Source organism: Mustela lutreola, chromosome 15 (assembly GCF_030435805.1).
Source record: "Mustela lutreola isolate mMusLut2 chromosome 15, mMusLut2.pri, whole genome shotgun sequence".
Classification (NCBI taxonomy): domain Eukaryota; kingdom Metazoa; phylum Chordata; class Mammalia; order Carnivora; family Mustelidae; genus Mustela; species Mustela lutreola.
The window spans coordinates 43,897,385-44,011,943 of record NC_081304.1 but is presented as its reverse complement, the minus strand read 5'-3'; the positions used below and the strand labels follow the sequence as shown (position 1 = coordinate 44,011,943).

At 44.0% G+C, this 114,559-nt stretch overlaps 3 protein-coding genes, 1 long non-coding RNA gene and 1 pseudogene across 6 annotated transcripts; 3 read left to right on the top strand and 2 right to left on the bottom strand.

Moving 5' to 3' along the window:
* Positions 1 to 278: 278 nt before the first annotated feature.
* Positions 279 to 2,188, top strand: LOC131816070 (uncharacterized). Its single transcript, XR_009347938.1, has 2 exons — positions 279 to 683; positions 1,875 to 2,188. It is a non-coding gene; the product is annotated as an uncharacterized LOC131816070 (long non-coding RNA).
* A 5,221-nt stretch (positions 2,189 to 7,409) lies between these two features.
* On the top strand, positions 7,410 to 8,072 carry BHLHA9 (basic helix-loop-helix family member a9). Its single transcript, XM_059147417.1, has one exon. It carries the CDS (start codon positions 7,410 to 7,412, stop codon positions 8,070 to 8,072), a length of 663 nt encoding a protein of 220 aa, XP_059003400.1.
* A 7,626-nt stretch (positions 8,073 to 15,698) lies between these two features.
* TRARG1 (trafficking regulator of GLUT4 (SLC2A4) 1) lies at positions 15,699 to 28,910 on the top strand. Its single transcript, XM_059149681.1, has 3 exons — positions 15,699 to 16,453; positions 26,849 to 26,981; positions 28,426 to 28,910. The coding sequence occupies exons 1-3, from the start codon at positions 16,067 to 16,069 to the stop codon at positions 28,437 to 28,439; spliced, it is 534 nt and encodes a 177-aa protein (XP_059005664.1). The 5' UTR covers positions 15,699 to 16,066; the 3' UTR covers positions 28,440 to 28,910.
* Positions 28,911 to 44,018: 15,108 nt separating this feature from the next.
* LOC131817207 (U6 spliceosomal RNA) lies at positions 44,019 to 44,117 on the bottom strand (annotated as a pseudogene).
* A 13,681-nt stretch (positions 44,118 to 57,798) lies between these two features.
* On the bottom strand, positions 57,799 to 112,636 carry GOSR1 (golgi SNAP receptor complex member 1). 3 transcript variants are annotated; one of them, XM_059148138.1, is made up of 9 exons: positions 111,485 to 112,636; positions 107,562 to 107,682; positions 103,453 to 103,540; positions 102,994 to 103,101; positions 98,699 to 98,790; positions 95,148 to 95,222; positions 70,064 to 70,093; positions 61,542 to 61,624; positions 57,799 to 59,743 (listed from the first exon to the last, which is right to left on the bottom strand). In XM_059148138.1, the coding sequence occupies exons 1-9, from the start codon at positions 111,486 to 111,488 to the stop codon at positions 59,619 to 59,621; spliced, it is 726 nt and encodes a 241-aa protein (XP_059004121.1). In that variant the 5' UTR covers positions 111,489 to 112,636; the 3' UTR covers positions 57,799 to 59,618. The 3 variants fall into 3 exon arrangements, with proteins under 3 accessions (XP_059004121.1, XP_059004119.1, XP_059004120.1); XM_059148136.1 differs by lacking the exon at positions 111,485 to 112,636 and adding an exon at positions 110,487 to 110,625; XM_059148137.1 differs by lacking the exon at positions 111,485 to 112,636 and adding an exon at positions 110,487 to 110,625 and having other exon boundaries at positions 107,568 to 107,682.
* Between the last annotated feature and the right edge of the window lie 1,923 nt (positions 112,637 to 114,559).

Genomic DNA, 114,559 nt, shown 5'->3' with positions numbered 1-114,559 from the left:
CTCTTCCTCAAGATAGCCACAGCGCCTTCTCTCATTCAGATCTCTTTACTCAGATGACTCTTTACTCAGATGTCACTTTCTCAGGTGAGCTTTCCCTCATCCCACCTCCCCCAACCCCTGAACCTGCACACACTCTCCGCTCTTCTGTCTTTTCTGACGTTTTGTTTGCTTTGTTCCTCCTCCCCCAACATTTATTGCCTCCTAAAATACATCTAAGAGTACTTATTTCCTCCATAAGTGATTTATTTTCCTGATTATTTGCTTTCCGCACTAGAATGTGACTCCTACGTGAGTCACACAGAATGTGAGGACAAGCTTTTGTTTTCTTCATTTATCTGCACCAGTAACTAGAAAGCAGTCCGTACACTTTCACGGAAGGAATGAATGAAGGAATGAAGGAATGGGCAGCGCCCGAAACGGAGCGCACATTCGCCAGATTCCAAACGACCCCTACACTCTCTCGGAACCGAACCGCCGAAGGCGAAGGAAGGCTGCAGGCCTGCTCGGGTCGGCTCTGCGGCGCGATCGGGTTCTCGGCCCCCCCGCGGACTCCGTTTCTGCGGAAAGTCGTACCCCCGTTCCGGGCTCTCTCTCTGGGGGAACCTGGGCCCTCCCTGGGGCGAGCGACGCCGGAACTTCCAGAGGGAGAGCAGGAATTCCTGCGACCCAGGCCCAGCCGAGAGGTAATAGGCACCTTGGCGGCCGCCAGCGGAACCGCCCGGCCCTAAATCACGGCCGCGGCCCCTCCTCCCTGCGCTGCCCGGCCGCGGCGGGGCGGGGCGGAGCCGTGCTCCCGGGCGGGGGCGGATTCCAGTCGCGGGGCCGGGGGGGCCGGGCCGCCGCCGCAGGTGCCGCGGAAATGCCTGCCCCGCTGCCCGCCTTTGATGTCCGGCCGCCCCGCCGCGCTCCCCGCGCCCGAGCCCCCCGCGGAGCCGCGCGCCCCGGGGACGGCGCCCCGCGAGCCCACCCGGTCCGCGCGGCTCCCCGGGATTCGTGGGCAGCGGGCCGGGGGCGGGGGCTCGGAGGCGCCTCTTTCGGGCGGCCCCGGTCATTTGTCAGGAGAGTGTGGCTCAGAATTATGAATTTGGAGCCGTGGGCCATCTCCTGATCCGTGCGGGGAGGGGCGCGGAGGGGTCGGGGGAAGCTGGCCTGGAAATGTGTGAAAGGCGGGAAAGAAGAGCCAGAGCTGTTTGGGGGGTGGGGGAGGAGGGGATTGGAAGGGTGGGACCCTTCCCAGGCCTGGGAACTGGGGCTGCTTGGGCATTTTCTTGGCTTTTCCTAACCTTGTTTTTTATTTTTATTTTTTATAAACATATAATATATTTTTATCCCCAGGGGTACAGGTTTGTGAATCGCCAGGTTTACACACTTCACAGCACTCACCAAAGTCCTAAACTCGTTTTAAGGTCGGTTTGAGGGTTCATGTTAGGGGACCAAAAGAGAAGTCGGTGGTTCAATCTCATTTGTTTTTTTCCTTGCTGATTTTCTATGGCTATTTTGTTCCTTTTGAGACCCATAGTTGTCTCTTGGCATAAATTTTCCCTCCAACACATGGGCAGGGATTTCTTAAAGTTAATGTGCAAGAGGAAAATTGCTTGTAATCAAAATTATCCTTGAATAAACCTTACATTGTGGTATGCGAGGCACATGGAGCAAACGCGCAGCAGTCGTTCTGATGCAAGCTAAAATGTAATAGCCACTGAACTAGACGCTGGAGGAACAAATACATCCTTCTGAGCATTCCAACCACGTTGCTGTTAAGACAGAATTTTGAGTTCCATAGATCTGGGATGAGCTCTCAGATACTCTACAACACATTATGAAACCCCGCCCTCCCTTTCTTCCTCCCTTTCTTCCTTGATTTTATTTTTAAGTGATCTCCACACCCAACATGGGGCTTGAACTTACAACCCCCGCAAATCAAGAGTCACCTGCACCACCAACGGAGCCAGCCAGGCACCCAGAGGACCACAGCTTTGACAACGATCAACCCCTGCCCAGGGAATGGGGTGGGTGGGGAATATTAAAGCATATCTATGTGCCTGCAGTTTATTTCCTTCTGTTTTAATCCCAAGCTTCTGTAGACTTAAGTTAATACACGTTTGTGGTTGTCAACACAAGGGAAAGCCTATACCGCTGGGTCTGGTATTTATAGATGTTCAATAAATGTTTACTGGATTTGAATACAGAGCTTGTTTGATCAGACCAGTGTGGTGTTTCCATAGTTTCATGAATTTTTTTTAAATCTCAGGGATTGTACCATTTTTCGATGCTCAGAAAAAATTTCCTTGTACCCGCTGTATACCAGGCACTGTGCTAGGACTGGGAATACAGAGGGGACCTAGATGTGGACCCAGCATGAATATAAAAGCACAATCTGATCTGCTAAATTCTGAGATGGAATCAAGAAGCGGGCCCACTAGTTCTATCCACGTCGTTGTAAATGGTAAGATTTCATTTTTTAAAAAAGATTTTATTTATTTGACAGAGAGAGAGATCACAAGTTGGCAGAGAGGCAGGCAGAGAGGGAGCGGGAAGCAGGCTCCCTGCTGAGCAGAGAGCCCGATGCAGGGCTCGATGCAGCACCCCGAGGTCCCCCTCTCTCTCTGCCTGCCTCTCTGCCTACTTGTGATCTCTGTCTGTCAAATAAATAAATAAAATCTTTAAGAAAAAGATTTTATGTACTATTATTATTATTTTTTTTGTTTGTCAGAGAAAGCGAGCGAGCACAAGCTGGGGGAATGGCAGGCAGAGGGAGAAGCAGACTCCCCGGTGAGCAAGGAGTGGGATGCAGGACTCCATCCCAGGACCCTGGGATCATGACCAGAGCTGAAGGCAGTTGCTTAACTGACTGAGCCACCCATGCGCCCTGTATGTGGAATTTAAGAAACAAAAGAGATGTACATAGGGGAAGGGAGGGAAAAAGAAAATAAGACGAAATCAGAGGGGAAGACAAACTATATGACACTCTTAACTCTAGGAAACTAAGCATTGCTGGAAAGGAGGTGGCCAGGGAGATGGGGTAAATGGGTCATGGGCATTAAGGGGGGGCACTAGATGGACTGAGCACTGGGTGTTGTATGCAATTGATGAGTCATCGAACTCTACCTCTGAAACCAATAATACACTGGATGTTAACTGATTTTAAACAAAATAAAAATAAAGGGGAGCCTGGGTGGCTCAGTTGGTTATGTGACTGTCTTAGACTCAGGTCATAATCTCAAAGTCCTCGGATGGAACCCCACCTCAGCATCGAACCCTACCTCTGCCCTCCCTCCTCAGAGGGCGGTGGGCGGTCCTGCGTCTCCCCCTGCTCCTCCCCCACCCCCACTCTCGCGCTCTCTCTCTCTTTCAAATACATAAATAAAATCTTAAAATAGTAAAAATAACTAAAAATAAAAATAAAGAGGGGGAGCCCGCGGGGAAGGGGGACCCCAGATCTCCATCCAGAATTCTGGCCTAGAGCCTTCCCTCCCCATGTGGGTAGGCAGCTCCAGGCTGTTCTTGACTCCTGGCCTACTGGGCCCTTGCTCACCTGCAGGAGGTAAGCAGGGGGCCACTGGTCTGTCTCCTGCTCTCTTGTGCTCTCCCTGGGGCCCCCATGGCCATCAGTTCAGCCAGTGTGGGAAACAAGATTAGCCAAGGAAACCCCAGGCAATAAATCTCATTCTGGGAGGCGGGCAGTTGGGCTCCTCTGGACTTCTCCTGGCTTCCAGCCTATGGTCTCTATTCTTTTCAACTTGTCTTTCTTCACTGGGGGGGACCCTTGAGGAGGAGGATCTCTCCCTCCCTCCCCCAATGCCTCTATCAGTCAAGCTCGCTCTTTCTTTCTTTCTTTCTTTCTTCCTTCCTTCCTTCCTTCCTTCCTTTTTTTTTTTTTTAAACTTGGTTGAAACTATTTGAATTTCTTAATGGCTTTTGTTTCAAGGAAGGAGGTGTCAGGCCTCTAAAACAGCAGGTGGTTGGTGGGGGTAGGGAGACTGAATTGAGAACGCAGGTCCAGCCCAGATGGGTTAAGAGCTTGATCTTTGAGTAGGAGCCACACTGCCTAATTTGAAATCCTGGCTCACCACAGCTCAGCTCTCTGATTTGGGGCAAGCTACTTAGGTTCTCTCTGGATCACAGTCTGTAGAATGGGTACTATAATAACAGGCCCCTCCATATAGGATTGTTGTGGGGCTAAGATAATATAGGTTTAAAAAGTACTCAGTAAAAATAAATAAACAGCCCTTAGTACCATGCCTGGCCTAAGTAAGCACTCCATACAAGTCAGCACCAATATTATTAAGATGATGATTGCTGTTATTACTAATTAGGACTAAGCAACATCCTGCTCCTGGTGGACTGTGAGTTCTCACTAGGAGGAAGGAAAGATGCTGCAAACACTTAAACCTTGTGAATCACCCTAGTGACACTCCCTTCAGCTCCTGCCCTCTCCTCTGTGAGGCTGCCCTGGGGATTGGTGGGAAGGGAAGGATTCCTTGGATAGGTCATGTCTATCCTGTGAAGATGAGGCGGTGGGGGGGGGTGCTCTGATGGGGTGAGAGAGGGTTATGGGCTCCCTGGAGACACCATAGGGGAGGGGAAACCTGTTAATGATTACACTGGGACAGAGGTTACCCTGAAGATAAGCAGCTGCAGTATTTCTTGAGGACCACTCTTTACTGGGATCCATTTCACTGAGACCTCTGAGGCTGGTATCCTATTTTGCAGGTAGAGGACTGAGGTTCAGAGCCTCTTCCGAGGTCTTTATGAGAGAAACAACTATCAGATGAGTTTAGATTCAAAGTTTGTGCTCATTATCACTACACTACTGTGTCCTACACTCAAGGCCACCTTCATGGGCATGGGACCTATGCACACCACCCTGCTTAGAAGGGTCCCAAGCTCAGTTTAATGCTCTTTTGTCACCATCTTCAAATTCTCGATTAATTTGAACAAGCGACCCCACATTTTCCTTTTATGCCAAGCCCTGCAAATTACGTAGTGGTCCTGCCTACGTTCTTTTGTAGAGAGGATGTCTTCTTTGCAAAGAAAAAGAAATTGAAGTACAGAGAAGAAGATATGACTGGTACAAAGTCATGTAGCAAGTTGGTAGCAGAATTGGAACCTGGTCTCCTGCCTCCCTGTCCAGTGGAATTCACTGGAAGCACTCATACACCCAACTGTGCCCTGGATGGGAGAAATTTCAGAAAGGGACACTGGCTAAGGGAAGTTTCAGAAGGGCAGAATGGCTGGGGTGGGAGGGGTAAGGTAGGAATGGGTTTCCATCCACCAAATCACTTCTCCCACGGGGTCCTTCTGGGATCAAATTGTCTACCTGCTACCTCTTTTTTTTTTTTTTTTTTTTAAGATTTTATTTATTTATTTGACAGACAGAGATCACAAGTAGATGGAGAGGCAGGCAGAGAGAGAAAGAGAGGGAAGCAGGCTCCCTGCTGAGCAGAGAGCCCCATTCAGGCCTTGATCCCAGGACCCTGAGATCATGACCTGAGCCGAAGGCAGCGGCTTAACCCACTGAGCCACCCAGGCGCCCCTACCTGCTACCTCTTGACCTGCCCACCCTTGGTCCTTGGGGCCAGGCTTTTCTGAAGGGCTGGGCAAAGCCATGAGCAGAACAGTGACTCAATTCTCTAGACTGGGTTGGAAGGGCTAAGGGACCTGGATAGGGTTGGGAGCAGAGGTGGCCATAGAGTAACACTCAGAAAAAGGATTCTCTGGGTTTTGACCCGATTCTGTCTCTTGCCCTGAGACCCAGTGAGACTGACATTCTGTTCCTTGAGCTGGATGCGTGGACATGGGTGCTCAGCCATCTGTGGCCTCTGGTTTGTGTAGAATCCTGCTGGAGGCATGCCTCTTCGTTTGCTTATGTGTGCATGTGTGTGTGTTGTGGGGTGATGGGAAACAGATTGAGTAGAGAGGAGAAAACATCTCTCTGCCTTCATTCACTTGATTTTCACAGATATTGCAGATTTGGGGAATAGAGCCCCCTTGTAGTGAGCAAGACTGACAATAAATCAAATAATCACACAGATACATACATAATGTGTTTTCTGGTGCCTGTTCTCTTCCTCAGTGGAGCAATGAATAGTTTGAAATAATGGGGTTGTTGGCACGCTCTCTGGTGAGATGGATGTGAACCCTATACCCATCCCAGCTGATGCCACAGCAAACCTTTGCATTTTGGAGGCATTTGGATGGTGGCTGGGAATGAGATTGACCTTGGTGCTCCAAATAACTCTCTTGTGGATGCCTGAACTTGTATTGAGGGTTTTTCTCTAGGATTAAGTACTATTCTTTTTCTGAGACTCTATTTAAAATTGAAATCCCCAGGAATGTGTGGGTGGGATGGGCTCACTGAGTTCATAACTTGGCAGTGCTGTGTCCTGAGACAGAGGGGCCCAAGGGCCCTGAATACCAAGAGATGCCCCAACGGGTACCACAAAGGGAGCTGGAGGACCACAAGACCATCTCCATCACACCTCTGCTGATTCAGTCCAGCTCTGCCTTCAGAAGTGGGAGCCACAGTGGGTTAAAGCCTCTGCTTTCGGCTCAGGTCATGATCCCAGGGTCCTGGGATCGAGCCCCACATAGGGCTCTCTGCTCAGCGAGGAGCCTGCTTCCTCCTCTCTCTCTGCCTGCCTCTCTGCCTACTTGTGATCTCTCTCTGTCGAATAAATAAAATCTTTAACAAAAAAAAAAAAAAAAAAAAAAAAAAAAAAAGAAGTGGGAGCCAGAGAGAGGTAGAGGAAGAGTAAGGCCCAATCAAAACCCAAACCCAGAACCCCAGCCAGCCTCACTCTGGTAGCTGAGAAAGCAAGAAGCTCCAAGTCCCCATTGCCTGCGGGGCCCTGCTGTATTAGATATGTCTCCTCCTTATGGGTCCCTTATACGTGTCTGTGTTGTCCACAGGTCTTGATAAGAACTTCAAGGTTCTTGAAATGAACTCAACTAGCCCCCCCCCCCCATGATGTTCCTGTGCCCCTATCAGCACTCCCGCCCAGAGGCCAAATTTGGCACTGTATTTAGGGTCTGCAAGGTACAACATTCAACCTGGTCGCCAGACAGAGGCCCTGGAGTGAGGCAGAGCCAGTTCTCCCTGGCGGCTGGAGCACTGCCCTGGGCGTGGCCGGGCTGCCCCTCTGGTCCCCTTGTACAAGAATCTGCATGCTTCCTTCCTTGGTTGTTTCCTTCCTCCCGGTTCCTCCCTCTCCAGCCTACCTGGAGGCAGGTAATAAAGCAGGAGGAGGGAGATGGATGGATGGGAAGGGTGGAGAGCCACGTGGTGCCATAAAGCCCAACTAGAGAGGGCCCCTCTGGGGAGTGTCCAGCCTGCGGGAGTCAACGCTCAGAAGGTGAACTGTCAGCCCCGTGAGCCAGAGCCGGGGCAACAAGGCCTGGGGAAGGTCATGCACCGAGGCGGGCCAGGGCCAGGCCTCAGAGGCCTCAAGGGGGCCGAGGGCTCCTCTGAGGACTTGGGGGGCTCCTGCCTGGAGGCCGGGAGGGGTTTTGGGGTGCTGAGGGAGAACTGCGAGGCAGAGGAGGAGATGGCGGGTGCCAGGACGCGCACCCGGCCCGTGCGCTCCAAGGCTCGGCGCATGGCGGCCAACGTGCGGGAGCGCAAACGCATCCTGGACTACAACGAGGCCTTCAACGCGCTCCGCAGGGCGCTGCGCCACGACCTGGGCGGCAAGAGGCTCTCCAAGATCGCCACCCTGCGCAGGGCCATCCACCGCATCGCGGCGCTCTCCCTGGTCCTGCGCGCCAGCCCCGCGCCCCGCTGGCCCTGCGGGCATCTGGAGTGCCACGGCCAGGCCGCGCGCGCCGGGGGCAGCGGGGATGCGGGCTCTAGCCCGCCGCCGCCGCCCGCCCCGCCGTCCGCGGGCCCCTTCGAGCCGCGCTGCGCCTCGTGCTCCCCGCACATGTCCCCTGGACGGCCCCGGGCGGGGGCCGAGGCTCAGGTCTCCGCTCAGGCGTCCACGGGAAGCTGGCGCCGAGGTCCCGGGGCTCCCTTCACCTGGCCGCGGGGGCACCTGCGTGCGGGCCCCGGGCTGGGCTTCCAGCACTGCTGACCGGCCCCGCAGAGACCCGGTGCGCCTGGAGGCGGGCCGGCCAGGGAACCGCCAACGGCCGGATGGCTACAGGAGGGAAGATTGCTGAAAACGTCCTGGACCGAGAAAAACTGAAGGGCTGAGGCCTGAGAGAGAGAGGGGAGGCAGCCTTGCCAGTTGGGAGGGAACCAGAGACCAGGGCTGCACTTCCCAGCACCCCTCTTCACCGCCCTGATCCCAGCAGGGGATGGTGGCTCTGGGAAAGGAGCAGGACCCTGCTGGGCTCTTTCTTCTGTTTGGACTTGAAGACCTCTTCTTGGAAAGTGAACTTCGCATTCCTGTGCCTCTGAGCCCTATGTTCTCTTGCTGGTTTTGTTTTTGTTTTGTTTTGCTTTGTTTTGTTTTGTTTTGTTTTAGGCGAAAGGGAGCTTTCGGACAGGGGGACTTGTATGTGGGGAGTGTGGGTGACACCCGGTATAGTCTGGTGACAATGTGGCATCCACATCCCTTCCTGCGGCGGTCCCCTGATCCGTGATGTAAGAGAAGCAACGGAAGGAACCAAATAAAAACGGAAAAGCTAACATCTCTGTCTGCTATCAGGTGTCCCCTGGGCCCTATGGCCCGAGGTGGCAGGAAGGCCTGAGGTCGGGAGCTCACTCTGGAATGTCAGGCCCAGGGCCTGATGCCCACAGGTAGGTATGTACCTGGGACATTGATCCATGGCAAGACCCCAGGTGTGTCTGGACACCGTGAGGAGCACTGTGGGAGAGAGGACATTATTTGAAGAGGGGGAGTGGCTCCAAGAGACTATGGATACAGTCTGTCTCATCTCTGGATGGGACACCCCACTGAGCTGCTGTCTTAGGGGACGTGGAGTCTGGGCCAGTCTCTGGGAAAGGAAGCCTAGGGCAGACCAGGGATAGGAGGCCAGTAAGTCCTGCCTGTACCCTGATCCTGGGTGCCTGGAGCTCCCAGGGAAAAAGGGTCCAGTGCAGCCAGGGCCTCTATGATGAAGGGGCAGACACAGAATCAGGAAAGATTATGGGGAAGAGGTTAAGGGAATGAGATGAGGGCTTCAGGCCAATTCTGCTGAGAAAGTGGGAGGCACAACCAGCCCTCCCTGAGAGGTCTGGAGAGCATTTGCACTGAGCACTCCCGAGCTGATCTCTGGCCTCACTCATGCTGATGAGCTGATCTACAGGTGGCTGCTGGCCACGCTGAGAACCCAGATGTCAGGGGAGGCCTGAGGGCTCTCTGGTCTCCTTGGAGAGCAGGACACTTGCCAGCTAGGGTGAGAAAAGGGACCCAGCTCAGAATGGGGAACATCACAGAAGCTGGAGAGATGCATATAGACCCACAGATGAGCAAGGAGTCCTCCAAACAGTCATAGTGAGGCCATAATTAAAGATATAATTGCTTTCTGCAAGCAAGACACTGGCTGGCAAACTTGACGTCCTGTCCTCCTGTCCCCAGCCCATAGGTGTTAGGGTTCCCAATTCCACAGGGCAGCCGTCTGCAGCACAGATCCCCAGGAAGGTTCTGATTCTGGGCAGAGGAATCACAGGGTTCAACCAGAAACAGAATGTGGGAATCTGGCCCCAGGCCTTCCCACTGAGCCTTCCATCTGTGGGGAGGCAGTGGCACAGTCTGATAGTGGAAAGGAAAGAGCCAGACCATCCTGGGGTCCAACTTCCACCCAGCCCCTCACTCCGTGTGCAACCCATGGCATCACTCAGCCTCTCTAGACCTCTAGTCCCTCACCGCTGACACAGGATTAACATTCATTCAGAATGTACGGTTTCTGGCAAGGAGAAGGTGTTCCATAACAGAAGGTATTACTGTTTGTATATTTTTATAATCTTATGACCAGTTTGGACAGTGCTTCTACCTCGCTTCAGCTCCAGGTTTTCATGCCTTGGAAACATAGTAAAATGACCAGCAAGTCCTGCTTTCTTAAGTTCCAGGACAGAAAGAGGTGAGTGTTCTGGCTCGCGAGCACGCTGAGCTCAGGCATGGTGAGGGCGCCCCCCTGCAGGTGGAATCGCACACGTGCAGCAGATGGGTGAGGTCGCAGGGAGGGATGTGAAAGTACTTTAGTCTCTGCACTTTCCAGCTGAGTGGCCTAGGGCAAATGACTTAAGGGCTTTGAGCCTTGGTGTTCCGCTCTGTATAACGGACTAAAATAAGCACTTACATCATAGGCTGTTGTGAAGACTACATGAGAGAATGTATTTCAAGCACTTAGCATAGTGCCTGGCCCTGTGAGTACTCACTGAGTGGAAGCTATTAAGACATATTCTATTCACAAGGTTGTTATAAAGATAGAATGCCTGGGAAGGTGTTTTATAAACTCAAGTCCACAACACATTAGTACTGTCTCATCAGGACTAAATGTTTAAGAGCACACGTGTGTGTGTTTCCATGCTGTTAGGTGTTTGTCTAGTATTTAAAGAGGGTTTTTTTTTTTTTTAAAGACTTTATTTATTTGAGGGTGAATGAGAGACAGAGAGAGAAAGAGAGCACATGTGCACAAGTAGGGGGAAGGACAGAGGGAGACAGAGAAACACTCCCTGCTGAACAAGGATCCCGACATGGGGCTAGATCCCAGGACCCTGGGATCATGACCTGAGCCGAAGGCAGATGCTTAACCAACTGAGCCACCCAGGCATCCCTCAAAGGGTTTTTTTCTTGTTTTTGTTGTTGTTTGTTTGTCATAAACATTTTCTGACATCCACACATTATGTGACTGCTTATACAGACATGTGGACATGTGAGTATTTGTGTGTGCATATGTGTATGTGCTGACCTAACAGGTTCTCCCTGCCTCTCCCTGATGCATTAGCGTCTCCTGGGCCAGAACACCTTGAATCTGCTAGAGATTCTCTCCCTCCCTCTCTCTCTGCCCCTTCCCCAGCTCATGTTCTCTCTCTCTCTAATAAATAAATAAGTCTTTTTAAAAGATTTTTACTTATTTATTTGACAGAAAGAGACACAGCAAGAGAGGGAGCAGAAGCAGGGGGAATAGGAGAAGCAGGCTTCCTGCTGAGCAGCGAGCCAGATGTGAGCCTCAAACCCAGGACTCCGGGATCATGATCTGAGCCGAAGGCAGACGCTTAATGACTGAGTCACTCAGGCGCCCCAAATAAATAAACTTAAAAAAAAAAAAAGATACGAAGAACTGGTATACCTAAAGAGAGAAATCCTGTATCTATAAGGGTGAGAACGGCTGTCCACTGGAAGAGTCTCGAAGGAGAGGGGGCCAGAGAAGAATGACAGACACTGGCAGCAGCCCCATAGCTCACAACGGGCTCCAATACACAAGGTCTCTTGGCTGCTCTTAGGAAGTCTGCGCCTTCCAGGCCCTTCCTTTATCCTCGTTTCCTCCATCACGGGGAGCAGTACCTTGTCTGTCTAGCAATGAAGGAGACACACCAGCAAAAATAGGTAACAACTGTCAGACTGATGTCACCAAAGGTGTGGAGAAAAGGGCATATTTATAGATTGCTAGTTGTCCTGCGTCTCTGTTCCTTTTCTGGTAGAAAAAAAATGGGCAAAGTCACACTAAAAAGACTCCAAGGGAGTCATCCAAAACCGAAAACCCTGTTTGCAAAAAGGCAGCCCCAGAGGCACGGCACAGGAAGAGATTTGTAATCATACGAATGTCCAACCATTGAGGCTTGGCAAAGCAAACTCTGGTGTTCTAATAGAGTGAAAATCGTGAGTTAGCAGAGCAGATCGCGGAATGGTCTGTGCCTACGATTCTAACTGGAGACAGGCATGTAGGTACACGAACATACCCTAAGAGAATTTGGAGTACGCAAACAGAGTTAGTATCTATTAAGTTCTTCATAATTGCCCTTTCAAGGGGAAAGATTTGTCTCCTCAGAGCACTTTCCAAAGACTTTCTATATTTATTTCTTTATTTGACAGAGATCACAAGTAGGCAGAGCGACAGGCAGAGCGAGAGGGAGAAGCAGGCTTCCTGCCGAGCAGAGAGCCTGATGTGGGGCTTGATCCCAGGACCCTGAGATCATGACCTGAGCCAAAGGCAGACGCCCAACTGACTGAGCCACCCAGATGTCCCACATCAAGTTTTTCTTACAGTGTGTGTGTTGGTGGGGGGTGGCTGTGGGCTCACACGTGTGCTCACACAGATCCCAGATGTTCCTGGCGTGGGGTGAGCTGAGCCCAGGGCAGACAGAGGTAGGAATTAGTGTCCATGTGGACACACTGGGCATGTGGTTTCTGTCTGCATCTTCCTCTGGTTTGGCCAGCCAGCTGTAATTGGGCCAGACCCTGGGCGAGGGAGCCAGGGGGTACACATGCGGCACCCTGGACCTCACAGCCACACCAGGAAATTGGGGGAGGGAAGGAAGTGACTTTCTTCAGCAGCCAGGCCAGGCAGCAGTGGAACAGAAAGGTCAGTCCATCTGTCTAGCTGCAGGGGCTCACAGCTCAAATCCCCGCAGGCAGGCAGGCCTCGTGGGGGTGGAGCTGGAGGAGCCCCATATCTCCTTCTGAAGGCTGCTCTTCAGAAACCGGTCCCAGAGTCCCCGAATCTTCACGTTACAAGTCTGAAGCTCTGTGTCTATGGGAAACGGATTTCAGCCCAAATCCATTTTGGATGATGAGTATGGCCCATGGGCCTCCGTGGAAGACCCTAGTTGGGAGTGGGGGGCATGGGGAGGCGACCATTGCAGGCTGCAGACCCAGCAGCTCGCTAGGCTGAGCTTACCAGCCTGGGAGCCCCAACCTGAGGCACCTCCCAGCCTCTCCCATTGGAGGGGGATGTAGTGGGTGTGGGGGAGCAGGAAACCCGCCTCTGGTCATTCCCCTCCTCACTACCAGGCCACTAGATGGCACCGTGAGCCCGGCAGCACACAGTGAGGGGGGCAAGCCTGGCCTGCCCCCACAACCTCACAGCCATAGAGCCACCCCGGGGACTTCTTGGCTTTTTTTTTTTTTTTTCCTCGTAGTGTTTTTATTAAGTCATATAAGTCATGTAAATCATGTAAGATGCCTCTATGTTGGATTCATTCTGTTCGAGGCCAGCACTGCCCAATAAAAACGTAATACAACCCTTGTTTTTAATTTTTAATTTTCTAAAGAGTGTTTTTTATTTTATTTTATTTATTTATTTGACAGAAAGAGAGATCACAAGTAAGCAGAGAGGCAGGCAGGGGAGGGGGAACAGACTCCCCGCTGAGCAGAGAGCCCAATTTGGCTGATCCCAGGACCCTGGGATCATGACCTGAGCCAAAGGCAGAGGCTTTAACCCACTGAGCCACCCAGGTGCCCCTAATTTTTAATTTTCTAGTTGGCATATTTTTAAAAGGCCAAAAGACGGAGGTGACATTCATTTTAATCTCGTTTTATTCAGCTCAGTGTAACAACAAATTTATCACTTTAATATGTAATCAATGTACATTAGTATTCATGAGACATTTTATGTTCCTTTTTGAACTAAGTATTCAAAACCCAGTATGTTCTATACTTACAGCACGTTTCAGTTGGAACCAGCTATATTTCAGCGGCTCAAGAGCCATCTTTGGGCCAGAGGCTATGGAATCTTTGGGCTGGGCAGCTGTAGGCCCCACGTGGGGGCCCAGGGTCAGCTTCCAGCTGTAATACAGAATTCTGTCCAAGCTGGAAACTGACTTGGAGACTAGGGGTCCCAGGCACCCAACTTCCCACCCTCTGCATGAGGTCTCATGTTTAAAAAGACATTAGCACATTTCCAAAAGTTCCCGGTCAAGGAAGCCCAGCTCACTTTCCTGCCCGACCCCTGGCCTTGGGGAGGAAGAGCTTCCTTTAAGAACCTAGAGGAGGAGGAAGTTCGGTCTCTCTCTCTCTCTCTCTCTTTCTCTCCAGGCCAACAGCAACAATCCCAGAGGCTTGCATTTTGCAAACAACAATGGGTTTCCTTTATGAAGCAAAAATTCTTAATGTAATATACTCAGATTTACCAAACTTGACAATGTGTGCCAAAGCTACACAGTATGTTCGAAACTTATGAGCCTCTGGAGCCTTTTCAGCTCCCCAGACTCCTCCTGAGCCCCTAGCAGGCGGCTCTTCTGTGCCCTGTTCTCCCCTCTCTCAGCTGGTCACGTCCCCCATCCCCCAAGTCCCCCCCCCCAACCTGGACACAGCCCTTGCTGGAAGCAGCATTTCAGAGCCCAGCTTGACACACAAACCAAAGCTATTTCTTTCCACTACAGTGGTTCCTCTTGCTCCAAACTGGCTCCAGGACCAGGACAAGGGACTGATGTCTGCTTGAAAGGAGTGTTGTTCCGTTTCCGGCCTCACATGTGGGATATCAGAGGATCTGAACCCCACAACCTCTGAGGCCCCATCCTGCTTCTGCCTCCCCACCTCCCAACCTGCATGACCGTAGGGGCTTAGAGTCTTTCCTCTTACCCTCTTCTACCGCCCGCCCCAACACACACACAGGCGCATACACACAGGGGTTCCAGGTCACGCTTCTGAAACACTGTAAGGAGAGAGAGATCGGGGACACAGGGGAGACGTGGAACCTGGAGGAGGAAACTGAAACAGAGAGAAGACAGGAGAGGGAGTGAAGAGCGACAGGAAGAATCAGAGAGGACTGACGACCAGGACTGAGGTCCTTCAGACCAGCGAGCTCCTGAACAGGAGTATCTTTGCTGCTTTTTAAAAGCACCCCAGGGGCACCTGGGTGGCTCAATGGGTTAAAGCCTCTGCTTCGGCTCGGGTCGTGGTCCCAGAGTCCTGGGATCGAGCCCCGCATTGGGTTCTCTGCTCAGCGGGGAGCCTGCTTCTCTTCCTCTCTCTGCCTGCCTCTCTGCCTACTTGTGATCTGTCAAATAAATAAATAAAATCTTTAAAAATAAAGTAAAATAAAATAAAAGCACCCCAGAGGCACACCTGGGTGGCTCAGTAGGTTAAGCATCTGCCTTCAGCTTAGGTCATGATCAAGCCCCAGCATCGGGGCTCTCTGCTCAGTGGGGAGCCTGTTTCTCCCTCTGCCCCCCTCTCCTGCTCATGCTTTCTCTCTCCCTCTCAAATAAATAAATAAACACAATCTTTAAAAAATAAATAAGTAAAAGCATCCCAGGAAAGCTCAGATGGGCATGAAATAGACCCACACTTCCTTCCTAACACCCCTTGGTGAGGGGTCCAGAGACCCACTGAGGCAGGATCCTTGGTGCTTAGTCTGCCCTCTCCTCCTGGAGCAGGGAACCAGGCTGTGGCCTAGACATGTCCGGGGGCCAAAGGTCAGGTGGGATGCCCTAGGGTAGGTCCGGGGCTCAGCTATGCCTGCAAGAGAGGAGGAGAAAGAGGAGGAAGGGCCGAGATAGGAGGAAGTGTGACCCGCTCCAGCAAAAGAGAAGCAGAGGGCTGCGTTTCCCAAGATGGTTGAAGACACGCCCCTTTGTGACCCACTTGGTCCGTTTCCCGATCTGGAGCCCCCAGACCAGAGAGGCGGGCTCTGTGGCTGCAGTGGAAAGGAGAGGCCCACTGAAGTCCCTCTGGGCTCTGGGCTGGGCTGGGCTGGGCTGGGGCTGAGGCAGCACACAGCACGGTCTCAGGGGAGAGGGGAATTGAAAAAGAAAAGCATCTCAGAGGAGGGTGGGGAGGGAGGGAGGCTGTGTGGTGTTCTCTCTCTCTCTCTCTCTCTCTCTCTCTCTCCTCTCTCTGACTTAGCCTAAGCCTCACCCGGGAGAGGAGCCTCTTTGCTCTGCTCTCGGAGCTGCTTTCTGTCACTTCCCCGCCCATCTGTGCTGTCAGCAGCACCAGCAAAGTTGGCCTCAAACTTGAACAGATCTGAAGGCTCCATCCAGCTTCCCGAAGCTCTGCGGGGGCATCAGGCCGGCTTCAGAGGCCAGGAGAAGCCGACCCCTGTCCTCGCTCCCCTGGGGCACGCTTCAGCCCCCCAGCTGGTGGCCCCCAGTCTGGGCTGAGGAATGGTAAGCTGAGCTCCCCCTGCAGCCGAGCGTCTCAGCCTGAAGCTGGAGCAACCCCAGACCCAAGCCACCATGGCCAACCCGGGGCAGCCTCAGTTTCCCTCAGCCCAGGAGCCAGGCACCACCTCACCCCTGGACCTGCCGGAGATGGAGAAGCTCCTCACAAAGGTGGAAGACAAGGATGACAAGCCCCTGAAGCTGTCCACGTCCCTCTCGGGGACTCTGGACCTGGAGCAGAACGGCCACGGCCTGCCCTTCAAGGTGGTATCGGAGGGGTGCCCTGAAGCCACACTCCCCTGGTCGGCCTCTCGGGCCAGCTCTAGGAGGGCGTCCTCCATTGCCACTGCCTCCTCTGCCCAAGACCAAGAGGTCCCCAAAGATTACCTCATCCTTGCCATCGCCTCCTGCTTCTGCCCTGTGTGGCCTCTCAATCTGATTCCCCTCATCTTTTCCATCATGGTAAGTGTGGCTCTCTGTTCCAGGGCTCAGTGGGCACCAGACCTTCTGCCTGGGGCATGCAGAACAGAGAGTTGGGGGCGGGGGCTTGGGGGAAGGCTCCCTTTCTCACCAGGCCTACTACCCCTCCTGCTGGAGAGGGGGCCGCGACCGGGAGACCTTCTGTTTGCTGTCCTGCCTCCTCTCTTGCTCTTCTGCATCGCAGCAGCGACTTTGCACATACCCTTCTGGGGAGGGGACCCCCAGGAGCCACCCTGAGCTAAACTCTTTGCAGTAGATAGGCGGCCAAGTTGGGGGGCTGGCCTTTTGGGGTGTCATCCTAAGTGGGGCTGTGGGTGTCATCCTAAGTGGGGCTGTGGGTCAGTAGAGGTTGGGGCCAGCGTGGGGTCTCAGGACCCCGAGTTCTCTGGAGGGGAGCCAGCTGCCTCCACCCCTTACCCCAGGCCACCTGGGTATTCCAGTGGCCTTTGCCAGCATTGGTTTCCAAGAGCCGGCTGTGACTTCCCTGCCACGCGCACGGGGCCCTGGGGCCGGGTTCCCCCGAGGCTGCTCCTTCAGGGAACTGGTGGCGGGGGCTGTTTTTGCTGGGGCCCTCTGGGCCTTGGTGCTCACACTGATTCCAGCATCTGTCTTGAGTCTGTTTTTAGGGTAGGGGAGGTCTGGGCCGTGGGGGTAAAATGTGTGTCAGAGGACATGGTCAGCCCTGCCTAGGAGCATGTGGGCTAGTCTTCGCTTCTCATACACTTAAGTGCCTTGTTGGGTTCTGAGTAGACTATCTTAGCTTGTCCCCCAAACCAAGCTATTTGGATAGAGCTGCTTATAGAAGATCCCCAGAAAATGTCCGTGGATGTTGGCAAGTGACTTGAGTTCCAGGAAGAGGAGGGAGGAAGGGGGTGTGAGAGAGAAAGCCCAGGCAGGCAGTGGCTTCCAGAAGGGAAAAAAAAGCAGGAGTAGTAAACTCCCAGTCCCGGGCTGCTTAGGGCTGGGGGACAGCGCAGGGAGATGCTGTCTGCTTCCTTCTGGAGTGATGTCCTGCTGAGTCATTTATCACCAAGTCCTTAGGACCTGGGGTCACTACTGCTGCACCCCCCCCCCCCCAGGGCTGTCTTCTGAGAAAGAGCCTGTTTCCTCAAACACATCCTTCTGGTGTCCAGCTAGGGATGCCTTCCCTGATTCCCCGTCAAATCTAGCTCCACCTGCCAGCACGTCGGGGGACCCCGGTGGCATTCCTGAGACTTGGGATGGGCACAAGAGCCAGGGCTGAACAGGGGCCAGAGGTGGGGGGGGGTGTCTTTGAGGCGTTTCCTGTGCTGCCTGCTGCCCTTGGGAGGCAGCTGGGGGCAGAACCAGGTCCCAGGGATGCAGCCGGGAGCTCTGGGCAGGGCCAACCTCTTAGTTACAGGGAGAAGCCCCAGGAGGGGAGACAGGCTTCGGGGAGGGAAACCACACAAGGACCCAGGAGAGAAGAGTTGCTGGAATCCATCTCTTTGTTGGGGAGGCAGTGTGTAGGCTGGATAGATGCTGCCTTTGTCAAAGGTGCCTGGGTCCCAGACTGAGACCACTGAGCCCACTCCCAGCATAATTCTACAGCCTTCTCAGTTTCCTGAGTCAGTTCTGAAGGCCACTGGGCCAGGGGTGGGGAATCTGGTGCTAGGTCAGAACCAGACACTATCACCAATTCCCAGGAGCCTCAAGTCCAGTGGGGAGAAACTTGGAAACAGATCCTATAACACATTGTAAGAAGTCCTCCTGCTAGACCAAATCACAGCGTATCATGGGGCCTTAGGCAAGTCACTGAAATCTCTCTTCTCAGTATTCCCGTCTGCAAAATGGGTGTCACATAACACCTACATTAGAGAGCTGTGTGAGGGTAAAGGGAGATGAACCACGCAAAGAGCGTGAAGAAAGGGATCTTAAACCATAGCAATAAACTGAGTAGTACCCGAGTGTCTCCCTGGCCAGGGGTGGGACCATCATGGCTTTTGGGGGTTTTCTTAGAGCTTTGACCTACAATACACATTTTATACAATTCACCTATTCAAAGTGTACAATTCAAAGATTTTCACAGATCCATGCTACCATAACCACAGTCTGTTTCAGAACATTTTCTTCACCCCCAGAAAAGCTCCATACCTTTTTTTTTTTTTTTTTAATCACTCCATCTCTCCCTTGATCCCTCCCAGACCTACAAAGCACTAAGCTTTCTATCTGTATGGATTCGTCTCTTCTGGACAGTTCATACCAATGGAACCATACAGCGCGTGGTCCTCTGGGACCAGTGGCAAGCTTCTCCTGGCATTTACTTCACAAGGTTTGGAACCAGAGAGAGGTGTGGTTAGGCTTCCATTGTGGTGGAGAGGCTGGTGTGGGGTAAGAGAAAGGACGGAAGGGGTCCCTCTGAGCCTGGCAGCGGGGAGAAGGAACTTTTGCAGGAGCCTAGGTGAGAGATGAAGAGGTCTGGACCAAGACCCTGTCAAGGGGCAGAAAGAGTTTCTGGAAACCCAAGAGTTGTTAACACAGACCATACATTTATTAATTCAGTCAATCACTCACTTGACTGGCAAGTTGCTTGTTTGGAGGTGACTAAGTGGTAGAGAATGAATGGGTGCCCCATTAACGAACACACCTCTTTTACCAATGAGGCGCCATGTTAGGCATTTGGGAAGATGGATGACATGGTGTATTTGACATGGCCTATGGATGCAAGAGTATGGTGATGGAGGGAGGTGGGCAGGACTCACTCTAGGAATTTAAGTTTTATGCTAGTGGCTCCGGGGAGCCCCTGAAAAATTTAAGCAGAGGCGTGATGTGGTCTGTTCATATTTTAAAACCAACACCCAACTGCGCTGGGGGAAATGAGCTTGAGTTGGTAGGACTAGGAGCAGGGAGACCTCATAGAAGGCTCTTGAGATTCTAGGAGGGCTGATGAAGGGATGGACCAAGCAATGGCTTAGGAAGGAGGGCACTGATGAGAGAATTGTTGAAGTGAAAGTAGCAGCACTTTCTTCACACTCCTGGTTACCCAGCTCCTGGGGACTGCAGCATTTAAGGGGTGGGCAGAGGGAACGGGACAGGAAAGAGTTTTGAAAAGATTTCAGGGGGTGGGAGGCAAACTAGAGGAGAGGGAGAGACACCCATGGAGGAGCAAGTTTGAAAGGAGGAGGGATGGTCCGATGCAGTGCAGAGGTCCGATCCAATAAGGAGTGTCCACTGATTGGGCCATTTACATACCCCCCTGTGACCCTGGTGAGGGACAGCATTAGGCAAAAAGGAGAGAGGTGACTCATGACATTCATGAAGAGTGCAGAGATGGGATCTCGAATTAGGACCCTGTTCCTGGGAGCCTGCAGGAAAGGTCATGATGGCAGAAGGGGATAGAAGCACTCAAAGGAAAAGGAGCTGGTTCATGCTATGTGGGCTCCATGCCACCAGGGATGTGGAGGACAAGGCCATTTGCTGAGAAAGAAGGAGCTGGTGACAGAGGAGAGGTGACAAGGGACAGAGAGGCCTGAGGGCTCTGCTGAGGCTGGACCCCTTGGGTCTGAGTTGTTATCAGCCTGTGTAGTGGTGCATTTTTTTCTCCAGCTATTGGTACAGAGTCACAGATGGGACATTGGCCCACCTGAGGCTGGGGATGGCAGGGTTGCCATGAGGGTAGACCCACTGGCACAGGACAATGCTGGTGAGCGGGGGCAGAGGTGGCACACTCAAGGATCAGTCTGGACTGGGACAGCGTGAGGCTGGGAAGTTAGTGATGACCTTGGAGGAGAGGGAGGGGTCACAGGTTGAGGCTCCAAGAAGTTGAAGGACAGCTGCTGTGCGAGAGAGGCATGAGAGAGATGCCGGGGGCTGACGTTTCAGCAGAGGGATTGTGTGGGGTGGCGGCCAAGTGGAGTACAGTTGTGGAAATGAATCTCTAAAGAGAACCACGAGAAGACAGGAGGTTGGAGCCCAAGGGAGCCCCGTGGTAAGGGCTAACTGTTCTCATTTAACACATGAGACAACAGAGACACTACAGCAGTGCCTTGCCCACGGTCACTCAACTGGTAAGAGGCATGTCAGCTGGACGCTGACTCTAGTGTTGTCTCCATGACCCTGCCCTCCATCTACCTCTAGGGACAAGGATGGTGTGTACCTCCCAGGAAAGCCAAACCTTTGGGGCATTTGTGCAGGAAGGGCAGAATCCATTTCATTCCTTCTTTCTGTTCACTCTGTCCACTCCCCAGCTGTCCTTCCCCACCCCTACTGATTCTGTCAGTAGGAGGCTAATGGGCCAGCTGTGTTCCTCCCACTGTGGCTTAGACAGGGGCTCAACCTAAGGGGCTGGGATCCCAGGTATCCAGACCCAGACCTGCTCAGCACAGCACCCTCCAATGAGCCTCCCAAGGTGGTCAGGTCAGGGCTGCCTTCATTCATTCTACTCCTGGGTCAGGCTGAGAAATGGCCATATTCCCAATGCCAGCAAGGTCTCCTGTCCACCAAAGGAGCTGGACCCTCAGGATTTCATCTAACAACAGTGCTTAAACCAGCATCAGATAGACCTGTGTGTGTGGGTCCCAGGCCATGTGACCGTGTCCAAGTCCCTCAACCCCCTTCTGTAGCCTCAGTTGTCTCATCTGTAAAATAGGTGTCATAAGACCATTGACCCCATAAATCTGTCAGGAGGATTAACTGGGTTAATATGTGTGAAAACACCCAGCACAGAGTCTGCCACAGAAAAGGGCAGTGGTTACTGTTATCATTAACACCAAACAAAACTTTGTAGTCTCAGAGCAAAGGGCAGATCCCCAGTGGCCCACAAGTTCTGACTTTAGCCAGTCTGGGGGAGACTGGAGTGCCAGCCTTCATGCCGCTACTGGGGAGAGGAGCAGCCCAGTCTGTGGTTTTGGTGGAAGCCTCAGAGAAGCCGCTTCTCTGTAGATTCCTCCTACCATATGCAGGAGTGCGGAAGAAGTTCAGAGTGGCTCAACACTCCCTTTCTCGGGCATTCTGGGTGACCTGGTTATTTAACTGACATGTGTCAGGCTCCCTTTCATGCATTCATGCACTCGCCCAGCAAGAGTGCTGAGCCCCAACCAGCACTGATCAGCTGGCATGCAGATGCGTGGCTGAGAATATCGACATACTTCTCAATGGGTTGGCAAACAGCTGCTGTCTCTGAGTCCTAAGCATCCCCAAACACTCCCACCCACCACACAGCAGCTGCCCCAACTCCTTCTCCAGGACCACACTCCCCCACATCCCCTCCAGCAACTATGGTCAGGCATTGCAGTAAGAATTGCATTGTCGTAGAAAGAGGGACATGAATGGGGCATGGAGAAGCACATTCCTTGGCTTTGACCAGCTGGGACTTGCTCCATCTCTGTGGAAGGACAAATAGCTCATCAGCGATCAGCTGATCACATCTTGTCAGATGTCAGTAGGTCTCCGCAGACCTGCTGGGGCTTGGCCTGAGCCTCAAGGGGGGGTGGAAGCTCTTTCCCAATAAGTTCTGTTGCCATCTTCCCCTGGCTGGTTTCATCCCCTGGCAGCTCTCCCCAGAACCTTCCCTACTCCATCCGCTTCCCTCCCCAGCCTTACCAGCTCTCTCAGACTTTTTTCAATGCCTTTCCTCACTGATCTATTAACCCGAATTCATTTTCTCCCTTACCATTCCCACAACCATTGCAATCACAAATGATCTATTAATTCACAGTCATTTACAACCATTACTGCAATTATCATTGTATCTTCAACTTGAGCCATTTTGTAGGAGAGGAAGAGGATGCCACTAAGTGGGGTTTGAAATGCAGCTGGTAATTAACTCATTAAAAGTAATGAAGGGTCTTCTTCCATCCCTGAGGTCAAGGGACAGGTTTTTTCATTTGGGAACTAATGGGGGAACTTTGGAAAAGAGTGTCGGCTCGTGGTGAGTAACTTCTAGATATAAAAGTGGGGCTCTACTCCTCAAGGCAGCTATTCTCTCCATTTTACAGATCAGAAAACTAAGATTTACAGAAGAGATGTGAGGTTTATGTGGACAGCGTATGACCCATAATGTGTATGACCCAACGAGGCTGGTGCCGTCAAGTCTACTTTGGTCATCTGGCCATTCCCAGTGCATCTTCCTCAACATTGTCCCTCCAGCTCAAAGGAACAGGCATGACGGGATGCACAGGCTGATGGCTCTGTAGATAAAGAAGAGGGATTGGGTTTAGAGTGGCTGAAAAATTCATCTCTCCCTCTCTCGCTTCCCCTCCCCACCTCTCCTACCCAAGCAACCACATGTATGTCTCTCTCCACGGTCCTGAATTGTTGCCCCGTGCACAACGATTTCTCTGGCAAGTGAGGAGAAGGATTCATCACAAACCCTGTGTCCCTCTCCACTGCGTGCCATGCTTACAGCTAAGAATAAGTCTCTTGGTAATGAGTCAAGCCCCAGCATTTCTAAGGCCGAACTTCCTGGGAATTCCTGAAGCCTGTCTATATGTTCCCCCTCTTTCTCCCAAGAGGAAGGTGTTTCCTTGGTGTTGAAGTCCTTCATTCGGTGACCTGGACTGGCCTGCAGAGAGCTGGAGGTGGCATGGGTTAGTGGGTGGAGCCAATACCCAGATAATAGATATCTTTCTTTTTTTTAAGATTTTATTTATTTATTTGACAGACAGATCACAAGTAGGCAGAGAGAGAGAGGAGGAAACAGGCTCTCCGAGGAGCAGAGAGCCTGATGCGGGGCTCGATTCCAGGACCCTGGGGTCATGACCTGAGCTGAAGGCAGAGGCTTCAATCCATTGAGCCAGCCAGGTGCCCCCAGATAACAGATATCTTTCCTCGGGTACCCATTGCCTTCATTTCACTCATGAATCTTCTATTAACTTGGACCGTTCCACTGGCTAAGTTCGGTGGTGAGAAAACAGCCTCTCCTCATACTCTTTTTCTCTTCTTTTATTCTTTTACTTCCTCACATACTTACTGAAGGTCTCTTAGGGCCAGTCCCTAGGTTACATAAGAGGGACACAAAGCTTGAGGCTGAATGGTCCCTGTCTTCAAATGTAGGGAAAGAGACCGACACAAGAACTGATGACACAAGGTGGGAAGGGAGGAAAAGAGCATGGTGTAAGGCGCGACAGGAGTCCCAAGGAGGGGCTGATTAATTGCTTGTGGGCACGAAGTAAAGTTTTACTGGAGGTGACTCTTGAAGGGTGAGAAAGAGCTGCTGAGGTAGCAACACGGAAATGAGGAAAGGCATTCCAGCAGAGACAGCAGTCCATGAAAAGGCACTGAGGCATAAAAATGTGTCTCTTTGGGGACATTTGGCTGGCTCAGTTGGTAGGGCATGTGACTCTTAATCTTAGGGTCATAAGTTCAAACTCCACGTTGGGCATAGAGTTCACTTTTAAAAATTTCTAAAAATTAAAAAACGTAGGAAAAATTTAATTTAAAAAATATATGCATTTTATGTGGAGCCGTGTGACCAGGCTAATTAATGGCTGTTGAGAAGAGGTTGGCTGGGGGCAAGGCTGTTGCTGAGAGACTCATGAGGATGAGGCTGGTGCAGTCTCCAGATGAACTCTGTTGTGGGAGTGAGCTGGGGCAGTGGAGTCAGCTGGAGAGGTAAGGACAGGCTTGAGGGACATTAGAAATGTCAGGAATTCATGCGTGACTGTATTTGAGGATGAGGAGAGAGAAGAAGCCCCTCATCCAGGGTCATGCAGTTGGGACAGCTGTGGATGGTGGGGACAGGCCCCCAGGAGGTCTGGCTCTGAAACCTGTGTTCCCCCCCAGGCTGCCCTTGTAGGGAGCTGGGAGGCTGCACCTGCTCCTTGGCAGGTCTTTGCCAGGTCCAGGATCGCCTGTGAGTCTCAGGACGGGCTCCTGCCCGAGCCCCACCCATGCCTCAGCCAGACCCATCTTCTCTTTCACCTCTCACTGGATGACTCTTGCCCATTGTCATTGGGCACTCCGAAGTCCAGAGGCGTGGACGCTCACAACTTTCTGCCCAGCTACAGATGTGTTGAGGTGTGACACCACCCTTACCCACATTTGTCCAGTCTCCAAGGACAGCAGCGCTCTCTTCTGCTCACTGCAGTTCAGCCCTGTGCTCAAGTTCAGATCTCTCTCGGCTGCCCTGGGACATTGGGGGCACCCGTCACTTCTTGGTCTTTTCAGCCTCTCCCTCTGACTGGATCTTTTTCTCTCCTGTTTTTTTCTTTTTGAATATTTTATTTACTTATTTGACAGAGAGAGAGAGAGAGAGAGAGAGAGAGAGAGAGAGACGGCGAGAGAGGGAACACAAGCAGGGGGAGAGAGAGAGGGAGATGCAGACTTCTCACTGAGCAGGAAGTATGATGCAGGTCCTGGGATGCCAGGACCCCGGGATCATGACCTGAGCAGAAGGCAGACACTTAACGACTGAGCCACCTGGGGCCTCTCTCTTGTTTTGATGAAATCATCTATAGAGTCACCCGGTTGTAGCCACCCCCCCCCCCCAATGCCTACAAGACAAAATCCAGATTCCATTCTGTGGCAGTCAGGGCCCTTCTTGATCTCGCCGTTCTCCCCTTCTCCGGTTGCTTCTCTCCCACCAGAAGCCCGCGGAGAATGAAGAGGATGTGGACAGGTGGTTGAGGGGAGCAGAAAGGCGGGCAGGAGAGTTGCACTGGTAGGTGCTCAGACCTGTAGGAGTTCAGACTGGCTGAGTCCAGAGGTTGTGGAAGGGAGGAGTAGAGGATAAAATCTGGAAGTGCAAAGCTAACCTGGATTCAGACTGTTCCGGAAACAGTGGGGGGAGCCATGGAAGATGCTGGGCAGGGTCACAGGCTAAGCCACCGTCATCTCCTTGAACTCGTGCATCAGCCCCTGACTCTCCACCTCTTCTCTGATCCCACCCCAGGACCGCATGCCAGGGGCCCTACCATGGGGTCTGGCATAAATCTCTGTGGAGTGGCATGGGGGTGTGGGGAGCGGCATGGAGATGAAGAAAGCATAGAGCTGGGGCAGGTGCAAGGCAGCTGGGGAGGACTGCAGTGAAACTGACCGGGAAAGGAAACTTATCGGTAGGGTGGCAAGGGACAGGTATTGTGACCGAGTGGTTGGACTCCAAGCTGTGGCCGGTAACGGGGCAAGTGGGCAGAGGAGCACACGTCCAGGAGCAGATCCGAGGCGAAGCGAATCTGATAGCATCAAGCAGTATGGCAGGAGGTGGCTCCGTCCTGGGAGGTGCTTGGACAGGGAGTCATGGGGTGCGGTGGGGGTTGCTTAGGTTTCTGTGAAGAGAAAAGGACAGGACCTGAGAGACAGGGGTGCCCTCCTGAAGAGAACAGTGAGGGGAAGGGTATCTTCCCTGAACCTCAGCCTCTTTAAAAGTGGGCAACACTGGCAACCACACGGATGGTTCTGAGCCTCAATGAGATTGTTCAGGTACAGTCCTTAGCAAGCTGCCGGGCACAAAGTAACCACTCAATAAATCATCGTCACTACCAACACCACCACCATCATCAAGGGACTCAACTCCATTCCCGCGCTGACCCACCTGCTTTCACCAAAATTAAATAAGGCTGAGGAAAACTGAGCTCACTGAGAAAGAGTGAAGATTCAGACGGGCCCCCATAAAGCCTGGCGTGGCTCCCCACACACCCTTGCCTCTCAAGTTCAAACCTTTCAGATTGCGGAAGTCAGCTCGGTTGAACAAGGATATGATTCCTGGGTGGAAACTAGGAGGAGGGAGGATCAATGATGCTTTTTTTTCTTTTTTTTAAAGATTTTATTTATTTATTTGACAGACAGAGATCGCAAGTAGGCAGAGAGGCAGGCAGAGAGAGAGAGATGGAAGCAGGCTCCCTGCCAAGCAGAGAGCCCAATGCGGGGCTCGATCCCAGGACCCTGGGATCATGACCCAAGCCGAAGGCAGCGGCTAAACCACTGAGCCACCCAGGCGCCCCAATGATGCTTTTTTCCTGGTGTGGAAGAGGAGGGTCACAGAGGAAAGGAGGCAGGCACCTCGGACCACAGAAAAACCCAATGGGCCTCCTTAGTGTGGCCGTAGCAGTGAGCCTTGGACAAGGACCCAGGGAGGCCTGGCTTATCTGCTCCCGCCTGCTCAGCATGGCCTGGCCCCGGCCCACCCTCCAAGACCCTCGGGCTCCATCATGCCACCCGCCACCCTGCCCACTCACCGTTCTCAGAGCAAGTGCCCTGCACTGCTTGATTCTGCTTCCAGCCAGGGGCAGGCTCCGCATGGGGTTCCCACAAGGGGTGTGAGCCAGTTCTGCAGGAGAAGCCTGCTTCCCATCCCCAAGGTGGATGCTGGAATAGAGGGTGCAGTGGGGGCTGGGTGGGTTCTGGAGGCCAAGGCAAGGGGTGCCCCCAACCCAGTCTGCTGGGAACAGCCTTCCTTAGGTCTCTGCCACCCTCTCTCTGCAGTCCCGAAGTAGCGTGCAACAGGGGGACCTGGACGGCGCTCGGAGGCTGGGCCGCCTGGCCCGGCTGCTCAGTATCACCTTCATCATCATGGGGATCATTATTATCATCGTGGCCGTGACTGTCAATTTCACAGGTGAGGCCCAGCCGCGTGGAGCTCAGCGAGCCAGCTTGCCTGGGGTGAGGACCACGGAAGGGTGCAGCCCAGCTTCCTGGGGAGGGGACAGTGGAAACGGTGTAAGAGCCTGGAGGGGACACAGGCTGATCCTCTCTGAGAAGTGACCCCATCCCTGGCAGGACCCAGCTGAGTAGGACGGGCTTCTGCCTTGCCTTATGCCCGGATCATTAGGAAAGTGTGCACAAAGAGCCCAGGCCTGGGAACCAGAGATGGCCAGCTCCTATCCCAGCTCAGAGGGCTTTGGGTCCTGGGCCAGAGTTGTGTCTGGCTGAGCCTTGAGAATGTCACCCAAGATCATGGCTGTGATGCTGCTTGGTGAATGGTGGACTTTCCCTGCAAGCATTCCTGTTGAGACGGCCAGCAGGAACCAGACACAAACAATGCATGTCATAGAATTTGGCAGTAACCCTCTTGTGAGCCCCCAGAGCTGGCCCAGGGAAGTTAACCGAGCAGGGGCACCCTTTCCAAAGGAAACTCTCAGCGGCTCAGTGGGCTGGCATGGCTCTGAGGGTCTGCATGGCTCTGAGGGTCTGGGCTCTGTGGGGCGGCGCTGGCCTTTCTCCTCCCTGCATGCACCCGCCTTGTGAGGACCCCAAGCCTCTCTGCATCTTGCACTGGTCAGTCTAAGCTCTTCCCCTAAAGACTTTGCTGCTCCAGACGTGCTGCGTGGACCAGCGGCAGTGGCTGCTGAGCCCGGGGAAAGGGTCAGAAATGCAGAGTCTCAGGCCCCTGCCCAGAGCCACTGAATCAGTATTTGCATTTCAATAAGATTCCCAGCCCTCTCCTTAAAGGAGGCACTGATCTGGAACCCAGGGTGTTCAACCTGGGGTGGAAAGCCTGGGATTCAGCAGTGGGGTCACGGGCAGATTTGGCCACTTTGGAGAGAGGAGAAGAGGTCAGGTCTGTAATCAGCTTGCCCTGGGTTTAAAACCCACATCCCCCACTGTCCAAGTATCTGAAATGAAGCGTCTTCTGGGGTCTCTGGGGGGCTGGCGGCCCGGCTGGTACGTGGGGTGGGGGGACCCGCCAGCGCAGGCATTAGCTCAGGAGCCCCCTCTCTGGGCCTCAGTCTCCTCCTTGTCACGCTCGCCACAACTTTGTCCACAGCCAATGACCCCTGCTGAACTCAAACTGGCAAAGGGAATGGCTTCTTAAGCCCTTTAAGGAATTTTTAAAATTCAGGCCTCCATGGTTCTCTGTTTGGAGGGGGAGTGTCCCGTGGTGCGCGCACCCCCAGCAAAGACCGCCTCCATGCCACAAGCAGGAGCTCTTTTCCACCAAGAGATCCCGATCAGGCAACCCTGGTGCTGTTTCCCACCCAGAAACAAAACCCCAAATCCTCCAAACAATGGCTGGAAGGCCTGTTCTGAGCTCTGCGCTGCTACGGCTCTTCTCGTTACAGTGCAGAAGAAATGACACGGACCAGGGCGCTGTGCTGGCGGAGGCGGCCCTGGGCAGCCCAAGGTCTCCACGCTCCCACGCCCCCTCTCCCGCGGGAGGACAGAACAGGGACGTCCATGCACTCCCAAAGCACCGACGTGGAGGGAAGCCCCCAGGCCTCCCCACTGTCAGCCCACCTCAGATGTGAAAAAGCGCCAAGAATAATTAATGGGGTTTAATCTCCTGGACACGGCCCTGTATTTGGCCTCCGTGCTCCGGCTGGTTTCTCATCCCCACCGTCTCCCGGGATCCACCGCGCCACATACACTGCCTGCTGGAGGGGGAACCAGCCCCACAGAGGAGACGGAGACGAGAGGAACAGGACCATGGCAGGAGAGAAGCTGCACACTCCCCACCTGTCTGAGGACCCAGAGTCAAGATGTGGGACTTGCTCTTTTGTACTTTTCTTTGGGGCGGGGGGACAGGGTGTAAAAAGAGTTATTTGCATGCCTCGTGCCACATCCTTGCTGCAATCCCGGCTCAGGGGCCCAGCTTCTGCTCCACGTCCATCCTGGGACCCCCTTGGGTGCCCAAGATGAGCAGTTGTCTGGACAGAGGTGTCAGCTACATGCAAGACATGTAGCTGACATGGCAACACCAAGAGGTGGGCTGGTGAAGACAGGATCAAGAACTGCAGGACCCACAGACATCTCCAGCTTTTCAGTCTCAGACTCATCTCTGCTGAGAACTCCTGTCCCATCATGTCTCCCAGGCTGACCCAGTCTGCCTCTTGTTCCCTTGCTCCCTGTGCAGCCGCCTGGGGCCCGACCCCAGCCCCGCTCAGCCAGGAGAGAAGGAGCCTTGATCTGAGCTCCCTTCCTGCCACATCCCTGATGGTCCAGGCTGCACACTTGGGGCCCCATGCGGCGGGGCTCAGGTGGGGCCCAGGCCCCGGCTCCCAGCCTAGCAGCACCTGACGCTCTCTGTGCCTTACTTACCCTGAGCCCCTGGCCATCCACAAAGCACAAAGACTTTCTCTTGGGTGGGGGGAGGAGGTTGGGGCCACCTCTAGGGGAAGGACTTCCCCAGAGCTCCCAGGCTGTAAACAGGGGAGTGGGCCAGAGGGTTTTTATGAAGGTTTATTATTGATTTGGTCTAGAGAGTTCTAAGACAGAGGGAAGAGCCTGGCTGAAGGGGCCAGTCTTTGGGGGAGTAGGAGGCCCTGGGCACAGGCAGGGGGTGACACCATGGCCTCTGTCTCAGGACCTAATGGGACACCTGAAAGGACTGAGCAGGGTCCTTTGACCTCCTGTCTGGTTTCTGGCCCCGGGATTCTCGGAGGCTTTGGCTGGCACAGGATCTGCCCACAGGGGCCCTTCCTATGCCCACCTACCTCTCTGGCTTCAGCGCCCAGATTCTCAGAGAGGAAAGCTCCAGGCTTTCCCGCCCTGGGGGGCCCTGCCCAGCCATCGGGTTTCTCCAGCCGCAGCCAGAGGCGGGCAAAGACTGTTTCCCCGGCACCCATTCAGGGCCCTGGAGCCTGCTCCCTGTCTCCCCGACACTCCTCGGAGACTCCTGGGAGGGAGTCTGTTAGCACAGAGGCACTGTCTACCAGGAGTCCCAAGGGTAGCTCTGAACCTTCTAGGAGGGCCATCGTGGCAGGGGAGGGGTGTAGGACCCAGGGGCCCTGGCAGGGTCCTTCTGGGGCCTGTGTTCCTACGTCAGTTCCCCACCTGGGGAGCAGACGCCAACCTCGCCAGACCCTAAGCGAGGGGCTAGCTTTGCTAGACAAGACCTCTGAGGCCACAATCACAATGCTCCTGTTGGGGGAGGGAAGAAGTGAGCCCAGAGGATTTGTGTCACCTGCGAAGGCAGCTCAGGCCAGGAGGTGAGTCATGAGGTCTACGGAAATGGTGGCTCATGAGTTGGTGGTCCTCTGGCCAGGCCCTGGGGGCCCCAGGCTCAGCACCGCAGGGAGAAGAAGGTACTCAGATGGAACTTAGAGGCTCTGAGGGTTGTGGAAGGAGCCTGATCCCTCTGTCGGGAGGAGAACAAGCCTGAGGACCAGGAACCCTGCAGAGATCAGACTGGGAAGGTGGGTCCCTGACTCCCCTGCTGCCCACCCACAAGCAGCCTGGCACCCTGAGGCCTCACCCCTCTGCTCCCAGCTCCATCATGGGTCCCTCCCCTGGCTGCCTGAACCCTGCAGTCTTCCAGCTTGGGGCAGCCTCTCCCATGTCCCAGAGGAAGCAGCGAGAACTACCCCCCACCGCCGCCCGGCACCACACTCTCCACACTCTCCAGTCGGCTCCTCTGTATTGCTTGGCATGGAAAGAAATAAAGCTGAAAGTGCACGTGCTCCGTGGGCCTGTGTCTTATGCTGCTGGGGTCCAGGGGTCTCCAACAACAGGGAGCGGGGAAGGGAGTGCACTCAACCTGTTGGTTCCAGGGTCAAGGCCGGGAGCCTGGGGACGCTCGAGGTGTTCCCCTGGGCAAGTTTGTCTTCCCCAGGCCTCTGTTTCTCCAGGGAGGAATACCGGACCCACCTTCCTTCAGGGGTCCTTTCTGCATCTGAAGAAGGACACAGAAAGAAAAGAGCGGGAGCCCGACACCTGCTCACAGCCGGGCTCATGCCGGGGGTTTCACATATACTGGGGTGAGCCCCTGGGTCAGATTGGTAAACAGAGGCTCAGAGATGTTCAGGGACTTGTCCCAGGTCACACCACGCCTGGTACACAGAAGGTACTGAACACATGGTGAACCAACTCTGTCCCTGGAGCTGACCCCGAAGTTGGCTTCTTGCTGCCATGCTTTGCCACCCAGAGAGGAAAGCTTTGTGAGAGGAAGGGGCTCTGCAGGGGGGCAGGGGAGGTGGGAGGAAGGATCCACTTCCCAGGCTGCTGGAGGGCAGGCCCAGCGGGAAGGTGAGTGTGGGCAGAGAGACGCCCCTCCCCTATCATTCCCTCCCCCTCTGGGGGATCTTTTATAAGGGCATTAATCCCAGAACCCTCTTGACCTAGGCACCTCCCAAAGTTCCTATCTCTTAATACCATCAGCTTGAGGGGGAGGGTTTCAACATGGGAACTCAGGAGGGACACAGGGCAGCATGGAGGTGTTTCAGTGGGGCGGGGGGGGGGGGCGGTCCCTGGGAGAGCCAAAAAGGGAGCAGCAACCTTTGCCTGGGAGTGGGAGGGAGGTTGCCGGAAGGACCCTGGGCTAGGCCCCCTCCCTCCTTCCTCCCACAAACTTGTACTAAGTGTGGAGCACTCTGATCGGATGGGGGCGGTCAGCAAATGTGGGGTTGGGAGCTGGTGGTGTGGGCAGTGAAAGGATTCTCCCAAGGCAGGGCAAAGGAGATGGAAATATACTGAATATATTGGGAGGGAGCAGTGGGCAGGACAGTGAGGGAGAGACTCCGTGGCAAGGTGGTGGTCGTGAGGGGGCCATAGTTACAGGGCAGAGTGAGGGACCATGGGAACATGCGGAATGTTCTCCTTTTTGGTAATCTCAGGAACCACGTGTGGTTGTAACTGGTCAGTTAGGGCCTATGGCCATTTTGAGGTGGGTCGTCTCTTGAGCCCACTTGTACTCAGCCCGGTGGTCACTGCAGGCCTTCTATCTCATTCGGCTTCCAGCTGCCTCTACATTAAGCACCTACTAGATACCAGGCCTTGTACTGGACCCTGAGGACACCAAGATGAAAAGCACAGGCTCTCTGGACCATATGAACTTTGACCTAAAGGGAAAGTTCTGGAAGGAAGGAGAGAGTTCGTTTCGGGAGGCAAGGGAAGACAGTAGATGAGGGCAGTGAAAGACCCGCGGATCCCCTTACCCAAGAATCCAACACTGCCACTGGATGCAATCAGCAAGAGGTTCTTTATTGTTACGCAGGCGCCTGCGGGTGGTCAGCGCGCACCTGCGGGTGGTCAGCAGCTCCTGCTAGCTGAGCACACCCGGCTGTGGTGGCGCCGGGTTTTTATAAACAGGTACAAACAAGTTTTGGGTGGGGCGCAACTGATTGGTTGACAGTTAGAACTTTTGAAAAAGGCCTTAGTGGAGTTTGCTGATTGGCTCTAAGGACCCACGCGCGGGAAGAGAGAGGCGGGAAGGGGGAACAAGCTGGTTGGTTCTGAGGGCCCGCGCGCGGGAGGAGAGAGGCGGGAAAGGGGAACAAGAAGGGGGAAGGTAGGAATGCCATCATGGCGTCTCTATTATTTCTATAAGCCAAGCGGTTACAGAAGGGCAAAAGAGCGATTAATAAGCAATTAATAACCTAATTAATAACCTGGTCTATACCTAAAAGCCAGCGGTTTACAGAAAAGCAAACAAGCGGTTAGTTATCCTATCTATCTTCTAGGGGAGGAGTCTTTCAGCAGCAGGGAGGGAAACCTGGGACAGAGGTGAGGGGAGCCAAGAGCAGGAAAGTGGCCTCCACCAGGAGCCTCTCCTGATCTTTCCAAAGATATTTGAAGTGCAACCGGGGATCAAAATGAAGATGAAATACCACCATTGTAAGCCTTCCAATTTAATAAGACACAGGTGAACGGACACTTCCTATGCACAGGCTCTGCCAGGCACAATCACATCTCCTTAGTGCCTGGTTTGAGGCCTGAAAGCATCGTTTATCAGACACAACCCAATTCTAAAAACTCCGAACGGGAAGGAGGTACACCTGTCTTACAATCATCGAGGGGAAAGTTAGAGCTTCCGTAATGCAGGAGGCTTCCCACGACGGATGGTGGTGCCCAGGGACCAAGGGTCTGGCCTCTCTGAACCTCAACTCTCCATCTGTAAATGGGGTGATCATCACTTCTGCACACCCACAGGGCTCTCGGGGTCTGATGACCCTCCTTGGTGAAACGTGAGGGCTCGATCCATATGGAGAGCACAGCCTGGCCCCAGCCTGGAGAGTGTCCTGGAGTCTGGGTGGTTCCGGGCACCCTGTCCTGACCCTTGAGGCCCCACTGTCCTCCATCCCCAGCCCTACCTGCCTCCTCCCCACTCCCCCACCCTGTGTGCCCTGGAAAGCTCTCTGAGCTAGTCTAGGGCAGGCTTCTCAGTCCCCTCTGGACAATGGTATCACCTGCAGGCATTAGGAAATGCTGATACCTGGCCACTGCCCATTCAAACAGCCCCAGGGTGGGGCCGGAGCATCTGGATTCTTGAAAGCTTTCCAGTGGGCATCCCAACGGTCTTTTGAGGCTGGGAACCACTGGAATAGACTCTAGAGCCTGGCTACTTGTTGCTGGACCATTAGCTTGGGCATCAGCAGAAGCTGGCAAAAAAGGGCAGAAATTTGGGCCACACCTTGAACTTGAACAAGATCTACCTTTAAGGGACGCCTGGGTGGCTCAGTTGGTTAAGCAGCTGCCTTCGGCTCGGGTCATGATCCCAGCGTCCTGGGATTGAGTCCCGCATCAGGCTCCTTGCTCGGCGGGGAGCCTGCTTCCCCCTCTGCCTCTGTCTGCCTGTGCTCGCGCTCTCTCTCTCTGATAAATAAATAAAATCTTTAAAAAAAAAAAAAAAGATTTACCTTTAACAAGATCCCCAGGTGGTTCATTTGCATGTTAAAGTCGAGGAATCTCCAGTCTGCATGCCTGAAAGGGAGCTAGCTGGCTAGTCTCACCTCAGAGGTATCTTCTCCAGTCTTTTATCTCCCCTCCAAAGACAATAGTCACTTCCTTTCTTTCCTACTGCCAGGATCTAGTGTAACAAACTGAGAAAATCTAGGCAAGACTGAGAAACAAAGAGAAGGACAAAGAGAGGAAACCCTGGGTACGTTTGGCAATTCACAGCTGCAGAGGACTGCATCCCTCTTCCCAGAGTGTTTCCCAGGGAGGCTGGGTCCCTTTGTGGAGGAGGGGGCCTATGTGTAGAGGACATATGTGCGCGCGCGCGTGTATGAGTGCGTGTGTGTCAGAGGGTCATCATGGTGGGTGTGCCCCCAAGGCACCATACCCAAGGAAGCACAAAACTTCACCAGCCTCTGGCCCCTACAGCTGTGGACCTGCTGGAACCTGCTAGAACCTGTTAGCCACCCAGAGAAAGTCCAACAGGTGTCTTCAAGCTACAGCTTGGATGAAAACTTCTGTTCGCCACCAACATGAACTCTCTGACTCGTCTGAGTCTCTACCCGCCAGACTCTGGGTCCTAGAGGACCAGCGGGGGACGTCTCTGGCACCCTCACCCTGCGGCAGGAATCCCTACTCTCACGGTTGGGTCGGTACCCGGGGTTCCTTCTCAGTTTGCGGAGGGACGCACGGGCCCCTCCAGGCAGAGGAGGCACGGGAATGGTTAAAAAAAAAAAAAAAAGTTCCCCTTCCTGGATATGTCCGCAGCCCAGCTCCCAGCCTAGATCCCCAAGGGACAGCTGGGTTTCAGCTACGGATTTCAGAGACCCGGGCACGGAGGCCTGCCCCCCCTCCCGTTGCGGGAGGGCTGTAGAGAGTCCCTCCCTGGAGCCCGGGGCAGAGCGGGTCAGCTGGAAGCTCGGCCCAGCCCGGGCTTCTGCCTCCTGCATAATTGATCCGCTGCCTGGCGGTGGACTTGAATAATTCATCCCGGGAAGGAAGCTCTGAGGACTGCAAATTGGAGGCAGCCAAGCTCCTCCCACCTCATGGAGCTCAGGGTTTACTCCTCTTTGCCTAATGGGCTTCCTGGGAGGCCCTGGTGAATCTCAAGTTTCTCCTCCTGCCCGTGGGTGGGCCCAGGAAAGGCCCTGTAGGTTTGGGGGGGGATGGGGCTGACTGGTACAGAGCTGCCTGCAGCCCCTGCAGCCAGGTGACCCATCCCGCCCAGGTTTCCCGCTGCTCCCCCGGATGCTAGAGTCACTGCCGCAACCCCCTCCGCACCCCCAAGCTGAAGCCTTTCACTTCTAGGATGAGCTGTTTGCTTACACCTGCGAAGGTCCTAAGGCCATCGTGACCTGTGGCGCCTGCTCCGTAAACTCCTTATTGATGTCGATGCCACTTATAAATGGTGGCTCCGTCGTGGCCGTCCAGGTCGTGGCGAAGGGCTGAGGGCAGCAGCTGGGAAGGGGTGTGGGGGCGGATGATGAAGTCCGCTTGGGCCGGGGTGCAGTCCGAGCCCCGGGGGTGTGGGGCTTGTAGCGGAGGGCAGGAGGTGTGGGGGGGGCGCGAGAGGGCAGGGGCCATCCCAAGAATTATTCAGGATTCCTCTCTCTGACCAAACTTTTCCAAAGGACCATCTCAGGGGCTCCAACGCTGCCTGGGAAGGGCAGAGGGACTGCAGGGTTTGGAGTCCCCCAGCTTTTCCCGGACACTGTAGATCTTGGGATCGATTCTGGTCCCTGCTTCCATTTCCCACTTATTTATGAAGGGTAAGTTCCAGCCTATAAGTCAGACCAACCTGGGGGATGCAAGAAGCATCATTTCTCCTTTGCCCCCACGTGGCCTGGTGGCAGAGACCTAAACTTGGTCAGTTCGGATGTCTTTCCCCTGACTGTAGCAGCCTGAGGTGTGGGGGACCTGCGTGGTGACAGTCTGGTCCCCGCAGATGGCTGTGGGGTCAACCCTCTCCTCTTCAGTCTCCGTTCTCTCCTTTGCTCCTCCACCCTCTCCTATGCTCACGGATGGTTCCATTGTCTCCTCACTGAATCCATTAAGACATATTTTTGGTGGAGGTCCTCCCAACGCCAGTGTATACAAGATAGGGTTCTTTTTATCTCATTTAACAAGAAGTCCAGAGGTAGGCAGCCCGGGGAGGGGCAGTGTCCCCATGGGGTCATCATCCCAGTGCCTGCAGTCTTCTGGCTTCACTCTCTGAGCCTGGGGCTTTTGCCCTTCCGCATTCCAACATTCCACCTTCCGCGTGGCCACAGGATGGCTGCCATGACTCCAGCCATTCCCGCTAGCAAGAAGGAGGAAGGGGGGAGGGCAGAAAGGGCCAAAGAAGGTTGGGTGGGCTCTGTTTTAGGAGCTTTCCTGCAAGTCCCATCTTGTGACTTCTGCTTTGCATACTTTGACCACAGCTGTGTCACATGGCTTGGTCTCTGCTCACAAGCTGCTCATAGCCTAGAAAGGCAGAGAGACACGCAAAGTAGACAGAGTTGGGGCTATGTGAAGATGGGGTTAAGCAGAGAGAACCCCAGCAGCGCTGAGGAGGGGCCAGAGGAGCTGAGCTCTGGGCTGAGCTGAGTGTTGGTGTGGGAGGAGGAGACGGTAAGGAAGGGCATCCTAGGGAACAGCCTGAGTAAATACCCAGAGGTCAGGAGGGGCGTGGCCTGTGCCACAAAGATCATGCTGTTGGATAGCCTGGGAGGGGTGAGAGCAGACAGGTGGTGAGGACCTGACCCGTCCCAGGAGGCCTGGGAGTTGTTGCCTGTGTCCAGGACCCCAACCTTGAAGACGTTTGTTGTTTCTTGCTTCTGTCTTAAGTGGAGCCTGTCCTAACTAACCCGTCTCTCCAGATGCGGGGCCCGACTTCTCACTGAGCTATCTGCTCTTCAGGTGGCCAGATCAGAAGCAGATGCTTCCTTCTTACTGCTCAACCGCGTTCGTCTTCCCGAGGGCGCTCCGAGCCAAGATGACCAACGTGAAAGCCAGCATCATCATTATTATTACTGCTAGTATGCGCGGCTGATTGGCTGTTAGTAATTGCCGAAAACCACAAGTTGCTTCTTTCTTGCTTTGAAACAGTATTTGCAACATAGACACTTCCCCTTTCCTTATCACTCGAGGTGAATCAAATAAAACGCATTACGAAATCCTCTAAGTTGGGGACTGGCTAACTTTTTCTGTAAGGGGCCAGAGAGTAGCCCTAAAGGAGCCATAGAAAATACAAAGAAATGAATGTGTATGGCCAGGTTCCAATAAAAGTTTATTTACAAAAACCTGCAGTAACTACTGGGTATTTACCCCAAAGATACTGATGTAGTGAAAAGAAGGATACACCATCTGTACACCAATGTTTATAGCAGCAATGGCCACAGTCACCAAACTGTGGGAAGAACCAAGATGCCCTTCAATGGACGAATGGATAAGAAGATGTGGTCCATATACACTATGGAGTATTATGCCTCCATCAGAAAGGATGAATACCCAACTTTTGTATCAACATGACAGGACTGGAGATGATTATGCTGAGTGAAATAAGTTAAGCAGAGAGTCAGTGGTCATATGGTCTCACTTATTTGTGGAGTATAAGGAATAACATGGAGGACATTGGGAGATGGAGAGGAGAAGTGAGTTGGGGGAAATTGGAGGGGGAGACGAACCATGAGAGACTGTGGACTCTGAGAAAAAAACTGAGGGTTTTGGAGGGGAGGGGGGTGGAGGATTGGGTGAGCCTGGTGGTGGTTATTATGGAGGGGACGGATTGCATGGAGCACTGGGCGTGATGCATAAACAATGAATGCTGGAACACTGGAAATAAATAAAATAAAATAAAATAAAAATAAAATGGAAAGACAAAAACAAAATCAAAAACATGCAGGGGAGGGCGCCTGGGTGGCTCAGTGGGTTAAGCCGCTGCCTTCAGCTCGGGTCATGATCTCAGGGTCTCTGCTCAGCAGGGAGCCTGCTTCCCCCTCTCTCTCTGCCTGCCTCTCTACTTGTGATCTCTGTCTGTCAAATAAATAAATAAAATCTTTAAAAAAAAAAAAAGAACATGCAGGGGACTGGAATTGCCACATGGGCCATGGTCTGCCCACACTAGCTCTAAACCCATGCTCCTGCCTGGTAGGTGATTAATCCCTTATTATAGGTAAATCAGGGACAGTGGAGGGGTGGCTTGATGGCTCATCCTATGCTGATAAAACCCATCAGAAGCACCCATGAAGGAAGAAGGAAGGAACAGTCAGATGATCAATATCTACACTGGAAATAAACACGATGGAATCTTCATTCCAAAAGGTGTTCCCGCAACTCCCATGGGCCAGGCCATGGGCTGGGAACTGGAGGCGAGGGGGGGAAACGAAAGACAATGTCTGTGGGTCACGGTGCTCCTGGGGCCTCCAGGGAAGAGGTGTGGGGAGCCAGCCGTCTGCGGGAGACACAACGACCAGCCCGCAGGGGGACAATGAGGCAGGCAGGGTGACACCCCTTGATCCTGTGGCTGGGAAACGGGTGCACAGAAGAGGGTTCTATCATCAAAGAGATCAGGAAAACACTGACTTAAATAAGGCTAAGTACGGGCGCTTGATTGGAAGACTTCTCAGAGCCTTGAACACGCTGGCCTACCACGTGAACCACCAAGAGAAGCTAGAGAGGGGTATTTCCTAAAACTAATGCACAGCCCAGCCCTTTCTTGCAAACCTACTTTAGATTTGCAGAGCCGGACATTTCCCTGTGTTATTAAAGACTCTTGGTGAACATCCTTTTTAGTGGCTGTATAATATGTATAAACCATCATTTATTTATTGGCTTATCTTTCTTCCCATTGCTGGGCATGGCTCAGCAAGGTTGCATGGCCCCTGGCACCCCCAGGCCACAGGCTCAGCAGCCAGGAGCCTCTTTCTCCCAAAAGTCAGGAGCTGGAGAAGTGGGTGGCTGGGGGTCAGTCAGCCCACATTCTTGCCTCAGTTTCCTCCCATGTCTCCAAAGTTTCTCTGCTTGTTTCCCCGGATGCAGAATTTTCTTCTTCGCATGTCTTCATTTGCTTTGAATTCTAGGTTCCTCAAGGACATTTTAACAGGGATCTCCTGGTGCACAGTGGCCTGTCAGGGGCTGAGGTTTCCGGGTGAGAGACCTGGTTTTTCTGGGAACCCTCCTCCCACTCGGGAACGAAGTGAGCAGGAGAAGCATGCGTGGCGCACGGACCAGCATTCCCAGGAGACTCTCGGGCCCTGCGAATGCGGTCAGGAACCCTCCTCCTCAAGAACTTGGTGCTCCCTGGCCGGCGCAAACTTTGTTTTTTAACATTGTTTGTTTGTTTGTTTTTAAGATTTAATTTATTTATTTATTTGACAGAGAGAGAGAGACAGAGATCACAAGTAGGCAGAGAGGCAGGCAGAGAGAGAGGGGGACAGGCTTCCTGCTGAGCAGAGAGCCTGATGCAGGGTTCAATGCCAGGACCCCGAGACCATGACGGAGCCAAAGGCAGAGGCTTAATCCACCGAGCCACCCAGGCGCCCCTAACATTGTTTTTAAACATAAAAATGATACAAGTTACGCACCTCAAAGTGAAATCAGCAGGCATCCCAGGGGAAGGGACAAAAGAGTCCTTCCAGTTTTTAGTCCATAGTCTTTCCTATCCTCAGACTCTCGCAACAAGCTCTTATTTCTGTATTACTCTCACAATTTATGTATGTTTTTAAAAATAGGAATGTAGGGGGGAGGAAACAATCTTCCCCATAATCCATTAGCCGAAGCAATCACTGTGAGTACCTGAGCATTTGTCTTCCAGGCTTCCAGAAAGGAATTTGTTTTCAATACACAGCAACTTGCTCGGTAGTAAAAGGGCTCAGCTCCGGACTCTTGGCACCGGAGTTGGACCTTGAGGAGGTGAAGTAGCTGTCCCCTTCCATTTCCCACAAAACGACCTCCTCACACATCCCAGCCTCACACCACCAAAAGGACACACAGAAAAGCACAACGTGGGTGGGATTCGGGGGGGTGGGGGCTGTTTTCAGAGGGGCTAGAAGCCTAGAGAAGCTCTCTCTCTCCTTGTTCGGACTGGGATGATCTCCAGAAAACCTCCCTCCCCTGGCCTGGGCATCGCCTCCAGGGACCTCCCCAGGCTTTATGTCTCCTGACCTTTGCTTCGGATTCAATTTTTGCTCTTGGCCCTCGCCCTAAAACTTCGGTCTGGCTCTTGTCTCAAATCTTCTCTCAGTCCCTGCCCCAGTTTTCCTTCGCTGGAACCCTGCCCTCCCATGGCCCCAGCTGGAGACAAATACCTCCAGGACCTCCTCCTTCCCCTACTGAGGTCAGAGGTCCTTCTCTACGGGCCGGGCTTTCTGTGGGCCTGTCCACATAAGGGACCACTTGGACGCTGGAAAGTGCAGGGATTCAACCTGGATGGGCCCTTGGTTTCCTTATGTCCCTCATACCAGCTCATAGCTCTCCCCAAATCTACCCATCTGTGGGGACCTTTGGGAAGCTGAGTCAAGTCCCAGGCCAGGCTCCCTCTAGGGTGTCAGGACATTCCTCGGAGAGGGAGACACACGGTTCCAGGTCCAGCCAGCTTGCCCTCCCAGAGGAACCAAACGCAGGGAACTCATGTTTTGATCATGGCCCGTGGGAGCTGTTCTTGTGTTGGTTAAATAGGCAGGAGGTAAACATGCACCGAGGAGACCAACTTTGGCTCCCTGTGCACCGGGTTTCATTATAATGACGACAGCATAGAAGGTGGGCGGGGGGGGGGGGCAAGGAAAAACCCCTTAGCAGTGCTCCCCCGCCACCAGTGTGTACGGGCTCTCCTGTGCTCCCTCTGGATGACTTCTCGGGAGTGTGCAGTGGTCTCTTCCTTCCTTAACTTCATTCTGATTACAAAATTAATACTTCATTGCGACAGACTTGGAAAATGCAAAAAGTGAAATGAACAAGACAGAAATGTCCCGAAATTGCATACTTGAGTCCCTCTCTCCCACATTCGGCAGGCGTCTCGTCAGCAGGCACACACCATTCTCTGAGCTCATCTTACTGATTTGTTTTGCTTGTTGACTGTTGATTTCTCCCCCACCACAATCTTAAATCCTTTTTTAAATTTAAATTTAAATTTTTAAAAAAGATTTATTTTATTTTATTCTATTTTTATTTATTTATTTTTACAGAGGGAGAGAGAGAGAGACAGCAAGAGAGGGCACACAAGCAGGGGGAGTGGGAGAGGGAGAAGCAGGCTTCCTGCTGAGCAGGGAGCCTGATGCCGGGGCTCGATCCCAGGATCCTGAGATCATGACCTGAGCTGAAGGCAGATGCTTAACTACTGAGCCACCCAGGCACCCCAAGATTTATTTTATTTTTAAAAAGAGTTTATTTATTTGACAGGGAGAGAAACAGCTGAGTAGGGAGCTGGGTTCGGGGCTCGATCCCAGGACTCTGAGATTATGACCTGAGCTGAAGGCAGATGCCCAACTGACTGAGCCACCCAGGCACCTCTCTTCTTCTCCCCTCTTCCTCCTCCCTTCCTCCCCCTCCTCTTCTCTCCCTCCTTTTCCTCCCCCACCTTCGTCCCCCCTCCTTCCCCTGACCCTCCCCTTCCTTCTTCTTTTTTTAAGCATCTGCTGCTTAAAACCATCATTTATTTGGTTTGGCTGTGAGTACGAAGTGTATACAAGTTGAGTTGCACCAAAGTCCAAAAGTCTGTCTTCTGTCTGTCTTATACCCCAATGAATGCCCAGGGCCCATGAAAAGGCTGGGCTGGAGGTGCTTTACTGTACTCTGATGAGTGAATGAATGCAGGCCAATGTGTAGGTTTTCACTCTGTGGTGATCACCCACAGGAGACGGTGGTAGGCAGGAAAGGGTAATAGTTTAGCAATTGTCTGATACTCACCACTTTAAATGAAACCTGTCAATTGCACTTGCTAATTAAAAATAAAAATCCCCCCCCCTCTCTGGGTCTTCACTCTTTCCAAACCAAAAAGTATCTCAGTGCAGCTTTAGAGACGCCTGTCGCACTTGCTGTCTCCCACCAGCAACCGTTCCCAAGTGGGATCCAACACCACAGCTCCTGACTGTCTATAGTTTAAAATCCAGCATAGGTCTCTCTGTTCCCCAAATCTGGGCTCTTTCCCAGCTGCCTCCACCGAGGCCGTCAGTCTTCTTTCTGGTCACTTACAGCCATCAGCACTTCTGAAACCAGAATATGAGATCTTGTATGGATTTTTTTTTTAAAGATTTTATTTATTTATTTGTCAGAGAGAGAGATAGCACATGCACAAGGAGGCAGGGAGGCAGGCAGAGGCGGAGAGAGAAGCAGGCTCCCTGCCAAGCAAGGAGCCCAATGCGGATGGATCCCAGGACTCTGGGATCATGACCTGAGCCCAAGGCAGTGGCTTAACCAACTGAGCCACCCAGGTGCCCCAGAGATCTTGTATGGATTTAACTTCACAGGCCAAACCATTATTTTAATGAGAGGCCTTAGAGTTTTCAACTCTGGATTGCTGCTCATGTTTCTGGGGTTTCTGGGGAGTCTGTTCCTGAATGTTTCCTCCAGCCCCTGGGGCAGCTCTCACTGGCTCACCCACAACAAGGGCAAAGTCCTGCCTGCCCAAGGAGCCTCCTTGAGACACGCATGACCCAGCACCTGCAGTCCCAAGAGCCCTCTGCCCCAAGATGCTTACCTTGCTCAGGGGGGATCTCCCCAGGGCAGATCAGGGGTGCGGCGAGGTGGCGGGGTATGGTTGGGGGGAGCTGAACACTGGAGGCTCATTCTCAGGGGGATAGTTGGTCCTGCTGGGAAGGAAAACCACCTCCCTTGAGCCTTCTCCTGCCTCAGAGAAGGAACAGCAGAAATTAAGAAAACCCTCCATCTGGGAACATGAGCCTGTGTTTGGAGAGAACAGACCTGAAGAAGTCACCTCCTTTACAGATGGTTAGTAGAGCACACAGAGGAGTTAAATAGCAAATTGCAGATTTTCATTTTCACTAAAAACGTTAGTTTCCTGGGGATGCCTGGGTGGCTCAGTTGGTTAAATGCCTTCAGCTCAGGTCAGGATCCCAGAGTCTTGGGATCGAGTCCAGCATCGGGCTTCTTGCTCAGCAGGGAGCCTGCTTCTCCCTCTGCCTGCCACTCGCCCTGCTTGTGCTCACTCTCTCTCTTCAAAGATTTTACCTTTAAAAAAGAAGGAGGGGGCTGGTGCCTGGGTGGCTCAGTGGGTTAAACTTCTGCCTTCGGCTCAGGTCATGATCTCAGGGTCCTGGGATCGAGCCCCACACCAGGTTCTCCGCTCAGCAGGGAGCCTGCTTTCCCCCTCTCTCTCTGCCTGCCTCTCTGCCTACTTGTCATCTCTCTCTCTCTGCGTCAACTAACTAACTAACTAACTAAATAAATAAAATCTTTAAAAAAATATTTAAAAACAAAAACAAAATAAACTTCAGTCTCCTTCTTAATGCCAGTTACCCGGGGACAAATCATAAGATCCTCCGTCCCACTCCCAGAAGCTCTAGTTTCACACTCCACTAACATTTACTGAACATCTCCGATGGACCACTTACCTTTCACATAAACTCATTTGAGTATATGTCACAGGGGTGTCAAACTCTTTTAAAGGGGATTTACTTTTCCCATTTTACAGATGAGAACCCAAAGGTTTATAAATGCCTAAGTTACTGTAATTACACACAGCTAGCCAGGAGCACTGGCAGAATGAAAATGACATCTTTGGCTTCAACCCTGACAGCAGAGAATCTCTCCTCAGTTTTAAACCCACAGTGTTCAGTCTTCATTTTTTTTTTTTTAAGATTTTATTTATTTATTTGACAGAGAGAGATCACAAGTAGGCAGAGAGGCAGGTAGAAAGAGAGAGAGGAGGAAGCAGGCTCCCCACTGAGCAGAGAGCCCGATGTGGGGCTTGATTCCAGGACCCTGGGATCATGACCTGAGCCGAAGGCAAAGGCTTTAACCCACTGAGCCACCCAGGTGCCCCTCAGTCCTCATTTTTGATTGCAGTAAAATACATGTAACATAAAACTTACCATCTTATTCATTTGAAAAAAAAATGGAATACTTCATGAATTTACATGTCATCCTTGCGCTGGGGACACGCCCATTTTCCCTTGTTCCAGTTTTGGCAAGCATCCCTCTTACTCATCTTTACGTGTACGGTTCATTAAGTCATGTTAAATATATTTACATCTTTGCAGCAACCATCCCCATCCGTCTCCAGAACTCCTTTCATCTTGCAAAATGCAAACCCTGCACCTGTTAAACCCTAACTCCACATTGCCCCCCCTCCCTGAGTCCTCTGGCAACCACATTATTTTCTATTTTGTTTTCTGTCTCTGAGAATTTGACTGCTCTATGTGCCTCATCTAATATGTGGAATCATACAGTGTTTGTCTTTTTTTTTTTTTTTTTTTTTTAAAGATTTTATTTATTTTATTTGACAGACAGAGATTACAAATAGGCAGAGAGGCAGGCAGAGAGAGAGAGGAGGAAGCAGGCTCCCTGCCGAGCAGAGAGCCCGATGCGGGACTCGATCCCAGGACCCTGAGATCATGACCTGAGCCGAAGGCAGCGGCTTAACCCACTGAGCCACCCAGGCGCCCCAGTGTTTGTCTTTTTGTCACTGGTTTCTCTCAGCCTAATGTTCTCAAGGTTCATCCATGTTGTTGCAGGTATTAGGATTTCCTTCCTTTTTAGGGCTGAACAGTATTCCACGGGACACACATACCACATTTTGTTGATCCGTTCATCAACAGATGACATATCCGTTCATCAACAGTATCAACAGATACTTTGATTTCGTCCACCCTTTGCTTATTGTGAATAATGCTATGAATGTCAGTGTCCATGTAACTCTTAGAGACCTCTGATTTCATTTCTTTGGGGGCATATACCCACAAATGGAGTTATGGATCATATGCAAATTCAGAGTGACAATGCCAAGTGTTGACGAAGATGTGGAAACTGGAATATTCATACGTTGTTGGTTGGAATGGAAACTGGGAGAGTCATTTTGGAAAACCATGACAGGGGCACCTGGGTGGCTCAGGGGTTAAAGCCTCTGCCTTCGGCTCAGGTCATGATCTCGGGGTCCTAGGATCGAGCCCAGCGTCGGGCTTTCTGCTTCCTCCTCTCTCTGCCTGCCTCTCTGCCTATTCGTGATCTTTCTCTGTCAAATAAATAAATAAAATCTTAAAAAAAAAAAAAAAGAAAACCATGACAGTATATCCTAAAGGTAAGTATTCTAAATATATGTATAAATCTATAATCTTTTTTTTTTTTTTTTTTAAAGATTTTATTTATTTATTTGTAAGAGAGAGAGAGAGAGTGAGAGCAAGCACAGGCAGATAGAGTGGAAGGCAGAGTCAGAGGGAGAAGCAGGCTCCCTGCGGAGCAAGGAGCCCGATGTGGGACTCGATCCCAGGACGCTGGGATCATGACCTGAGCCGAAGGCAGCTGCTTAACCAACTGAGCCACCCAGGCGTCCCTAAATCTATAATCTAATAGAGTATGTTTACCTATGTTTACCTAACCAACCGAAAAAGTGTATGTATGTGTCCCAAAACCCATGTTCAAGAATGTTCAGAGCAGCCCATTTTGTAATAGGTCCAAACTGACAATTATTCACCATAGTAGGATGGCTAAACAGAATGTGGGTATCATACAAAGAAACGTCCAGACCAGTAGTTCTTAGCCATTTGTGTGCATTAGAATCACCTGAGGGCTTGTTAAACTCCTGATTACTGGGCTCCAACTGTCTGTCCCCTACCACCACACAGAACAGATCTCACATTTATCCCCCTTAGGTGTTTTTACCATTGTTGAAGATGGCTGCCAGCCGCCACCCCCTGCTCATTCTCTCCTCCCCTACATCAGCAGGAACGGGGACTGAGGAAGCCTTAGAAACCTGGTTTCTGATCATTAGTACAAACTCAAAAATCTCTCTTCTGTCAGGTCAGCCCTGCACCCCTGGATTTGTTGTTATGCTTATGAACGGTATCTCCCATAACTCTGACAAGTAATTAGTGCATAATTATGACATAATTATGACACCCATCTTTATCCTCTTTTATAGACAAGGAATTGACAATTAGCTGGATTAATTGCACGGTCCTGCTGCTAGACAAAAGTAGAGAGGAGATTCAAACCCACATCTTCTGACTCTGGGTCTAATGTTCCCTCTTCCATTGCCATCTGTGTCTCCAGAATGCAACACACGCCCCCCCCCCCCCCAATCCGGATGCTACCAAGTTCCAGCTCTAAGGCGAGGCCCCCTTTCTCCAGGAAGCAAATACTGCAACCCGAAGCAAGATGGTTTTGCCTGATGTGAATATAGTATTGTTTAGCTACCTAATGTGCTTCTGGGCATTAAAAGCTCAGCCCTGAAAGAGCTCCTTTAGGCAGTGTCTGCTGTTTCTGTGGCTAATTGGCTGTCTAGGGAGGTGGATGCAGCTGTAGTGAAATGCTGATCTTTTCACCCTAATCAGCAAGAGCCAGCTGGGATACTGTTTCCTCCATGCATCAGCGTTTCTGAAACAGCTGCTTATGACTTTGGCCGAGCCAAGTGGGAAGCGGGGACTCCCTGAGAGTAGCCTGCAGCCTAAAGAGATTCAGCACCAAGGGCAGCGACTCAAGTCTCACTGAAGGAGTAAAAAGCCACAAAAGCAGAGAGAGGTTCTCAGTCTTGACTGCAAGCTGGAATCATCTAGAGAGATGAAAACAAAATTCCAATGTCTGGGCTCCATCCCAAGTCCAACTGGGATAGATCTGGCAAATATATACATATGTATATACATAGTGTTAAAACTCCTCTTTTCCAAGTGATTCCAGTGTTCAACAAGGATTGAGAATGGTCATAGTAATGAACCAACAAATAAGAGGGGGAGTGTTCCAAAGAACAGGCAGTGGTCACAAGACTTAGGGTTTATTTATTTACTTATTTTTAAAAGATATATTTATTCCTTTGAGACAGCAAGTGAGCAGGAGGAGGGGCAGAAGGAGAGAGAGGGAGAGTCTCCAACAGACTCCCGGCTGAGTGTGGAGCCAAAAGTAGGGCTTGATCCCATCACCCTGAGATCGTGCCCTGAGCCCAAATCAACAGTTGGGTGCTTAACTGACTGAGCCACCCAGGTGCCCCGAGACTTAGAGTTTTAAAAGGAACCTTCCAGGGGAGGTTACTTAGTTCTCTGCAGCCTTTCTTCCATGAAAACTATTCCTGGCTCAGTCTAATTGGGCAAATGCTACTCTACTCTGGCATCATCCTCCTTGGGATCCCTCTTTCGTATATCTATGAGAAACAGCCTGGACATTCTTCATGCAAATTGGAGAGCTCATTTAGGTCCAATTCAAAACACACACACACACACACACACACACACACACACACAGAAAGAAGGAAGAGGCTGCAGATGTCTTGAGAATTGGCAGAGTGTTTCCTTCTTTCAGGATTTTTAAAAAGAAAAATCAAGGTGTGCCTGGGTGGTTCAGTGCGTTAGAGCCTCTGTCTTTGGCTCAGGTCATGACCCCAGGATCCTGGGATGGAGCCCCACATCGGGCTCTCTGCTCAGTGGGGAGCCTGCTTCCTCCTCTATCTCTGCCTGCCTCTCTGCCTACTTGTGATCTCTGTATGTCAAACAAATAAAATCTTAAAAAAAAAGAAAAGAAAAATCAAGTGTTGCTCAGTTATTTATAATGGTGTAAAAACTGGAAACCACTTTAGAGTTAAAAAATAGGGTGTTGTTGGGGCCCCTCGGTGGCTTAGTCAGTTGGGTGTCCAACTCTTGATTTCAGCTCAGGCCATGACCTCAGGGTCGTGGGATTGAGCCCTGCATTTGGCTCTGTGCTGGGCATGGAGTGTGTATAGAATTCTCTCTTTCTCTCCCTCTGCCCCTCTCCCCTGCTTGTGCTCTCTCTCTCTCGAAAATAAATAAATAAAATTAAAAAATTAAAGAAAAATGGGGTGTTGGCTGTATTTGTATAATTGAACAACCAGGAGTTGGGTGTCTGCATAGTGAAATTCAGAGCAGCCATGGCAAAATATGCTTCATATGAAAATGTAATGGTATAGAAGCTGTGTATGCTCTACTCCCTGAAAAAAATTTGATAATATGTACCACATGATCCCCACTTTAGAAAAAATATATGCACGTCAATATTCGGATATGTTCAAAAATGAAAACCATTTCAAGTGTTAGCTGTTATCATGGAAAGTTGGTGAAACAGGGAATTTTTGAATTTTCCTACTCAATCCTTATTTCCATAATAAACACACATTTCTTTTGTCAGGAAAAAAGTAATACAAAAACCCCTATATGATGAATGAACCAGTGAATTGATTCATAAGAATTTCCTGTTTTCAAAAGAGGAATACAGGGAGTTTTAGGCAGGAATAAAATGTTAATGACATTCAAATAATGACAACAGTATAGATCCTTCCCTACAATCAAGAACTTCTTTAAGGCAAATGTCCATGCTTCCTTGGGGTTAAATATTAATCTGATAGAGCCCAGGCCAGCCTAGGAGATGAATTTTAGTTTATGTGAAATTTTTATGAACTAATTAGTGGGTTGGATCAAAGAGCAGGACCAGAACAGAGTCACAAAGAGGTCTCAGAAGATAACGCATTTCTTATTAATTCACCACTGCTTTCTTAAAAGGACATGAACTTGGACAAGGCAGTCACCTCCCCTGGATCAGAACACCTACAAATCTAAGGCATGTCCCAGGTGGGAAGCAGGGCTGGAAGCGGGAAGCAGGCTGTGGGAAGGAAACTTTACCAAATCTATCACAGACAAGGGCGGCAGAGCCAGCCTTTGGTCTTCTTTCAGTAAGCCAGCTTCAGCAGGGAAGAGGGAGGAAATGAACAAGTTGGAACCATATTCACTTAAACATAAATGCAAAGCAGGGGCACCTGGGTGGCTCAGTCAGTTAAGCATCTGCCTTCAGCTCAGGTCATGATCTCGGGGTCCTGGGATGGAGCTCCGCATTGGGCTCTCTGCTCATCAGGGAGCCTGCTTCCCCCTCTCTCTCTGCCTGCTGCTCCCCCTGCTTATACTCACTCTCTCTGACCAATAAATAAAATCTCTTTAATGAAAAAATAAAACAAAACCATAAATACCGAGCCCTGTTTGATGGGGTCTTAGAGGAGTCGTGGCCCAGCAGCAGTGTTGCCCCTGGTGTGCCACCATGAATGATTAAATACAAAGCGATGTAAAAAGCTCACGGTTCCATTAAGGCTTCAGTGCTCCAATTTCCTACCAGTGCGGAGTGTCGGAACTGCTCTTGGCTAAACAGAGCAGTCTCCCTCCATCTGTTATAAAACACGCTTTCAAAACTGACATCTTTCTAAGCAGCCTATTTCCCTTTTAAAACACTATAAACAATTATAAGAGGCAGCATTCACAGGGTGAGAAACGAAGAGCCCTTCTCGACTGTGGCCTCCAGTTTGCTCATTCCGTTTCCTAGAGCCGGCAGCTCATACCATCTCCAATACCTTTCCTGATATTCCACACACAAAATAACCTATAAAAGTGGGCAAAAGATTTAGACAGACATTTCACCAGGAGAGATATGTAGGTGAGAAACACTGGAAAGAGCTCGACATCATTAGTTATTAAGGAAATGGAGACTAAAACCACAACAAGACATGACTACACACCCATGAGAATGGCTAAAATGTAACAGATTATACCAAATGTCAGTGAGGATGTGAATGAACTAGAACTCTCATAGACTAGATTATGCAATGGTACACCTTGGGGGCACCTGGGTGGCTCAACTGGTTAAGCGTCTGCCTTCAGCTCAGGTCATGATCCCAGGGTCCTGGGATTGAGCCCGTCTCAGGCTCCCTGCTCGGCAGAGAGCGCACTTCTCCCTCTGCTCCTCCCCCTGCTTGTGCTCTCTCTCTCTCTGACAGGTAAATAAATAAAATCTTAAAAAAAAATAAAATGGTACACTTTGGAAATCAGCTTGTCAATTTCTTAAAAAGTTAAACGGAGGCTGGTCAAAGGATCCAGTCCGTCCACTCCTAGGTACTTACCTAAGAGAAAGGGAAATACATGCCCATGCGCAGACAGGTGTGTGAAAGTCCACAGGAGGTTTATTCATGATGGTCCCAAACTGGGAACAATCCCAAAGTCCAACAGCAGCGAAGTAGACGAGCACATTTTGCTACATTCAAACAATGGAAAACTATACAGCAAGAAGAAAGGAAATCATCTATTGGTACACGCAATGTGGATACATCTCAAAATAGTTATCCTAAGTGAAAGAAGCCAGGCCCACATACATATTGCATGATGCCATTTATATAAACCTTTAGAAGATGTCAACTAATCAATAAAGACAGAGGGTAGAGCAGTGGTTGCTTGGGGATGAGGGGGTGAGGAGGGCTAGAGGGAAAGATTTACAAAGGGGCACAGGGAAACTTTGGGGGGTGATAGATATGTCTCCTATCTTAATTATGGTGATCCAATTGTTCACTTTTTAAAAGATGTATTTATTTTTGTGCGAGAGAGGGGGAGAGAATGAGCATGAGAGGGAGAGGGGGCAGTCCCCGCTGAGCAGGGAGCCCAATGTGGGACTTGATCCTAGGACCCTGAGATCATGACCTGAGGGGAAAGCAGATGCTTAACCGACTGAGCCACCCGGGTGCCCCAATGTAGATCACTTTAAAGTGTACAGTTCAGAGGCACCCGGGTGGCTCAGTGGGTTAAGGCCCTGCCTTCAGCTCGGGTCATGATCTCTTGGGATTGAGCCCCGCATCGGGCTCTCTGCTTAGTGGGGAGCCTGCTCCACCCCACCTCTCTGCCTGCTTGTGATCTCTCTCTCTTTGTATCAAATAAATAAAATCTTTCTTAAAAAAGTGTACAGTTCAATGGCATTTAGCATATTCACATTTTTGTGCTCCCACTACCTCTATGTGTTTCTAGAAACAGTGCCTCACCCCAAGAAAGGAGCCCCACACCCATTAGGCAGTTACTTCCCACAGGTGGGGTTTTCAAACAAGGAGGATGTGTTTTACAGGCAGGCTTAGAAAGGAGGTCATTCATTCCAAAGGAGGAAATTTACAAAGCCCTTGGCACATCATGTCACTCCGGGACAGTGCCAGTATGTATGAGTATGTATGCCGCAGGGCTGAGGAACGGGTGGGGTGAAGCAGGAGGGAAAGGCAGGCGAGGGGCGGTAAAGATCACGTGTGCTGGCTCTGCCTTATAAGCAGTTGGAACCAGTCAAGGGCAGTGAGGAGGAATCGGTGGCAAGGGGACCTCTCTGAGTAATTTTCATCCCTGAGGGATGCTGTCAACTTTCACATGAATTCAGTTTGAGCCAGGGTTTCTCAACACGGGCGCTCTGGCTCTCGGGGCTGGATGATTCTTTGCCCACCGGCGTGGGTGGCTGTCCTGTGCGCCGTGCTTGCCTCTACCCATGAACTGCCACAGTTGTGACAGTTGTGTTGTCTCCAGACACTGCCAAATGTCCCGTGGGGAGGGGTGTGGAAGGACTCCAACTCTGTAGTCCCCAGCTCTCAGGAGCAGGCAAATCACAGCGTGTTCTGGGAGGCCTTTGCTCGGAGCTGCAGAGACAAGAGGATATGGGGCAGGACGACCCCTGAGAGCTGGACTTCTAGACACAGAAAATCTGTGTTAGAACTTTGTGGTGTTTTTTGTTTTGTTTTAATTCCTTCTTCCATTTACTCAACAAGCACTTGATGCCTACCTTGTGCCGGGTATGGAGGCTATGGCCGGGGCAGGGGGGAGCAGGGGTGAGGGGAAGGGTGAGGAGGAGCACCTGAGGAAGTTAGCATCCCATCCTTCACCTCCCCAGCCCCTCAGAGGAGACCTGGACAGTCTGCATCTGGGACAGTGGTGTCTCATCCTGGGAGGGGCAGGGAAAGAGGAAGGTGGGAAGAGCCAGGGGACTGAGGGAGCACGCTGGCAGAGTGGGAGGTGGGGGGCGATCACTGCTCTCAGCTGGGCTTGGCCCTCTGCCAGTGTCCCCGTCCCTCACCGTGCTCCCACCTCAGGGGAATAGGTGTGGTTTGGGGTGCACCAGGGAGGCTGAGACCCAGGCCCAGGAGCACTTTGGCAAAGATCCCTGTGTCCAAAGGTGACATGGAGGCAAAGTGGCCAGTGGCTTCAAGGACTCGGTGGGCTCAGAGAGTGAATGTATCAGTGGGGCTCAGTGTGGATCAGAGTGCCTGCCCCCAACGTTCTAGACACTGAAAGACTCTTCGAAGCACAACCCAGAGGCAAAGGAAAGGCGATTCAATTATGACTAAGATTATTTCCTTCTTTTTCTTTCATTTCTTCCCTCCTTTCTTTCTTTTTTCCTTTCCTTCCCTTTCTTTTTTTTCCCTAAGCCCTGGACGATGGGGCTCTGAGTCCGATTTCACTGAATTTAGAAGAGTTGTGTGACAGTTTCTGCATAAAGTTCATGCACATGAGGCTAAGAACAGAACACTGCCCTGGCCCCCAGAGACTTGAGGTCTAGTGTTAAACTGCCCCCATCTCTGCCATTATTTCTGGAGAACATTCCGAGAAATTTTATACCCTTGTTCTCTTTTACTTGGTTCAATCCTTACAACTGCATCAAGTTGCTGAGAGTCCATTTTGCAGATAAGCGAGCTGATCCGAGAGCGGTGTGGTGACTGCCGGTAACCCAGAAGTGTCTGATCCAGCGGCAGAATACAAAACATCTGCTCTTTCTCCTGCATTAGGCAGCCCTGCAGTGTGCAGCTCACGAGGGCAGCTGATGGTTGTTGGGGTTGTGGGGGCTCTGGTGGCCAAGCGGGCTCCCTCCCTGCGTGGCCCTGGCTGTGCAATCACCGCACTGGCCACCACACACCACACTGGCAAACGCAATAGGGAGCTGCCAGCTATTCTGGAACAGAGAGATTAAGAGGTTGGCTGTTGTTCAGGAACATGAACTAGGCAGCTGTATGCAGAGCACGTTGAGGGGTTAGATGAGAGGCAGGACACCCAGCTCAGGGCCGGCACGCGCAGTCAGTAATGAACAACAGGGCCCCAGCTCGTGGGACCTGCAACAGGGGACAGGAGAGGACAAGGTGGGGACTGAGGACTTATTCCAGAGTGAAAAACACAGATGCCGTATTCTTAGCACATTATCCATGAGTGCACGTATATCCGGGAGAATCGTATGAATTATGTGCCACACTCATTTAGAGATAATCACTTTGGGGGAAATGATTATGTTTAAACCATACTTTTTCAGCAGTGATTTAAAAGTAGTTACCAATCATATTTGCCTGCTCTCCCTCAAGCTGTAAGCAATTTCACCAGCAAAAGCATGACCTAATTGGATGCTTGAGAATATCTAAAAGAAATGCACTAATTAAGAGAAAGTGACGGTTTCCTAAGAGCTTTGTATCCCAAAGGAGGAAAACTGAATACCACAGATCAGGGTAACAAATTAGATGATAATTTCATGAGAGCAGCAGAACACTGTCAAGTGATCTCTGGGATTCCTCTAAGCAGATATTCAGCACCTGATCTTAGCTTTTAAGTCTTTTCAGAGAGTTAGTAATAAAGAGCTCTGCAAGCTGAGGAGGTCTGCCAAGGTGGGGAATCTTAGCGGAGCAGAGCAGAGCCCAAGGCGTCTGGTGGAAGTGCTTTCCTCTCTGCTCCAGTTCAGTCGGCAAATCTGTATCTTCAGGAGGGCAATATACTTTCCTCCTGGCTTTTGCTGTAGAGAAACAAGGGAAAATGTCCTGATAATAAACGTCTTCAGTGAGATTCTCCAGCCGGCTTTTTTTTTTTTTTTTTTAAATTCTAGGCATCCCTGCCATCAGACAAGGCATGCTGGGACAGGGCCTCAGATCCTTTCCCAAGGAGAGGGCAGGTTCCATAGGAGTGGCGGCCCATCAAAGCCATTCCACCCAGAAGGAAAATGCAGCACACCACTGCCATAGTCGGCCGTCTCTAGGAAGAGCTGTGAGGTTCTAAACTAGAAGGTAGGAAGAGTTGAACAGGAAGTTTGTCCACTTAAGGCCACTAAACCACCCCCCCCCCACTTTTTTTGGACAACCTCAATGCATTATATTACTTCTCGTAAAGGAAGTGATTTACAAAGGAAAACTTTACCAAGCAATCACAGCAACTAGTTCGTATTCCTTGAAAATAATCAAGCTGCAGGACTTTAAATGAGATTTAAATGTACCACTTTTAAAACCAGGCCAAACTGGTGGTTCTTTCCTAACTCCTCTCATAATCATGCAGCACAAGTTAAATTGTATCTTGCGGAACTAGCACAGTATTTGGCATCAAAAAGCCCTCAAGATTCAAATCCTTGCTTTATTGTTCACTCTGATTTTGAGCAAATTGCTGAATCCTTTTGGGCTTGTCCCTTTATCTGTAAGAGGGATGGCTAACCTAAGAGTGGTGCTGGATTTTATGTAGGTCTACGTGGGGGTGCACACACACAGGGTTGGGCACACGTTCATAGCCAAAAGGAGGTCAGGACCCCAAGAAAGAAGTGTGGGGGGGTGGCCCCTGGGTGGCTTGGTGGGTTAAGCCTCTGCCTTCGGCTTAGGTTACAGTCTCAGGGTCCTGGGATCGAGCCCCTGGAATCGGGCTCTCTGCTTAGTGGGGAGCCTGCTTCCCCCTCTCTTATCTGCCTGCTGCTCTGCCTACTTGTGATCTCTCTCTCTGTCAAATAGGTAAGTAAAATCTTAAAAAAAAAAAAAAAAAGTGGGTACTTTGGAAACTGAATGGATGAGAGGGGGAAAACTGGGGTGGCCAAAGCAGTAAGAACATTCTGGTCAGTCTGGTCAGATAAAAAGGCCAGAGATGCGGGCAGGGAGTCACTGCTAATGGGGACAGTGCTGCTTTTTGGGGTGGTTAAAATGGTTTGAAATTAGTGGTGCTAGATGCACAACTAATATACTAACACCCTTTGGTACATTTTAAAAGGGTGGATTTTATGGTGCATGCATTTTATTTCAATTTTACTGTTAATTTTTTATTTTTTTAAAAAGATTTTATTTATTTATTTATTTGACAGACAGAGATCACAAGTAGGCAGAGAAGCAGGCAGAGAGAGGGGAGGAAGCAGGCTCCCCGCTGAGCAGAGAGCCTGATGGGGGCTCGATCCCAGGACCCTGAGATCATGACCTGAGCTGAAGGCAGAGGCTTTACCCACCGAGCCACCCAGGTGCCCCTAAACTGTAATTTTTAAAAAGGAAGAAGGGGGCACCTGGGTGGCTCAGTGGTTTAGTTAAAGCCTCTGCCTTAGGCTCAGGTCATGATCCCGGGGTCCTGGGATCAAGCCCCGCATTGGGCTCTCTGCTCACCGGGAGCCTGCTTCCTCCTCTCTCTCTGCCTGTCTCTCTGCCTACTTGTGATCTCCGTCTGTCAAATAAATAAAATCTTAAAAAAAAAAAAAAAAAAAAAAAGGAAGTAGAAAATAAGAATAAGGACATTTGGAGAGGTAATGGAACATGAGGGATTTTCAAATTCTTTGGTGTATTGAAGAATCAAGTTCTGGTCTTTAGGATAAAAAGTCATTATTTAGGGAGGGTAAAAACCCATTTCTCTTGTTAAATTCTACAATTTTACATTGCCATCATACCTTCTCAAGTTTCATTTTGAGAAGAGATTGTCCTTCATTTCTAGGGCTAAGTTATCAGTGGAATATTCATACAATAGTTTTGAACGATAGGTGATGGGCAGCTTTTCAGTACCTGTACTGTTTCACTCTAGGTTTTAGGACATCACGAGGAATACTTATCGATATCAAAGATTTCATAATTATCATCGCAAACTTCCTCGATGGTACCATTTCAATACAAATAACCACAGGCACAACCATTTAGATTTCTAATTTATTATTAAATTACATAACAAAGCTTCTTCTATACAGTCAGAAAAAGCACATTTATATGAGAACAAAAATTAAGTACAAATACAATAAATCTGGTTCCAAGAAGCCATTTTAAAAGCAAAAAAATTAGAAAGTGCATTTGGAATAGATTTTTAAAAATCTGTATTGGCATTTTTCATGAGGAAACATCTTTCATCATGGTCACGTGTGACTGGAATTGATTTCCCTCTCTAAGAGCTAATAGGATGGGAACAGATGCAAATACTCTTACACTAAAGTGAGAGTTGGGTACAAAGAAAATGAGAAAGATCCTTCAAGACATGGCTCAGCTTTGTCTCAGCTTTTTATCCAATAAACGTCCTTTAGTCACTTAATCCTTCCTTATTTTCTTTTGCCAGAGAAGCTTAAGGGTATGCAGGTTTATAAAAGGAAGACAAGCTTGGTTTAAAAAGACCACGATGAAAAGCTCTGCATCTGAACAGAGACCCGGCTAAACAACCTCTGACCCGAAAGAACGGAGCGCAATCGGTTCACTTTTCTGAGTGGAATCCGGTTGTGCTTTAGGGACATTCACCACAGACTTTAGTGTCATCCTAGACATGGCCATTTATCCTCCACGGCAAGTTAGAGAACTGCGTCAGTTTCTAAGGTATTGTATCTGGCTAATGATCAAAAATGAGGTATGAGAAAACCAAAAAGGTTAGTCCAGTTCTTTGAAGTCCTTTTCATCAGGTTGAGATTATTAAAGTGAAATAGCAGATCAGTGGTAGGAATGCAAGTCCAAGGGGCCTCTGTTCCAGAGAGGCCGAAAGTCATGACATCAAAAGGCTCAGTAAGTACATTTTCCTAGTCAGATGTGTTCAGCATCCAGTAGGAAAGAATTAAAGTAAGTATTATTTGGTTTCAGGTATAAAAAGTGCCCGCTGTGATGTCTCCTCTCTTCACTTGTATTAGTTTTTAGGATTTTACTTCCAATGCCTGATCCATAGCAGGGAAAAAGGTATTTTCTATACAAGTTTGGTACAAAGGAAAGAGGAACAGTGGAGAAGGAAAGCCCTTTTCTAACACTAGAAAAATAAAGGGTGAGCAATGCAGGTTACAGGGAATCCTTCAGCATCCTTCAAAACACTAAGAAGAATATAGAGAGAGCCAGGACAGATCATCTGAAGCACTTGGAAATTGGGTTTGAATTTAGTGGTCAATTAAACATTTTTAACTAAAGTTATCAGCACACATTAAAACAAAATCTCAGAAGTACACTTTTGGGAATTTTGTCCGTTATGTTGCCATGGTTTTTCATACTTCTTAGTGAAAAGGAAAGTTCTGAATGGTTACTAAAATGATCCCAAAGGAAAGATGCATTAATATGTAAGACAAAGGCTGAGGGAGAATAATTTCCCCTAAGAGGCAACTTCCTTCTGACCTCCCAGCTCTAACAAGCAACTTACAGTTGGCTCCTGAGCCTAGCAGCAGGTCTGTAAGGGCAGAAGAAAAACGGGAGAAAACTAAGATGGTTTAAAAAAAAAAAAAAAAGTTAAATGGCATGAAACTGAAAATTCAAATCAGCCATCATGGGATTCAAATCCCCTTCTTGTAAATGACATGGCATACTTGTATTTCCTTATTCCAGGGCTTGTTTCTGCGAATGAAGGAACTATAAAAGGAGAGGAACCTAGCTATCTACACTTGCCCTGGGTCACCTCACTATGGGCTACAGCACCGGGCGGTTAGTCAGACTTACCTGACACCAATATCTACACCAAGCTTTTTCAACTTCCTTGGAAGAACTGGTTTATTTTCAAAATGAAAATAACCAACATAATTCTATTACTTCATTTAAGAATAACCCTAACTGAGAGGCTCATCACCCATCAAAAGTACGTTTGCTTAGTGCAGCAAGCTAGGTTAGCTCAGGCCCTCGGTTTACCCTCATATAATCAGCTTTAATGAATGTACCAAATAACAAGACCAGTAAAAAAGACTGGTAGTATAATTAAATAAATAACTTTATTTATGATACTTCAGATTTTATAAATGCCAACCATATAGCAATGAAAGTCCCAATAAATTCTAGCTGAGGCACAATCACCAATCAAGGCCCTTTGAAAAATCAAAGATAATAATAAAGTGTCAGGGGAGAGAAGTTTTGTTCTCCCAACAGAGAATTTAATAAATGAACTTCTCTGATCCTTTAAGTTTCATGTTGGGAAAACTCAGACTTTCTTTTAAGGGCATCCCCAATCAAGTAACTGATCGATCAACCCATATTTAGAAAAATAAACCCCGTAGTTTAAAAAAAAAAAAAAAGTATCAAATGCCTTTCATACCCAGGACATAATAAAACTTTGACACCAGAAGGAAAAACCTTTGTTTCTGTACCAGACCAGGGGTTAGCATAACATCAGCCTGTGATTCAGTTCACCTGAATGTCCTCACCCACGCACTGTGATGCAGTTAAGAACTACACACTAATATCCTTTTATTCCCTGTGGCACAGTCTGAAGCCAATACTATCAATACCAGAGTCAACTGCAAATGGTGAGGAGCAACTTTCTTGGTGAGGAGTGCAGATGCTGAAGCTTCAAGCTGTCTGTGGTAGTTCAGTTAGACAAGTCATACATTTGCAGAAATGGAGAAATGGTTAAACCTGAAAAGAATTCTGGTGGTAGTTTAAAAATTTTGTCACTGTCCAGGGATGGTAGTAGAAGACAGGTGCAGACGGAGACAGATTCTGTTACATACACCTTTAACAGTAAAACCGTTCTCTGGATGAACAGATTTGGAATGAACAGGTTTTCATAAAACCCAGAATTCCTAGTACATCAGGCAGCAGTTCTCAAACTTCTGCTCCTAGACCATGGAGCATTTACAAATGGAATCATTTGGATGGTGACCCCTCAGTCAATGTCTTTTTACATGAGGCTTGTTGAATAATCAGTTGAAAACTGAGCAGTCCGCTCACTCTGAGGAACTGGTGAGGGCAATGACAGACACTGGCTATTAGTTACTTTTATCACGGTAGAACTGGAATTTCATTGACTTGTAGTAGCAAATATTAATCCAATGAAAGAAATAAAAAAAAATCAAAAAATGACTGACAAAAAAGCCTGTTATTCTTGATGCTTTTCCAGTAATATAGTCAACCCCAGTGTGCATACAATTTACAAAAAGAAAGGGAAAAAAAAAAGGTTTTTTGCACTGTTTGTCTTCTGTTTCAGACAACCACAACTGTGTGGAAGTTGACCTGTTGGCATCTCAAAGAATCTGTGAAAAATGTAATTTTCCTTGAATACCAAAACAGGGACACAGAGTAGAAATTTATAGTACAGCTTATCAGGAAATGACTTGTGGTTTCTCATCATGAGTGTAAAATAAAAGCACAAGAACTATTTTTATTCACAAGCCAGTCTGGGGGCTAAAAGGAAAGCAGTCTTTGGATACAGAGAAACCTGGTTTTCTGGAGTCCAGCTGTAAGACCTGGCTTGTCATCCGCCTTCCATACTATTACTGAAGCACAGAAACTCTGTTTCTGATTGGTTTACTTACCTCCTGGGAAGACAAAAGCAACTGACACTTTTTTTTTTTTTTTAACTTATAACAGAAGGAAATGTGTGTTAGAAAAGACAGCACAGAGAAACTGTGGCTTCAGCTCACCCTGACCACAACACAGAGTCCACCGCTGTCAGTCCTGAATTACTCCTGCTGGTCAGGCTAATCATCAGGACAATCAACTTCTCCTTCCTACGTTTCTTTATTCCAGATCAGGGTGTGAAAGTGGAGGCCGCCAAGAGTCCCCCAAGGTGTTCCATCAATGGAAAGCATACAGCAGCAACAGGATGGTACAGATGCCAATGACCCCGCCCAGGATGAGGGAGTCTCGCCGCTTCCTAAGATTGATCCGCTGGATCAGGCTGTTCACAGCAGGAAAACGATCTTTGGGAAATCTTTATTAAGGTCATATTTGAAGAAGCCTCTTTAGTGAAAAGTCACAGGAGTCACAGAAATAGAGATCAATGTGGTCCAGAAACAATAAATAATGAGAAGAAATACAGGGCAAGAAAATCACACTGAGGGAGCCCTTAAAAAACACATGTCCCAAACAAACTGAGGGATTACTACCAGGCTCAAGGTCCCAAACAAACTGAGGGATTACTACCAGGCTTCAGGTCAGGGTGGGAGCCGGTGTGCAGGGCAGGGAGGCACGGTACCGGTACCGGCAACTACTGCTGCTATTGCAGCCCTATTCCCCACCCCCACCCCTACTCCCCTCCTCCCTCTTCCCCTCTCCCCCCCCCCACCATCTCTCTTTAAACCCCTTCTCTCACGAGAGTAGTACGTTTTGCCAGAAGAGTTTTGAAGAAGTAACTGATCCTCTCCTCACGGGGTGAAAACCCCCTTAGAATCGGTCAATTGGTGGGAACCAAATCTAGGGCCTGAATAAATCAGTCGCTGGTGAATTATTGAAAATTTTAAATATACTTTGCAGCAGTAGGTAGGATATGGTAGGAAAGTGGGTTACACTGCTCTAGCTGTCCTACGTGGGAAACATTTAAAAAAGATGGCAAATTTCCAATTTTAGAAGTTTAAAAATAGTCACAACTACATTTTACTTAGTATTTCAAACTGTCTTCATACTCTAGCTTGTATGCTGCAGACCACAGCAAATTCCTGTCCTTCCTATATTGCTTGGCATTTCCAACAACACACCTGCAGGTACGCCCTCTTAAACAGAGGGATCCCAGCAAAGTCAGAAAAACCACTAACAAAAAGCACCTACAACTCTAGCGAGCTGAGTCTGTACTGCATTTTCCTGTAATTAAACTACTCCGCAGGGACCATGTTCCCGTACTTACACATTCTACGTATTCTATGTTTAGGACCGTGTCTTCTAGTAATCTTGAATTTCCCTTCCTACCCAGAATAGAGCTTTATATACTGTTAAGCATTAATGTGCTTTTTGAAATAATGAAAAAAAAATGCAGAAACAACTTTTAAAATATACAACAGGAAGCATGAAATAATAGGCAGTAACTTTTACAAGGTATGAGTCTCATACAGAGCATTTGTAATTGGGAAAGAAAACTTTTCTTCTCCAAAAGGCTTGACTTCTCAGAGAGTAAACAAAATGTTTCAGAGTAACAGGCTTACAAGTTTCTCCACTGGCTTTCATGGAAGTATTAGTAATCTAATTCAAGTCAGGAAAACTCAAGAATTAAAAGTAGAGGTCACAAAAACTATCTGAGCACTCAGCTTGTGCATGAAGAGTCACATGAAAATACTGGCAGTTACACTCATCTACAACATGTTATGGCTGGCTGTCTCCTTCCTTCTCCTTCTAAGCATCTGCCACTGACTTAATTCTCCAAACTGGAAACAGAAGAAAAAGCATGTCATTTACAATGTTGAGGTAAGAATAATATATGTTGTGGCATTCTAACATGGATTCAAGAGCTTTTAAAATGTAAAATAATATTGTGAATAATTTGAAAATTCAAATTGATAATTTTTTTCTAAATCTATTAATATCAGACTTCTAGTGTACAATCTTTTACAAATGGCGCTAAGTGGTATAATTTCTATAAAGTAGGAATGCAAGGCATATTCATATTATGTAATAATGGCCTCAACTGCTACTGATGATGGCAACATGACCAAAAAAAAAAAAAAAAAAAAAGCATAGACACCTCCCCCCTGCCAAGAACTAGAGATTTCAAACTTTCAAAAAGGATACTGGCCAAAGTATTCATTTTGCTCTGAATCGACTTCAACATTCCTCTTTGGGAAGTCATATTTTCTTTTGTTGCCATAGCAATGCTGAAGGAGGAAAAGAGAAGATAATTACACTGGCATTTAAAATTATCCTGCACAGATCCATCAGACCCTTAAAAAGTGAACAGAAAACTAAGATAAGCAACATCGTGTTTAAAAGCACGGGCAGAAAAAAATCATTTCCCAAGTCACCTTTACACTCTCCTTTTCTCAAATGACCATTCCATCCCCACTAATATCCTCTGAAGGACAAAGCAGAAGGCCATTCCCTGTGATTTCTCCCAAAGTAACCAATGAAATAACAGACTAAATCACTATTATAAAAGCTTCTTAAAATGGTTTTGAAAGGGGCTCCTGGGTGGCTATATCGGTTAACCATCTGCCTTTGGCTCAGGTCATGATCCCAGCATCCTGAGATTGAGTCCAGCTTCTTCCTCTCCCCCTGTATTCTCTTCCCCCCACCCGAAATAAATAAAATATTAAAAAAAAATAGTTTTGAAAAGGGCCAGGTATTAAAATATCCTTAATCAGGAAAAAACTGTTGAGAGGGAAGTAGGAAATTATAATCATAAAAGTAGAACCAAAAGTGTAACACATCACAAAATATTCGTATATAACCAGTCCTTAATTTATGAAAAGATTATGTTCCAGAATTCTACTTAAGAACCAATTAGGCAGATTTTATTATTTATTTATTTATTTATTTATTTATTTATTTATTTATTTAAAGAGAGACAGCGAGAGAGGGAATACAAGCAGGGGGAATGGGAAAGGGAGAGGCAGAAGCAGGCTTCCCACCGAGCAAGGAACTCCATGTGGAGCTTGATCCCAGGACCCTGGAATCAAGACCTAAGCTGAAAGCAGATGCCCAAGGAAGGATTGAGCCACGCAGGCACCCCTCTTTTAAAAAAATTTTTTTAAAAAAGGATTCTATTTATGTATTTGACAGAGAGAGAGAGCACAAGCAGGGGGAGAGGCAGACAGAGGGAGAGGGAGAAGCAGGCTCCCAGTGGAGCAGGGAGCCTGATGCAGGGCTCAGTCCCAGGACCCTGTGATCATGACCTGAGTGGAAGGCAGATGCTTAACCAACTGAGCCATCCAGGCGCCCTAATTATGCAGATTTTAGGAGACACATTGAACATTTTCCTGGGTTTCCATGCCAGGTGACAAACGTTACACATTCACTAAACAACTGAGAGAGATGGGGAAAAGTCCCTTCTCTTAACGAGACTATACAAAGTATAGTCTTTTCCATGCGACTACTTTGATGTACTGTTTAAAAGATCTCAGCTAATATTTTTTTTGCTATCAGTGCCAGGACTCACTTTCAATACCCTTATCTTCCAGGACACGAGAAACCTAGAGGGCAGAGTCAGTATCCATTTTGATATTAACACATCAGGGGAATGCTACAGCAGGAAAGAAAGAAACAGCAGGAAACAGAATGTCCTCGAATAATGCTGAAAATATTTGAAACATTAAAAAAAAAAAGATAACAGAGATGAAGAGATTCTGGGAAGATGATAATCAGAGCACATAACTCCTGACCTCATCTCTGGTCTGATTTCCTCCATGGAAGAATACCAGAACAAGGCAGATGTGAAGGTGAGGGCCTGGTCCACCTGAGACCTGGTCCACCAAGTTCTTTAGAAATTCCCAGGGAAGAAAGCCAGGCAGGCTATACTCTCTCAAACAAGGGAAGAACCAAGGAACTGATGGCATGGAAGACTAGATTTTTCTTCAAGCCTGGGGCAAAGACCTATGTTTCACTGCATTGTGAGGAGCCCAGAGAGCGAAGAGATGCAGCCGCATGCGGGGAGCTGCACTGATGGGCTGAGCTGCCCCCATACCTGCAGCTGGTGAGCGGTGGCTACGTACAACTAGAGGAACCTATCGGCTGAGAGCTGACAGTCCACCAGCTGCTGCGATGCCCAACCCAAGAAGGAAAAAGTGCTGGGCCATCCACTACCGCCTGATAGGCCTCTGCTGAGGGGTCTCTAACAGCCTAACCTACCTGGGAGTTGACCGAAGATACTTTCGAACAGGCAACACCAGGTATCCTACTAGAGGAAAATGCTAGGGGGAATACTCTAAACAAACGATGAATCAAACTGAAATTTCAAGATTTGAGAAGGAGGTGAAGAAGAAACAAAAGTGTGTGAGGATAAAAGGATATATGAGCACTGTTTGACATAGTAGAAGACAAACACAGAAAAACACCTCCCCCATGGAAACAACTTTGGAATGGTTTAACAGATTCTGATATAACCTTACTATGAAATAACATTTGGTTATTAAAAAGAGTAAGATGGCATTATTTCTATTAACCTGGAAGAATGTTTATGATATATTGAATGATTAAAGCAAGTCACAGAATGTGTAAAGTATGAATTCTCTTTCATTTCAAGCAATAAATACCTTTGTATATGTCTGTATGGCAGTGACAGCGTAGTAGATATTAACAAATGTCAGTTACTACAAGTTACTCAGGGGATAGAAACGGAGGGACACTAACCAGGGAGTAAACTTTTTCTTTATACATTTTACTTTTGAATTGTTAAAATAAGAACACTGTACTTTTCTAAAATATACATCTTGAATAATGAAAACTGAAAAGAAAATTGCGCGAATTCTACCTGAATAACTAAGAAATGTGAATTACATTATCAGCACCGATCTGCTGCAGATACTTGCCTCAGTACCACTACGACTCAAACCATGATTGAGAAAAGTTTTTCCCAGATCCTAGAAAAGATCAAGAATTGAGGGGATCAGGTATCTTTGAAGGCAAAACTGTGGAACAGGACTAAAGATGGGAGTTCTTAGAAATCTGTACAAGGAACTGTCAGACCCCTATGCTTCCTTCCCTGACCTATGAAGTCAGGTGACGGCCCCCCAGTTCAGGGGAAGATCTAACCTAGAAGACACCTGAGAGATACTGACACCTTGAAGCTCCCTACAAAATGGCCAGGATCCCTTCTGATCATCCACTGCGATGCCTACCACTCGGTAAGTGTCCCACAAGTTATGGACACAGAACGAGCTTCCAAGTACTGGATTTTGGAGCCTCCCCTTTAAATATGAACAAAGAGGGGCGCCTAAATGGCTAGTTCATTGAGTGCCTGCCTTCAGCTCAGGTCATGATCCCAGAGTCCTGGGACCGAGCCCCACGTCGTCATCAAGCTCTCTGCTCAGCGGGAGCCTGTTTCTCCTTCTCCCTCCTGCTCCCCCTGCTTGTACCCTCTCTTTGTCAAACAAATAAATAAAATCTTTAAAAAAATTAAATATGAACTAAGAACCAAGAATCACTACAAATTTGAGAAGAGCCTCTAATGAAAGACAGAAATCCAAACAAACCAATAAGCAAACAGAAAAGTGAATCTGAGGAAACAGAGGCAATAACAGAAGCTCAAGAAACTCTAAAATCAAATTATATTTAATGTCTTCAGGGAGAGAGAAAAGAAGGCATCATATCCATGAAACATATAAATACATGTATATATATGTGTGTGTATGTACCTATCCTTTAGAAAAGGGCTGGTGTAAATTTTAAGAAAGGATAGAAATGAAAATGTAATAGAAGTGTCAAAAGGACAAACTGAGTAAACCCCTCAGAAAGTAGAAAAACAGATAAATGGAAAATGGAGAAAAGGTAAGACAGGAACAACAGAGACCCAACATATTTATTGCCTTTTAAAATTAAAAACAAAAACCAGAAAACAAAACAGTGAACAAGGAGGTGGGAAAATGATAGTTTAAGAAAATTTCCCAGGGCGCCTGGGTGGCTCAGTGGATTAAGCCACTGCCATCGGCTCAGGTCATGGTCTCAGGGTCCTGGAATGGAGTCCCGCATTGGGCTCTCTGCTCAGTGGGGAGCCTGCTTCCTCCTCTCTCTCTGCCTGCCTCTCTGCCTACTTGTGATCTCTCTCTGTCAAATAAATAAATAAAATCTTAAAAAAAAAAAAAAAAAAGAAAGAAAAGAAAAGAAAATTTCCCAGAACTGAAGATGAATCTCCAGACGGTAGGAGCCCACTCAATACCCAGTGCAATGAACTGGAAAAGATGCATGATCAGCTCACTATGGGGAGGTTAAAAAACACCCAAAACATGGGGGAAAGTAATGATGGTCCTAAAAGCTTCCAGAAGACAAAAGCTCATCACATACTAAGGACCAGATATCTTAGTTGGCACTGGACTTAATAATACCAAAGGGGTGCCTGGGTGGCTCAGTTAGTTAAGCCTCTGCCTTTGGCTCAGGTCATGATCCCAGAGTCCTGGGACTGAGCCCCAGGCTGGGCTTCTTGCTCAGTGGGGAGCCTGCTTCTCCCTCTCCCTCTGCCTGCTGCACCTCCGCCCCCCCCCCCGCAAGCTGTGCTGTCATATAAATAAATAAAATTTTTTAAAAAAAATTTATTTATTTATTTGACAGACAGAGATCACAAGTAGGCAGAGAGGCAGGCAGAGAGAGAGGAAGGGAAGCAGGCTCCGTGCTGAGCAGAGAGCCTGATGTGGGGCTCGATCGCAGGACTCTGGGTTCATGACCTGAGCCGAAGGCAGAGGCTTTAACCCACTGAGCCACCCAGGAACCCCTAAATAAATAAAATCTTTTTTATAAAGTACTGAAAATAGCATCTTCAAAAATTTCAGAGTTACTTCTAACCTAGAACTCTCTAACTTAGCTAAACAATAAATTAAGAATAGATGTGAAAAGTTTAAAATTGTACCTCCTGTTCTTTCTCAGGAAACTACTAAAGAACATGGTTCAGCATAATGAGGGAATAAACTAAGAAAATGGAAGACCCTAAATTCAAGAAATAAGTGATCCAATAAAGGAGGTTATTTGAAGGTTATTTGAGGGTAACTGCACCCCAGGACCAGTGCAGTGAAGCAGGCCTGAAGAACAACCAGACGAGAATAAAACGGAAGGAAGCTGGCAATGTTAATTTTACACTGAATTTTAGATCCCAAAACCAAAAAGAACACAAGAAGAGTCCAAACTAACAACACCCTTTGCATCATTATTCTTTTTTTTTTTTTTTTTAAAGATTTTATTTATTTGATAGAGAGAAATCACAAGTAGACGGAGAGGCAGACAGAGAGAGAGAGGGGAAGCAGGCTCCCTGCTGAGCAGAGAGCCCGATGCGGGACTCGACCCCAGGACCCTGAGATCATGACCTGAGCCGAAGGCAGCGGCTTAACCCACTGAGCCACCCAGGTGCCCTGCATCATTATTCTTATTCATAATTATGTCTGTGACAGAATACGATACTTTTTTTTTTTTTTTTTAAAGATTTTATTTATTTATTTGACAGAGAGAAATCACATGTAGTCGGAGAGGCAGGCAGAGAGAGAGAGAGGGAAGCAGGCTCCCTGCTGAGCAGAGAGCCTGATGCGGGACTCGATCCCAGGACCCTGAGATCATGACCTGAGCCGAAGGCAGGGGCTTAACCCACTGAGCCACTCAGGCGCCCCCCAGAATACGATACTTTTAAAATGTGGTTGTTTTAACATAAATTTATAATATCCTTTAAAACGGGTATTACGGTTTTGTATAAAGTAACACAATTTGATTTAAAGTGAGGCTGAGCCTCTGAAGGCAAGCTTCGAATCATATATGCCTCTGTTTTTTATCCTGGGACTACCACTGTCTCTCACGCACTTTGACTCAGAAGAGATAAAGAAGATTAAAAAATAATTTCCACAAAGCACTTTGTATTCCTTAGAGAATGGATATCATTATGTTATTATCTTGTTGAATATGCATGATTGCCAGTACCACACAGAGTATATCTAGACATATTTTCCCATCTCATTACATCATTTGGAGTCAAGCTGAGTGAAATCTAGGTTGTTATTTCAAGGGTCAAATACTCGGAAGCAAAACATAAACTCCAAATAATATATAATGCTTTTAAAATGATAAATCATTGATGTGCTTACTGGAACTTCCTTACCTGCTCTGTAAACTAAGCTCATACACTTATTTTCTCAACAAAAGACAAGACTAGTTATACACTTAAAGCTTAAGAATAAATACTAAAAATATTAATTCAGTTGTGCACATATTCTTTTTTTTTTAAGATTTTATTTATTTATTTGACAGACAGAGATCACAAGTAGGCAGAGAGGCAGGCAGAGAGGAGGAAGCAGGCTCCCTGCTGAGCAGAGAGCTGATGTGGGGCTCTGATCCCAGGACCCTGGGATCATGACGACCTGAGGCAAAGGCAGAGGCTTTAACCCACTGAGCCACCCAGGTGCCCCCAGTTGTGCACATATTCTTAAAAATTCTTAAAATCTCCAAAAGAAAAAAATAAATTGTTATATATAGAATATGCAAAAATAATTATTATCTGACACTTAAATTTTAGATTGTTTATAAGTAATCATAACTGGGGCGCCTGTGTGGCTCAGTGGGTTAAGCCTCTGCCTTTGGCTCAGGTCATGATCCCAGGGTCTTGGGATCGACCCACCCCCTCACCCCCTCTGCTCAGCAGGGAGCCTGCTTCTTCCTCCCCCTCTGCCTGCCACTCTGCCTATTTGTGATCTCTCTGTCAAATAAATAAATAAAATCTTAAAAAAAAAAAAAAGTAATCATAACTACCTTAAGAGTCAATAAAATTTTACCTATGGTACCTACCAGATCTAAATAAAGGAAAATAATAAAATTTAAAAAAACTGCTAATTACTTTTTTTTTTAGTTTCTTAACTGGCAAAATAGTAGTAGCAGGGATTCTATGGTTCTCAAATGTTCCTATGGTAGGAAGTATCCCAAATTTTTATACTCATAATTACTAGTCCTTAAATAGGTCAGCTTTGAGTTGAAAAGCTTAATTAAGGAAGCCTGGCCTAAAGAAGATCAGAAAGAAAGAGCAAGAAATAAAAGGAAGAAAAAAAGGAAAAGGATAATAGGGAAACTTTAAGTGAAAAATTCTTGGCAAATGTGATTTCACTTTATGTGCTGATGAAAGGGAAGGAGTCACAAGGAAAATATTTCAGTTGACAATTAGGCAACGGTGCAAAAACTGTTCAGATGGACAACCCAGTGCATGTAATTTAAACCAAATCTCCAGATATGATAACTGCATATTGTTTTAAGAGATTATACTTTATTAAATAATGATAGAAACATTATAACCTACTGAATAAAATAAGAATCTATGAGTCCCTATCAATATAAATACATATTTAAAATATGAATGATGAAATATTAAGTGGCAGAGAGGCATCAAGTCTGCAATTTATTTTTAAATAGTTTAGGGAAAAAAATGAAAAAGCCAATGTGGCAAAATGTTAAGGTGGGGAATCTAAGTAAAAGGTAAATGGGAATTCTTTGTACTACTGGAATTATTCTGAAATCTGAAATATCAAAATAAAAGGTTTAAAAAAAGTCTGCATTAATAATACGGCTACTACTTACAGATTACCCACTATCAGCCAGGCATTGTATTAGGCATTTTACCTCACATTATATTTAATCTTCACAATAATCTTTTAGGGTAGGTATTATCATCAATCCCTGTATTTAAACACTAACAAAATGAAGGCCCTGAGTAACTTATCCAAGAACAGAGATCTGATAAGTAGCACAGACCAAAGCACACTCCAAAGTTTGTACTCTTTCTACAAGATGGTAAACAGGGTAGTCATTTAGATAGAGCTCTGGTTCTAGAATTAAAGAGATTCAGATTTGAGGATCTGAATTCTCAACACAATGTATCAATCATGTGACCACAGGCAAATTACTTACCTTAATTTCTTTTTTGTTTTGAACACAGTGTTTATTTCATGGGTTATTGAAGAAATTAAATAAAATAAAGCAGGTAAAGCAATTGAGCACAATACCACAGCCTCAAGTAAGGGTACACATGTTTGCTGATGTTTCCATGTAGATCATTGTATCTTTCCTGAAAAATGCTTCAGACATTGCTGAATTCTCAACTGCAGAGATCATATCTAGTTCATTTACTTTTTTACCGTCCTAAGACAGTATCTAGTAATTCACCAATCCTACAGAATTAAGCAGTTCAAACCAACTAATAAATGTCCCTTACCTTAAGTAATAAACTACTTCAGTATTATGACAGATAATACTAAATATGACTGCAGAAGATTTTCTGCAGCTGCTGTGATAGAAACCAAATCGACATAAATGGTATAAATAAGATATTTACCAAATCACATGTCTAAAATGGTTTTCCATTAAAAAGTGAGAATGAAAAAACTGAAGCTGAAAGTACTGAGTATGAATTAATCAGAAGAATTAACCTAAGTAAATCAGCCTAATTCTAAAAATGAATATTTTGGGCTTCAAATGTCTCTTGATAAGAGAAGGATGCAGTAAAAATACATCACAATCTAGTGTAATTCCTATCTTTAAGAATGATAAATTAACTTTAACGCTAGTTATAGGATTAACCTAATCTGTTCATTTATGTTGCAAGCAAACAAAAAACACACTAAAGTAAAACAAAAATGTTTTCCTACCTTATTGTCTCTTCTATCAGACGATCTGAGCTGCAAATAAAATGGAAATTAAAATTCTGAAATTATTAAGGTACATTTAAAACTTATATTTTTTCTACATTTTAGTGATTAACTTCTCAGCCACTTATATAAACAGAATACCCAAGACTTTTGAAAGCATCTAGAGAATATTTTGGGCTCTAAAATAAATGTAACTGATCCACATATATAATTTTCATCTTACTTGTATTTGTTAGCTTAAATCTATTTCTTCCACAGATATACTCGATGATTAAAGACAGAACAGTTTTAATGACAGCATAAAGAAACGAAACTTCTTTAATCTAGATAGCTCAAACTTGTCACCACCATCTCTTCAAAACTTAAGAATTACAACCAACTTGTTGAGACAGGATAAGGAAATACAGTTCTGACGCCTATAAGTAGTAATTATTTCCACCTTAAAGTTCCTTCCATTTTCGGAAAACATTTTTCTTGTTTTGGAAATGAAACCAGATTTTAGCCTACCAATTGTACAATTCAAGAATGTGAATAAAGACACTAAATGCACCTTTGATCTGTCAAACATTTGTCTTTATGCATTACACAAGGAAAAGAGAGAAGTCTAGTATTTCAGGGAGGAATTCATAGACATCAAAATTGGTAAAGGTGCTGCCCTACAGGGGACAGCAGGAGAACTAACTCCTAGACATCTGTGTCCATCTGGCAGAGTGCAAGACACATGGCAGGTTCTCAACTTATTACGTGCATATTTCTTCCTACCTACTTCTTTCTAAAAGAATTTTTTTAGAAGATTTTATTTATTTGACAGAGAGAGATCACAAGTAGGCAGATAGGCAGGCAGAAAGAGAAAGGGGGAAGCAGGCTCCCTGCTGAGCAGAGAGCCCGATGCGGGACTTGATCCCAGGACCCTGAGATCATGACCTGAGCTGAAGGCAGAGGCTTAACCCACTGAGCCACCTAGGTGCCCCTCCAAAAGAATTTTTAAGTTCACTGTATCAACTAGTAACTGGAGGTATCATAATAAAGTAGTGGACCAGGAAATCTAAGTTACTGCAGGAATTAGGGGACAAAGATGAACTTTCAAAAATAATATTTTTGTTAAGAATTTCAAAAATAACATGGGGCACCTGGGAGGCTCAGTCAGTTAAGTGTCTGACTCTTGGTTTTGGCTCAGGTCATGATCTCAGGGTCGTGAGCCAGGGCCCAACTTGGGCTCTGTGTGGGACACGGAGCCTCCTTAAGATTCTTTCTCTCCTTCTTCCCCTGCCCCTCCCCACTCCTCTCCCCACTCTTAAAAAAAAAATAATAATTTCAAAAATTACAAAGATAGTGGAGGAATTAAGGGCCAGACTATGTGGCTTCTGAATGCTGTTTCTACCACTTAATAGCTATCTGACATTAGATAAATTACTCTATGGCTAAATTTTCTCACCTGTAAGATGGGAATGATAAACACGCAAAAGAGCAAAAACAAAAACAAAAAACAAGAAATAAAACCCCTCTACCTATTAAGAGAATTAGAGAAGTTTATGTATAGTGATTAGAAGAGAACCTGGTACATGGTAAACACTAAGTATTTTTTGCTATTATTACAGTAATTTCTCAGTAACTATGGACTAATTCCAAAACTAAGCATAAAGTTGATATAAATTTCCAAATAAACCCACTGTTCTGATGAATTCTATTGATAAGTATGCATTTGTTTTGTTAACAAATGTGTATAGAAGTGCCCTGGAAGAAAGCTGCATCAGACAGGGGCTACAAAGACAAGGTACTAACTTCTGCAGACCTTACTATGGAGACAGACACTACATATGCCTACAGGTGTCTTGGTAAGGTGGTCATAAACTCACAAAAAAGGGAGTGGTTAACTAGAATTGGGTTAATATCTCCTTGTTCAAAACAATGGTTTGGTTGACTGTCCTCATTAAAGCCTTTTAGTGTATCGAAGGGCAAAAAAAGTAAGTCATTTTAGGATGCAGGAAGTACAATATGAAAGTAAATAATTACATTGCCAATCTCAGCAAACCAGTTTATTTTATTTTATTTATTTATTTGAGATGGGGAGAGAGAGAGAGTGCGCACACAGCAGGGGGAGTGGCAGGTAGAGGGAGAGGTTGAAGAAGACTCTCCACTGAGCAGGGAGCTTGACATGGGACTCAATCTCAGGATCCTGGGATCATGACCCCGCTTAACCAATTGAGCCATCCAGGCAGCCCCAAACCAATTTGCTTGGTTTTTTAAAAAGATTTTATTTATTTATTTGAGACAGAGACAGTCAGAGAGAGTGTGCAAAAGCAAGGGAGGGGCAGAGGGAGAGAGAGAAGCAGATTCCCTACTAGTCTCCCCTTATCCATGAGGGATACATTTCAAGACCCCAGAGAATGCCTGAAACCGTGGACAGTACTGAATCCTATGTAGACTATGTTTTTTCCTATACATATATACCTATGATAAAGTTTAATTTATAAATTATGAACAGTAAGAGATTACAACAAGAACTAAGAGTAAAATAGAGTAATTGTTAACAACATACTGTAGTAAAAGTGATGTGAATGTGATCTTTCATTCTCAAAATTCCTTACTGTACTGTACTCACACTTCTTTTTGTGATAATATGAGGTGATAAATGCCTATATGATGAGATGAAGTGAGGGGAATGAACAGTAGCATTAGGCTACTACTGACCTTCTGACACACTGTCAGGAGTAAGGTCACCTGCCTCTGGACCACAGATGACCACAGGTAACTGAAACCATGAAAAGCAAAACCACAGATAAGAGGGGACTACTGAATAGGCCAATATTCCTGATAAACACAGACGTAAAAATCCTCAACAAAATGTCAGCAAACCAAATTTAATACAGTAAAAAAGGATCATACACCGTGATTAAGTGGGATTTATTCCAGAGATGCAAAGATGGTGCAACATCTATAATCAGTCACTGGGATACATCACACCAACAAAATGAAAGATAAAAATCATGATCATCTTAACAGATGCAGAAAAAGCATCTGACAAAATTCAACATCCATTTATGATAAAAACTCTCAAAAAAGCAGGTACAGAGGAAACATACCCTCAACATAAGGGCCATCCATGAGAAGCACACAACATCATCTATGATGAAAAGCTGAAAGCTAAGATCAGAAACAAGGATGCCTACTCTTTTTAAAGATTTTATTTATTTATTTATTTGACAGAGATGCAGTGAGAGAGGGAACACAAGCAGGGGGAGTAGGAGAGGGAAAAGCAGGCTTCCCAGGACCCTGGGATCATGACCTGAGCTAAAGGCAGATGCTTAATGACTGAGCCACCCAGGCGCTCCTTGCCACTTTTATTCAAGTTTATTCAGTTTTAGAAATCCTAACCAGAGCAATCAGGCAAGAAAAAGAAATGAAAAGCCTCCAAACTGGAATGAACAAGGCAACTGTCACTATGTGCAGGTGACATATTCTATATAGCCATGTATTTATATATTTAGAAAACCCTAAAGACTCAATCAAAAAACTGTTAGAATAATGAATTCAGTAAAGTTGCAGAACACAAACCCATGACTCAAAAATTTATTGTTTCTATACACTAATAATGAACTATCAGAAAGAGAAAGTAAGAAAATCCCATTTACAACTGCATCAAAAAGAACCAAATACTTAGGAATGCATTTAGCCAAGGAGGTGAAAGAGCTACATACTGGAAATGACATTAATTAAAAAGACACTGAAGAAGACATAAATAAATGGAAAGACATTCCATGCTCATCGACTGGAAGAATATTGTTTAAATGTCCATACCACCAAGAGCAATAGATAAATTCAATGCAATTTCTTTCACAATTCCAACAGCATTTTTTACAGAAATGAAACAAACAATTCTAAGATTTGTAATGAATCATAAAAGACCCTGAATAGCCACAAAAATCTAGAGAAAGAAAAACTAAGCTGGAGGAATCATGCTCACTGATTTCAAACTACATATTACAAAGCTATAGTAATTGAAATAGTATGGTACTAGCATAAAAACAGATATGGATCAATAGAACAGAATAGAAAGCCCAGAAATAAACCCAAACATATACAGTCAGTTAATTTATGACAAAAGACCCAAGAATATACAATGGGGAAAGGACAGTTTCTTTAATAAATGGTGTTGGGGAAACTGGACAGCCACATGCAAATGAAACTGGAACTCTATCTTACACCATACACAAAATTAACTCAAAATGGATTGGAGACTTGAACATAAGACCCGAAACCATAAAACTTTTAAAGGAAAATGTAGGCAATAAGCTCCTTGATAGATCTTGGTGATGATTTTTTTTATATGACACCAAAAACAACAAAAGCAAAAATTAACAAGTGGAACTACATCAAACTAAAAAATTCTTTTTTTTTTCCAAACGAAAAAATTTCTGCAGAGCAAAGGAAACAACAAAATGAAAAGGCAACTTACTGAATGGGAGAAAATAAATGCAAATCATGTATCATGTATCTGATAAATATATGGGAGAAAATATATGCAAATCATATATCTGATAAATCATATATCTGATAAGAGGCTAATACCTAACGTACATAAGAACTCCTACCACTCAGTAGCAAAACAAAACAAAACAAAAACCCAATCTGAATAAAAAATGGCATAAGACCTGAATATTTTTCCAAAAAAGACATACCACTCGCCAAAAGATAGATGAAAAGAGGCTCTACCTCATAAAGCATCAGGGAAATGCAAATCAAAGTATTGTAAGATATCACCTCATACCTGTTAAAATGGCCATTATCAAAATGATTAGAAATAACAAATGTTGGAAGGAAGTGGAAAAAGGGAAACCTCTGCACTGCTGGTGGAATATAAACTGGTGGAGTCACTATGGAAAACTGTATAGAATTTCCTCAAAAAACTAAAAATAGAACACATGATCCAGCAATTCCACTTCTGGGAAGTGAAAAAAAAAGCAAAAAATAGAAAGCAAAAATCCTACCTCAAAAATATATATGCATTCCCATATATTCCCCATGTTCACTGCAGCATTCTTTACAAAAGCCAAGATATGGAAACAACCTAAGTTCATCAACAGGTGACTGGATAAAGAAATTGTGATATATATAATGAAATATTATTCAGTGGTAAAAAAAGAATGAAATACTGCCCTTTGCAACAACATGGATGGACCATGACAGCATTATGCTAAGTGAAATAAATCAAGACAGACAAAGATAAATACCATATGATCTCTCTTATATCTGGAATGTAATACATACACTGCCATATATATACACATATTTTCTCCCTCTCTCTCTGGCTCCTTCCTCCATTTGTGTGCTCTCTCCCTCCCTCCCTCTCTCAAATAAATGAAAAAAATCCTTAAAAAAAAAAAAAAAAAAGATGGGGTGCCTGGGTGGCTCAATGGATTAAGCCACTGCTTTTGGCTCAGGTCATGATCTCAGGGTCCTGGGATGGAGCCCCGCATCTGCCTCAGCATCCCTGCTGAGAAGAAAGCCTGCTTCCCTCTCTCTCTTTGCCTGATCTCTCTGTTAAACAAATAAATAAAATCTTTAAAAAAAAAAAAAAAGACAAAAATTGAATGATTACTGTGAACAAGGAGAGAAGTTACCAAATCTGAGAAAGACCAAAGAAATTATAAGAGCATTCATATGTTCATTCTTTGGACTGAAGGGTCAAAGAACTGTTGAGTCCAGAATATGGATAGTGTGCCCTCCTCTGTAGTTATTTAAATTATTTCCTAGAATGATACAATTTAGAATGGGGAGATCCTCCAGTGACTCAGAGGTTGCTAGATGAGAGGACAGGGGAAGAATAGAGAGATGGAATGAACCTTTAGAGTGTAGATTTTTATTAAAGTAGAGGTAACTCATTATCTAGTAGTAGCAGGGGAAACTTAAACTGATTGTGGAGAAACAGGGGAAGAGAGCTATTATTTATTGAGGTAACAAGAGGCAAATTTCTGAAGTCGGACTGTCTGAATTTGAATCCCACTTCTGCTATTAACTGTGTGACTGATGATCAAGTTACTTTTCTCAGTCTCAGTTTATCTGTAAATGATGAGAAGGGTATCCAGTCTTGGGTGTGTGTGTATATATATTTATGTATGTAATAACTCAGCCATAAAGAAGAATGCAATCTTGCTGTTTGCAATGACATGGATGGAGCTAGATGGAGAATACCATGTTAAGTGAAATAAATCAGTCAGAGAAAGACAAAAATTGTATAATTTCACTTAAATGTGTAATTTAAGAAATAAAAGAAGTAAGGAGAAAAATGAGTGAGAGAGGGGCAAACGAAGGAAGAGATTCTTAACTACAGAGAACAAACTGATGGTTACCAGAAGGGAGGTGGGTGGGGGGATGGGTGAAATAGGTGATGGGGATTAAGGACAGCACTTGTGTGATGAGCACGAGGTGTTGTATGAAGTATTCAGTCACTATATTGTACATCTGAAACTAATACTACATAGTATATTAACTAACTGGAATTTAAATAAAAACTTTAAAAAAATTATTCAAAAATCAATCAATGTAACCCACCATATATGAACAGGCTAAAAAGCATTTGACAAAACGTAACAGCCATTCATGAGAAAAAGTCTCAGAAAAGTAAGAACAGAGGGATACTTCCTCAGCTTGATAGGCATTGTACTTAACAGTGAACGACTGAACACTTCTCTGTAAGACCTGGCACAGGGCAAGGAACCCCATTCTCACCACTCTTATTCAACACAGAGCTGGAAAGTTCTAGCCATGCAATAAAGCAAGGAATGGAAAGAGAAGCCATGCAGATTGGAAAGGAAGAAATAAACTGTATTTGCAGATGACAAGACTGTCTACATAGAAAATTCCAAATAATCTACATAAAAACTCCTAGAGTGAGTGAGTTCAGCAAGGTTGCATTATATAATATAAACATGCAAAAATCATTTGTATTTCTGTGTACTAGCAAAAAACATGTGAACACCAAGCTTAAAAAGACAATGCCATTTATAACTGTTCAAAAAAGAAAAGCACAGGTGTAATTCTAACAAAACCTGTCTAGAACTCGTACAGGACACTACACAACACTGATGAAGAAATCAAAGAAGACCTAAATACATGGAAACACACGCCACATTCATGGATTGGAAAACTCAACATAGTTAAGATGTCAATTCTCCCCAAACTGACTTATAAATTTAATGCACTTGCTAGATATAGACAAGATCAGTGTAAAATTTATAAGAAAGCCAAAAGAATTAGAACAGCTAAAACAAAGTTTGAAAAAAGAATAAATGAGAGGAATCAGTTTACTCAATTCCAATACTGATTACATAGCTACAGTAATCAAGACTGTGTGGGGAGGGAAAAAAAAAAAAGGACAGAGGGACAGACACAGAGATCAACAGAATAGAAAAGTGTCCAGAAATTGTCCCACACAGATATGTCCAATTGAATTTTTCTCATGTGTATCTCATAATAAACTCTTGAGGTGAATATCTAAGCTGATTTTTTAAAAGTTAAGTGAAATCATGTAACAAAATCCAACCATTATAAAATGGGCATTTAGGGACACCTGGGTGGCTCAGTTGGTTAAGCAGCTGCCTTCAGCTCAGGTCATGATCCCAGAGTCCTGGGATCGAGTCCCACATCAGGCTCCTTGCTCGGCGGGGAGCCTGCTTCTCCCTCTGCCTCTGCCTGCCATTCTGTCTGCCTGTGCTCGCTCTCTCTCCCTCTCTCTCTCTGATAAATAAATAAAATCTTTAAAAAAATAAAATAAAATAAAATAAAATGGGCATTTAGAGTACATTCACATTGTTGGGCAACCACCACCTCTATCTAGGTCTAAAACATTTGTATCGCCCTAACAGAAAACTGTATCCAGTAAACAATTCAAACTGATTAAAAAAAAAAAAAAAGATTTTATTTATTTGACAGACAGAGATCACAAGTAGGCAGAGAGGCAGGCAGAGAAAGAGGAGGAAGCAGGTTCCCTGCTGAGCAGAGAGGCCGATGTGGAACTCGATCCCAGGACCCTGGGATCATGATCTGAGCTGAAGGCAGAGGCTTTAACCCAGAGTCACCCAGGCGTCCCTCAAACTGATTTTTGACCGAAATGCAAAAGCAATTCAATGTCAGAGAGAGAGCCATTCAACAAATCAGGTCAGGGCCATTAGACAACCATAGGCAAAAAAAATGAACCTTAACTGAAGTATCACATCTTATACAAACATTAACTCCAAAAGGATCATAGATTTAAATGTAAAATAAAATCATGAAACATTAATGGGACAAAAAAAAAAAAAAAAAAAGAGAAAGTCTTTGGACTTCAACACAATTAAAAGTTTCTGCTTTGGAAAAGACCCTGTTAAGAAGATGAAAAGACAAATTACAGGCTGAGAAAAAAATAAGTGCAAACCACACATCTGATGGAAGATTAATATTTAGAAAATATAAAGAATTCTCAAAACTCCACAGTAAAAAAAAAAAATCAATCCCATTAGAAAACAGGCAAAAGACATGAAGAGACATTTCACCAGAGGACAGACCACAAATAAGCACATGGAAAGATGTTCAAGTTCATTAGCCATTAGGGAGACAGAAACTGAAGTCCAATGAGAGATGTCTATACAGCTATCAGAATGACTCAAATAATTGTAAGTGGCAACATCAAACGCAGGTGAGGATATGAAGAAACTAGATGACTCGCACATTATTAGCAGGAATGTAAAATGTAAAATTTAAAGTTTTTTTTTTTAAGATTTAATTTATTTATTTGACAGAGAGAGATCACAAGTAGGCAGAGAGGCAGGCAGAGAGAGAGGGGGAAGCAGGCTCCCCGCTGAGCAGAACGCCTGATGTGGGGCTCGATCCCAGGACCCTGGGATCACGACCTGAGCCAAAAGCAGAGGCTTTAACCCACTGAGCCACCCAGGTGCCCCTAGATTCTTGTTCTTTTTAAAATTTAATTTGATTTAAACATACCGTGTATTATTAGTTTCAGAGGCAGAGTTTAGTGATTCAGCAGTTGCACATAACACCCAGTGCTCACTACGTCCAGTGCCCTCTAAATGCCCATCCCCCAGTTCTCTCTTCCCCCTACCCACTGCCCCTCCAGCAACCCTTTTCGTTTCCTAGAGTTAAGAGACTCTTGTGGTTTGTCTCCCTTTCTGATTTTGTTTTATTTTATTTTTCCCTCCCTTCTCCTACGATCTTCTGTTTTGTTTCCTAATTTCCACATATGAGTGAAATCATAGGATAGTAACACAAACCGAATTCCCAGTGAGACTGAATATAAAGGTACAATGGTGTTAATCAATGGTGAATGAATGTTAAAAAAAAAAAAAAACAGAAACTACTGCGTGGAAAATGCATTTCTATCTTACTAAACGCAAGTGAATCTGCCTAGACAGCAGACAGCAATGAAAAAATAGAAAGCTAAGCACTTCACACATATCAGAAAATCTACCAGATACAGTTATTTTAATTACCCGATTTCTGTAAGATTTGAAAATACAATGGCATTTCTTTTCTATCTGTTCTTGCCCATAGAACAGGGCTAAAGTTCACTGCACTCGCTAATAAATCAGCCTAACTATTAGATTTTGGTTGGAAGAAATGAGGTTGAAATGGCCACTAAGGAACAACTATCCTTACTCATTTAGCTAAGCCCTCCACTGAATAAACACCATAGTGTGGCTACCACTCAACAACAGAGTGGCTCCATAAAGATGGCATAATATGGGGCACCTGGGTGGCTCAGTCATTAAGCGTCTGCCTTCAGCTCGGGTCATGATCCCAGGGTCCTGGGATTGGTTCTGGGATTGGTTCTGGGATCCAGCCCCACATCAGGCTCTCTGCTCAGTGGGAGGCCTGCTTCATCCTCTCCCACTCCCCCTCTTGTGTTCCCTCTCTTGCTATGTGGCTCTCTGTCAAATAAATAAATCTTAAAAAAAAAAAAAAAAGAGAGAGAGAGATGAAGAGATGGTATAATCTAGTAAAAGTCGAATTTAAAATTGCTTTCCTTTGGGGCTTAACGTATACAATTAAGTGGAATTATCCTTCTTAAACTAGTACTTCATAACAGCTCGGAGGCATTCCATAAAGTTATCTGGAGTCTGTAATTAAGCAACAAGTTTCTGTTTCTCTCAAGACCAATTTAAACTAGCTGAAAACAATGAGCCAAACTTCATCACCAATTATTGTACAGAGGAATCACTAAAGCCATGTTAAAATAATTCTCTTTTTAATAATAATTCATTTCCCTCAAACACATACTGCAAATGGCACAAATTTCACGAATAAAAATGGGATTTCAAGCACATATTTTAGAGCAATTTAAACCAACAAAATATAAGAAATTTGGCAAAATCATGAGATAACATCGGGGCGCCTGGGTGGCTCAGAGGGTTAAAGCCTCTGCCTTTGGCTCAGGTCATGATCCCAGGGTCCTGGGATAGAGCCCTACGTCAGGCTTCCTGCTCTGCAAGGAGCCTGTTTCTCCCTCTCTCACTCCCACTGCTTGTGTGCCCTCTCTTGCTGTGTCTCCCTGTCAAATGAAAAAAAAAATCTTAAAAAACATTTTTTTTTAAATGGCAATTAAGCTGCAATAGGTTACAAAAAACTGTCTTAGTGCTAACAGATAGTTATTTCACAGATAACATCTGGGAAATACACAAAAACAAAGATGAAAGTATAAATTATTTGTAATCCCTATTCAATTAATAAGGTGGCTTACTTCCTTCTAGTCTGGGTAGATCAAGAATATCTTTACTTGCTTTTTTTATGGTTTATTTGGCATAGAAATTTTGTTTTGTAATTGTCTGAAGGTACCTAAGGACAAAAGTAAAGCATCTGACAGACTCAAAATTCTAATTTAGGAAGGAAAAATAGTAAAGCTAGATTTTAGCAGTGAGTTCTTGGAAAGTCACTTTTTCCATTTTTTAAAACTTAGGAGGCTTATTTTTTAGAAGAGTTTTAGGTTTATGGAAATAGTCAGCAGAAAGTATAGAGTTCCCATATACCCATTTCCCCCATCTATTATTAACATCTTTTAGTGTGTGGTACATTTATTGTAACTGATGACCCAATATTGATAATTACTAAGTAAAATCCATAGTTTACATTAGGGTTCACTCTCTGTTATACAGTTCTACAGGTTTTAACAAATGCATAATGTCATGTGTCCACCACTATAGTGTCATACAGAATAGTGTCACTGCCCTGAATCTCCCGTGTGTTCCACCTACTTACTCTTCTTCCTCCTCTTCCCACTCTGAACCCCTGGCAACAGCTAATCTTTCTGTCTATGGTTTTGCCTTTTATCATGTAGCTGGAATTATACAGTATGCAAGCTTTTCAGACTGGCTTCTTTCGAGTATTTAAGGCTCCTCCTCCATGTCTTTGGGGGCTTGCTAGCTTACTACCTATACCACTGAATCAGATTCCATTGTATGGATGTGCTGTACTTTATCTGTTCATTTACTGAAGGGCCTCTTGGTTGCTTCTAGGTTCTGGCAATTATGAGTAAAGGTTCTATAAACATTTGTGTGCAGGTTTTTGTCTGGACACAAGTTTTCAATTCATTTAGATAAATACCTAGGAGAGTGACTGCTGGATCCTATGGTAAGACTATATTTTGTGTTTTAAGGAAGCTGCCAACCTGGCTTCCAAAGTGGCTTACCATTTTGTATTCCCACTAGCAATGAGTGAGAGTACCTACTGCTCCACATTCTTGCCAAAATTTGGTGCTGTGTTTTGGATTTTAGTCATTCTAATAGGTATCTAATGGTATCTAGTGGTTTTAATTTGTAATTTCTTAATGACATGATGTTGAACATTTTTTCATATGCTTATCTGCCATCTGCTTATTTTCTCTGATGAGCTGTCAATCTTTTGCCTACTTTTTAATTGTAGAGTTTTAAGAGTCCTTTGTATATTTTAGGCAACAGTACATCAGATATGTGCTTTGCAAATATTTTCTTTGAGTCTGTGGCTTGTTTTTTCATTTTCTTGACTATCTTTGGCAGGGCAAAGCAGAGGTGTTCAATTTCAATCAGATCCATCTTACCAGTTTTTTTTTCTTATAGACGGGTGTTTTTGGTGTTGCATCTAAAAACTCACTGCCAAACCCAACATCACCTACATTTTCTCCAACATTATAGAGTTCTCTATTTTACATTTAGGTCTAGGATCTGTTGAGTTATTCTGGGGAAATATGAAAGGTCAGTGTCTATATAGATAGACATATATATATATATGGCATATGGATATCCAGTTGTTCTAGCACCTTTTTAAAAAACTCTTTTCTCCATTCAACTGCTTTTGTTCCTCTGTCAAATAATCAGTTATGTTTGTGTACATCAATTTTTGAACTTTCCATTCTGTTCCACTGATGGATTTATTTTTTCACTAATACCACACTATCTTGATTACATACAACATATAATATATATACAACAGGAAATCAAGAATAAACAGAGAGATTTTTTTCTCTTTTTCCTTCTTCAAAGCATTTTAACCAAACATTTTCATGCAAAAAAATTTTTTTTTAATGTCAACAAATTTGTTCAACTATAGCAGAAACAGAAAGCTTAAGAAAGAATGTGGGGATGGCAGTTTCCATTGTCTGTTATTTAGGTAAATAGTTTAAGAAGACTGAAAATCCAAAAAAACTACCTGAGTCACATAGAATCTATGAAATAGCAAAGCACTTGCCCCCAAAAAGAAGCATTTTCCAATGTTTCTGTAACCTCTAAGAAAAACTCCTCATGTACTGATATATGCTAATCTGCTTATATAAATACAAATTGAACTACACTTTTCATTTTATGTATTTTTCTCTCCCATTTACTTATAACTCCAAAAACAGTTCATAAATATAATCACAGAAATTCATTAATACTAGCAATCATGACATTTAAGAAACTACAAAGAAAATGGCTAGAGTTGCTCTCTCTTAGATCCTAGGACCTGTAGGCTTCAGGTGCTTGGCTGTATGAACTCACTATAGAAAGTTTTCATAAGGCTCAAAAGAGATAATGTAAATAGAAGTATTTTGCAAACTGTATAAGCCTACACATACATGATTGATACAGATCAAGCACTTTCATGTCTTAAGTCTTTCTCTTGCCCTGGAATCCCTTTACCTGATTCTCAACATAAATTGCTTATTTTAAAGTCCAACTCAAAAGTTAAATCCTTAGTGAAGCTTTTCCCATCATCATCCACCCAGGCAGAACTACTACTTCTTTATACTATGTATTATGCTTTCCTTGTTCTTTGTTCTTTATCAATTCATTCAAGGATAAACAAGCATTTAAGATATATCAGACACTGTACTACGCAGTAGAGGAAAAAAATCTTAAATTTGTAAAGCTAACTAAGTTTTTTTCATATATGTTATCTCATTTAATAATTTAAAAATATTATACTTTGGGGCATCTGGGTGGCTCAGTGGGTTAAAGCCTCTGCCTTCAGCTCAGGTCATGATCCCATGGTCCTGGAATTGAGCCCCACATCGGGCTCTCTGCTCCACAGGGAGCCTGCTTCCTCCTCTCTCTCTCTGCCTGCCTCTCTGCGTACTTGTGATCTCTGTCTGTCAAGTAAATAAATAAAATCTTTAAAAAATATATTATACTTTACAAAATACCATAATCACGTTTATTATTTCTCTAACCAGAATGAATTCCCAAGGAGTAAAGCCAGAGTCTAATTCATCTTTGACTCCCTGGAGTCTAGCATAGTACCTAGCACACAGGAGACACTCATTAAATGAATGAGTAAATGAGTAACAGATACGTGTCAGATTAATAAAATATCAATCAGGGTTAACAGAGTTAATTTATAAATTTCCATGGGGGGCAGAAAGGAATATATATGTCACATTGTGCAAATATGTATCTGGAGAGAGAAAATTCCTCACTATAGAAGAGCATCTCCAACTCAAGTTTTATTGTATAACAAAGCGACATACCAAATGAAGATAGATTTGCTTTCAATATGCTCCAGTGAAGAAAAATGAAGGAAAAAATGAGCTCCAAACTACTGGGGTGCCTGGGTGGCTCAATGGGTTGAGCGTCTGCTTCGGCTCAGGTCTTGAACCCTGCGTCTGCCTCCCGATCAGCAGAGAGCCTGCTTCTCCCTCTCCCTCTACCTGTTGCTCCCCTGCTGGTGCTCTCTCTCTCCTTCTTTCTCTAATAAATAAATAAAATCATTAAAAAAAAAAAAAAAAAGCTCCAAACTAGATTATTTTGCCTAGTAAATCTGTATATTGCCACATGACTATAAGCATAAGAAAAGTATTATTCAGGGTTCTATTAATTTGCTTTGTCATCTATTTCCATATGGCAGACAACTGCACCACCTGGGACAAATGGGACTTTCACAGGTTATGTTAAAATTTCCCATGAATGAGGGCTGCCTGGGTGGCTCAGTGAGTTAAGCCTCTGCCTTCAGCTCAGGTCATGATCTCAGGGCCCTGGGATCAAGTCCCGCATCGGGCTCTCTGCTGGTCAGGGAGCCTGCTTTCTCCTCTCTCTCTCTCTTTCTCTCTCTGCTTGCCTCTCTGCCTACTTGTGATCTCTCTCTGTCAAATAAATAAAATCTTTAAGAAAAAAAATTTCCCATGAATGAAATGATAGATAACAAAGTGAAATAATCAAATGCTACCAGTCCTCGTATGTTAAAAATTTAACTCTATTATACAAAAGACCACTAAAATAGGTAAGGGATATATCTCCAGATCTTTGCATAGTCCCATATTTATGGTTACTACTGATACATGTAGCATCCTCCATAAGCTTCCCATTCTTCTACTCAGGAGCACCACTTTTTGTAGGATCATTTCACTAGGATTACCTTTATAATGGTGTTTTCTGTATATGTATGTGTATGTATAAATTATTTCAGGTAGTTACCAAGTAAATAACCACAAGCAGCAAATATGAACACAGAAGTGAAGATGAAGTGTAAATGTAGGTCATACATAGTTAGCAAAGTGACTTCCTCAACACCAGCTCCTTAGGTCATAACATTCAAGTTTGTATCTCGACAAAACCTCATGAACCTTTAGGTTTCATAAGTAGTTGAGAAACCTAATGTCAAATCCTGAATGACAGAAGTTTGTTATCCCACTCACAGATGTTATAATAAATACCATTATTTAACTGGAGTCATATGCTATTTATTAAACTATAAATGAATACAGGATTACACCAAAAACTTTTGGGGTAAACCCACTCCTTGTAAAAGTCACTAAATTATGGTGATCATACGTCTCATACTTTTCAAATATGGTCATGGTCCATTAATAAAATTAGAATTTAATTTCACAAGGACTATCCCAGCATCAAAAGTATTTCAAATTATGTTTAAGACATGTAAATTGATAGTGCATATAAAAAGTTTTCTTCTTTAGTATTTGCTTTTCTTACTCCTAAAACCCTCATTATGTTCTGCTTTAAACAGACATGCCTCACAGTTTACAAAGCTTTTTTACATGCATTATCTTAGCAACTCTATGATGTAGAATCCATTAAGAATAGGTTTAGAGAAGCAGTACAGTATTGCAGAAGCAACACAATCAGAGGACCTGGGGTTCCATCTTGGCTTTTACTAGCTGTGGGACCTTGGAGAAATCTGGCTAAAATCATGAAACAAAAAAAAGTAAAACCAGTACTACTGTTTTTAAAAAGTCTATGTAAAATAGTTCACCTACCACAACTTTGAATCACCTAACCTAAATGATAAGCCTGGTGAATTAAAAAAATTCAAAATACCAATAGTTTAAACATAGGCTAAAAGAGAAAGGTCATGAGAAAAATTGTCAGCAGAGAAGAGGTAAGTCTCTGACAATATAATAATTCTGCTCCCTGACATATTTATACCTAATTGTACAACTACAACATAAGATATGTGTGCCATCTCAGAGAATAACAATCATATCTGCTGAAGCCAATGGAATGAAAACAAAATAAATTCTCAATACTGTAACTGATCCCATTTATTTAAGTAAAATTTGCTTTACACACAGTCCTATATTTGAAAAGTTATGTGAAACAAATTCTTCAGATTTTTTAAAGTGCTTTCAACTTTGTAAAATGTCTTAACTCTTAAGTCATTCTTCCCCCAAATCATGTAACATAAGGAAACAGCTACAGTCCCATCACAAAAAACCCAAACACCCAGAACAGACACAGAGAGGCCAGGTCACCTGCTTTTAAGAGAAATGTAAAGCAGATGGTCCTTCAAATGGCAGAGCATTAAACATGCTGAATCCCCAATACAAGAGAAGTAAAATTGTAAAGAAGCAAGTCACAGGAAAGGCAGTATGATGTGGGACAAATATGGAAATAAGTAAGGAAATGTGGGTTTAATATATTATTGAATATTTATGAAAGCTTGGGCTATGTCCTTTCTGAATCTTGTTTCCTATCCATAAATAAGAGAGATGCTTGCCAAAGACTGTTAGTATGTACCACAGATTTTGATTTTTAATAATTCATCACATTAATAATATCCTCTTTAGTTCTCAAAATCAGATTTCATATATATATATATAGCATCTAGACCGATACAATATACACAGTATGTATTCATTAAGTATTTCGGGAATAGGTAAATGAATGAAATAGGTGTCCTACATTTACATGTATATGAAACCAAAATTAATACCTTCTGTTTATATCCATTCAGTTATACAAGAAATAAATATTAAGTGTCTATCATATAACAGGAACTAGGCACACAACACTTCCAAGAACTAGACAGACTAACCAGGTCCCCTCCTCTTATGAAACCTACATTTAAGGAGAGTCAAATAATAATAAAAAATAAAAATTATTACAAATAACGAATTATTATAAATTCTCACAAATGCTATGAAAGAAGCAAAAAAACCTTTTTTAAATAATAAAAAAGGAGGGGCCTATTTTATTTATTTTTTAACAGAGAGTACACGCTGTGCACACAAACAGGGAGGGGTGAGGGAGACAGAGGGAGAGGGACTAGCAGGCTCCCTGCGGAGCAGGGCACCAGATGAGGGGCTTGATCCCAGGATCATGACCTAAGCCAAAAGCAGATACATAATCAAATGAGCTACCCAGGCCCCCTGGGAAGGTCTATTTTAGATAAGACAATTAGGAAGTCCTTTTGGAAGAGGTGACAAGTGAGCTGAGACTATAAAGATGTCAATGAATAAGCCATATGAAAAGCTAAGAAAAGAGTATTTTAAGCAGATAGAAAGAAATTTAAGTACAAAGAGGATGAGAAGGGAAAAGGCTTAATATCCCTTGGGAAGGAAATTAAGAGAGGCCCGTATAGCTGGTGCCTAATAAGTAAAGGGAAAGAGTGATAGAGAGGAAGGGATGGAGATGAAGTTGGGAGATTTAGGCAGTCTGTTGATCATGAAAGGCCCCACAGGCCCATTAAAAACTTTTAAATTTATTAATGGGGGAGCAGAATGGAAAATTGAAGTAAAAGTCCGCCTCAATAATATCACTAGGAATAAACCCAACTATTTCTATGTTTATGGCTTGGAATACAGAATACAGAAGAGAGTATAGTAAACCCAGCGGAAGCAACTACGTTGGTTGATAACTTCTCTGGAGCCCTGTATATGCCACATTCTCTTCTGATAATAGACTTTCTGAGTCACAGGGATGGATCTGTGACCAGCTGAGCCCATCAGAGTAACCCTCCCAACCGCCAACACACCCAGCCCAGGGATAAGTCCAGAGCCACAGCCTTGCAGCTCCAAAAGAAAATCTTGCCACAAAGAAAACTCCAGGCTGAGATAGATTCACTAGTAAATTTCATCAAACATTTAAGGAAGGAATGACACTAAGCCTGTACAAATTCTTTCAGCAGACAGTAAAAGGGACATTTCCCAACTCATTCAATGGGGCCAAAGACATCTCGAGAAAAGAAAACTAAAGATATTCTTCACAAGCATAATACAAAAATCCTCAACAGAATAAATCCAGCAATATATCAAAAGGATAATAAATATATCATGACAAAGTGGGGTTTATTCTAGGAATCAAATTTGCTTTAATGTTTGAAAATAATCAATGTAATTCACCATATTACAGCAATGAAGGAAAAAAAGTGATCACTTTAATAGATCCAAAACAAGACATGAAAAAGTTCAACCTTATCCATGACAAAAACTTTAAGTAAGAGAGAGCCTAAAAGCAGTAACATTTCAGTGGCAATAAGCACAATTAGCACCCATTCTCTGAGCAATGAGCTGAACCATTCTCCCAAAACAGGGAATAATGCTGCTTGGAGAAGTGGTTAATTCCAGGGCTGAGGCACAGAAAATACAAGAGCCATGAAAACTGTGTGGTAAAGAACTGCAAAGAAAGTGACCAAAAAAAGAAAGGGCATGTCAAATGACAGAAGCTAAGGGAAGGCGCTCCCACTGGCCAAAGTTGGAAAAATGTGAACAATAAAATAATGCTAGTATTGGATTATAACCCAAAGTATAAAATATTCATGAGTCTACACTGATAAATAAATAATTAAATAAAATAAATGATGGAGAAGAGGCCTCAGAGAATCTCAACTATTAAATGTACAAGGACCGATGTATAGAAAATCGCCAGTAGGAAAACCCAGGAATACCTGGAGAAGCAGATTCACTAGGGAATACTAAAATCAGTGGAAAAAGTTTGCAGAGAAACAGGTATTTGCAGTTTCAAAGCATCTTCCCTTATTTCATTAATTACAAAGGGAAACAATTTTAGAGCCGAGAAACGTGACAAACACCACTTTAAGCAAACTAGATTAACATTATCATTAAGACATACTGACATGATATACACCTGATATGATGCTCCAAGAAGGGCCCAACATCACCTGATGGTATTCATGCCAAAACTGCATAAGGTCAGGATCATAACAGTTTAAGAGAAGTGGTTATTTTTGTAGAATGTCCCTTAACTTGGGTTTGTCTGACACTTTCTCTTGACAAATTAAGGTAAGGCAATTTTGTCACAGATCTCAGGAGACTAAGGAGACATGATTAAATGCAACATAGGAGCCTGATCTAAATCCTGTAACATAAAAAGAACATTAGTGGAAGACCTGGTAAATAAAGTCTGTAGTTTAGTTAATATTTTTGTTTAGTTAATATTATTGTTAATATTTAGTTAATATTATTAATAATATTATTGTATGATAATTTGCTGGATTTGATAGTTGTAATAAGGTTCTATAAAACATTAACATTAGGAAAACTGGTTGAAGGGTATACAAAAATTCCCTGTACTATTTGTGTAATTCCTCTAAAGCTAAAATTATTTCAAAATAAAAAGCTAAAAAACCCAATCACAAAAAAAGCAACTCTTGGTAAACAGGAAGAAAGGGTTCTTCCTCAACCTGATTAAGGGCATGTAAAAAACCTGTCAATATTGAACGATAAAGTCTCCTTAAGTACAAAACAGGGTGAAAATGTTTGCACTAACTGCCTCTATCCAGCACTGTGCTGGAAGTTTTACCCAGTGCAATGAGGAAAGGGATAAAAGGAAAACAGATCAGAAAGGGAGAAATAAACTACATTCTTGGGTAATAACATATACATGGAAAATCCCAAAAGATTTACCAAGAAATTACTATACAATAAGTAAATTTAGTAAGGTCCTAGGATGACATTATATATAATAATCAATTATTTTCCATACTAGACAAAATAATTGAAAAATTAAAATTTTTAAATTCCATTTATAATCACATCCCTAAAGAGGAAATTAAAGATAAATTCAACATAATTTGTGTAAGGCCTGCATGGTGAAAACCATAATGTGTTACAAGAAGTAAAGGGAGACCTAAATAAATAGAAAAACATATCATGTTTCTAAGTTGGAAGATTTGCTATTGTTTTTTTTTTTTTTTTAAGATTTTATTTATTTGATAGAGAGAAATCACAAGTAGACGGAGAGGCAGACAGAGAGAGAGAGGGGAAGCAGGCTCCCTGCTGAGCAGAGAGCCCGATGCGGGACTCGACCCCAGGACCCTGAGATCATGACCTGAGCCGAAGGCAGCGGCTTAACCCACTGAGCCACCCAGGTGCCCCAGAAGATTTGCTATTGTTAACATGGCAATTCTCCCCATATGGTTCTAGAGATTCAATGTAATCCTATTTAAAACGCCAGGAGGTTTTTTTTTTTTTTTTTTTTTTTTCACAAGCTAGTTATAAAATTTATATGGCAATGCAAAGGATGTGGAAGAGCTGAACAATTCTGAAAATACAAAACAAAGTTAGAAGACCTGCATTACCTCATTTCAAGACTTAAAATAAAGCTACAGTAATCAGAACAGTTAAGCTATTGGCATAAGGATGGACCTATGCAGGTCAACGGAACAGAACAGGGTTCAGAAATAAATCTTTTCTCAACAAAAGGTGCCAACATAATTCAGTGGGGGAAGGAGTGTCTTTTCAACAAACAGTGCTGAAACAACACAATATCCATGTGATAAATGAACGGATCCCTTCACTCAATTAGACATAAAAATGAAGTAAAAATACTAAGACTGTAAAACTTCTGTTAGAAAACAAAGGGCAAAATATTTGCAAACTTAGGTCAAGATTTCTTACACTGAAAATAAATGAACCATAAAAGAAAAACTTCATAAAATGTAAAACATCTGCTCTTTTGGAAGTCACCATAATGAAAATGAAAAGGTAAGTCACAGCTTTAAAGAACATATTTGTAAAACCTCTAACAAAGAATTTGTATTCAGGATACAGAAAGATCTTTTAAAACTCAATAATTGAGTAAGAAAAACAAAACTAAACAAAACTCAACTGTAAAAAGACAAATAAACCAATTGAAAAAAGGGCAAAATATATGAACAGACATTTCACTAAAGATGAATAAATGGCTGATAAGCACTTGAAAGGATGCTTATCATTGGTCAGCAGAGAAGTGCAAATTCAAACCACAATGAGATACAATTACATACTTACTAGACTAGCTAAAACAGAAGGAATGACAGTATCAAATGCTGCCAAGGATTTAAAGCAACTGAAACTCTCAATATGGGATTGTCAGGAATGTAAAAATGATAAAACCACTTAAAAACATCTGAGTTTCCTATAAAATGAAACAAACTTACACCTGCCATTAGAACCCAACAATACAACTCCTAGGTAATTACTCAAGAGAAATGAAAACATAGAGCCAGATGAAATTTTGTCTATGAACTAGCTTTCTTGGTAATAGCCCAAAACTAAAACATTAACCTAAATATCCACCAATGGGTGAATATATAAACATATTGAGGTATATCATACAACAGCAATATACTCAGTGACAGAAAGGAACTGACTACTGAAACACAAAGCAAAAACAAACAGATGAATCTTAGCAACCCTATCCTAAGTGAAAGAAGTAGACATTGTATGAATTCATTTATATGAAATTCTGAAAAAGGTAATCTACAATGGCAGAAAGCAGGTGAACAGTTGCTTGGGATTGGGGGCAAGAATCAATTACATAAGGGCATAAAACTTTCTTGGGGTGATAGCAATGTTCTGTATTTTAACTATAGTGGGCAATTAAACGAGTGTGTGTGTGTGTGCGCATGTTGCGTGCACCCACGCGTGCATGTATACGTATATATATATGTTTGTTATAACCACACCCTTTAAAAGTAAAGAATGAGAGACGGGTCACAAATATAAAACTTCCTTAAGGAAAAAAAAAAAGAACTTTAAAGTAGAAAACTAATTCAGATACTTCTTTCAAAAAGGAATATATAAAAGTACAATGAAAGAGAATGGTTAAATAAAGGAAGAAAGAGAAATTAATCTAAATAGCAAGCAGAGAGTTCAGAGAAATGCAGCTACACTATAGCCCAGTAAAAAACAAATAGCTGCAAGCTTGACACTAATTCAAAGTCAGCCATCTTCCTCTGACTGATGTATTGAAAACAAACTCAGAGAAAGACGAGTCAAAATGAAAGCTACCTTATCCACAGAAAGAGAAATTACTGCCCTTCAGAAAATAGTTAGCAAGCTAACATTAACTTTTTTTTTTTTTTTTTTTTAAGATTTAGTTATTTATTTGACAGAGAGAGACTCGGCAAGAGTAGGAATACAGGCCGGGGGAGTGGGAGAGGGAGAAGCATGCTTCCTGCTGAGCCTGATGCAAGCAGGGCTTGATCCCAGGACCCTGGGATTATTACCCAAGCAGAAGGCAGACACTTAACAATTGAGCCACCCAGGCGCCCTGCAACATTAAGTTTAAAGACAAAAAGTATTAACGGGAACTGGTAAAAACAATTACAAAGTTAGGCTTTTGTTTTCTTTTTACAGTTTGGCATTCATTTATAAAAACTGTTTTATTCTTCCTCAAGGCAAAAATATGTACTTTTGAAACAAGCTGTAGAAATTTACATTATCATATAAAATGTTAAAATTTTTTTTAAAAAAATCAGATAAAAAAATCAATGCAATGTACAAAATCACGCTTGTTACCTCAGTAATTGGGTATTAAAAACTTTTATCCATGAAAGACCAAAATAAAAATTACCCTAGCAGCAAATCTGGCCTACTAATTACAAATGAACTATATAATCTATAATCACTATAAGTTTCTATAATCACTTTTAGGTTAATTTAGCTACTACTACTTTATGCTTCTTTTGCTTAGCTGTTTAACCTATGTTTTCTCTAATGAAAATATATCCCTTATATTAAAAAAAAATCTATTACTGGAGAATTTTTACCTATCTTGGCATAAACTTAAAAAAAATCAAAATATCAGTGCTACTGAGGGCACTGGGGAATGTTTATACATATGCCACAAATGGGACTCCAGCAAACCTTTAGAGGGAAATTTGATAATAGCACATCAAAAGATTTACAAATGAATATATTCCAATTCTAGGAACTTATCATAAGGAAATAATTACAGATATTTGTAAAGACTTCAATATGTATAAAAGTAAAAACTGAATGTAATCCAAAAGGCCAACATTATGGAAATGGTTGTTACACCATGGATTATCTGTATTATGAAACAGATAAAAAAGAACAAATAAATTATCAAATAACATGCAAAAGACTCCCAATCTACTGATGAGTAAAAAAATGGTTACAGAATCTGTTCTTACAAGTGATTTCAATGGTCTCTTTTGTGTTATCCATACTTTCTAAATTGAGTGCTTTATTATAATGAGCACTTATAGTTTTTGTATGGAAAAAGTTCTGAAAAGATCTTGCCAATTCTTCCCCAAAGCACTTAGCCAATGACATAGGGATGACATTGAAAAAAACAGAAAAAGTTTTCCATATTATTTGTATACATATCATCCATCATTTTATTTTATCACCTAACAAATATTCATAATTTACACATAAAAGATTGATTTTTCCAAACTGCATTTGGAAGCTATGTTCTAATACTGAGACCAATGACTAAACCCTTGTTTTCAGTCCTGACAACTTCCCTAATTCATCAGAAGCTCATATTCCATTCAATTCTTCCTGTCTCCATTTCTCTCTGTATAGAATGAGCACATACAAACTTTTTCACAATACTGAAAGGAATATATATAAAGTATATCATATATAAAACTGAGAAAAGTGGAAAACACCTTTTTGATTTCCAATATTCTCATTTTTATAACCCAAATTATTTGTTATATGCCCCTGAACAGATGTATTTTTTCCCTGTAAAATGGACAATATAAAATTCCTGATGGGTTTTCTTTGAATTATTAAAACAAATACAAAACTGCAAATTTTCATACACAATTATAATAAGCAATATGTTTTAAAATACTAAACAAAGGATATTAACTTATATAATCACTCTGGTATACTCTTTGGCAACAAATTATTCTTGAGGTAATTCAACTACTGCATTTCTAATTTTTTAGTATCTTTTTAAGGCAACAGAGAAACACTGATGGAATCTAACCTTTATTTTGTGCTACTTGAGTATCTTACCTTTTAAATTTACTCTGTAACCAAAGAATGTATTAATATAGCTTTGGATGTAATGCAAAATTCTTTATTTTTTAAGTTTTTATCAAATAGAAAAAAACTACCAAAGCTCGTAGTAACTATAAACTAAACATACTTTAGGAAAGACTGCCCCCTTGTGCCAATCAATAACAGTCAACAGATTAAGAAAGAACACTAAGAACTATATCTAACACGAGAGGAACCCAGGCTTCTATTTTTTAATTTTTTAAATTAAAAAAAATTTTTTTTAGGAGCCCTCCTTTTTTTTCAAATAGTAAATTACATTTCATTTCATTTACAGAGACCTTGGGGCAAAAAGGTGGTGTCTGGAAAAAGGTTTTGATTTTTCCATGTTCTGATTACAACACCTTATATACCTAAAGTGATAATCTTTAAAGAAAAATAAATTGAACAGTACACTAAGCTCATACAGACATGACTAATTAATGATATTCATCAACAAATATCAATGTAATTTGTAACATTTATTTATAATGGATACTAGCTGCTCAAGGCCTTAGAGGCTATAGAGGTAAGTGACTTTCTGACCCTTAAGTTCTAAAAGAAAATATTAAGAAACCAGTAGCTTGCAGAGAAAAACATACACAAATAAGGGATAGAATATGGTGGCTTGTTCTAAAACACATATATAGTTCATCCAAGTCTTTAGGAATTTTCTTCTCAATTCTCAGGACATAGCAATTTCTCTGGCTGGCCTATTACTCTTTATAAAGCTTCTCAGCTTATATAAATGGTAACAGGCCATTCAAACATAAGTCATTATCAGCATCTTTACTACATAATCTACAGTAGTGAACAAATATATCAGAAGGATAGACTTGCTAAAGACATGAAACATTAAGGCAGTAAAAGATATAGTACAAGTAACAAGTGATGTGAATGTCAATTTTGGATGGTCGATAGCATAATATCTTTCCTAATTAACAGCTGAAACAGTTACAATTCCACTTCTACCAAACAGAGTCGTCAGAATTAAATAAGTTAGCACTGATAAAGCACTTGCTATAAAAAACGCAAAATGTTTGTTATGTCAATAAAGGAATTAGTAAGTATGGGAAACTACACGGTATGTATGTATACAATAATACCTACTTTCGAAGGTGATCATGTTCTTTCAAAAATAGTTCAGTTCTTCTGTTGTTTACTCCAGACCCACTTTTATATGACCTACAATAAAACAGAGAAAATGTAAGAACATTTCTGGTAGATACTGCAAAACAGAAGTAACTGACTCTAGTAATATCCAAAGCAAACAAACTGAGCCTCTCCATAATTTTGAATGAAGTTACAATGTTTGATCATTTTCATCTTCTAAAAATGACATACATAGTAAATAGATAAATAAAATTGCTTATCTAATTTAGGGCTAGCTCTTTATTTTTTTTTCACCAGAATAATCCAATGTTTTAAACAAAAACATTACTTGTCTTTATCTATTATTATTTTTGTCTATTATTATATCTTTATTTTTCCAAGTAGACATAAAAGTTGAAACTGATAACTACACAGCCCTTGGGTAGGAAACTACTGCCATGGAATGTTTTCCTTCACAGTGGTATATGTAGTCTATCAACTAGAGCCTACAGAGTTAAAATGAAGCTTAAGACCTGCCAATTTTGGCATACTTAAGGATTTCTGTCTTGGTCTGCAGTAAATATTACACGAAAATGCTTTCTATCCTTACTATCAACACTTTCATGTTTCCTCTTTACTCAAGGTAATAAGAACAAAAATAAAAAATTGGAAGAAACTGCACATACACTAGAGTAAGACAAAAGAGGGTCATGCTGATAAAACTGAACTACTGGCTAAGAGGCAGTGCTCATTTGCAAAGCACAGAAGGAAAGAAAATCTCAGGTAGAGCAGCATGAGATAACCAAGGACAAGCAGGACTCCCAAGACAGATGATATACCTTTTTTTTTTTTTATAAAATATTTTTTATTTGACACAGAGAGAGAGATCACAAGCAGGCAAAGAGGCAGGCAGAGAGGGTGAATCAGGCTTCCCACTGAGCAGAGAGCCTGATGTGGGGTTCAATCCCAGGACCCCGATATCATGACCTGAGCCAAAGGCAGAGGCTTAACCCACTGAGCCACCCAGGTGCCCCAGATGATTGACTTTTATTAAGATATATATATATATATATATATATATATATATATTTTTTTTTTTTTTTTTTAGGGCTCCTGGGTGGCTCAGTGGGTTAAGCCTCTGCCTTTGGCTCAGGTCATGATCCCGGGGTCCTGGGATGGAGTCCCATGTTAGGCTCTCTGCTCAGCAGGGAGCCTGCTTCCCCCTCTCTGCCTGCCTGCCTCTGCCTGCTTGTGATCTCTCTCTGTCAAATAAATAAATAAAATGAAAAAAAAAAAAAAGATTTTATTTTAAGCAATGGCCACACCCAACATGGGGCTTGATGTCACAACTCCAAGATCAAGAATCATGCACTCCTCTGACTGAACCAGGCAGGCATCCTGAAAACAGGTGATCTAGATTTAAATCTATACTCCCATCATTAACTAGTCAGTTAACCTTAGACAAATCTCATAATACCCAGTTTTATAAAATGGTACTAATAATTTCTATCTGTACCAAAAGATTATATGAAGCCCGAAAAGAGATAATACATGGAAAAGTAGTGTACAATTGCAAAGAACTTTAAAATGTTAGTTATTACTACTATATCTCATCTCACTAATCTTATTCTGCTTTGTATTATATTAATTTGAATATATGTCTTACTCCCCTCTAGCACCTAGATTATAAAGTTTTTTTTTCTTTTTTAAAGATTTTACTTATTTATTTGACAGAGAGAGATCACAAGTAGGCAGAGAGGCAGGTAGAGAGAGAGAGGGAAGCAGGCTCCCTGCTGAGCAGAGAGCCCAATGCAGGGCTCGATCCCAGAACTCTGGGATCATGACCCAAGCCGAAGGCTTAACCCACTGAGCCACCCAGGAGCCTTGTAGCACCTAGATTATAAACTCCTGTTGGGCTAAGTTGGTCTTTTCATTTCAAGCCTCTACTGTGCCTGATCTAGAGTCTTACTCATGGCTGTTAATCAGGAAATAGTTTAATGAATGGATGAAACCTGTTTCTTTTATGACTGTTTTTCAGAAAGCAAGTTATTACAGTGGACTATATTCTAACAATTCCCACAAATTTAGGGGTAACAAAATGCCAGTATAGGCTGTCCCCTATACTGGTTCTCAATGTATACCTAAAAATACATACATAAATAGTCTGCACAGATATTAAACAAAAGATTTACATGTTCCTGAGAACTAAAAATATTACAAAATATCTAATTATGGCAGAAATTTTTTTTTAGTCCTTCATGTTTCACTAAGTACATAAGACTAAACATTAAATAAATAGAACAATAAAAACTAATTTACCAAGATAATTTTTAGGGGAAGGAACATAACTTTGATGGCTAGATAATCCTTGATTAGTTTTGAGCAAAAATTTTGAATGCAGTGAATATGAAATTATTTCTTTTGCAAAAGTCTTACTTTGTAACAAAATAAAAGATTTCTAGGAAAATGTTTCAAGAGTACCCATGACACATATCAGTTTATGATACGGTAATGTGTAATGTGTATCACAGCTATGTTTATGAAACACAGTAATTACTTATGAAACAGTAAGTATCATACATTTATCATAAGTGAGACAATGATAGGCATCATTAGATGGTCCAAAAATGAAAGTCTTCAGTTTTAATTAGATGCTCAATGGATTTAACTTATTGTGTTCAGTTGTGAAAAATGCTTTTTTTTTTTTTTTAAGATTTTATTTATTTATTTGAAAGACAGAGAGAGAGAGAGAGAGGGAGTCGGGGAAGAAGAAGAGGGACAAGCTGACTCTGTGCTGAGCACGGAGCCCAATAGGAGCTCCAACCCACAACCCGAGACGTGACCTGAGCTGAAATCAAGAGTTGGACACTCAAATGACTGAGCCACTCAGGTGTCCCATGAAAAAAAATTTAAATGTCCATATGAAACATCAGAATGCATTATTGAAGGTGAGGTAAAGGGATGAAGAACAAATTTTTAAAATTATGGATTGAGATTAGCATAAAAACACTGGAAGTTCTTAAATAATTTGACGTACGCTATTAAGTCTGAATAAGACCTGGAAAGCACGATATTTCAAATTCCAGAGAAATAAAGATTACTTTAAATATATTTTTTATATATATATATATATATATATTACCTAAAAATTTACTCCATATATATAAAACTGTTAAGAAAGAGGGTAGGGGGGTAGCTGGTAAATCAGAAAGAGAAACACAGAGAGCTTCAGTTATTGGCAATATCATTATTAAGGTGGGTGGTAGGAGATCAGAGAAAAACTCAGAAGATAGCATCTAAGCTGGATTCTGAATTAATACAGTAGAGTCAAGGCTGGCAGGAGCCAATGATAAAATGAGGAGAAGCTAGAGAAGACCAGCAAAGTAGATTAGATTCAGCAATGTTTAAAGAACAGTGAAATGAGAATTAGAGAATTCTCTACAAAATTAGAATCAGAAACCCTGAAATCTAAATTATGGTTCTGCTACTCAATTTACAGTTAATCATAGATATGGTCTAAGTCTAAATATGAGTAAACATCCTACAAAATAACATAAAAGATAACTTACTCAATATCCTTTCGTACTGATCCCATGAGATTCTCCCTTTCCCGTATTGCCATAAAGTTTGCTTTGGTTTTATGAAATTCATGTGTATAATCCTGCAATAAATCAACATCCAATCTCAACATAAGCTCATGTTTTCCTCTTACTGAACGATTAGATATTGTCATCATATTATAAATGTCTGTCAGGAAAACTGCTATTTAAGAATCAAACAGTCAAGAAGTAAAAATAACATTATAATCCCTTTCCCCAAGAGTGACCAGCTTCTTTCAAACGAAAACAATTCAGTGTTAGGGTAATAGACCACTAAATCACTATCCTTTGTATCTTCTAGTACTTTGTCTTGTGGGACAGAATTATTAAGAAAGAAAGAAAAAAAAAAAAGATAAAATGATTCCAAATAGCCTAGGATAAAATTTGAGGGGATCTCTCTACTTATTAGTGTATACCCAATGGGGCTTATTTTCAAATTTCATCTTTTTGGAATTCCCACAGAAATTTAATTCCTAAACCAGTCAAAGGAAGAACAGAACCAAAAGAATTGTAAAGAAAAAGCAATCTTCAAATATTTCCCTTTCTTTTTCTACTACCATACTTTTAAGAGATTAAGGAATATTCATTACTTTTTAAAATTCAGAGATGTGTATAGAGAAGATAAAAATCATGATCCCATCTCCCAGAAAGCCCTTACTGCCCCTTTAAACACGAAATATAAATGAACATGGAGAGAATACTAAAAGTGCACCAAAAGGGACAAAAACAAAAACCACCCTGCTCTACAGCTCATAACTCCCTTCACTTTCTTTTATTTTCTTTCAGGAACTGTGTTTCTGTATATACAAACTTCCTATTATTTCTTTGATTTATGCTAAAGAAATCAAACTACAGCTGATCCTTGAAAAACAGATTTGAAATGCAAAGGTCCACAAATATGTGGATTTTTCTTACAGTACAGTTCTGCAAATACATTTTCCTTATAATTTTTTTTTTAAGATTTTTTTATTTGACAGAGAGAGACACAGCAAGAGATGGAACACAAGCAGGGGGAGTGGGAAGGGGAGAAGCAGGCTTCCCGCTGAGCAGGGAGCCCAATGTGGGGCTCGATCCCAGGACCCTGAGATCATGACATGAGCCAAAGGCATACGCTTAATGACTGAGCCACCCAGGCGCCCTTCCTTGTAATTTTTAGGTAACATTTCTTTTCTCTACCTTATTTTATCGTAAGAATACAGTATGTAATATGTATAACATACAAAATATGTGTTAACCAACTGTTTATGCCAGGCTATAGTCAGTTGTAGGCTATTAGTACTTAAGTTTTTAGGAGTCAAAGTTATATGCAAATTTTCAACTGCACAGGAGTGGAGAGGCAGGTGTCAGCACCCCCAATCCTCACATTGTTCAAGGGTCAGTTGTACTTTGCTATATACCTTCTTTTCAGTAGTTCATAAGGTATCAAGCAATCTTTTCATATTAACAAACAGAAATCTACATTCTTTTCAACAGCTGTATAGAATTCTATCTTATGACTGTCATAGTTTTGTCAATTCCCTACCAGTAAACATTTTAGTTATTTTGTTGTTTTTAAAAAATGCTGTTTAAAAAATAAACATTCTTGTATATATATTTTACTGACTCTTTCTCTTTTTAAAGTGTGTTTAAAGAGTAAATGCCTAACAGATGAAGTGGATCAAAGAATCTTACATTTAAATTTTGATAGTGCTAAACTGCCTTCTAAAAAGACGACCAATTTATGTTCCCAGCAACATAGTGAATGAGGGCCCATTTTTCTATTATCTTGTAATGTGCTAGAGATATTTCAATAGTTGCTATTCTGACAGGTGAAAAATCCTACCTCATTTTGATTAGTATAGTTTCCTTTTGGCATGTGGATGAACATCTTTTTATGGTTTTGGTCATTTTCTTTTAAATAGTTTATTTCTATTTATTTATTTATTTATTTTTAAAGATTTTATTTATTTATCGGGGGGGGGGGAGAGCGAGCACAGGCAGACAGAATGGCAGGCAGAGGCAGAGGGAGAAGCAGGCTCCCTGCTGAGCAAGGAGCCCGATGTGGGACTCGATCCCAGGACGCTGGGATCATGACCTGAGCCGAAGGCAGCTGCTTAACCAACTGAGCCACCCAGGCGTCCCTTTTGGTCATTTTCTATAAGCAGCCAGTTCATATCCTTTGCCCATTTTCTTTTTGGGTTATCTTTTTATCTCTATTATTTCTCTGTACACTAAGCAAATCAGACATTTGTTATAGTTTTTCTGCTATTAAGTATTGTTTAGAAATGTATAATTTTTTTAAAAAGACTTTATGTATTTATTTGACAGAGACCAAGCTGGGGGAGAGGGAGAAGCAGGCTCCCCAGTGAGCAAAGAGCCTGACGTGGGCCTCAACCCCCGGACCCTGGGATCATGACCAAAGCCAAGTACAGATGATTAATTGAGCCACCCTGGCTCCCTAGAAAGGTCTAATTTCTAAAATGTATAATTTTACTCATGCTTTATTTTGAACTTCTATAGTTTATTTTTCTACATATAAATCTTTGTCCGTTTGGAATTTATTCTGGATGTGAGGATTGAGACAGAAATTCAAATTTGTTCCTCCTGGTCTCTCCCTCTTCCCTCTCCCCTGCAACCACCACCAGCCACATAATTAGCCAATTATTACAGGCCTACTTAATTTATGATACTCTGTTTCCCAATGATCTAAAATACCACCTCTAGGGGCACCTGAGTGGTGCCTTCGGCTCAGGTGGGATTGAGGCCCACATCCAGTACTCTGCTCACTGGGGGGGCCTGCTTCTCTCTCTGCTGTTTCCCCTGCTTATACTCTCTCTCTGTCTCTCTGTGCCAAATGAATAAATAAATACATAAATAAAATCTTAAGAAAAAAATTAATAATAAATAAAGTAAGATAGCACCTTTATCAGAAACTTAATTTCCATGTGAACTCTGTTCTGTTCTATTGGTATATTTTTTTCCTCCAGAATCAAACTGTCTTAATTCTTCCAGCTTCTTAACAGGTTTTAATATTTGGTAGAATTAGGTATCCTTTACTACTTATCTTCATTTTCATTTTTTTTTTTCTTGGTTACACTCGTATGTCTGTGATTCCAAATAAACTTTGATGTCATTTTGCTAATTAAAAAAGAAAAAGAAAAAGAAACAAAAACCTCTTTTTCTATTTGGAAGACACTCAATTCATAAGTTGGCTCAGAGAGAAATCTTCCAAAGGCAGAGTAATTCCTTCCCGTACTTAAATCTTTTATTTTCCTTGTAAAGTTTTATACATGCAGGTACTATTCATTATTATTAAATTTATACACAAGGATTTCAGTTTCTTCCATTATATTTTCTCTCAGGTTACTGGTTATATGTAAGGAAACTTGTTTCAATATATTAATTTCAAAATCTACCATTTTATTAAATTTGTTTCTAATTTTTTCAGTTGTTTTTCTTGGTTGTGTTAGATAAGTAATTTTTCACTGCTACATAATAAAAGTTTTGCCTCTTTCTTGTCACTATTTAGATCTTGTTTATTTATATCTCTGTCTGACTGCACCATCAAGAACTTCCAAAACAATAATAAACATCTGTGGTGATTGGGGATATCTTTATCTTGTTTCTTTCTTCAGAGGGAATGCTTTCAGTGCTTTATTATTAAGCATCAGGCTAGCTTTAACATGAGATACACATTTTTGTCTTAAGTAAATAAAGTATCCTCCTATTCCTATTTTTATAAGCGTTTTTAAAATTAGAAATGATTGCTGAATTTTTCCAATATTAAAAACACTTGTCTTCCTATTTGTACTACTTCCTATTTAACACATTTGTATGTAAATCTGAGAGTTTATTTCATTTTGTTGGCACACTTTTAATATTTTCTCAAACAGACTAAATATAGTAAATTACCTCCCTTCCAGTTCATCTTCAAAGCCTGATGAAAGTACACTCTAAACCATGGTATTTGGCCTATGCATGACCATTAGCTATTTCACTGTTACTGGGAGCTAGCGAGGTCTCCCACAATAGAAGTATATTTACCTAGTGATGAATATTATTCATTTTTACCAGGCAAAAGCAAGAGCTATCAGATATTTTCAGAATTTTATCATACCAAGAGAAAAAAAAGTAAAACAAGACAAATTTCTACAGCAAAGTATTTATTGTCCCAGAAGAGTCTTCCCTTTATTCTCTTAAATACATTTATACATATTCTATTCAGGGATTTAAAAAAACAACAACAACACTACAATAACTTAAAAATCTCAAACCCAATACATTACCTGCAAAATATCTCTATGTCTCTGTAATGTATGCATCAGTGCAGCATTCAAAGATGGGACACCTGCACTGTTGGTATATTCTGCCATTTTATCATTTACTCCCGTAAGCTAAAAAGAAGAAAAAGAAAACAAATAAAAATATTTTAAAAAGCACTATAGATAATAGAAAATTATTTGCCTATATGCTTGTTTAGCTAAGAGCAAACAAAAAGACCACCCCAAAACCAAAGACAGAGAAGGATTCAGTACTTCCCCCCAAGTAGTCCATAAAGCCTAAAATAATACCCATAAGACCTGAGAATGGCTATAATCAAAATTCAAGGGGCCTGGACAGGCACTTATCTTGGATGAAAGGGTGATTTCTATAAACATGTCTGTGTTAATATAATCTAATACCGTATCTAACAAGTGATTAACACAGTTGACTAATAAAATAGCCATTTAACAGAAAGTACTTACCCTTGCCAAAAGCTGTTCAATCTCAATTGCCATTGTTTCAAACATTCTGTCTTGGCTTGATCCATTTAAAAGGGGTGTTGTGTCAGAGCTAAAGAGAAGTTCCATTAAAGAGAATCCATCACTCAAACCTAATTCTTTATAAACATACTTAAAATAATAAGGTACTCTTAAAGAGGTCAAGTGGAACCCCAGAGATGTTCTCTGTTTAACTATAGTTTTATGAAGTTTTCCTATATAGATCACACACATTCTAATTATTATAGTCAGTATAAAATAAAATTTGTTTTTGTGGGGGTGTTGGGGTGTTGTGGTGGTGCAGGCAGTGAAGAGGCAAAGGGAGGGAGAGAATCGTAAGCAGGCTCTACGCCCAGTAGAGAGCCTGACGCAGGGCTCCATCTCAAGAGTTGGATGCTTAACTGACTGAGCCACTCAAGCACACCACAGTATAAAATATAATTGTATAGAAGTTTTTTTAAACTTTAATACATACATCTAACCTTAATAATGTAAAGAAATTTCCCAAATGAAAGTAACTTACACAATACAATGGCAGTGCCCAATTAAATGCTAAATCTAAAAGAGCAAATTATGTGGAACAAAACCATAGAACTAAGTAGTACTACATATAAAAGGAAGCATAAAAGGTATTACAGATTATGTTATGGGATCTGTGAGGAATAATCTTTTAATTTTTACTCCAAAGCAATAATGGCTCCTCAAATTAAGTTCGCTCTTCTTACCAAAGAGAAATAACACTGAGATTTACATAAACTAGATTGGGTACCTAGTTATTAAGTAATCAGGAACTGACTTTAAGTCTAATACAGATAACCATGTCCAGCAACTCTCTACATTTCCACCTATATTATACAACTGTTTCAGGTTTTGTTTTGTTTTGTTTTTTAAATATTTTATTTGTTTATTTGACAGATATCACAAGTAGGCAGAGAGGCAGGCAGAGAGAAGGGAAGCAGGCTCCCCACAGAGCAGAGAGCCAGATGTGGGGCTCAATCCCAGGACCCTGGGATCATGACCCGAGCCGAAGGCAGAGGCTTTAACCACTGAGCCACCCAGGCGCCCGTTTTGTTTTGTTTTTAACAAAGATGTCAACTGTCTTCTAATATGAACAGTCAGTCAAAAATCTAACTTTTTGCAAATGAAACTTACGTTTGACAGATTCAAATCCTAAATTAAAACCAGATGTCCAGAAAATTTCTCTTGCCTCTTCTGAAAAACCACTAACCTTCATTCTCTCCCCAAATGGTATGCATTATCATGTGAGCAGCTTAAGAGAGATCTCAGTTATACTAGACACAGATAAGTATGCAGGCAATGACAATGCTCTTCAATCTTGCTGAAGACTTTGTCCTGCCCTGTGACAGTGCTTGGGTGTGGTGAATGAAGAGAGATTAAATCATCAGTTTAACATCAAAAAAACACTTTTGCTACCATTTCTCTTCTCCAGGTACAATTCCACAGCAATAGTAATGGGCAATGAAATAACCAAAAAGTGACTAATAAAAAGGATTTTTACTTTTAAGATGTTTAACTAGGTCCAAATTTTTATTGCTTCTTAAAACATGTCAATTTACTTGCCTTAAAATATATCCTAATATCTAGTTCTTTATATGTCAAAGTCAACCCAAAGTTCTGTGGTTATGTATTAGAGTGCGCCCAGGCAAAAATGCCTTAAATACTACTAATACAGATCCTCCCCTACCAGATACATGAAAAAGAACATTGGGCCAACGAATATGAGCTCCATGAAGAGGGAAACTGCCTGTTCACAGATATATGGCAAGCACCTAGAATAGTAGTGCCTGGCACATGGTAGATACTCATTAAATGAGTACGGAGATGAGGAGTATAGAGTGAGGAGACTATAGAGTATATGAGAATGAGTATAGAGTGAGGAGACAATCTCTATATTCACCATTCTTAGAGTATAGGAGTCCACGGAAATAGTCAAAAACTCCCTTCTCCACAATACTACGATTCAGTTAAACTGAATTTATTTTATAGATATGTGATGATCCATAGATCATCAAGTTCTCAAAATACAGAAAGTAAAAAAAAGTTACTCCTAGATGAAAAATTGTGGTCATTACTGAGATTCTTCATTATGACATGCTTTCAATCTGGACAATAACAAAACACTTAGAATACACACTGGATCTTTATCCTCATGGCCTGAGGCTTCTTACTAAAGGGAGAGTTGGGCTACAGGAATCTAAAAACTCAGTCTCAATCTGTTGTAGAATTCCTTAGGAAATGTTTTCAAGATAGTTTTCCCTTTAAAAAGGTCATAAAAGTATAAGTTCATGAAGCACAGTAAACATAGAAAAAGCATCATGCAACTGTGTCTCCTGACAATTAATTCAGTTTCAAAACTGTATGCTCACTGGCATAGTCAAGTAGGAGACTTAAATTCAGGAAAAATGCTTTCCAGTGATAAAATTAAGTTTATACATACAAAAGAACCTTCTTCATTTTCTTTGCTTGCTAAATAAAGGCAAGTCCAAAACAATGTACTACAGTCAAAGCTTTATGACATGCTGGCAGCTTACTTTTAGGTCCTATAGTCAATATGTTGGCCTTGCTATCTTAAATTCTTTAATAATATGCGCTTTTGGCTATGGTATTGAAATGAGTCTTTTGTTGGAATGTTCACAGAAAGGTTTAGCGTACAGGCTCTGGAGATAGAAATACCTGGGTTTAAACCCATGCTCAATTTTTATTGTTTTATTATTATTAGCTGGAAAAAAATCCCACCCACTGCCAATCTTCAAAAAAGTATGTGAAAGAAAAGATAACAACTAACTATGCAACCAGCAATTCCACTGCTAGATATACAATATTTGTATAGGTAAAAATGTTCCTAGCAGACTTCACATAAAAGGCTAAAAATAGAGTACCTGATACCTGAGGAACTCTGTGTCAGCTATTAAAATTATTATTAATTAGCAAAAATTAGAAACAATGTCCATCTACAGACAATACACAACTATATGATCACAATATGATACTATATGCAGCAAATGAATATACCACAGTTAAATGTATCCAAAGCTTAATCACAAAGATAATGTTAAACAAAAAGCGAGTTGCAAAACTACAGAAAGATACCATAAATTGTTTAGGAAGCAAACATGTAGTAAAAACATGGAGACTATGCGGAAGCAGAAAATGAGATACTGATAACTGAACTGATAATGATTATTTCTTGAAGAGGGAGATAGGCACATGAGGATCCTTTATTCTTTATACCTTTCTAAGTGTCTTAAATATTTCCTAATTTTTTTTTTTTTAACAAGTAGATGGCCTAAAGTGAGCATAAGATTCAAAGATTACATTTTCCAGGTGTTCAATATAATAGCATTCTGATTTCTCAAGAAAAAAAAAAAACCCTCAAATTAAAAATAGCTTGGATGGGGCGCCTGGGTTGCTTAGTGGGTTAAAGCCTCTGCCTTCAGCTTGGGTCATGATCCCAGAGTCCTGGGATCGAGCGCCGCATCACATCGGGCTCTCTGCTCATCAGGGAGCCTGCTTCCTCCTCTCTCTGCCTGCCTCTCTGCCTACTTGTGATTTCTGTCTGCGAATAAATAAATAAAATCTTAAAAAAAAATAGCTTGGATGATTAATAGTGAGGATACACACTGCATTAGATTCATTCTAAAACACCAGACTAGCAGTATGTATACTTTACATCTGGGCAGTTTCTCAGATCCAGACAGCAACCAGGAGATATAAGAAATAGAATGTGAGATATAAGAAATACAATAAAGAAATACAAAATATAAATCATATTTCTTACACTGGCTGAACTAGAAAAAGAATGAGAAACTCATTCTTAAGTCTTAGCATCTCCCTCTTAATACCATCACAACCTTTGCCTGAGGATCCCAAATGAATGTAAGACTCAAGAATTAAGAAGAATTTTTATAAATCTCTAAAATATAATCAGTAACAAAAAAATAAAATACGAAAAATTCACCAATAGACCAAGTTACAGAGTTACATATTTCAGTTTATTTTTTAATGCTTTTAAAACATTCTATGAAAAAAAAAATTCTATGGTGTAAGGCATAAGAGACAGAATCTGGTAGTACCTATACCTGTCGCGTCTTCCATCTCGGGCACTGCTGTGACTGTAACTTGTACATAGTTTACTGAAGGAAACTAGTTTCAGGTCAAGTTCATTTTCCAGCTGTCGAGCCTGTTTCCTGAGATCTTTAACAAAATTTGAAAAGTAAATAATTAAACACAAAGAGTCCATCAGCAGACATAAAAATTACAAAACTATTCTGAATAAACCATGAAAATAATCATATATTGATCTAGATTCCTCATAAAGAAATGTGTTAAAAGGAGACAGCCAAAGACTTACCCAGAAAGGCAAACTGTCTCTTACTTAAACTTCAGATGGGTCAAGAAGGGGAAAAATAGTGGCAGGTAGAAAACTTCACCTGTATTCCAAAAATAGCTAGACAACAAATGTTCTAAATCTCTGAAATTATTTCTGTAACAATGTCTACAATTTTGTAATTTGGGGGGAAAAAGGAGAGAATACAAATCATAAAGAAACTGCCTATGATTTATAACAGGCATTGTAACAACTTATCAACTAATTTCATAAAAAAGAGATCATCACTGTTTTTGACAGAGATTGTCCTATCTCTTTATATTCCAAAGCTTATGAAATTATAAGTAGAATGACTTAGTAGCTGAAGCTTAAAGAAAAAAATAATCAACAAAGGATTAAAAATTGGTCTTAAAAAAAAATTGGTCTTTCAATAAGTTTACTGAAAGAAATTTAGAGATACTTAAGTTAATAAGGAACTGTGTGACTAACAAGGTCAACTATAAGTATGACAAAATAAGGGCCTAAGTTTTAAAAGAACACAAGCAAACAGAAACACTGCTATAGTAGTTTGGCCTAGTAGTTGAGGGAGAGAAGCCCCAAGCCAGAAACCTACATCTATATGTGAGTATTCTTATTCAAGGTCAAGTGGCTGTCAAAATAAAAGGGCTGAAATTTAGAAAGGAATATTGTAAGGATCTCATCTTTCGGGAATAAGGGTTACAAAACATTATTTCAATATATTTATCAGCAACCAGAAGTAAGAAGCACTGTAATATAGTGAAGCATATTTTGCCAGAAATGACCAAGTCTCAGAATCTTCTCTCACCCTAATGTTCTAAGATTCTGAGAACTGACTCTGAGATTTATTGAAAATCTACTTACGAACCTCCACTTTTTAAAAAAGATTTATTTGAGAGAGAGAGCGCGCGCGCACCAGGGGAATGGGCAAAGGGAGAGGGACAGAAATCCTCAAGCTGACTCCCCACTGAGCTCCCCTCCTGACATAGGGCTGGATTCCAGGACCCTACCTTCAGGGTTTAGTAACCATGAGCTTAAAGCACAGAGTAAGTTGTCAATAATAAGATGCTATAATTACTACAGCACAGCGCTTCAAAAAACTACAGCCTAATCACTAGTATTAAAAATACTGGGCGCCTGGGTGGCTCAGTGGGTTAAGCCGCTGCCTTTGGCTCAGGTCATGATCTCAGGGTCCTGGGATCGAGTCCCACATCGGGCTCTCTGCTCAGCAGGGAGCCTGCTTCTCTCTCTCTCTCTCTCTGCCTGCCTCTCTGCCTACTTGTGATCTCTCTCTTCAAATAAATAAATAAAATCTTAAAAAAAAAAATACTAATAGCCTCGGGCGCCTGGGTGGCTCAGTGGGTTAAGCCGCTGCCTTCGGCTCAGGTCATGATCTCAGGGTCCTGGGATCGAGTCCCGCATCAGGCTCTCTGCTCAGCAGGAGCCTGCTTCCTCCTCTCTCTCTCTGCCTGCCTCTCTGCCTACTCGTGATCTCTCTCTGCCAAATAAATAAATAAAAATCTTTAAATAAAAAAAACACTAATAGCCTCGTGTACATAATTTTAAAATATTTTCTATCTAGTATTCATTTCAAATAGGCATTTAAATGCGTGTGTTAAACTATAATTATGGTTCTCTCTAACGAGTAACTGTCTTTCTTAATAGAAAACATCAACTAAAAGCATTCTGAAAGTAGGCCCGAGGTACATACATACAAGCAAGTATGGATGAACTCAGAATTAATTAAGCTCTTAGACCAAGGGGCTGTTAGTGACAATACTGTTACTTGTGGTTTCCGAGAGGCTTGGAGAGTAGTTTCTATCGTAATAAAGCAAAGACACAATTGAAAGAAAAAGACGAGCATTCTCTGATCCGTGGTCTTTATCATGGTCCAGGAGTGCGTTTTACATGAGCGCACTTTATCGGAACGTATTTTCAGTAATTAAAAAAACGTACTCGTCAAATCACAAGACAGTTCTTTTGGCAGAAGACGGACAGCAAATGCAATCGTTGCAATTCACACTGGTTCTCTCAACTTTCTCTTTTTTAACAAAACTCGTCTCACAGCAGAGTTTGGTAAAGTTATTTCCTCTGCCTTCAAACGGGACTCGACACCCAATCCTTGAAGTCCCAGCCTGAAGCTGCCAGGGGGACCGAGGAGGAGACACTTCGTTCATACAACTTCTCTCGAGGGACCGGACTGACAAGTTCCTTCTTTCCCTTATCCTGCTCAACTGTCCAACAGTGACCTCAACTCTTAAAACGCTGAGTCTTCCAGCCTCCTGGGCTCGGAATATTCTCGTTCAAAACTCGTCTCCTCTCAGAGTTCGTGTCCCAAACCCCTGCGTCCAAGTTCGCTTAGCTCCTCAACCCAGTCCTCCTCCAGTGACTCGGGACCCTCTTCCACTTCATCGCCGCTCACCTCTCTCCGCCCAACCCCTGCTCCAGGTCTCGCTGCCTCTCGGGTCAGCCCCCTGCCCCAGACCGTTCGGTCTCTTCAGCCCCCAGGCCCGCGGCCCCGAATGTACGTGCCCCACCCGCCGGCGCGGCCCCTCCGGAGGCCAGGCTCTTTCCTCTGCCGCCTCCCCCAAGACCCGTCCCCACCCAGCCCTTCTGCCTCTCAGCGAGACCCATACGGAAGCCTCGCCCTCACCTTCCCAATAATTGCTGGTTCCTGCAGCCATCTTTGTTGTCCAACGTCAGTCGGGATAGAAGAGTAGAGGCGATGCGAACCAGAGAATTACCTCCGCACCTTCTTCCGCCCCGGCGCCAGGGCCGATGGGATACGTAAGCTTCCACAGACACCGCCACCTGGCGGTCAATTCATCACCTTACAGCTTTTTTTTTTTTTTTTTTTTTTTTTTTTTTTTTTTTTTAAATATTTGATTTATTTATTTGACAGAGATCACAAGTAGGCAGAGGCAGGCAGAGAGAGGGGGGGAGCAGGCTCCCTGCTGAGCAGAGAGCCCGATGTGGGGCTCGATCCCAGGACCCTGAGATCATGACCTGAGCCGAAGGCAGAGGCTTAAACCACTGAGCCACCCAGGCGCCCCGATCACCTTACAGCTTTTGAGCAGTGGGGCTGAAAACTAGTTTTAACCTCTACACTACCTGAATTATGTGCCCTTCTGGTGCTCATATCCTCTCTCGGCGCCCCAAACCCGCATCATCGCCCTCAATCGGCTAATCCCCTCTCTCAGCAGGGGCCTGCCTGGCCGAGAAGAAAGTCATCGTCAGACGCAAGTCCCTATTCCCCTTTCCTTTTCTCAATGTGTGTCTTTAGCCAACCTGAGGCTCTTTTCTTTCCAAGACCAACCCTTTCATCTTAAAGTGTGTGCTAACTGCTTCCACGCACCTCATCCTGTCCCCCTCAACCTGTTAGAATCCGCCGTCCAAAGCCACCCATATAGATACATAAATTCTCACACTCGGCTTGTGCCCACATTTTACCAGTTCCAGTGAAATGTAGAAAAGTTACCTCTTGTAAAGGTGTTTAAATCATACCTGTCCCTTTACCCACTTCCATTTAGAACTGTCTTTAAGAGTTCCTCTACATTCATTGAGAACCACATCAGGTAACGTTATCGGTTTTGCTTCAACTGTCAACCGTAATTTATAGAATTCAAAAGAAGGAAAGCTAACTGTATTTACCCATATTTTATTCTTTCCATTTTTCTTTCTTCATTCCCAATGTTCCAAGGTTTCTTCTTTTACCATTTTCCTTCTGTTTCAAGAACTTCATTTAGCCATTTTTAAAAGAGTAGGTCTGCTGGAGACACATTCTACTAGTTTTCCTTCATCTGATAACGTTTTGATTTTCTCTTCATTCCTGAAAAATATTGTTGCCAGATATAGAATCTGAGGTTCACAATTTTCTTTTTTCCTCAGCACTGGAAAATGTGCCAATTCCTCCTGTCCTCCAAGGTTCTGATGAGAAATTGGCGGTTCTTTGAATTGTTTTTCTGTTATAGCTAAGGTATCTTTTCTCTCACTGCTTTCAAAACTTTTTCTTTTCAGAAAGTTGATTAAGATGTGTCTTAGTATGGATTTCTTTGGTTTTATCCTGCTTGAGATATGCTCAGCTTCCTGAATCTTCAGTTTATGTCATTTGCCAAATTTGGGGAATTTTCAGCCATTGTTTCTTCTAATATTTTTTTCTGCCCCATACTCTTTTTCCTCTCCCTCTGGGACTCCAATGACACAAATAGTAGATCTTTGGTTAGAGATCTGGTGTACTCTCCATATCTGAGGCTTTAATAATTTTTTTCAGCCTGTTTTCTGTTGTTCAGATTGGGTAGTTTCTGTGCTCTGTCTTCAAGTTCACTGACAGCCATATCTTTCCTCTGTCCCTTCCATTCTGCTATTGAAGGGGTTGACTGAATTTTTAAATTTCATTTATTGGGGTTTTCAAATCTAAAATTTCCGTTTTGTTCCTCATATCTTCTATTTCTTTGCCGAGACTCTTTTTATCATTTGTCCTAAGTTTATTTGTAATTTCTCACTAAAATATATTTTATGTTCTTGTCAGATAATTCCAACATGTGCGTCATCTTGATATTGACATCTGTTAATTATCTTTTTTTCTTTCAAGTTGAAATTTCCTGGGTTCTTGGTATAATGAATGATTTTTACGTTGTAGTCCAGGCTATTTTAAGGTATTATAAGACCCTGGATATTTAAGTCTTCTGTTTAAGCAGAACTCCTCTGATGTTGTGCTGGTGGGGGTGATGGGAAACTGGCTTGTTGCTTCAAGGTTGAAGTAGAGAAGTTCAGGTTCTCCCCTGGCCTCTGTCGATAACCCAGTTGCTATGTTGGGGATGCCTTGTTACCCTTCCCCGGATGGCACCCACTGACACCATAATGGGGGGGGTGTGCTTATAACCACTGTGCTGTGATGGAGGTCCTGGCTCTTTACCTGGTTCATCATCTTCATTTAAAAAAAATATTTATTTCAGAGTGTGCATGGGTGAGGGGCAGAAGGAAAGGGAGAATAAGAGGGGAAGTGGACTATCCTTGTGCGTGCTTCTGAGGTGGGCTTGATCTCCCAACTTGGGGTTGTTCTTGAATGGAAACCAAGAGTCTGACAGTCAACCAACTGAGCCTTCCAGGCTCCCTGACCTGGGCCTTCTTTGACACCATCCACCACCCTGGCTTCTTTATAGCCAGGCGCAAGTAGAGTCTTTGCCCCCAGTTTAGCCATTGCTATAAGGGGTAGAGATGGGCCTCAGTTTTCTCAGTAGCATTTGGCTGGAGTAGTGCAATTATTGTTTAAAACTATTCCATCTCGGGGTGCCTGGGTGGCTCAGTGGGTTGAGCCTCTGCCTTCGGCTCAGGTCATGATCTCAGGGTCCTGGGATTGAGTCCTGCATCAGGCTCTCTGCTCAGTGGGGAGCCTGCTTCCTCCTCTCTCTGCCTGCCTCTCTGCCTACTTGTGATCTGTCTGTCAAATAAATAATCTTAAAAAAAAAAAAGAAATAAAACTATTCCCTCTTGGTAGGCTGCCCCTTTCTGTGTCCTTTGGCTACAGAAGTATTTTCTTTGGGATTTTTGTGTCTCCACCCTTTGGCATCTCATCTCTGGATTGCCAGCTCCTCCATTATGGGATATATAATGCAACACCCACAGTAGGATATATGAGGCAGAAAGAAAACCCAAGGAATTCACCACATATCATTTCTTGAATCCTGAGGTCCCTAACTGGTCTGCATTCTTCTCTCCACCATCCTGAATCTTATTTGTTTTGCAGACAATACATGAGATTTTTTGCTCTGGTTATTAGGAGGAATAGAAGAGAGATATATCTACTCCATTTTGTCTGGAATCAAAACCTCCCTTACTTTTTACTAGATTTCAGTTATTTGCTAAAAGTCTTCATCTTTTCTTTTTGCATTCATTCATTGTCATGATTGATAAATGAAAAGTCTGTAACTCTCGTGGAACTGTTCCTGTTTCTCCCCCCCGCCTTGATCTTTCATCTTTTGTCTTTTGACAACAGAAATAACTTTCAATTATTTGTATATTATAAATTATACATCATAAATTAAAATTTGTAGTAATCATTTGAGGCTTCAGATATTATCTTCCCCAAGAATCCGTTTATTGCTGCTTGGTGCCAGTGGTTTGGGTAGTGGCACATTAGCTTACTCCAGCCCCGGGTGGCACTAACACCACATAGGTTTCTGGGTTTGTAAAAATGTGTCTGTCTCTGATTGTCCCTTGCTCTAATACGTAGCCACTCAAGTGTCCTAATTGAAAGCCTGTTGAGCAGCTCTCCCTTCCTTGATACTAAATTTGTATTTTCCCCCGACCCAATGATTACTGCCTACAGCTTCTGCTCAAGTTCTCTGCCTCTTGACCTCTTCCCTAGTAGCTATCTCTCTCAGTCACTGGTTATGCATCAACAAATGCCTTACGATAAAACTTTACTATCATGTTCACCCCTGAATTCCCTTTGCTTTAGGATCTCAACCCCATAAGTCCTTGGTAACTTAATAGTTCTTCAATCCTTCAAACAAGTTTTTGGTTTTGCTTTTAAATCCAGCTTTTCTCATTGTTCTTGATGGATAGGTCTTTATGTTTCAAGCCAATTCACCCACAGCTGGAAGTCGAACTGAATTATCTTATTATTTCTAATTAGCCTGTAGGTTATTTTGTATTTTTCAGGTGCACAATCAAATCTGCAAGTGATGACAAATTTGCTTTTTCCATGTCAGAATCCATATTTTA

Coding starts and splice junctions, on each gene's coding strand:
- BHLHA9 (XM_059147417.1), top strand. CDS start 7,410: ATGCACCGAGGCGGGCCAGGGCCAGGCCTCAGAGGCCTCAAGGGGGCC.
- TRARG1 (XM_059149681.1), top strand. CDS start 16,067: ATGGCCAACCCGGGGCAGCCTCAGTTTCCCTCAGCCCAGGAGCCAGGC. Junction 16,454..26,848: donor CCCTCATCTTTTCCATCATG/GTAAGTGTGGCT, acceptor CTCTCTCTGCAG/TCCCGAAGTAGCGTGCAACA.
- GOSR1 (XM_059148136.1), bottom strand. CDS start 110,517: ATGGCTGCAGGAACCAGCAATTATTGGGAAG. Junction 107,683..110,486: donor AACCAGCAATTATTGGGAAG/GTGAGGGCGAGG, acceptor ATTTTGTTAAAG/ATCTCAGGAAACAGGCTCGA. Junction 59,744..61,541: donor CAAAATGAATACTTTGGCCA/GTATCCTTTTTG, acceptor GATTTCCCAAAG/ATCGTTTTCCTGCTGTGAAC.